Source organism: Sus scrofa, chromosome 1 (assembly GCF_000003025.6).
Source record: "Sus scrofa isolate TJ Tabasco breed Duroc chromosome 1, Sscrofa11.1, whole genome shotgun sequence".
Taxonomy (NCBI): domain Eukaryota; kingdom Metazoa; phylum Chordata; class Mammalia; order Artiodactyla; family Suidae; genus Sus; species Sus scrofa.
Window position 1 is genome coordinate 53,197,425 of NC_010443.5, and position 128,054 is coordinate 53,325,478.

The 128,054-nt window shown below is 41.5% G+C and overlaps 1 protein-coding gene across 6 annotated transcripts; it reads left to right on the top strand.

The window, feature by feature from the left end:
* Positions 50,887-120,687, top strand: MRAP2 (melanocortin 2 receptor accessory protein 2). 6 transcript variants are annotated; one of them, XM_013992657.2, is made up of 6 exons: positions 50,887-50,983; positions 58,750-58,963; positions 64,139-64,250; positions 93,437-93,569; positions 108,209-108,308; positions 119,123-120,687. In XM_013992657.2, exons 3-6 carry the CDS (start codon positions 64,242-64,244, stop codon positions 119,514-119,516), a joined length of 636 nt encoding a protein of 211 aa, XP_013848111.1. In that variant the 5' UTR covers positions 50,887-50,983; positions 58,750-58,963; positions 64,139-64,241; the 3' UTR covers positions 119,517-120,687. The 6 variants fall into 6 exon arrangements, with proteins under 6 accessions (XP_013848111.1, XP_003353296.2, XP_013848112.1 ...); XM_003353248.3 differs by lacking the exon at positions 64,139-64,250; XM_013992658.2 differs by lacking the exons at positions 58,750-58,963; positions 64,139-64,250.

Sequence of the window (128,054 nt, forward strand, 5' to 3'; positions counted from 1 at the left end):
TGGTTCCCTGGCGCCCCACCATCCTAGTGTGGGTGCAGAGGAAGGCCTTACGTGTGTCCTGCATAGGTGCTTTGTGAGATGGAGAAAAACCTTCTTGTGGGTGGTGTTTTCCCCCCTAAACGTTCTCTGTTTTGTTCTCTTGGTCATGAAATCTTAGATAATAGTAGCTAAAATTTACATGGTGCTTTTCCATTGACAAAATGAATTCCAACCACCCTGCAAATGTTTGCTGGTAAGTGATTCACAACTAGTTCTCAAAAAACAAAAACAAAAAACTAAAAAAACCCCACCCAATACTGACTTGTGGAATTTGCCCACTTTTGTGGTTTAAGTCCTATTATGGCCTGTTTCAGTGTGAGGTGACTGAATGTGGGGTTGGGAAGAGAAGGACACCATTGGCTCTGCCCCCTGGGTAACCATCTCGGTGAGGTTAGGGACCAGGCAGTGTATATATGTGCTTTTTCTGGGCTTTCACTTTGCACCCTCAGACAAACTCAGCAAGATAGGTATTAAATACCCACCTAAAGTATTAAATACTGTATATTTTGATGAGTCTTGAAGAAGCCAAGTGATGGGTCAGAAAGTGGTACAACCTGAATCGGAATGCAGTTGGTCTGATTAACATGGCCAAGGTCACGTGCTGGTAGGAGCCGTCCCAGGGCCTCAGATCCAGGGTGCTGAAAGGGAGGGCTTGCTTCTCCCCAGAGAGCCCGCTGCATTTTTGTTTTCCATTTCGTGAAATTAGAAATTTCCACAATATGGTGGTCTAGAGATTGTCAGAAGCCCTCTTACCCATCCTTCTTTAAAAATGACTCAAAAGTGAGAAAAAAACGAGTTTCCCTGGGCAGGGCAGGAGAGCGAGGGTGAAGAAGGCTCTGTCTCCAATTAGCGGGGTGGCTTTGAAAAATGGACTTCCTCCCTTGGTAATATGTTTTTCTCACATCTATGATGGGGATGACTGGGCCTGAAGCAGAGAAGGGACTTCATACCTCTTAGCCACTAATACTATTTCCAAATGTTCTGGGTTTTTATACATGTGATAAAACAAACCTGAGCTTTTTGGAGGAAAGATCACGAGTTGTCAGTTTAGCAACATAGGGTGCAATAAATAGACAATTAATAGACAATGTATGAACCATGGCAATTTCTTACACCACATTTATGTTATGAATTCTTATGCACACAGAGCTTTGACAAACATGATTGATATTTTTAGTTGAGAAAGTAATTTGATGCCAGCACTTCCTTTTTGATAAAAATCAAATATTTTCTTGGAATTCCCATCATGGCTCAGCAGAAATGAATCTGACTAGCATCCATGAGGACAGAGGTTTGATCCCTGGCCTTGCTCAGTGGGTTAAGGATCCAGCACTGCCATGAACTGTGGTGTAGGTCACAGCTGAGGCTCAGATCTGGCATGGCTGTGGTTGTGGTTGGCAGCTATAGCTCCAATTCAACCTCTAGCCTGGAACCTCTATATGCCTCAAGGGCAGCCCTAAAAAGAAAAAAAAAAAAAGTTTCAGATGTACAAAAAGTGGAGAGAAAATGTAATAGCAGGAAAGTATTGCTCACCTAGCTAGAGAAACAAAGCACTTAAATATTGTTGAAAATTCCTAGGGACCTTTTCACATACCCGTTTTCCTCTAGATCACTCCCAGGGTTACTGTTATCCTGCATTTTGTATTTATCATTTCCATGCATGGTTGCTTTTTTTGTCTTTTTTTTTTTCTAGGGCTGCACCTGTGACATATGGAGGTTTCCAGGCTAGGGGTCTATCAGAGCTGTAGCTACCAAGCCTACGCCAAGCTACAGCAACACCAGATCCAAGCCTCGGCCATGACCCACACCACAGCTCACGGCAATGCCGGATCTTTAACCCACTGATCGAGGCCAGGGATCGAACCTGCAACCTCTTGGTTCCTCGTTGGATTCGTTAACCACTGAGTCACAATGGGAACTCCCATGCATGTTTTTATACTTTATGTGGTCCTAAACAATACCCCCACACAAAATACAGAATTGTCTTCTATGTTTTTAAACTGTATATGAACAATATTGTATTTGGTCTTCGGCTCCTTGCTTTGTTTTAATGGGGAATAAATCCATGTTAATCCATGTAGCACTAGTTCAGTTCATTTAAACTGTGACATAATATCCCATAATTGTATGAATATGTAACATTAAAAAATCAATTCTTGGTGTTCCTGTCATGGCTCAGCCGTAATGAAACCTACTAGCATCCAAGAGAACACGGGTTCAATCCCTGGCCTTAATCAGTGGATTAAGGCTCTGGTGTTGCCGTGAGCTATAGTGGAGGCTGCAAATGTGGCTCAGATCTGGTATGGCTGTGGCTGTGGTGCAGGCTGGCAGCTGCAGCTCCAATTTGACCCCTAGCCTGAGAACTTCCACAGGCCTCGGCAGCCCTAAAAAGACAAAAAACAAAAAAACCAATCCTCTTGATGCACATTGAAATTATTACCAATTTTGTAGTCACCCCCAAATGGTTAATATTCTTGTGCATGAATCCTTCCTTGTGCATAGATGTGAGAATTTTCTCTGGGATTTATAACTAAGAGTAGAATTTCTAGGTCAGAGATGTGTGCATCTTCCATTCTACTAGGGAAAAAAAAAAAAAACCTATTTTCAAAACTGCTTGTATTCATTTCTCTGCTCACTACCAGAGTATTTGAGTTCTCATCTATTTATATCCTTGCAACGCTTTTTATTCTTGGACTTTAGAAATACTCCAGACCTAATGGATACGGGATGGTCTTAGTGCATTCCCCAGATGTGCTGGGCATTTCTCTGTTTGCACTCAGATTTTTCCTCTCTCCTAACCTGAGGGGAGCCCATCTCTGAAAGGGCAGTTCCCAGGGTCCCTTGCCAGCTGGCTTCCATCTTCATTCAGCTCATGGGAAGCACCGGTGGGACATTGAAGGCTCAAGGCCAGGGACTTTTTCCCTGTCCACTCTGCCTCCACTGGGGTCTCTAGCTAGGCTCTGTCTCCTCCATGGCCCCAGTTCCTACGGCCTAGGCCCTGCCATTGCTCTCACTCAGCTGGACGGCCCTTCCCCACTCAGTGCCTGCTGGGTGGCCCCAGGCCTTGGGTTCTGAAAACATCATCTCTTCTCCTGCCTTTCCAGCCTAGGGCTTCCTGCAGTTATGTCTCTTGGTTGCCTTTTTGGGTTTCCAAAGCCTCTGAATTAAATTTCAGTATGACTGAATACTCAGTCATATCGAACAACTGGATGTGGATGTGGCTTTCTGGTCTGAACCCGAAAGGTACGTCTAACTCAAGCAGGATTGAGTTTTTTTTGTTTTTTTTCCCCCCCTCTCCTCATTCGTCTTTTGCTCCCTTGCTTTTCCTTCTGCCATTTAGATCTTCTCTGCTGTAAATTAATTGCATGTGACTTTCTGTATTTTTTTACTGGGTTATCTTTTTCTCATTGATATGTAAGAATTCCTCTAAAATTCTGAATGTATATGACTTGCAAATGTTGTATCTTGGCTGGTGGCTTATATTCACACTTTTTAAGTGATGTATTTTAATGATCATGAAAGTTTATTTTAAATGAAATCAGATAAATCAAGTTTTCCTTTGTGGCTTGTGTTTTTCATATCATTTAAGAATCCTTTCCTATCTGGGCGTTAAAAAGACATACTAGGAGCTCCCATCGTGGCGCAGTGGTTAACGAATCCGACTAGAAACCATGAGGTTGTGGGTTCGGTCCCTGCCCCTTGCTCAGTGGGTTAACGATCCGGCATTGCCGTGAGCTGTGGTGTAGGTTGCAGACGCGGCTCGGATCCCGCGTTGCTGTGGCTCTGGCGTAGGCCGGTGGCTAGAGCTCCGATTCGACCCCTAGCCTGGGAACCTCCATATGCCGAGGGAGCGGCCCAAGAAATAGCAGCAACAACAACAAGACAAAAAAAAAAAAAAAAAAAAAAAAAAGACATATTACTGTGTTTTTTTTTTTTTTTTTCTCTTTTCTAGCTTTGGCTTTCGACATTTCACAGTTACATCTAACTTTGTTTTTCATGTGTCAGATATTTAGTTCACCTGAAATTAATGTTCATGTATGGTGGGATATAGAGGTCCGATTGTTCATTTCTTTCATATTGGGTAACCAGTTATCCTAGAATCAGTGGTATGCTGGGAGCTACCCTGTACCAGCTCGTGAAGGTTCATCGTTAATTCTCAGGAATTTTGTTACCTGGTTGTTAAACACACTGCTTGCCCATATTGGCCACAGCAGAAAATTTTATACCCCAGTTATGGGCATACACCACAAATCAACTCCCTCTCCACCCTCAAGGAATCATACTAGCATACCCACTGCACCGAACCCTTTATCAAGAACCCTATTGTACGGTGCAGTTTGCAAATTGAATGTCACAACTCTGTACTGGTTATGGAATCAATTTTTATAGTTTCAACAGTTTTATGGTTTTTTTTTTTTAATAAAATGGGGATGAATAGAAAATACCAGCATGCATTGCACATAGTAATTGTAACTATTTTCCTTGAATCTTCTGGTTTTTTTTATGTGTATTTTTACCTGCTTATGCATGACAGTGTGGTTTGAGTTGAAATATTAAATGCATTTCTCACTGTGGGTGATTGATAAAACAAGATGTGGGCTTTCCTGTCGAGGCTCAGCAGTAATGAACTCACCTAGTATCCATGAGGATGAGGGTTTAATAAAAATGCATTTTATAATTTCCTTCATAAAAATATACATGTTTTCATTAGATTTACTTCTAGTACCTTATATTCTATTGCTGTTATATATGATATGCTTTAAAATTATATGCATATTTTAGTATGTAGGAGTGCAACCTATTTTTATATATTTGTCTTATGTCTACTATACATTTTGACCTTAACTGGTGATTCTAATAATTAGCCTATTTTTCTCTTGAGTTTTCAATTTACATAATGAATACTATCTGTGAATAATGACCAGTTTATTTTTTCCTCTAAAATTTTTATACCCATAGCTTTCCTATTCTTTCTTCCTGTAGTAGAAGTTGACCCCCATTCCCATCCCCCAAAAGAGTAGTAGTGGACAGTCCTTACCTTATTCTTAACTTTAAATTAAGAAAGGAATGCTTCTAATGTTTCACCATTAAATAGGATATTTGCTGTGGTTTCACAAGTTTTATCAGGTTAGGGAAGTTCCTAGTTTTTACAACGTTTGTTTTTAATTTTTTTTTTTTTGAGGAATAGTTGCTGTACAATACAGGTGTATAACATAGTGATTCACAATTTTTTTAAAGTTATGCTCCATTTATAGTATTATAAAATACTGGGCTCGGGAGTTCCTGTTGTGGCTCAGTGGAAAAGAACCTGACTAGTATTCATGAGGAGGTGGATTCGATCTCTGGCCTTGCTCAGTGGATTTGAAGTAAGAATTTTAACTAGAGAACAAGCCCCCAGCTGAAAAGGCAGCTGTGTGCCTGTCAGCACCTTTGATCGTGCATACCACCCTTGTAATCTTGTAGCAACTACGTGCCTTATTATGTCTTTGCTAGCAGCCCTTCTTAACAGTGTGCTCCAAGCATTGCTTATCAGTTTTGCTTCTGTAATCTTTGCTCAGCTTTTTAGGCAGTAACTCCATCTGCTGCTCTGGGAAAGAGGGCCAGGACTGCTTTGCCAGGGGCAGTCAGGGGGCGGGGGCGGGATCTTAAGACCTGGAAATCCCTATTGTATAAAAGTTACCCAGGACAAAGACCTGGTGCTCAGGCTCTGGAGGCAACTCCTCTGAGCCTGCACTGGTGCTGAATTCCACTTGCTATTCCACATCTCCGAGTGCCCTATGTCTCTTTCTGCTGCCATGGTATCTGCAACAGGTGAAGGTTCTGGCATTGCCCTGAGCTGTGATGTAGGTCACAGATATGGCTTCAATCCCACATTGCTGTGGCTGTGGAATAGACGAGCAGCTGTAGCTCTGATTCAACCCCTAGCCTGGGAACCTCCACATGCTGCACCTGCAGCCCTAAAAAGAAAAAAAAAAAAAAAATTGGCTATATTCCTTGAAGCTTATTTTATACCTAATAGTTTGTACCCCTTATTTCCCTATACCCACTTGCCCCACCCCTTCCTTCTCCACCCTGGTAACCACTAGTCTGTTCTCTGTATCTATCAACCTATGTTTTTAATTTTTAATGGTGATAATTATAAAATTTGATAACATGTTTTTCTTCTTTTCTATATTAAGTATGATTTTTATGATTTTTCTATTGTGCTAGAATTTTTATTAGGTTGAGGAAATTTCCTTCTCAGTTTGCAACCAAGTGTGCTACATTTTTAAATAAAAAATGTTTTTCTCCACCTACTAAAATGATCTTATTGGTTTTCTTTTTTCAGCTAATGTGATAATAGACAAAATGTAAATTAAAAAACAGATTTTTCTAAACTTAACTCATATTTTTTGGGTAAATCAGTTACCCAGTTGGGTCATCATTATTATTTTGTTTTGTTTTTTAATAATTGAATTCCCTTTGCTAATATTTTATTAAGGGGGTTTTTGTCAGTGTTCATATGAGATTAGTGTTGTTATTTTCATTCTTTACATCATTCTAACCTGGTTTTAATATCAGAGTAATACTGGTCATATAATCTGTGTTTTATTCTTTCTGTATTTTATGGTAAAATGCCTACATGGCAGGAATCTGTTCCTTCAACAGATGGTAGGTCTCATTTGTAAAACTGTGTTGTCACTTTCCCCCTGACCCCATGGGCAGATATTTATAGTCTTGATGGATTGTCTTTAATATTTTAAAGTCTTTTTGGAATTGTTTTAGTCTGTTTGGGCTGCTATGACAAAATACCATAGACTGTGTGGCTTATAAATAACAGAAATTTATTTCTCACAATTCTGAAGGCTGGAAAGCCCAGCATGGTCATGTGGTGGTGAAGGACCTCTTCCTGGCTCATAGCTGGCACCTTCTCAATATGTCCTCAAACAGTAGAAGGGGCTAAAGATCTGATTCTTTTTTTTAAGGCACTAACCCCATTCAAGAAGGCTCCACCCTCACAGCTTAAGCATCTCCTGAAGGTTCTACCTACTATTATCATCGACTTTAGTGGGGAGGATTTCAATATGAGTTTGGGGGGAACAAAAACATTTGGACTACAGCAGGGATTCTGTGCTTTTTTTTTCCCCAATTGAGTCAGTTTTGTTAATATATTTATAAGATGTTTTAATCTAATTTTCCTAATTCACTGGAAAAAAATTTCAAAGTATTTTCTTATTTGGGGTATTGCATCCATATTTGTACTTAAGGGCATTTATTTGTTTCATTCCTATTTTTTGGCCATTCTCTCTTATCAATCTTTTCCAAGGTTTAGCCATTTTATTAGTGTTTTTAATAATGCATTTCTAATTTTGTCCATCCTTCTGAATGTAGTTTTACTTTCAATATCTTCATTTTTGCTCTTCCTTTTTTCCTCCACTGACTCTGGCTACTTTACCATGAATCCTTTTCTTCCTGGAACTGGGAATAGAGCTCAAAAGGAGGAAGAAGAACATATACTATTCTTGAAATGAAACTAAGCCAAGAAAAGCTGAGGCTGGCATTTCTTCTGAGAAGTACTAGACTCAAGTTGTTCTTTAAAGGAAAATTTTGAAACCCTTCTTTTGAGCTATTTGGAAAGCCCTAGAAGGTATGTTCCCAGGGGAGTATTCTCAGGGAATGTTGATGCTATTTTCATTGCAATAACAGGCTTCTATGTAATCTTAGAGGCAAAAGGGAAAGGATCTCTCTTTTCTTTATTGCTGTGATTCATTGCAGAGCTCATAAAAGCTGTGCTACAGAATGGCAGGCAAGGGAGGAGATGAATAAGAAAGCAGTGACTGTCTATATAATTTATTTCTAAATCACAGTTCATGGGCTGAGCTCTGGCATTTTGCCTCACTGATGCACCCCTAGCCGCATAAAGCCAACGCCCACACCAATGGAGGATTTCCCCTACCTCCTGAATCTGCAGGTGACATGCCGTTGTTAGGAAGAGTTCGTTCATGTATGTCTTAATTGTCATCCACCAATTTGTCCCTTTGTTAACTCTGCATTTTTGATGTCCTCTGAGCCCACTTTGGGCGGGTATTTCCATCTCCCGATATAATAGAATTTTTTTAAATCAAGAAGCTCCTAATTTAATGTGTACAAATAAGTAGATAAGCAATTGTGGTACATTACAATCGATGCTGCATTAGAAACAGGCAAAGGGTGCTGTGAGAGGTAGAGCCCGAATCCCTCCCTAGTCTTAAGGAATCAACAGGTTTCCTGGGGGAAAAACTGCAGCTTGGGTTATCGAGCTGGGGGAATCGCTTTCAGAATGGGCATGAGGAGTTACAGCCAGAGAGATGAAGGGATGGGTGGGCTGGATAAATGCAGTGAGGCCAGGCCATTGAGGAGCCAGGGTCTCATCTGCTGAAGCACTCCAGTAATGAGAAAGGAGGCAGGTGAGGAGAGGAGGGGTGATTGGTGGAAATCCTTCTCTTAATTGCCATCCAGTGCAGAAGATGGGTACCAGCTCTCAGCTTTCACCTAAAGAACAGTACATCTCACTCAACCAAAGCCCCTCCAAAGCTCAGCCATCTGCTCCCATCTCACCTGGTTGATCTGCCACCTGCTTATGCTTTCAAATGATAGATTTAGAGATAAGATCTTTCTGTTATCTAGGCCCTGCTGACCTTTTCTCCTACCTTGTCATTTCTAGACAAGCATATCAGCTGAGCCAGCCAAACCAGCGTGGTCAGTGACTGAGGCCCAGACTGACTGCTTAGTAAAAGCCGAGCCTTAGGCCATGAAAGCTGGATGAAAACCATGCAGCTGACCAACAGGTTGACCTCACCGTGTGCAAAGGGGCAGCAAATAGGGGACTAAGCATTCTCAGAGAATGTTCTATTTCAAAAATAACTTCAAAGTTATTGCTGAAGATATATAAGGAAATTCCATTAGAATTTCTAATACATCTGTTGATATAAAGATCTTATCTTTATCTCTGGCCCTAGAGTCTACACGGAAGTATGTCAGATAAGACTGTACAGGCCTTCTAGATGTCAAGGGTGGAGTGTGTGGCTGGTAAGACGGAAGTATGTCAGATAAGACTGCAGGCCATCTAGATGTCAAGGGTGGAGTGTGTGGCTGGTAGCATCACCGATGCCATCTTGGGCCCTTACAGTTTCTCCTGTCCTTCTGCTCACCCTGCCCAGGACTGTGCTATGTGTAAATCACTTCTCTGTCATCCCAAGGGCTTTGCAGTTAATAGATATTATTTAATAATCATTAGGACCTGGTAGCCTCAATACTCTATTTGTCTCCCCAAAATGATAAAAACCTTCACTGATGTATTCCCAGCACTCATCAGACTAGTTGCTCATCCTTTTCTTTTTCTAGCCGCACCTGCAGCCTATGGAAGTTCCTGGCCTACGCCACAGCCACAGCAATGCCGGGTCCTTAACCCACTGAGTGAGGCCAGGGATCAAACATACATCCTCATGGATACTAATAGGGTTCTTAACCCACTGAGCTGCAGTGGGAACTCCTAGTAGCATATTCTTGAATCTTAACTTAGGAATGCACATCCTGTTTCTAAGCATCTAGACCTATACGCTAGGTTAACTATGTAATGGACCCAATGGCCCCGTGTCGGTGCAGTGTGCTGCTGCAAATGCTTCTGGATCATTGTCCTCCCACCCCGTCCCAATCCCACCCTGTGAGTAGGTTACCCTATGATAAGCTGATTCATTGATTCTATGACGTTGTCTGCTCGCTTTTCCATCTCAAGATACCTTCTCAATTCACTGAGTACTTTTTGTTCCCTCTGCCCACCTGTTGGTCCTAGATGAAGGATTGGTAAATTGGGACCAAGTCCCTAAACCAAAATATTTCTGGGCCAGAGAGGCTGCAATGAGCCCCAATCACTGGAAATGTTACAGAGCACTTTCATGAGCTGCATCTCATGTATTACTCACCAAACCCTACGCACTGCACTGTATTAATCATTCTCACTCTGCAGATGGGGAAAAGGTGCAGGGGGAGGTTACATAACTCACCAAGTTCTCAGCTGGTGAGTGGAACATTCAGGACCTATACCCAGATCTTTGGACTCCTTGAGCCTCTCCCTAACCACAGCCATGGCCTTGGGTAACTCTCAGAAACGTCTCTTCACCTCAGCCCTAAGAGGATGGAGATGGGGCAGGAGTCTAGTCCTTTAAGGCCTGGTGGACCCAGTAGGATCTCAGTCCGGGGGAAGCACAGTGGGAGTCTGAAGTGAGAGTAGGGTCAGCAGTTGGAGGAATTGATCTCATACCTCTTACATTCCTTCCTCCAAGGTCACGGTCAGGGCAGCTGGATGCACAGGTGGGGCTGAGGTAGCCTCAGAGGGCAGAGTGCAGGAGGGAGGGGCCAGGTAGTTACAGCAGGATTTTGTTTTTCTCATCTCAAAGTAAAGATTATTGTCATGTTTCTCAGTAACCGTGAGACCATTGCTCTACTTCCTTCTGAGATTAATTGGGTCTCTGAGCGCCTATACTGTGAGGATGTAGAGATGCTCCTTGTCCACGAGATGCTCATATCCAGAAAAGAGATGATGAATTTGAAAAGTCTATGTGTAAGGTAGAACATTCAAAGTAAAAGTCTTAAGGATGCAATTTTTTGAAAACATAGAAGAGGGAGATATTTTCAGTTATGAAGAATGAAGATTATTAAATAAATTTGGTCTTTAGCTGACCTTTGTCATGCAGAAGGATTTTGATGGGCAGGGCTGAGGGTGGGCTGGGAAGCAAATGCCAGAGTCCGGTAGGGCCAGGTGTGCAGTTTGGTTGCCTCACGAGAGTGCGTGATGGCAGTTGAGGTGTGTGGCTATGTTAACCCATCTTTAATCCAGATGTTGCTATTTTAATATGTGATTAATCAGTAGACTTTAATGCAGATGCTCCTCCATAACGTGGATGGACCTCAGCCAAGCCGTTAAGAGTAAGGACTGGGGTTTCCTGAAGAAGGAATTCTGCCTCAAGACCTAGAAACCCTGCCTGAGTGTCTGTCCTGCTGGCTGCCCTGCCCTATGGGTTTTGGACTCAAGACCACAGCATCAACTGTCACCTCCCTGCCTGCATGTGCCACAGATTTTGGACTTAGGAGCCCCCAGCAGTCTCATGGGCCAGTTCCTTAAAATACATGTTGGCAAAGCCAGTGTCATGTGCATAGTATTTTCACCTCATTCTGGCAGGATAGGAATGGACCCTGGGCCTTAGAGGTAAATAGCCCACATAGCCTTGCAGCTCATTGCCTTGAGTGGGAAGAGCTTTTCCAGCTTCACATTTGATGAGTGTTCCTTTGTTCTTTTTAAGTGGGTATGTCAATGGCTTTAGGCATAACCCTATCTTTCAGTATTCCAAATGTGGTTGGGGTCCTTCTATTGCTGCTCGGTAGGGGTGCTAGGGGGCTGGCTCACAGGCCAATTGTCCTGTATCAACTGTGATAGAGGTGGACCTACTGGCCATGAGGACCAGTGCATGCTGTTGCAGCTAGTCTTGCTCTGTCTCTTCTGTATGTGAGTAAAGACTTGCTCCATCTAGTTCTTAACTGCATGGTGTCTTCCTTGGTCACTCCAGCACTAAGATGCAATAGACTTAAGAGTTTGGAGTCCTTTCCTGGGACTGGCAACTGATACACTGTACTCTCCTTTGACAATAAATCTCTCTCTTCTCTCTCTCTTTCCTTAGGTCAATCAATTAATCTCTATATATATATACTCCTACATGTAGATGTATCTATCTATCTACTTACCTACCTACCTAAATACATAGCTTTCTACCTACATTTCTCCTGTTGGTTTTGTTTCTCCGGAGAACGCTAATATAAAACCCAACTGTATTCGGAAGTATTTTGAGATAGCTATGGAGTCACATTCAGTGAAATCTGGCTTTATATTTTGTAGGTTTAAGCAATGTTTAAGGCAATGAATATCCCTTCAGTAGATTTTTGAATGTCTTCTTTATTTCCTCCCAATTCGTTGCTTACTGTCCCAGGTCACCACCCTGCTGGCTGATGATCCTTACAGCACATACATTTAAAGAATAGAAGTGATGTGCTCAGCAGGGACTGAACACTAGAAACTGGAAATTAGAACCAGTCAGCAAAGGATACTAATGAGCATTAATAGCCTACTCATTAATGCACTAAGTCTGTTCATTCTGCCTTAAGGCTTGGGTATCATATGTATGTAAGGGTGAGGAGGCATCTCTGAAGGAAACAGGAAGACTGTAGAGTAAATGTATTTTAAACCACATAAGAAGACATCTTGGATGCCGTGACAAGAAGCTGATGGCAAGTCTTGCTGATGTTGTTAAGGGAGAGATGGAGGGGCTGATAAATCAGGGCTCTAACCAGGACTTAATCCCAGGCCTCCCAAATAGCAGTGGTCCTCACCACTCGCACACTCTGAGATTTTCTCCAGGGCCTGGAAGATATACTTCCTCCTCTTGCAGCTCACTGTTCTTTTCTGTACCACGACAGGTTTGGGCCAGATGATCTATAAGTACCTTTCCTGTTCTCGCCTTTTATGACTCTGTAATTTGTTCTCTCAAAATTGTACTGTGAGTTGGGTGCAAATGAGATGATATTCTGGTGGAGTATGACAGCTATAGTTCTCTTAGTAAATTCAAATATCCATGCTTTGGTATTCAAATCCACTTTTGCGAGCTCTGATTAGCATGGACAAGTTCTCTCTCTCAAATTACTTCCAGGCAGATTTATCAAATCATCTGGTTTGTTCCACTCATCCTTTCCACAGCACATCACACAGCAGCAGCCAAGGCTGGGGAATGTGTTCCCTCCCTGCAAAAAAAACAAGGAAGATAGCTTTTAAATGCTATAAAGAATGGTAAAAATTTTCTCCTTTACACTTATGCAAAAGTGTAAAGGAGAAAGCGAAAAATGGCTAAATCCCACCCATGGTGACCACTCTTACATGTATTTTCTATATTTAGATACACCTATATAATTTCGTTAAAATGAGGTCATATTATATATACCATTTTGCAATATTTTAGAAAGTTTATTGAAAACCTCTATTTGAAATTTCTATTTAAAATATTAGAGTTCAATAATTTTATGGTAAAATTTAAAATTATATTTTCCTTATATTTAAAGAAAGGATAATGGCATTAAAAGGAAAGATTAGAATATTTGCTTTCTCAGCCCACAGTTGAATCATCTATGTCTAAAGATGCTGAAGGTGGGGAAATTGATACACCTGAATTCTCTTACTCTCAAAAGAGACTGTATATAACACTAAATGAAACAAATGACAAAGGCTATGTTCCTCTCACTTTACAGAGTTAATAAAGTGCCAAGTGGGTCTTGTGCAACAGAAATTTTTTAGTTAATATAGAGTATCAGTTAAATTGTTATTGTATATTACCAGTTTATTTATGATTTTTTTTCCATTATAGTTTACAGTGTTTACAAATTTACAGTGTTCTGTCAGTTTCTACGGTACAGCAAAATGACCCTGTCATACATTCACATTTTTTTCTCCCATTCTTCTCCATCATGTTCCATAACAAGTGATAGACATAGTTGCTTATGCTATGCAGCAGGATCTCATTGCTTATCCACTCCAAATGCAATAGCTTTATACTGCCAATTTAGAGTTACCAATTTCTTAATTGAAGTATAGTTGATTTAAAATGTTGTGTAAGTTTCAGGTGTACAGCAAAGTAATTCAGTTATACATATTCTTTTTCAGATTCTATCCATTATATGTTATTAAAAATATTGAATATATTTCTCTGTGCTACACAGTAGGTCCTTGTTAATTATCTGTTTTGTGGAGTTCCTGTCATGGTGCAGTGGTTAACGAATCCGACTAGGAACCATGAGGTTGCGGGTTCGGTCCTTGCCCTTGCTCAGTGGGTTAACGATCCGGCGGCATTGCCATGAGCTGTGGTGTAGGTTGCAGACGCGGCTCGGATCCCGTCTTGCTGTGGCTCTGGGATTGTGCGGGTGGCTACAGCTCCGATTGGACCCCTAGCCTGGGAATCTCCATATGCCGCGGGAGTGGCCCAAGAAATAGCAAAAAAAGACAAAAAAAAAAAAATATATATATATATATATATCTGTTTTGTATCTAGTATTGTGTATCTATTAATCTCAAACCTCTAATTTATTCCTTCTTCCCCTTCCCTTTTGGTAACCATAAGTTTGTTTTTGAAATCTGTGAGTCTGTTTCTGTTTTGTAAGTTCATTTGTATCATATTTTAGTTTCTTTAGTTTTAGTGATATCATATGGTGTCTTTTTCTGTCTGACTTCACTTAGTATGGTAATATCTATGTACATCCATGTTGGTGCAAAGGGCATTATTTCATTCTGTTTTATGGCTGAGTGATAGTCCATTCTTTATCCATTCAATTGTTGGTGGACATTTAGTTTGCTTCCAAGTCTTGGCTATTGTAAACAGTACTGCAGTGAACACTGGGGTGCATGTATTTTTTTGAATTATGGCTTTCTCCAGATAGATCCCCAGAGGTGTGATTCCTGGATCATATGATAGTTCTATTTTTAGTTTTTGAAGAACCCTCCGTACTGTTCTCCACAGTGGCTGTACCAATTTACATTCCCACCAACAGTGTAGGAGGGTTTCCTTTTCTCCATACTCTCTCCAGGATTTATTATGTGACGCTTTTTAATGATGGCCATTCTGATTGATTAGAAGTGATACCACATTGTGGTTTTTGATCTGCATCTTTCTAATAATTAGTGATGTTGAGTTTTTTTGTTTTTCATGTGCTATTTGACCATCTATATGTCTTCTTTGGAGAAATGTCTGTTTATGTCTTCTACCCATTTTTTGATTGGGTTGTTTTTAAATATTGAGCTATATATGTATTTTGGAAATTAACCCCTTGTTAAGCACATCATTCACAGATATATTCTCCCGTTCCATAAGTTGTCTTTTTGTTTTGTTTATGGTTTCCTTTGCTGGGCAGAAGCTCATAAATTTGGTCAGGTCCCATTTGTTTATTTTTGTTTTTATTTTCATTACTCTAGGAGGTGGATCTAAAAAAATATTGCTGCAATGTATGTCAAAGAGTGCTCTGCCTATGTTTTTCTCTAGGAGCTTTATAGTTATTCAATCTTATGTTTAGGTCTTTAATTCTTTTTGCGTTTATTTTTGTAAATGGTGTTAGAGAATATTCTAATCTCATTCTTTTCCATGTAGCTTTCTAACTTTTCCCAGCACCACTTATTAAAGAAACTGTCTTTTTCCATTGTATATTTTTGCCTCCTTTGTCAAAGATTAATTGACTTTAGGTGTATGGGTTTATTTCTGGGCTCTCTACTCTGATCAGTTGATCCATTTGTCTGTTTATGTGCCAGTACCATACTGTTTTGAGGACTGTAGCTTTGTAGTATTGTCTTGGCAATTCTGGGTCTCTAGAGTTGCCAATTTTGAAACCAATAAATCTGAGTTTCAAGAAGTATTAGAATATTTTAAATGTAGACTTGAAGAGCTCTTTAAATGCCAAAAATTATTTTTTCCAACTTTTTGAACTAGAACTGAAAACTCTGTGAAGCATCGACTCTGACGTTATGTGGCTGGAGGAACAAAAAGTCAGAGACAAATAAATCCTATAATGATTTTATAATTTGATATTGCTCACAGTATGCTGGATGAAGAGTAAATAAAGGAAATCCCAGTAGTACTACCTTCCAGGATTACAGCAGCTCAGTGAATTCAAGATTTAGCTACACATGCAAAGATGGAGCTTGCATTTGCTCTGCAGAATTGCACTTTCCTTTTACAAATGGATTGGTTCACATACATGTCTGGACTTTTTTTACTTGCATTCATTTTGTATCAGCACTAACTGATAAAGCACAAAGAAGAAGTTCCTATACATGAATTTCTGAATAAACACCAGCTGCATGAAAGTGTTGAATCACTTTTTTGGAATCTTATGGTTTATCCTGCGGACAAATGCGTTAGCATTTTACTAAAGACAAGAAAGCAGTAGTGGGTACATAAATTGGTGCCTTAATACAAATTAAGGCAATTGCTCTGCACCAGTAGTGTTTATATTCTTCAACATCATGCATGCCCACCCCCCAAAAACACAAACGTCAATTCCACTTAGCAATGTCCTTGATGAAGCAGTAAAATACTCTGAGACAAAATGGGGAGGACACATGAGACATTTCTGCCCTGGACTGAAGATAATTGTTTCAAGGAAAAGCACTTTGAATTGCAAGCTGAGCTGGCTTTTTATTCATAGGGGACCATTTTTACCTGAAAGAACAAGTGTCATATAAACTATGATTTTGCAGATTGTGATATTTGGCAGACTTTTTTTTTTTTTCTAATGAAAACTGGACAAAATAGGCTGTCACTGCCAGGACTGACGTATTTGGCTAATTTTGCCATTTTTGTATTTTTTGCTAATGATAATGTTTCAACTTTCAAGAGATTAGAATTGTAGAAAACTTATGTTTGTTTAAACATGTGAATTTAACAGCTTCCCAATACATAGGTATTTTTGATGAGATCAATGGAGATATTGATAAATGTGATTTTTTGGATATTGGACAATTTGTTGATATCAATGTTTGGAAGATCTGCACAACATGGTGAGTGGATATTTACTAATATGTGATCTGGTAAAAAATGTGCATTAGTAAAAGATCCACTCAGAGTGCAAGATAGTCCAGTAGATTTTGATGTTACAAAGTACAAAATGTTCATTGATATCATTTCAGATTCCACAGTGCAGCTTACCTTTAAAAAACCGCTGCTGCTGAGTTTTGTTATTGTGTCAAAGAAGGCTCTCCACAATTATTTAAAGGCTATTTAAATGATCCTCTCAAGTGGAGAAAAGGGAATCCTTGTGCATTGCTGGTGGGAATGTAAATTGGTGCAGCAATTTGCACAACCTAAAAGTTGAAAGTTTTTTAATTCAGTGAACAAAACTGAGGACTTAAGACCAAGCCTGGGAGGCAGCATCTCAAGTAACCCTGAGAAAACTGCTCAGAGGAGGTAAGGGTGAGCTAGGATATATAGGAGTTTTGCAACAAAGGGCAAAAGATTATTGCTAATGACATAAAATCAGATATCTCAAGCTAAGGAATTTCCCTTCCCATAGAAGGGAAGATGCAAAGATCTGGGCTCACTGAAATCATTTCTTTGATATGCACCTCAGCTAACTGGGGCCAGTATCCTGCGTTTTCACATCCTTAGTTTCCTAAGGGCTTGCTGTCAGGAGTGGCTGCAGTCTGGTGGTTGCTAGATGCCAGTATTCTTTGTTTCCTTCCTGAGTTCCTTCAGGGCTCATCAGCTCACCCTTAGAGGAAGCTGCACTTGGCTGATGACCATGACATCTTTTGTTTTATTGACTTAAAAATGCACAATGCAAAGGCTGACAGTTAAGTTCCATCTGAGGCAAAATGAGGGCTATCATCTGGGAGGCAGCATTTCAGACAGCTCTGAAATACTGCTCTAAAGAGACAGGGAAATGGCAGTGTATAGATGATAAAGGTGAAGGGGGAGGTGAATGCAGCCAGGCACACATTTTATAGAAGTTTGCTGCTGGTCTCATGAAGGTTACTACTAGTCATGAGGAGCAGACATCACCATGAAGGATTTTAGTGTTTTTCTAGATGTGAGGAGATGCAAGAATTGGGTTCATAAAATCTTCTCTTCAAAATATCTAACTATCTGAAGACTTGTTCTGCCAGTTTTCCCAGAGCACGGCAGGCTTTCCTCCTGATCTCCACCCTGAGCTCCTTTCAGGAGGTGGTGAGGGTCAACAGTTCCAGTGGCTCATGATTTAATCTTTGTAGAGGCAGATGCCTAGTGCCAAACTTCAGTTCACACAGCCTGTGGAGAAGGGTATGGAGGGTCCTCAAAAAATTAAAAATAGAATGACCATATGACCCAGTAGCCCAATTTCTGAATATATTCAAAGGAAATGAAAACAGGATCTCAAAATGGTACCTGTGCTCTCATGTTTACTGCAGTATTAGTCACAAGAGCCAAGATATGAAAACAAACTAAATATCTGTCAGTAGATAAAGAAGATGTTTTAATATATACAATGGAATATTATTTAGCCATGAGAAAGGAGGAAATCCTGCTGTTTGCAACAATGTGGATGAAATTTGAGGGTATTATACTAATTTAAATAAGCCAGGCAGAGAAAGAGAAATACTTCAAAGTATCACATATATGTGGAATCTAAATAAAAAGTCAAACTCCTAGAAATAGGGTATAAAAATGTTTGGCAGGGGCTAAGGTTGGGGGAACTAAAGAAAGGCTGATAAAATGATATAAACTTTCAGCTATACTATGAATAAGTTCTAAAGATCTAATATAAAACATGTTGACTATAAGAAAGCACTATCTTTGTTTTTATTGTCAATACTCTAAGAGGTGGATCTGAAAGATGTTGCTGTCGTTTATGTCAGAGAGTGTTTGGCCTATGTTTTCCTCTAGGAGTTTTATAGTGTCTGGTCTTATATCTGGGTCTTCAATCCATTTTGAGTTCATTTTTGTGTATGGTATTAGGGAGTGTTCTAATTTCATTCTTTTCCATGTTGCTGTCCAGTTTTCCCAGCACCACTTATTGAACAAGCTGTCCTTTCTCCATTGTATATTCTTGCCTCCTTTGTCATAGATTAGTTGGCTGTAGGTGCATGGGTTTAATTCTAGGCTTTCTATCCTGTTCCGCTGATCTATAGTTCTGTCTTTGTGCCAGTACCATATGGTTTTGATGACTGTTGCTTTGTAGTATAGTCTGAAGTCCGGGAGCCTGATTCCTCCAGCTCCATTTTTCTTTTTCAGGATGTCTTAGGTTATCCTGGGTCTTTTGTGCTTCCAAACAACCTTTAAAATATTTTGTTTGAGTTCTGTGAAAAATGTCCTTGGTAATTTGATTGGGATTGCATTGAATCTGTATATTGCCTTAGGTAGTATAGTCATTTTTATCATATTGACTTTTCCAGTCCACGAGCATGGTACATCTTTCCATCTATTTGTGTCATATTTGATTTCTTTCATCAGTGTCTTATAGTTTTCAGAGTATGCAGGTCTTTTGTCTCTTTAGGTAGGTCTACTCCTAGGTATTTTATTCTTTTGGATGTGATGGTAAACGGGATTGCTTCCCTAATTTCTCTTTCTGATCTTTCATTGTTAGTGTATAGAAATGCTGTTGATTTCTGTGTCTTAATTTTGTATCCTGTGACTTTGCCAAATTCGTGGATGAGCTCTAGCAGTTTTCTGGTAGTCTTTAGGATTCTCTAGGTATAGTCTCATGTCATCTGCAAATAGTGATAGTTTTACTTCTTCCTTTCCAATTTGGATTCCTTTTATTTCTTTTGCTTCTCGAATTGCTGTGGCTAGGACTTCCAAAACTATGTTGAAGAGTAGTGGCGAGAGCAGACATCCTCGTCTTGTTCCTGATCTCAGTAGGAATTCTTTCAGCTTTTCACCATTGAGAATGATGTTCGCTGTGGGTTTGTCATATATGCCCTTTTTTATGTTGAGGTAGGTTCCCGCTATACCCACTTTCTGAAGGGTTTTTATCAACAAAAATAAACAAATGGGACCTAATCAAACGTCAAAGTTTCTGCACAGCAAAGGAAACCCTCAACAAACCCTCAAGTTAAAGAATTTAGTGGGTTTTTTTATATATGGGAAAATGCTAAGGTCCATTGAAATTGTTCCTTTTGATATGCACCTCAGCTATCTGGGGCTCGTATCCTTTGTTTTCAAATCCTGATGGCTCACCCTTAGGGAGTGGCTGCTAGAGGGCAGGTATTTTTGTTTCCTTCCTGAGTTCCCTCAGGGCTCCCCAGCTCACCCTTGGAGAGGGCTGCACTCAGTGAGGGCTGATGACTGTGACATCCTTTGTTTACTAATATGGCAGGCACTATTTTCTTTCTCAATTCAATGAGTAAGATCCCTGTTAAATATGTACCACTGTTGGGTCACAGGCAAACATATTCCTTTTTATCTCAATTTAAACTAGCTTTCATTTTTAAACAAGTCTAAACATAAGTTATTCACTGGGCTTCTCAAGAAGAGATTATTTTCATTTAGGGATATTATTAAATCTGAAATTAACACTGTCTGTGGTTTACTGATAAGTATTCTCCCATGGCATTTAGCAAAGTTCCTGGCGATATGATGCATTCAGTAAATGTTTGTTGAATAACTGGCTGATTGATCAAACAAACAATGAATACATGAATGTATGAATGAATAGTCCTTATCAAAAGATCAGGTTTAGCTCTAGGACAAATTAGAAGCAAGGACGAGGCTTTGAATGTGTGGAGGGCACTTTTGGTTTGGAGCATTATTCTTCACCCACAGGTGTGCTGGCTTGAGAACCTTGTCCTGTCCCTCTGTCAACTTAAAAAATATGCACAACCTAAAAGTTGAGATTTAAGTTTTATTTGGGACAAAATAAGGACTCTAGCCTGGGAGGCGGTATTTAAGATAGCTCTGAGATTCTCCCCCAAAGAGGCTGGGGGGGAAGGTCAGTATATATATGATTTTGGTGAAGGGGGTGGTACATGCCACCGAGCACCCATTTTTACAGAAGGTTGCTGCTAGTCTCATGAAAGTTATTGCTAGGCATGACAAATAGACATTACCATGAAGGATTTTAGTGCTTTTCTAGATAATAGGATAGTACTGGGTTCATAAAATCTTCTGAAAATATCTGAAGACCTGTTCTGCCAGTTTTCCCAGAGCCACAGAGTGCCTCACTCTGATCTCCACCCTGAGCTCTTTCAGGGGTGTCGAGGGTGGGCAGCTGCAGTGGCTCACAATTCAATTCGTGGAGAGGCAGATGGCCAGTGCCAACTTCCAGTTAATGCTACGCTCCTGCAGACTTCCTTTATACCCTCGCTTAGCATGGACTCTGAGTGCTGCCTAATTCACTTGACTGCCATGACTGCTGCCTAGCCCACTGCCCCACACTGGGCTTTTCTTGGAAGCAGCACAGGTAGGGATAAGCAGAGTCAACATCCACCATCTGGCCCCACCACCTCCTTGCTGGGTGACTGTGGGCAAGTTGCTTCACCTACTAGGGCCTTCATTCCCTCCTCTGTGTGGTAGGGTCATAACGGCATCACCCTCACAGGGCAATTAGAATTTCACAAGTGAGTCTTTGTAAGGTGATGAGGATGATGGCTGGCCACAGTAAGCTCTTTATAATTGTTTATTAAATACATTCAAAAATAAGCAGAGTAGGGCTTATTGATCTTCAGAAGCCAGGCAGAGTCATGGTGAGAGTAGGGGTCTCCAGAACCTCTTCTCCCAACTCCTGCCTGCCCCAGTGGGCAGCTCTCTGGACCCACATCCTGGCTTGGGATCGACCACTTTATCCTCTCCTATTGAGTCACATCTGGCTGCATCTTGAGATGGACCATCCTACCCACAGAACCAAAATTTCCACGTTTAGGACAAGTGAAACCTTTCTAACACAGCTATTTCACGAGGTATCCTTCCACCGGATATAAATATCAGCTTCCATCAGAAGGAGGCTGAGAAGAGCGCTCTCTCAGAAGGAAATTACTCTGCGGAACAAAACAGAGAAAGGGGAGAAAAATAAATTCCAACTGGGAATAAACATTTCTGGATTATGTTACAGATCGTGTGTAGTTGCAAAAAGTCATCCTGCCAAAAAGGATCAATATAAATCGTCTTTTCTGCCTAAGCTGTCCTCTTTCAGTTACTGGGAAGGTGGCTTGGGAAGGCTTGTTTCCTGGAAGCACGTAATCTTTGTCTGCAGTGTGTTCAGTAGAAGCCGGTCATTATCATACATATGAATTAGTCACGTCATCTTGGTTGAGCTTTAAAATCACTTCAGATTGGCTCAGTTGCAAGCCTTCCTTTTTTGTGTTTAAACCAAAATACCTGGAGCTTGGCTGTGTTTCCTGTCCTGTGAGCTATTAATGAGGCTAATGTTCTTTAGAATTGGAATAAAGGAAAAATTGCCTTAAATAAGCAGCTGAAGCCCCGAGAAATCGCATGGAAATTTTATGCCCTAGAGACAGGGCCCAGTCATTGTAGAAGGCATATCTATTTTTCCTTTTCTTTTCTTTCTTTCTTTCTTTCTTTCTTTCTTTCTTTCTTTCTTTCTTTCTTTCTTTCTTTCTTTTCTTTCTTCCCTTCCTTCCTTCCTTCCTTCCTTCCTTCCTTCCTTCCTTCCTTCCTTCCTTCTTTCCTTCTTTCCTTCTTTCCTTCTTTCCTTTGTTTGCTTTTTAGGGCCGAACCCACAGCATATATATGGAGGTTCCCAGGCTAGGGGTCGAATCAGGGCTGTAGCCACCAGCCTATCCCATAGCCACAGCAACATGGGATCTGAGCCACGTCTGCGACCCACACCACAGCTCAAGGCAATACTGGATCCTTAACCCACTGAGTGAGGCCAGGGATGAAACCCACATCCTCATGGATACTAGTCGGATTTGTTTCTGCTGCACCACAATGGGAAACTTCCAAGACAGGTCTTAAAATACACATCTTACACATGCTTTATTCACCCTATTGTTTGTACATAGTGATACTGGAAAGATGATACTGGAATTGAGGTTCTTGTTCACAGCAGTAGAAGGATGAACTCCGTTAACACAGAGGCAGCAAGCAAGCAAAGTCTTTATCAAAGAAAAGCAAATAGCTCCCAGGACAGCTGGGAAGGGGGAGAAGAGCCCCCCTTCTCTATTGTCCTTTAGGGTTTTTATTCCTTAAAGATGGAGGGGGGTACCAGTGTGGGGTCCAGAAAGATGTGGACCTTGGCCTTGCCCAGTTACCTATATTTATTCCTTTTTTTTTTTTTTTTTGTCTTTTTTTGCTATTTCTTGGGCCGCTCCCACGGCATATGGAGGTTCCCAGGCTAGGGGTCTAATCAGAGCTGTAGCCACCAGCCTACACCAGAGCCACAGCAACGCGGGATCCGAGCCGTGTCTGCAACCTACACCACAGCTCACGGCAACGCCAGATCGTCAACCCACTGAGCAAGGGCAGGGACCGAACCTGCAACCTCATGGTTCCCAGTCAGATTCATTAACCACTGCACCACGAAGGGAACTCCTACCTATATCTATTCTTGTCCAATAGGAGTTTTAGGGGTGGAAATGTCCCCAGAGTTGGTTTCTTTGTCCTTTTTTTTCCTTAGATGAAGTCACCATTCCTCTCATTCCTTTTTTATCAGTTGAGGAGTGGTCTAGAGATTCACATTTTATATAGTAAACAAAGTCTGTGGGGAATGTACATTTCCTATGATAAAACAAGGCCCTGGAGCCCTTATGCCACAAAGGTTTATCAATATCCATATCAAAGGAATGTATCAATGTATCGGAGCCCATGCTCCTACACTAACTACCTGAGTTAGTCTTCTGTCTCAATAGGAAACTGTTAGACATTTAATGAGCCTTTAGAAAATGGGTGTCTTCAAGAAGAGTTTGAGGAGACCTCAAGTGTTACTGCATTTGCTAATGGATAATGTAAGCTCCGGTTCACGGACCTGCAAAAGCTGACTGTTAACTCACAAGTGAGTGCTGGCACCAGAGGCACATCAACAATCCTATGTGCAACAGGGGTCCTGTTCAGAGGTCAGACAGGAGGCCATTGTAAAACAGATTCCAGGGTGCCTGTGAAGAGAACATCTGTGACTTGAGACCTGGGACCTAGTAGGTCAAGAGCTTAATAAATGTGAAATGCCTTCCTCTGCTTGATTCCAGGGACTCAAGAGGGGCTGATGGTCTGTGTCATCTGTGCCCCCCCCCCCCGCCCCCAGTATTAGGATCCTCTCGATGTTCAGTCTTTCAGGGTTAGGGGCATAAACAGTATTTTAATATGTTGTCTCAAAAGTAGGCTCCCTTCCCTGGTATTTGATGTGATTTTGAGTGAGGGAAGCGTGGAAGTTGCTTCCTCTGATGGCCCCCCACAGAAGCTGGAAACATCCTCTGATGTCCCCAATTCTCTGAAATCTTTCTAGAGTCTTGTAATCTTCCAGATGTTTGCATTTGTTCAGTAACTCTCGTGTGCAGACTTTGAATGTGGCCTTCCTACCCTGCCCTGGCCTCCTGGAGCTCAATGAGCAGATGGGAAAAACAACTTTAAGTTTTTTGACTGCAGATGCTATGTCTGTGCCCACATGGTTGGAAAATTTTAATTGGTTCCCCCATTGCCTCCGGTCTTGCCGTGTCAATGAAGCCTAATCAGTATTAGTTCATTTGGGGAAGTGCTTACACATGTTGTTGTTGTTTTTATGCAGAAAAATCCAAGTTCTAAGCACACAGATGGGGTTCAATGAACTCTCAATGGACTGGTACTGTGCTAGATTAAGTTGGCGGTCTTACCCACTTACCACATCTCATAGCCATGCAGACACCTGTGGAGGCAGGGGGACATCATGAAAAAAATGAAACAAAAATGAAAATGTGGGTTTTGTAGTCAGATGCCCACGGCTGGATTTGATGGTTGCTATTTGCAGGCTCTTAGGCAAGTTGCTGTAGAATCAGGGTAACGCATGGCTAATTCTTAGGGCTGATTGTCAGAAAAAAATAAAAAACAGATGGCTCCTAGTCCAATGCCATTTCTAGCAGATGCCCTTCCTGTCTCCTCTGCTGACAAGTCTGCCCCAGTCCCCCTTCACTCTTGACCTTGGCACAACCTTGGGGCGTTAACTTAGAGCTCCTATGGGTTCCTCTGGTTCGTCTCACATGGACACCTGCAGCAGTGGGCATGTGACAACCAGGCTGCTGGCAGACTTGATTTCTCTAATTAATAGGATTCATAAAGGACTATTGTTACTGAAACTCGGCCTCTGTCTACCGGTGCGGGATAGAAACACAGAGTTTTGGATGAAGGAGAAAAAAATAGCTTTTATTGCTCTGCCAGACAAATGAGGCCACAGCAGGCTAATGCCCTAAAGACTGTGCCCTCCTTTGGGAAAGAAGTGCAGTGAGTTTGATAGTCTAAAAGGAGAGAAACAGGATCCAGAATAAGAATCAGCTTTGGGGCAAACATGCATTCTTCTTTCTTTGGGGGAATCTTAGTCATCAAAGCTGGTGTTGGGAGATCAGAGCGATCCTGGTGGTGGTCTTCTGGGTTGTTGCCTAGAATAATAGTACTTGCAAAAAGGGCACATTGGTCAGAAATTAGAACAAACTAGGAAAGTTCCTGAAAAACATCATGTGCTAGTAATCTTTTTTTTTTTTTTTGTCTTTTGTTGTTGTTGCTATTTCTTGGGCTGCTCCCGCGGCATATGGAGGTTCTCAGGCTAGGGGTTGAATCGGAGCTGTAGCCACCGGCCTACGCCAGAGCCACAGCAACGCGGGATCCGAGCCACGTCTGCAACCTACACCACAGCTCACGGCAACGCCGGATCGTTAACCCACTGAGCAAGGGCAGGGATCGAACCTGCAACCTCATGGTTCCTAGTCGGATTCGTTAACCACTGCGCCACGACGGGAACTCCAATGTGCTAGTAATCTTTAACCCACAGGCAATTGAGCTGAGGGTGCCTAGTCTTTAGCTTACAGATGATTGTGTTTAGGGTGCAATCAAACAAGAGAGAAGCAAAAGGAAGGTCTCCAAGCTATTCAATTGTAAAGTATTCATTTCTAAAAGAAGCATAAGGAATATAACTTTTCTCTTAGATGTATAAGATGCCTTTGTCATTAGGTGTATCCCTTGAAAGGGAACCAGGATCCTGTCCCATGACTACTATTTTTGCTTGACTGTTCCCCCCTTGTCTCTGCATCCCCTTTCTTCCCCGATCAGCATCTGTCTGGACCTGCCCCTTAGAACTCAGAAAAGGCCAAGGAGGCTGAATGAGGTCCTCTTCCTAAAAACAAGAAATGGGAGACACAGAAAAGCTTTTGTGCCCAGGAGCTCCACAGGGCCCTGCTTGGTTACACTATGAAGATAAAAAGAAAAGCCATAGGCTGGGAGAAACAATTTGCAAATCACACAATTGATGAGGAACTTGTATCCAAAATGTGAAAAACAAAAACAAACTCTTAAAACTAAAAAACAAAAAACCATGCTATTAAAAATGTGGGCAAATGATTTTGAGCAAACATATCACCAAAGAAGATATATGGATGACAAATAAACACATGAAAGGTGCTCAAGATCATAAATCATTAGGGAAATGTGAATTAAAAATCACAATGAGATAGCACTATATACCTATTAGCATGGCTAAAATTAAAACAGACTGAACAGGAGTTCCCATCGTGGTGCAGCAGAAATGAATCCGACTATGAACCATGAGGTAGCGAGTTCAATCCCCAGCCTCGCTCAGCGTGTTAAGGATCCGGTGTTGCTGTGGCTGTGGCATTGGCCAGCAGCTGTATCTCTGATTGAGCCCCTAGCTTGAGAACCTCCGTATGCCACGGGTGCGGCCCTAAAAAAAAAAAAACCCAGACCATACCAGGTGTTGGTAAGCATGTGGAAGAACCAGATTTCTTATACACTGCTGGCAGGAGTGCAAAATGGTACAACCGCTTTGGGAAATTGTTTGGCAGTTTCTTAAAAGTGAAAGCCTGCATCTACTAAATGATCCCTCTACTTCTCCCCTGGGTATTTATGTAAGAGAAATAAAAGCACATATCACACAAAGATTTGTAAACAAATATTCATATCAGCTTTATGCATAATGGTTCCAATCTAGAAATGACCCAAATGTCCATCAACAAGTAAACAGATGAATGATTTTGGTATATCTGCAATGTGGACTACTATTTAGCAATGAAAAGGAGTTAGGTATTTACACATGCAACATGGATTTCATCTCAAAATATTTTGTTGAGTGAAAGAAGCCAGACAAAAAGGGAATAAAAAGTATATGATTTCTTTTTTTAGAAAATGCTAAAAATGTGAACTAATCAATAGTGACAGACAGCAGATCAGTGGTTGCCAAAGGGTGAAAAGGGAGGCGTGGGATTAGAAAAGACTGGTTTGTACAGGTTTTATAAAAGGAAAATTTTTCTGGTGGTGAAAAATTCACTATTTTGACTGTGGCGATGATTCACAGTATATACATCTGCCAAAACCTACCAAATAGTATGCTCTAAATATGCGCCGTGTGTTCCATGCCAATTATACCTCAATAGAACTATTAAAATTTTCTTTAAAGGAAAAAACAGAGAAGTCTCTGAAGTTGTCAAGTCTGAGTGGTGCCTTAAGCACCAATGTTTAAACAGGTCACTGTTTCATCTGGTTACAAAAATGCAATTACTTTCCCCTCTAATATTTTAAGCATTTATTTTTAAAATTTTTCTAAACAAACAACTTTTTATTGAAGTATAGTTGATTTGCAATGTTGCATTAGTTTCAGGTGTACAGAGAAGTGATTCAGTTATACATGTATATACATATTCTTTTTCAGATTCTTTTCTCCTATAGGTTATTATAAAATATTGAGATATCTTTAAGATATTCCCTGTCCTGTATTGTAGGACCTTGTGGTTTATCTATTTTATATATATTTGTGTGTATATGTTAATCCTAAATTCATCCCACACTCTCCCCTTCTCCTTTGGTAATCATAAGTTTGTTTTCCATGCCCATGAGTCTATTTTTGTTTTGTGAATAAGTTCATTTGTATCTTTTTTTAGATTCCACATATAAATTTTATATATATATATGTGTGTGTGTGTGTGTGTGTGTGTGTGTGTGTGTGTGTGTGTGTGTATTCTCCATCTGGCTTCCTTTACCAAACTTTATCTAGCATAATCTCTAGGTCCATCCATTATTCTATTCTTTTTTTTTAATGGTTGAGTAATAATCCGTGTGTGTGTGTGTGTGTGTGTGTGTATCACACCATATCTTCTTTACCTATTCATCTCTTGACAGAACATTCAAGTTGCTTCCATGTCTTGGCCATTGTAAACAGTGCTATTATGAACATTGGGGTGCATGTATCTTTTTGAGTTAGAGCTTTCATCTATTCTGAATAGATGCCCAGGAGTGGACCTGCTGGATCATATGGTAACTCTTTTTAGTTTTTTAAGGAACTTCCGTACTGTTCTCCATAGTGGCTGCACCAATTTACATTTTCACCAATACTGTAGGAGTGTTCCCTTTTCTCCACACCCTTTCCAGCATTTACTATTTGTAGACTTTATGATGGCCAATCTGACCAGTGTGAGGTAATACCTCATCGTGGTTTTAATTCACATTTTTTTTCCTAATAATTAGTGCCTTTTGGCTATCCATATGTATTCTTTGGAGAAATGTCTGTTTAGGTCTTTTGCCCATTTTTTGATTATTTCTTTTTTTTGATATTGAACTTTATGAGCTGTTTGTATATTTTGGAAATTAATCCTTTGTCGGTCACATCATTTGCAAATATTTTCTCCACTCTATATAAGTTGTCTTTTTGTTTTATTTATGGTTTCCTTTGCTGTTCAGAAGTTTATAACGTTGGTTAGGTTCCATTTGTTTATTTTAGTTTTTATTTTCATTATAGTAGGAAGTAGAGCCAAAAAAATAGTGCTGTGCTGTATGTCAAAGAGATTTGACCTATGTTTTCTTCTAGGACCTTTATAGTATACAGTCTTATATTTACATATTTAATCTATTTTGACTAAATCTATTTTTGTAAATGGTGTTAGAGAATGTTCTAATTTTATTATTTTCCATATAGTTGTACAGTTTTCCCAGCACTGTGTATTGAAGAGGCTTTATTTTCTCCACTGTATATTCTTGCCTCCTCTGTTGAAGATTAATAGACCATAGGTGTTTGGGTTTATTTCTGGGTTCTCTATTCAGTTCCACTGATCCATATGTTTGTTTGTGCCAATACTGCACTGTTTTGATGCCTGTAGCTTTATAGTATGTGCTGCCGTCAGGGAGCATGATTCCTCCAGCTCTGTTCTTCTTTCTTTCTTTCTTTCTTTTTTTTTTTTTTTTTTTTTTTTGGTCTTTTTGCCTTTTATAGGGCCCCTCCCATGGCGTATGGAGGTTCCCAGGCTCAGGGTCTAATTGGAGCTACAGCTGCTGGCCTATACCACAGCCACAGCAATGTGCGATCCAAGCCGTATCTGTGACCTACACCACAGACCACAGCAATGCTGGATCCTTAACACACTGAGTGATGCCAGGGATCAAACCCACAACCTCATGGTTCCTAGTTGGATTTGAGCCATGATGGGAACTCCTTTTTTCTTTTTCTTTTCTTTTTCTTTTCTTTCTTTCTTTTTTTTTTTTTTTCTTCTTTCTTAAAATTGTTTTGGCTATTTGTGATTCCATACAAATTTAAACTTTTTTTTGTTCCAGTTCTGTGAAAAATGCCATTGGTATCTTGATAAGGATTGCATTGAATCTGTAGATTGCTTTGGGTAGTATGATCATTTTAACAATATTGATTCTTCCAATCTAAGAACGTTGTACATAAAAGAAGTAATTACTTTTAAAGGACAATTTTTGATTTGTTTTTCCTGACAATTTGAACTACTCATGACCCATTGCTCCATTGCTCAGGGACTGTGCAGTCCAAATGTGATCACATTTGAAATCAGACTTAGCATGCCTGCCATTAAGTTCCTCTTTCCATGTTTGAATTTGAATGAGAAATAACATAAAAATCTCAATTAATTTATGATAAGACCAACTTCATCTGCTTTTCCCTGTGACCCGTGTCACACAGACCTCCCCATGTCCTCTAACCTTGTCACAATTCTTTCATTGAAGTACTGAAGCCCTAGGCAATATGTACACAGAATAAGTAATTTTTTGAAGATGTTTTTTACAAACTTTTCCAGCAAATTTCAAAATTAATTTATAAGCTCAAGAGTTCAGCCTGACTCAGAATTTCTGTGTGAACAGTAGACATAGTTTGAAAAAAAGATCAAAACACCTAAGACTAAAGCATCTTTGTTCCAGCTGCTCAGAGGGAGATTCTGTGTTCATTCTAGCCTCTTGGAGATAATAAATAATTCCAAGTTCTTGGCTGTTACATAGAGGTCAAGACTACAAAGTCACTGGAGGAGAAACTGATGATGTGAAACTTCAGGTGTTCCAATGAAGAAGTAAATTTGGCAAAAATAACAGAAAAATAGTTTTAAAAATGAAAACCTAAAAAATAAGGCTTTAGTCAGAAAAATATTTTACAAAATGAAGAGGAATATATTTTGTGACCCTGAGAACAAAGTTCTAGTTCAAAAAATTGCAGAACGATATAGAGGGGAATCTGTCTGGTGTAATACACAAGAGAAGGTCCTCTGTTCTGGTGCTTGTCTGGTGTGTAAGGAGGGAGGCTCGTCCTATGGGAAAGAGCAGGGAGGGTCCTTTGACTCCTAGGACTTGGGTTCAGGATTCACGAGATGTATGACCTCAAGTTACCTTACTAAGTCTCATTTTCCTTCTCCATGAAACAGCAATCAGAATACCACTTTTCTCCTAAGATCATGTTGAGGGTAGCTAACATTGAAAAACTTTCCATAGGAGTTCCCATCGTGGCGCAGTGGAAACCAGTACAACAAGGAACCATGAGGTTGTGGGTTCAATCCCTGGGCTCACTCAGTGGGTTAAGGTTCTGGTGTTGCCTTGAGCTGTGATGTAGTCGCAGATGTGGCTTGGATCTGGCATTGCTGTGGCCATGGTGTAGGCTGGCAGCTGTAGCTCTGATTCGACCCCTAGCCTGGGAACCTCCATATGCCGCGGGTGAAGTCCTAAAAAGACAGGATCTCATTGCTTATCCACTTGAAATGCAATAGTTTGCATCTCCTAACCCAAATTCCTAGTCTATCCCACTCCCTCCCCCTCCCCTTTGGCAACCACAAGTCTGTTCTCCATGTCCATGAGTTTGTTTCTTTTCTGCAGATAGTTTCAGTTGTGCCATATATTAGATTCTGGATATAAGTGATATCATATGGTATTTTTCTTTCTCTTTCTGACTTAGTACAAGAGCCTCTAGTCATTGCACAGAGTGTTTAATGGTAAGGATATAATAGCTCTCAGCTTTATTATTACAGTTTAACTGGGATGTTCTTTAAGCAATCATCTCCCATCTGAGTTTCCCAACCTTGTCCCACCAGAGCAATCACTCAATACACTTATTGAGCTTGCAGATTCCAGGGTCCTGTCCCAGACCAACTGCACCTACATCTCCAGGGAGGTGGCCTGGGAGCCTGTTTAGCTAGAAGCTCAGGGTTCTGGGTACATTTGGGAAACTTAGATATGTTAGTAAAACTCTATATTCCCTATCTGACTGGGTCCCAGTTTTGAGGATCTGGTTATAATACACACTCCCAGAATCCCCATCCTCCAGAGATTCTGACTTAGCTCTGGGATGGAGTCTCCAAAATTATAGTTAAAACAACCCTTCCCCCCGGTGATTATGAGGCAAAGGGCTCTCACACTTTGGGAACACTGCCCAATGCTGTCAAATCTGCATGAAGACCAAAAGGAAAACTCCAAGGTAGTCTGTTGTCTAGGAGGACGTGTCCTTTAGTTTTACTTCATTCATGGAATACATGAATTAGAGGAAATCACTTTGGCTCTCTGCCAACTATTATTCTTCTCATAGATTTAAATCAGTCCCCCTCTGTCAAGTTCTTTGGCTTGGGGTGAAAAAATAATGCACGGTCTTTTATGCATTTGTTGTGTCGGTTCTGGTTCAGGGTTTGCATGGTTGTGCTTGTGTAGGCCTTTTTATCTGCTCTGATCAGCGTACCTGATTTAGTGCCTTGTAGGCACCCTGAACGTGAGGATGTACTTGCTTAAATTGTGTGGGACACTGGGCACTGCTGAGGCATTGCTGATGAGCGGAGGAACCCAAGGGGAGCATGAACAAAAGAGCCGAGAGCTGGCTTGCACACGGAAGCACTGGTCAAAGTGAGGCTCTGTAGTGCTGCACTTCGCCGCTGCTGCAGTGCCCCTCTTTGGGTGCCTGATTCACTGAATGTCTGAGGGAAGCAGCAGACAGATCCTTAGAGTATCATCAGGCTACAGGGACAGACATTACATGAGTGGACTTGGTTGCATGACACTGATGGGTCAAAGAGAAATACATGTAAGCAGCTGAAAGACAGGTCTGGAAAGATGAGCCTGGATGTCCAGGCTGGGGAGTGTGGCGGGCTGGAAGAGAAGCACAGCCCAGCAGAGAAGAGCAGGGAGCTGCCCTGCTTATCTCATGGGCCTCAAGCATGCACTGATAAACCGTTTCACTGGGACAAGTGTGCAGCCTCCTACACAAAGTTAAGGGCCAAGACAAAACAGTATTTAGGGCCTACGTATAACCCAAAGTGTGTCACTAACTTGGGGGAGCATCTTGATAAATAACTGACATATTCAAGTGTGTATGAGCACGTGGGATCAGTGGCCCCACGGCTTGGATTGTTGCATCCACCTCCTTTGGAAATGGATTCACTCTATTCTTAAAAGCCAACTCAGGAATTCAGTCTTAATTTTCATCCTGTTCCAATTGTAAACTCTACAGTTCTTGAAATTCATCTAAAATAATAACTCAGGGAGCTATTTCTGTAGCTGTCTCTTTTTATCTGTGACAATGTAAAAGCTTGAAATCTGTCTCTGATAAGCAGCATTGTTTAGAGAGTTGGGGGGGAAGCATGAAAACTGGGGAAGCACTGAGGTCTATTCCTCTCTCCATTCCTCATTGGCTGGGAGAATTCTGGCAAGTGATCTAAACTCCTAGTTCCTGGCTTCCTTCCTCCTTGGTCCACAGGCAGTCACTAGGTGAGCCATGCTCACACAGCTCTCCTAAGGACGGGGATGGAAGTGTCTTTCCACCACTCCATAGGGATCATACCCACCCACTGAATAAGAAAGAGGATAATTGGTTTTAAATTATAGGCAATTTTGGAAATTGTTAGAACACAGGCCTTCTGGCAGAAGCTCTAGGGATCTCAGTGTACTGAGTGAAGCAAATTTTTTTTTGGGGGGGGGTTTGTTTTTTTAATGGCCACATAGTATCCATAAAAGAAAATCTCATTAGTATCTGTTCTTTCCCCAGGCAGGCCAGGTATCTTGGCTCCATGGGGGCACCTCCCAGGGACCAGTTCAGCTAGACTTCTCCATCTGCTCCCTGCTTCTTCCTCCTTCTCCACATAGGTATTGATCCTAAGGGCTCCCTAATAAATGTCATGAACTCGACTGTCCCAGAGTCTGCTTTCCGTAAAAATCAAACTGAGACAATTTTGTGTGAGTGTGTCTTTTTAGGGTTGCGCCCTCGGCGTATGGAAGTTCCCAGGCTAGGGGTTGAATTGGAGCTGTAGCCACTGGCCTACACCACAGCCGAAGCAATGTGGGATCTGAGCTGAATCTGGAACCTACACCATAGCTCTTGGCAATGCCAGATTCTTAACCCACTGAGTGGGGCCAGGGATTGAATGCATGTCTCATGGATACTAGCCCAGTTCATTACTGCTGAGCCACAATGGGAACTCCTGTATTGTATTTTTTTTCTTCTTTTTTTTAGCTGCACCTGTGGCATTTGGAAGTTCCCGAGCCAAGGATCAAATCCAAACTGCAGCTGCAAACTGCACCACAGCTATAGCAACACCAGATCCTTAAACCACTGCACTGGGCCAGGGATCAAACCAGCAACTCAAACATGACAAGTGAGAATCCAGAGCCATTCTATGGTTCTGAGAATTTCTGACTACTCCTTCATTCATAATTTTTCCTCAGATCTCTGCCTAAGGGAGTCTCAACCTAGGTTGTGCTGTGTCAACCCGTATGACAAGCACAGCACTTTCACCAGTTGCCACACGCACAAATCCCACCAAGTAAAATTAAAATCTCCACTCACAAGGCATTTTATTACTTTGATCATTCCCTAAAGTTTTGGGGGCGAAGCCTCTGCCATCTTGCTGTCTCTGTGTCTTTCCTCTTCTGCTGAAGTTACAGGCAAACTCTTCCTCTCAACCACATGCATAGCAATTCCACCTGCTTTCAGGCCCTTCTGCCTGAGCTTCTACCCCAAAGCAGCTAATTCTGATTCAGATCATTTTTCAACAAGGACAGGTCTTGCTCTACAAGGATTTCTCTGATTTTTCATGGCTGAGAAAGAGAAAATGTTTTTGGACTTCTACTTTAAAATGTGAGGGTAAAGAAATAGGTCACAGGGAAAGAAGGTGAGGCCAGAAGAGAGGTCCCTACACAAAGTCTGAGTCATGAATTTCTGCATTTGGAAAGTTGCTAGGGAGGGCGGAGGAAGGGATGAAGCCGAGCAACACAACAAAGATGTGTCTGAAAAACTTAGCAGTTGGGGGGGTCCAAGGAACAGAAGTAAAAAGAGACACCAGAATTAGGAATCTGGGGCCAGAGAAAGTGGCCCCACCTCGAGATGCAATGAAGAACCTAGGAAGGAAGCTCAGTTTGAAGGGGAAAAGGGTGCATTCACCTTCCAGGTAAAGATCTAGCAGGACTTGTTTGTAAATGGACTTCAAATGTGGATGAACTGGGGACTGGGAGTGTTACCAGGTCTGTCCTGACTCCTGCCTGCCTGTAAACATTTGTGAAGAACTATGGAATGACACTACAGTGAACAGATGAGTCCAAAGAGAAGGAAGATTTGTAGCAGGGGGAGGGATGAAAAAAAAATTTTTTTTTTTGATAGGGATTAGTCTATGGGGTGATGTGGGGAGGTGGATTAGTGGGGCAAGGAAGAGATGGTATCTGGGAATTCTAGGGTGCCCACAATTAGGGCTTTTCTTTTTTGTTACTTCGATTTTCTGTGTGTTGGTGTTATTTTGTGAAAGGAGAAGGCATCGTGCTAGGGATGGAAAATGATTTTCTGCCTCTTGCTGGTTTCACCTGTTGCTATGGCAACCGATTTCATCAGCCAGGAGGATTTTACTACAGAGACACCCTGTATTGGACTGTTTTGATTTCAAAGGGAAATATTTACGGCTCTGTCAGTACAGCTATTCCAGTTGAGATTGTGAAAGTGTGGCCCATTAAACTTGATTTCAATGATTTTTAAAGAGTTTATCCATTATGATGCCAAATAATATCACAAGTTTTTTGTTTTGTTTTGTTTTTACTGGTCATAGAGTTACAGTTAAATGTCTAGATATTAGAATTGTGATCATATAAGATATTTGGGGTATTTGTTTTCATGGTGTGATGAATATTTTTTTGTTTGCTTAAGGTATTTTGAGAAGTGTACTCATAATCAAGCTTGAAGTACAAGGGAGTTAAGATAAGTATAAAAATAAAATAAAACCAGTAAAACGTACCACAGAATTGAGTTTATTTACAGGATTGAACTCACTCCATTCTCTTTTGGGATTTTTTTTTTTACAAGAAGTCTTGATTGTACTCTAGTTGGCATGTTTTAAAAGAAATACACTTTATATCTCAGATTTAGACAAATTGGTTCTAGTTATCCCTGGAATAATTAGCAGCACAGGAAGAATGTAATATTACTGTTAGGAACTCTATCTGTATTTCTGGATTAATCTGAAGTAGCCTTCAAATCTAGGAAACAGGGTTTTTTAAGGCTAATTTTTCGTTTCAATATTATGGAACTGCATATGCATAAGTATTTCTTCAATAAACAACCATTATGACTTCCACAGGGAAACTCTTAGGGAAAATAAGACCACAAACATTTTATTGTATAGATCCTAACAAATTTTAATCCAAGAAACTAAGGAATTAGGATGGGGAAGAGAAATGTTAGATTTTGATATGATGATGAGGCTGCCCTCAAAGGGCCCACCAGCTGCTCACTTGTTTTTCCAACTCCCTCCAATAGCAGGAGCTGAGAAATGCTGGCCCTCATCTCCTTTGCCTCTTCTTTTCTTCTTCCTCTTACCCATTAGTTTTTGAGTTCTCTTTACCTATCATTTTTTTTAAACTTCTCAATCATCTTTTTCCTTTTTTTGTTAACTTATCACTCAAAAGCTGCAAATCAGTTCCTTCAGAGGAAAATGCTCAAGAATTGAAAAAGAAGACTAAGGTAATAAAACTGACTTTGTTAAATCGTTACAGTTCTTCAATCCTGCCTAAAATTGAGATGAGCTTTTCAGCTCATTTCCCTCAAATTCAGGAAAATGTTGGTGCTTGAAAAGAAAACACATGGAGGATCCAGAGTTGAGATCTGGTGATAGTCTGGTCAGTTTTTAGCTGGTGATAAAATTTTCTCATCAAATGATCGATATTTAGAACTACTAAAAAAGATTCTTATAAAAATGAGAAAGAAAAGCTTATAAAAGTAAAAATTGAAATTATAAGGTTAAGAGGTAAGTTTATAGCAAGGATTATAAGAGACTTTTATAAGCAATTATATGCCAATAAAATGGACAACCTAGAAGAAATGAACAAACTCTTAAAAAGGAATAACCTTCTAAAACTGAACCAGGAAGAAGTGGAAAACATAATAAGACCAGTAACAAGTACTGATATTAAAAATCTGATTTTTTGGGGGGAGGGGGTCTTTTTGCTTTTTAGGACCATACCCTTGGCATATGGAGATTCCCAGGCTAGGAGTCCAACTGGAACTGCAGCTTCTGGCCTATGCCAGAGCCACAGGAACATGGGATCTGAGCCGCATCTGCAATATACACTACAGCTCATGGCAACACTGGATACTTAACCCACTGAGCAAGGCCAGGGATTGAACCCACAACCCATCATGGCTCAAACTAGCATGGTTGGGTTTGCTAACAACTGAGCCATGATGGGAACTCCAAAAAAAATCTGATTTAAAAATTTACAACAAACAAAAGTCCAAGACCATATGGCTTCACAGGTAAATTCTATCAAATATTTAGAAAAGAGTTAACACCTATCCTTCTGGAACTATTCCAAAAAATTGCAGAGGAAGGAATATGCCTAAGTTCATTCTATGGGGCTGCAATCACCTTCATACTAAAACCAGATAAAAATACCACACACACAAAAAGAAAATTGTAGGCTAATATTACTGATGAACATAAATGGAAAAATGATCCACAAAATATTAGCAAATCAACTCCAACAATACATTAAAAGGATTATACATCACGATGAAGTGGGACTTATCCCATGGATGCAAGCATTCTTCAATATCTGCAAAGTGATCAGTATGAAACACCACATTATCAGAATGAAGAATAAAAGCCATATGATCATCTCAATAGATGCAGAAAAAGCTTGTGACAAAATTCAACACCCATTTTTGATAAAAACCCTCTGTAAAGTGGCATAAAAGGAACTTACATCAACATAATAAAGGCCATATATGACAAACCCAGAACTAACATCACTCTGAATGATGAAAAGCTGAAAACATTTCCTCTAAGATTAGGAACAAGACAAAGATGTCCACTCTTACCACTTCTGTTCAACTTAGTTTTGAAAGTCCTAGCCATGGCAGTCAGAGAAGAAAAAGAAGTGAATCCAAATTGGAAAAGAAGTAAAACTGTCAGAGTCTGTAAATGACATGATAGTATACATAGAAAATCCTAAAGATGATATCAGAAAAATGCTAGAGCTCATCAATGAATTCAGTAAAGAAACAGGATACAAAATTAATACACAGAAATATCTTGTATTCCTATACACTAACAAAGAACCAAAAAAAAATAAGGAAGCAATCACATTTACAATTGCAACAAAAATAATAATATACCCAGGAATAAACCTACCTCATGTGACAAAAGACCTGTACTCTTAAAAACTACAGGATACTGATGAAAGAAATCAAAGATGACACAAACAGATGGAAAGATATACCATGCTCTTGGATTGGAAGAATAAATATTGTCTAAGTGACTATAATACCCAAGGCAATCTGCAGATTCAACACAATCCTTATCATAGTACCAATGGCATTTTTCACACAATTACAACATAAGTTTTTAAAAATCTGTGTGGAAACACAAAAGACCACAAATAACTAAAGCAATTCTGAGAAATAAAAATGGAGCTGGAGGAATCAGGTTCCTTGATATCAGACTATACTACAAAGCTACAGTAATCAAAAGAGTGCTACTGGTATAACAACAGAAATACAGATCAGTGTAAGAGACTATAAAGCCCAGAAATAAACCCATGCATCTGTGGTTAACTAATCTATGACAAAGGAGGCAAGAATTTACAATGGAGAAAAGACAGTTTCTTCAATAAGTGGCGCTGTGAAAATTGGACAGCTACATGAAAAAAAAATGAAGTTGGAACATTCTCTAACACCATATACAAAAATAAACTGAAAATGGAGTAATGACCAAAATGTAAGACCTTGCAGTATAAAAATCTTAGAGGAAAACATAGAATCACTCTGACATAAATTGGAGAAATATCTTATCGGATCCACCTCATAAAGTAAGGTAAATAAACACAAAACAAACAAATGGGACCTAATTAAACTTAAAAGCTTCTGCACATCAAAGGAAACCATAAAAAATGAAAAGATAACCCACAAAATGGGAGAAAATATTTGCCAATGAAGCAACCTACAAGGGGTTAATCTCCAAAATATACAAACATCTCACTCAGGTTAATATCAAAAAAACAAACAATTGCATCAAAAAAATGGCCAGAAGATCTAAATAGATATTTCTCCAAAAAAGACAGAGAAATGGCCAAAAAGCACAGGAAAAAATGCTCAACATCACTAATTATTAGAGAAATGCAAATCAAAACTACATTGAAACACCACACCAGTCAGAATGGCCATATCAAAACGTCTACAAACAATAAATGCTGAAAGGGTGTGGAGGAAAGGGATCCCTCCTAAACAGTGGGAATGTTACTTGGTGGAACCACTATGGAGAACAGTATGAAGTTTTCTTAAAAAACTACCATAGGATCTGGCAATCCCATTCCTGGGCATCTATCCAGAGAAAACCATAAATACCATAATTTGAAAAGATACATGCACCCTAATGTTCATTGCAGCCCTATTTACAGTAGCCAAGACATGGAAACAACCTAAATGTTCATGGAGAGAGAAATGGATGAAGATGTGGTACATATAGACAATGGAACATTACTCAGCCACAAAAAAAGAATGAAATAACGTCATTTGTAGCAACATGGATGGATCTAGAAATTATCATATTAAGTGAAGTAAGTGAAAGAGGAAGACAAATATATATCATCTATATGTGGAATCTAATAATACAATGATACAAGTTACTTCTAAATCAGAAATAAATATACAGATTTTGAAATCAAACGAGGGCTACCAAAGGGAAAACCATTGGGTGAGGATTACACTGGGTTGATGGGATTAACACATACACAGTACTATATAAAACAGACAATTAGGATCTACTGTATAGCACGGGGAGGTTTACTCAATGTTCTCTCATAATTTATATGGGAAAAATAATGGATATATGTATATATACAACTGATTCACTTTATTGTAAACCTGAAGCTAATGGAACATTGTAAATTATACATCAATGAAATTAAAAAAAAAGAAGTTATAAGGCTTATTCAAAGAGAATAGAACATACTGATATAGCTTCCCCATTGTAATTATTGTTTATTTTAATTTGGGGGATATTGAGATTTTTTTTTTAGCTTTTCAAAATTTATTGGAGTATAGCTGACTGTTAAGTTTCAGGTGTTCACAAAGTGAATCAGATACATATATCCAATTATATATATAACCATTTCTTTTCAAATTCTTTTCCCATATGGATCACTACAGAGTATTGAGAAGATTTCCCTGGGGTATACAGCAAGTCTTTATTACTTACCCATTTCATTTATAGTAATGAACATCACTGTTTTTGATCAGTTACTAGAAGCAAGCCCCCTTCAGGATATATAACTCCTATATTGGGTGGGGTTTATCTTTTTCCTTCAGCTCTGTCCATGAGGAAATTAGCTGATCCCCTTTGGGGTTTATATCAAACCCAAAGCCTAAAATAATTGTGTGAGATGATGTGGCTGGGCCCTGGGGACAGCTTTTTTCCTCATGCCATGACTGTCTGGGAACAGAACAGAAGGTCTCTTCATTCCCTAAGTCAAAGTCCCCTCTTCAAGCCTCAGTGAAATGTTCATTTCGGTGAAGTCTTGGTGGGAACTTAGACCCTTTTACCTTCTCCCCATAGTGGAGGATTTTTCCTCTTGTCTTTTGTCGTAGCCTGCAGCAGAATCCCCACTCTCCCCTCTCCCACCTCCTTCCCCTCAGCCCCTCCTTCCTCCACATCTCTGTTCTTAGGTGGATCTACAGGGCAGGGGGCAAACTCCTCCAGCTGGGTCTCCTCACAACCGGTTCCTAAAACCATCTTTCTTTTTTATTTTTGCCTTTTCTTGAGCCGCTCCCATGGCATATGGAGGTTCCCAGGCTAGGGGTCTAATTGGAGCTGTAGCCGCTGGCCTACGCCACAGCCACAGCAACGCAGGATCCGAGCTGTATCTGTGACCTACACCACAGCTCACAGCAATGCTGGATCCTTAACCCACTGAGCAAGGCCAGGGATTGAACCCTCAACCTCATGGTTCCTAGTCAGATTTGTTAACCACTGCGCCACGACGGGAACTCCTTAAAACCATCTTTTAAGGAAGCTAGATGTCATCAAATTGGTAGCTTTTTTTTTAAAAAAAAAGTTATTATTATTAAAGTATAGTTGATTTACGTTTCATCAAGTTCTGTCGTACAACAAAATGACCCAATCACACTTCTTTTGTGCTCTGCAAACAAAATCTTTCTTCCTCAGATAATAATGGGTACTTATAAAAGAAAATATTTTTTTCCTATTTGTGGTTAAAAACTATGTACGTTATTTTAGGTTCCTACATACATTTGGTTTGAAAAGCAAGTGTCTTGGCTTTTGAATTAGTGTTAATTCTGCTACATTTTTTATATATGTGGTTTTTATAGTTTTTAAAAAGTATTAGGGACTTCATGTTGTGGCTAGTGGTTAATGAACCTGACTGCTATCCATGAGGATGTAGGTTCAATCCCTGGCCTTGCTCAGTGGGTAAGGATCCGGCATTGCTGTGAGTTGTGGTGTGGGTCTCAGACATGGCTTGGATCCCAGCTTGCTATGGCTGTGGTGTGGGCCGGCTGCTAGAGTTCTGATTTGACCCCTATCTTGGGAACCTCCATATACTACCATGGGTGAGGCCCTAAAAAGACAACAACAACAAAAAAGTATTTCAGTCTGTGATCCTTATTTTATATTGTTGATGATTCATCTGATCTTAGGAGATTTAGTATTTTGTTTTGTGGTTACTTGAATAATTGTAAATATATAATACCCTTAGCCCTTTATTTCTTTAGAGACAATATCTTTTTCTTTACTATGTATAATAATAAACTTACTTTCACATTCTTCCTTCAACTCCCTGCCCTATACTCCTAATTTTGCTTAAAAGTAATTTATAAAATTAATGTTTTTGTGGTTTATGTATGCTTATAATTATATTACTTCATTTTATGGCTTTAAATGATATCCTTTGACTCAGATATCATTAATATTAATATACTTAATATTATTGATATCATTTGACAATAATATAGATCATAGTACTTTTCTTCCCACGCTTTTTCCATCTTTCCATTTCACTCTGAATTTTTTTTTTTTTTTTTTTTTTTTTTTTTTTGGTCTTTTTAGGGCAGCAACCGAGGCATATGTATATTCCCAGGATAGGGGTCCATCAGAGCTGTTGCTGCTGACCTGCACCACAGCCACAGCCACGCTAGATCCGAGCTGCGTCTGTGACCTACACCACAGCTCACAACAACAAGGGATTCTTAATTCACTGAGCGAATCTGCAACCTCATGTTCCTAGTTGGATTCTTTTCCACTGCACCATGATGCGAACTCCTCACTCTGTGATATTTAAGTCATGATTGTACTGCCAGACATGTATAATTTCCTTAGTGCAGGGAGTGTATCATATTTGTTTCTGTCCCTTCAATTCTCATATTATTTAAGCCTTTTTTTTCTTTCCTTATTTGGTAATTTCAGCTATATTTTGTGTTTCTTTTGTCTATTTCATCATTTTCTTTGTAATTCAACCATTAAATACATTTCTGTTTTGTTTTAATTACTTTATAATATCTATTTAGTTTGATTTGTACTCACTTTGATTTTGACTTATTTCTAGGATTTTCTTTTTTGATTCTCTGCCGGTTTACACCTGCTCATGTTTCACCTCCTGTGGCTTTGCCATCCCTTCCCCAAGTCCTAACATTTCTATTTGCTGATTTTTTTATAGAGAGGGAATTGCTCTATTAAATTTTTAAGTTTATGAATGTCTTCCTGTCCTTGTTATCTCTTTCCACTTACTCAATGAAATTCTATGCTTCATTTGGATCTTCTTCTGTCAGACAGAGCTACATTATCCAGGCAGTCCCTGCAAGGTCAACAGCCTATGAAAATGGAAAGACAGTGTTTAATAAATATTAAGAAAATAAGGGCGTTCCCGTTGTCTCAGTGGAAACTAACTGACTAGCATCCATGAGGATACAGGTTTGATCCCTGGCTTCGCTCAGTGGGTTAAGGATCTGGCATTGCCACGAGCTGTGGTGTAGGTCGCAGATGTGGCTCGGATCTGGCATTGCTGTGGCGTAGGCTGGCGGCTACAGCTCCGATTCAACCTCTAGCCTGGGAACCTCCATATGCCTTGGGTGTGGCCCTAAAAAAGACAAAAATAAATAAATAAATAAGTAAAACTTCTATCGCAGTTTTCCTTTTCCTTGATTCTTTCCGGAGACACAGAGCTAGGAACTTGTGTTTCTGGGCATAAGGAAATGAGGCAGCTTTGAACTTTCCTGGAACTTAGGGTCGTTTTCTGTTAATTGGGTTAAACATGGTTACTAACATGGTTTTCTGTTAATTGGGTTAAACATGGCTTGAAGGAAATTCTTTGAATTACTTGGGTATTTGCAAGGTGTATGGCTTGGGACAGGCAAGGTCATCCTGGTAATGATAAGGAGCCAGAAACTGCCTGGAGAAGAGCGTTAAAATCTTGTTTTCTCCAGCTTGTATAATTGCTGTAAAATGCCTTTCCTCTACTGCCAGCTGGCATACCCCGTGAATTTTTGCTATCTTTGTAGCTCTCTTGGAGGAGGTACTAATTCTTTGAATCACAGCATCAAACATCATGATTGAATTTTTTCCCCTTTTTGTTCTAGCGGCGTCACTGTTCTAAAGAGACACATGGAACCCTAGGGGACTGTGCTGGCTGCTTAGGAATGGACAAGCTGGTAAAAACAAGTGTGAGCTCCTAACTGTACTTTTCTGCTAGGACATCAGCGTGCCAGTGTGACAGCTGAAACGGAATGTGATGAAAACCATTATTTTGTGTGATACTGGGAGAGCCATGGACACTTTTTCGTTGGGGGGGGGGGGTCTGTAAACCAACTGGTCTTCTGAATCCCAAACTCTAAATTAGTCCAAGGCTGTGTAATCAATTCCATGGTTTTAGATTTTTGCCTCTCAACTCTTTATATCCAGTGGGATTGGAAAAGAAGTATTGATTGGGCATCTTTTCCTTATCCTTATTTTTCTTTTACACGCTTTGAATTAAAGTCCTTGGGTGTCCATTAGAATGGAAGGGTTTTGTTTGCTTGTTTTTATTTACTTATATTTAAGGCCACACCTGTGGCACATGGAGGTTCCCAGGCTGGGGCTTGAATCGGAGCTGTAGCTGCTGGCCTGTGCCACAGTCACAACAATGTCAGATCCGAGCCACATCTGCGACCTACACCACAGCTCATGTAAATGCCAGATTTTTAACCCCCTGAGCAAGGTCAGGGATTGAACCTCTATCCTCATGGATAGTAGTCAGATTTGTTTCTGCTGAGCCACGACAGGAAATCCTTGTTTGTTTTTAAATATCTTTTCTTGTGGTCTCGCTTCTCAAACGGATATGACATAGAAACAATTTCTGAGCCCATAACTACTTTTTCTTCAAGGTCCTCTGGTCTCTTAATACATTACATTTACAATTGCCTATATATAACTCTGAATCCCAGATGGGTTATACAACACCAATAATTTAAACAAGAGAATGTTACAGACAACTGATTTTTGCTAAGCGTAGGGGAAAGTTGCCCTCTTTGGAAGATAAATCTGCCAGCTCCATAGGCATGAAGCCTGGGGGTTGTGGTGGTTGTTATTGTTTGTGCATTTCATTGCCCTTTTGTGCTGGGTTTGACCAGCTTTACTTTACTTGCCTGAGGGGGCATCTCAGAACTTCATTCTTGACGGAAGACTCTGGCAGTGAATCTGGTTATCTCAGGGCACTGCTCAGATCTCTCTTCCTGCCCCCCTTTCCAAGTCCTGCCACTGTCTCAGAGAAGCAAATCTAATGGCTGACACTGCCTTGGAACTTGTTTAACCAAATTCTGAAAGGCTGCCAGGGCCACAGAACACAGATGCTCTGCAAGCTTTTCCTTAAACAGATGAAAGTGGTCATCTGTTTGTAGCTGTGCCAAAGGCTTCTCTCCACATAGTTTTGGGCATTGAGATCCTCCACGGGGAGACATCCTTCAATTAGAGATGCCCTCTCACACTGGTTGGCACACTGATCATTTGCTACACATACTTAGACACATTTCAACAAATCTCGCTAAATTGCTGAAGTCTCCCCAAAGGTACTGGGGCTTTGCCTAGAGTCTGAACATGCAATATTCACCATATGCAAGGCTTGACCATTTTGCTTGGCTGCATACTTGACCATTTGACTTGGAGCCAAGGTGCTCTTCTGAGAGGAAATAATGGATCTTAAAGCAAAGAGAAAGATGTTTACTTGATGAGATGTCCACCCCTTCAAACCCTTGCCCCTTGCAGCCAGGTTAAGCTGGAAACAGAGACCACAGCTCTGGAGAAGGGGTATATCTCTTCAGGGCTCTTCTTACCTAGTTTATTTCATTCCTGTTAGGAAGAGCCCAACTTCTCCAGGAACATAGAAATGTATTAAGATTACAGGAAGAAAGAATCACCCATTCTAAGAAGAAAATGTGTGTTTATTACACTTAAGTAGCCCAACTTACAAAGACTGCAAGGTGGGTCCTAGTGCCAATTGCCACTTCTGCCTCTTCAGGGTTGTCTTGGTTGTGGGACAATCTGGATTCATGTGTGTGTCCGTGCGGCCCTGGTCCTCACCATCTGTACAAAATTAATTTCTGCTTTTTGCTCAGGGCCCTTACTAAGTCTCTGCCTGGAATTTTTTTTAAAAAATTTGCTCCAGTAGCAGAGTTTATGTACTGAATCTCTGTCAGCTGACTTCCCAGAGAGGGTTTGCTCCCCAGCGGTCTGCTCTGAAGGTGGCTGACTTTCTGCTTCTGGCATCTTTTGTGGAAAGAACCCCCCCCACCGCCCCACCAATGAGAACCTGCCAGTGCGGCCCACCACGGCACTGCCCGTGCAACTATTTAATCTCTCCTTAGCCAGCACTGTCAACTCTACAAATTACGGTTACATTATTTAGTGCCCATTGCCATGTATATTCCAAAAGTTGATTATTATTTTTTTTTTGTCTTTTTAGGGCTGCGCCTGTAGCATATGGGAGTTTCCAGGCTAGGGGCTTATTGGAGCTATAGCTGCTGTCCGCAGCCACAGCAACTCAGGATCTGAGCCGTGTCTGAAACCTACATACACCACAGCTCACGGCAACAATGGACCAGGGCCCTGAGCAGGGCTAGGGATCGAACCTGCATCCTCATGGATGCTAGTTGGGTTCCTTACTACTGAGCCACAGTGGAACTCCCCAAAAGTTTTAAAATGAGGACTTTTCAGACTGGAGAAGTAGGTCCTGAGTCTGCAAACTGCCTAATCAGAGAAGCTCAGCATTTGACAAAATCATACCTAAAAACACAATTCAGGGTAGTTTCCACTGTGGCTCAGTGGATGAACAACCTGACATAGTGTCTGTGAGGATATGACTCCATCCCTGCCTCGCTCAGTGGGTTATGGATACAATGTTGCTGCAAGCTGCAGTGTAGATCACAGACACTGCTCAGATCTGGTGTTGCTGTAACTGTGGTGTAGGCCAGCAGCTCTGCTTTGATCCCTAGCCTGGGAATTTCCATTTACTGCAGGTGCAGCCATAAAAAAGAGAGAGAGAGGAAAAAAAAGGACAATTCAGAATGTTTGTAATTTATATTTCACCCTAATTCCTTTTATTCCCTAGCAGGCTTCTTCAAAGCCTGTATGGTTTGTGAAGCAGGGACTGAGTTATATTGTTTACTGATATATCCCTAGAGCCTAGGATAGAGCCAGGAACATAAAGGTGGTTAATGATATTTGTTTTGATTTGTACTATCACAGTGTTAGCACTGGTGCTCGATAAAAGTGGGACGAACTTCTGTCTTTTGGTCTGCCTGCTACATGCTAGATCAACTTGCATTACTTTCAAGGCTTTCCAGTTCCATTTAAAATTACATTTGCCATGGCATCCTTATGTTTCCACTCACTTAGAAGATGTTCTCAATTATTCTTTGTGCCAAGTACAGGCTTGGTACCCGGAAGCAGTTTGTGGAATGAATGAATATGTGATCTTGGAAGGGTTATGTAGTATCTAAGAAGCAACAATAATTTGGGAACTTGGGCTTGGACCAAGGAACAGAGAAACCTGTGGAATGTTCCACTCAGACGTGGGACAGGAGGGAACTTTGCAGGCCTTGCCGAGATGGTTTATCAAAGTAGCCATTGCCCACTTTATCCAACATCCTGTGAGCCATTTCTGCCCACTTTCTACTGGCAGAGAAACCTGCCCCCAACACATAAGCCAAGGTTTCCATCTGTATGTCTTTATCGAGGGAAGAAAGATTTCAAGATGGAGAATGAATTAAATGCTTTTAAATTTTGTGATTAAAATACTAAATAAGTCAACATAGCAGAGTGGATGAAGCATAGGTTCTGGGGCAGACTCTGGATTTGAATCAGGCAGACTGTGTGACCTGGGGCAAGTTATTTAAACTTTTTGTGTCTCAGTTTCCTTGTCTGTAAAATGGAAATGAAGATAATAATACATGCCTTAATTCATTTGGTTGCAATGTGGACAAAACGAGTTAATCTTTATAAAGTCCTGGTAACAGTAAGTGATACATAAATGTTAAATATAAGCAAGCCCTTGGGAGAAAGAAGGTGAGGATATTCCCATGTATCTTAGCATCTGAGGTCTCTTACTCTGCTGCAAATATTCTGCATTTCTTTAGAGAATGCAGAAATCCACGATGTCTTCAAGGGATTTAAGGAAGTATGAGTTACTGGTTTAAAGCTTTCATCTGGGTAGAGTTAAACATCTCCTGCCCAAAGAGACATCTGAAATGGAGCCCATAGTTGGTTGTTCTTTGATGATTCGGTGTTCATTCTGCTTCCAAAATCTGGGGGAACATCCATTAGAGTTTGGCAAAAACTCTGCTTTCTAATCAGCGTTACAGGCCCCGAGTTTTCCTTGGAAGCTGGCGGGAGGAAATGGTTTTCAAACTATGTAGTTGTGATCTAAAGACATGCCTTGCTCCATCTGTCTGATTTTTGAGTTAACTGATTTCACCTGGCCCTGGGAGGGACATTGACAGCTCCTTTTCCCATCCACACTCTATGGATAACTATTTCTGGTGACCAAAGGAACTATAGGCACATTCATATTCTGAGTTTAATCAGGTGATATGCTGCTTCCTGACTCATTTGAGTTGTACAACAGAATCCTCTGGGGAGGATTGAAGGGAGTTAATTTTCTCTCCATCAGGAGAAAGAAAGTGCTTTGTGAACTTTGTTTTTTCCTTATAAGACAGATAATTTCCTAAGGCTGGACCCAGAGGGATAAAGATGAAAGAGGAAATGGATAGAAAGTGAAAATAATTGGGCAGTCCAGGGACAAGGGTGGACTCTATGGACTCCAGTGGTGGGGTTGGTAAGAGGCAGAGCTGGAGGCAAGGTGAAGGCATGCCCAGGAACCCACTGATCTGCGTGCTACCTGGAAAATATCTGCCTCCCAGCTTTGCACAGTTGTCGTGCTTGATTGACTACTTTTACTCAAACATTGCATCCATCTGGCAAGATCTGGCACTATTATCACCGTCCCTGCTTTGATGTTCTGAGTTTAGTTGAATTCAGATTCAAAGAGCATTTATTATCAAAGCCTTTATTTTGAATTTGGGAGAAATATTTCTGATGGGAATGACATCTCCACTCAGGTTCTTTTTTTTTTTCCTTTTTCTTTTCTTTTTTTTTTTAATGGCTGTTCCCCTGGCACATGGAGGTTCCCAGGGTAGGGGTCAAATTGGAGCTGCAGCTGCTGGCCTACACCACATCCACAGCAACACAGGATCCGAGCCATGTGTGCAAACTATACCACAGATCACAGCAATGCTGGATCCTTAACCCACTGAGAGAGGCCAGGAATTGAACCTGTGTCCTCAGGGATGCTAGTCAGGTCCTTTTCTGCTGAGCCATGACGGAAACTCCTCCACTTAGGTTCTAAACTCCATCTCTTTCTCTTCTTGATGCTTATCTAGACTATCTTAGAAGACCAAGTCCCAGGTCCTTGCATATGGCAGGTCTCAATAGTGATTCAAAATGGGCACCTGCCTTCAGTCTATGGACCCTCCAAGAAGGCATGAAGTTCACCTTACAGACTGACACCTGCTACCTGAAACTTGAACAAACCCCTCCCTCTTCCTTTACCAAATTCCTGACTGATCACAAGATGGGACTGTCCAGTCAGACTCACACAAATCAGAGAATCAGAGATATTTTCCAGGGTCAAACTTTCCTGATAATTTTGAGGAGACCACTGATCAGGAGGCACAGGGTAAACTGGGACCAGACTAGGACTATCAACCCAAGACTTCAGGCCCTTTCTTGAGGAATTGGATCCACTCAAGCTCAGGGCAATGCCGGAGGTCCCGAAGGGATATGCACAGATCAGGTCATATACAGAAGAAGGCCATTTTAATCTTGCAGCCTCTCCATTTTATACTCAGCTGGTTACCAAGCGTATATGATGGTGATAGGGACCCCTGCCCCAGTTCACAAAGCCCAGGTTTGTTTACAAGAAGTCATCCTAAGTAACCTGATATAGCTAAATCTTTCCTTACAGAAACACTCTCCCACCAGTAATTCAATTCTTTTGCTTAGCAGGAGACCTGTCATTAACATCTTTGCAAGATTAGACCAAGTGAGCTTCTTTGTTTCCTGGCACCTCCATCCCCTTAATGAAGAGGGTGGGTTGCAACCTGCTGTTTAATCTTGTCCTCCCAGAGATAAAGTGGCTTCCCCCATGGAAAGCCTGAGGGAGCACTGCCCACAGAATCCATGTTGAAAGCAAGTGTCACAAAGTCTGTTCCTCTCATCAAAGGAAAGAGCCATGTGATGAGATCTCTCAAAATGACAGTGAAAAACTTTTCTTTATTTTAATTACTCAATGAATTTTATTATATTTATAGGTGTATAACAATCATCACAACCAAAACCCTCAGTGCACCCCTCATCCCCCATCCCTCATCCCCCATCCCAAACCCTCAGTGCATCCTCCCCCCCCACCCTCCAACGTGTCTCATTTGGAAACCATAAGTTTGAAAAACTTCTTTTCTATTTGAGGTGAGACTACTTCTGCCTGGAGCTCCCCACCTCCCCAAGCAGATTATGTTTTGTTCGTATGACAGAGTTTGGGTTCCCCAAGCCGTCATCATGTCTTGTGAAAAGGAAGTGACCCAGCTCTAGAAAATGCTCTTGGACACAGAGAAAAACCACAACATGGACAAGAACTCTAGGGAGAAACTGCAGTATCTCCCCAGGATAGGTTCTAGTTTCATGGGAAGTCTATTGGAGGTAAAACCCACTCAGATCTTGGGGTGAGGCTGTTTTCAAAAAAATTTTTTTTTATATACAATGGAAAAGCTACAGGCTACAACACGATATTGATTGTAGTTCCCTGCTGGTTCTCTATTTTATATACAGTAGTGTGTATATGTTAATCCCAAGATCCTAATTTATCCTTTTCCTGACTTCCCCTTTGGTAACTATAAGTTTGTTTTCTGTGTCTGTGCATCTATTTCTGTTTTGTATATAAATTCATTTGTATCATTTTTTTCCAGATTCCATATATAGGTGATATCATGATATTTGTCTTTGGCTGGCTTTGCCTAACATGATAATCTCTAGGTCCATCCATATTGCTGCAAATGGCATTATTTCACTCTTTTTTTTTTTTTTTTTTTGTCTTTTTGCTATTTCTTTGGGCCGCTCCCGCGGCATATGGAGGTTCCCAGGCTAGGGGTCCAATCGGAGCTGTAGCCACAGGCCTACGCCAGAGCCACAGCAACTCGGGATCCAAGCCGCATCTGCAACCTACACCACAGCTCACAGCAACGCCGGATCGTTAACCCACTGAGCAAGGGCAGGGACCGAACCCGCAACCTCATGGTTCCTAGTCGGATTTGTTAATCACTGCGCCATGACGGGAACTCCAAGGAGGCCATTCTTGATTCCACTTTTCATGTGACTCTGGAATTGCAACAAAATTAATTACTTGTGAAGATTGGATGGCTGATGCGTTGTCTCCAAGAGAAGCATGAGCAGATTCATTGACTTGCCCAGAGCACAAAATTATTGACTTTTGGACTTGAACTCAAAAGCCCAGACTCAACATTTTATCTTTCCTCCACAAGGCTGAGACCATGGCCATATGATGCCAGAGTCATGCATTAGGAGGTATAACCGCTGAGCCTCTGATGAGTATTTACCCGTGACAGCTCATCTTATGAATGATCTCATTCTAGTCGCAATAATCCTGGAGACAGTATTTATCCTTACTTCACAGATAAGAAAACTGAGATCCAGAAACAGGGAGTGGCAGAGCTGGGATTCAAACCCAGGTCTCTCTAATTCTGACTCTGCTTTCTCACCATCATTCCTTAACTGCTTGGCTCCCACCAAGTAATGTCATTCCATTCATTGATTTTTTTAACATTTTTTTTCCTCAAGTGAACAAGGATGAGCAATTATTTCACCAGGGCACAGACACTGTGAATTTAGAGTGCTCCTCAGGATTGCCAATTTGCAGCTTTTCCCATCTGCCTAGAGGTGAGTTTTACCTTATTTTCAGCTGATAGCTTTCCCTTCCACTGAATAGTCTTTCTCTCATATATTACATATGGTATATAAATGTGAATGTTATATATTTATAAATATACAGTATGTTTCTATATGTGCACAGATGCATGTGTATATACACAGATACACATCGCATAGCATGTAAATGTATATTTATAAATATATGTTTCTATATATGTGCACACATGTGCATGTATGTGTATACACAGATATACACATACACACACATACCTCTTCCTCATTATTCATTTTTCTCACATTGACTCAGTTTCTACAAAGTAGAGACATGCATTTTGGTAGAGCCAGAATATTAAGCATAGTTTTAGTGCTAATTTGAGGAGAGGCAGAAGTATGCAGAATGCTTATAGCACATGGCTAGGGGTGGGGGCATATTCCTACCCTCGTTAAACGTTAGTTTCTTCATCTGTAAAATGGGGATAATAACAACAGCAGCAGCAATTTCATAGGATGGTTGTGAAGATTGAATACTCCAAAGCATGTGGCATGGCATGGAGTAGGTGCTGGGAGTATTATCGGCTCTTGCTGAGATCCTTGTAAAATTACATTGGGTTGAAGTGTGTGTGTGTGTCTGTGTGTCTGTGTGTCTGTGTCTGTCTGTCTGTCTGTGCATTTAAAAATGTGAGTTGTTGAAGTTCCTGTTGTGGCTCAGGAGGTTAAGAAGCTGACATAGTGTCTGTGAGGATGTCGGTTTGATCCCTGACCTTGCTCATTGGGGTGGGGATCCAGCGTTGCCATAAGCTGCGGTGTACGTCAAAAATGCAGCTTGGATCCAGTGTTGCTGTGGCTGTGGCTTAGCCTGGCAGCTGCAGCTCCAACTCAACCCCTATCCTGAGAACTTCCATATGCCGCAGGTACAGCTTTAAAAAAAAAAAAAAAAAAAGAGAGAGAGAGAGAAAATGTGAGTTGTCAAGGAAGGCCAGAGAGGAAGGGGGCCCCAGGTGAAAGGATTGTGGCTGACTGGTAGAGGCAGCCTCACCCAGGCACGTTCACCTAGAACCAGACTGTCTGATGCTCCTGGGAGATGTGGGGAAACACAGCGAGTGTGGAATGTCCTGGACAGGTACTGACCCAGCAGCACTAAGGAGCTGCAGGAATTAGTGAAACAGGGTGTGGGCTCCCACTTAGACAATGGCATTTGGGGGACTGTATCTGTGTCAGTGTGTGTTCCATAATGGCAGAAATAACACTGGCTCGATTGTGAACTGAAACTGGAGAATGAAGTCCTACCAGTAAAAACAGTGAGTGCAGAATTCCTCTGAGGCAAAGGGACCAGGAAGAGAAAGGTGGGAGGAAGGTGGACCCCATAGGAATACAAAGCCATGCGGGGCTGTAAGCCTTCATTCGCCCTGGCAGTGTTGCTGTGCAGGAGGAAGGCATGATGACAGAGACATGGGTACATGGGACACCCACATGCTGTGGCCTTCAATATCAGAGCTGGAATCAATATATTTTTCCACTTTGGGATTATTCCTGCCTGCCTTATATTGGTCGTGATACAATTTAAGGAAAAATAAGAAGAAGCCAAGCCCATCTCTCTTTCCCATTTGCTGTCAGAGAGTTGATAAGCCTGGAGCCAAGAGACTGAAACTTCCTCATGATTGTGTGATAGTAAGCATATAAGCAGCCACCAGAAATTCACTCCAAAATGCACAATTGGGTTTGGAGGAAAAGAAACAAGCGAGTATTAGAGCTTCCAGCTACAAGTTATCACCACAAGGGTCTAGTTTCTCCCTGGCTCACTGTTTCTCTTTCCCTGGTAGTGTGAAATGTATTCTAGTTGGCATTTCAGGGTGGCTGGCAGCTTCAGAGTCCTGATCCAATGCCAAACATGAACTAAAATACATGCAATGTTTTGTCTGCCTGGTGCCACGTCTGTGGGTGGGCATCTGTGTGGTGGTGCTGAAGGAACAATAGGATTAAGAGCAGGAGGAAAGCTCCAAGCAAATGCTCAGGTCTTAGAGGGAAAGAATAAAAGGGATGTCACAAGGAGGGGGTCAGTGTTTGCATATGCGTGCAGATGTCATTCCCTGGTGTGTGTTTGCTCCGTGGATTGAAACGGAACAGGTGGCAAGGGAGAGCAGTTTACACATACTCAGGAACAACTGTGCTAATTTGAAAAGAGTGACAGGATAACCAAGACAAGACAAGGAAATCCAAGTTATGCAAAAAGTAAGGAAGAGGTGACAATTCTCATAGCACCTAGGAAAACTGGTGGAGAGCTCCTACCATCAACAGCTTGGGAGAGATGGTTAGAACATGGTAGGGCAGCTCCTCATGTTGTAGATTCTGAACACTCACCCTCCCATTTATTTCTGGAACCCTCTCATTTATTTTCAGCATCTTAATTGAGCAACTATATTGAGGCAAGTTTTCCTTGCCGTTCCCTTGGATAACTTCGTATAGTAAAGTGTGTGTGTGATTTTACCTTCACTTTGGATTGATGTTACATTATTCTAGTCTGTGAAGAAGACAGTTGAGTTAGAGGGTGAACTCGTTAACATCCAAAAACAATGTCAATTTTTTGTTCCCATTCTTTTTGTCAGCTGGCTCTTGCCACATTACTGAACTCCCTGAAACACTGCCAAGTTTCCCTCACCCAGACACATTAGCTATTGGTCTGGATTTTTACTGCTTCCTGTTGGCCCATTGGCATGGGTCCTGACCAGCTGGAAGATAAAGATAGAAAGAAAATGTCCCTGGAGTTCCTATCACGGTGCAGTGGAAACGAATCTGACTGGGAACCATGAGGTTGTGGGTTTGATCCTTGGCCTTGCTCAGTGGGTTAAGGATCTGGCATTGCCGTGAGCTGTGGTGTAGGTTGCAGATGTGGCTCGGAGCTGGCGTTGCTATGGTTGTGGCATAGACTGGCAGCTGTAGTTCTAATTGGACCCCTAGCTTGGGAACCTCCATATGCCACGGGAGAGGCCCAAAAAATGGCAAAAAGACACACACACACAAAATTAAAAAAAAAAAAAAAGGTGAGGGGGGAAGAAAAGAAATGTCCCAGATCTTGGGCCAACCATGAGCCGTGCCTTCAGGTCCTGGAAGCTGCCCACCAGCCATCGCTAGCAGGCTACCCCAGAGCCCACACTCCCTTCTTAAACCTCCCCTTCCTTTTTCTTTCCCTCTCTCCACCTCTGCTGTAATTTTCCTAATGCCTCCAGGTTTCTTCCTGGTTCTTTCTGCTTCCAAGCCTTTCCTTGTTGCTCAGACACTTGAGAACCCCCCTGCCTGTGTTTCACATGGTTTACCTTTTCCCATGAGAAATTTTATAACCAGATGTCATCATCTTGAACAACTGGAAGGGAATGTCTCTTATATTTTCTTAGGCCTCCTCCCTTCCCTTCTCCAAAGTTCTCCATTCCTGGTAGGATTCAGGATAAAGCCAAGTACTCACCATTGAATGAACAAATGACTGAATTTCTCTCTCTCTCTCTCTCTCTCTTTTTTTTTTTTTTCCGCTTTTTAGGGCCACAGTCGCAGCACATGGAAGTTCCCAGGCTAGGTGTCAAATCAGAGCTACAGCTGCCGGCCTACACCACAGCCACAGCAACACAGGATGCGAGCAGCATCTGTGACTTACACCACAGCTCATGGCAACACCAGATCCTTAACCTACTGAACAAGGTCAGGGATTGAACCCACAACCTCATGGTTCCTAGTTGGATTCTTTTCCACTGCACCATGGTGGGAACTCCATGACTGAATTTCTCAAAGGTAATTCAATTTTTTTTTTTTTTTTTTTTTGCCTCCAAGCAGTTATCTTTATTGATTTTCTTACTCTATTCTCTAGTATCTTATTTCAGCAATTATATCCTGCTGTAACTCTGCCTTCAACTTCTCTCTTCTTTTGAGCCCTTGCTCTCAATCTATAAACAGGGTTAAGTCTCTTTCATTGGAAACAAATGAGTAAAGATAAAACACATACAAGTTTTCCCTTAACTCTGCATCCTATTCATTTATTCAACATATGTTCTTGTGTTTACTATGTGCCTGTATTGCTGATGGCACCAGATGTAGACAGAACAGTTACCGCTCCCTGGAGCTGGTGGGGGAATGTGGATAATAAATACACAGTCACAAAAAGCTCTAGCTGCAGCTCTATTATTCAAGGCGAGGCCACTTGGTGTCTTTGTTAGAAGACATTTCGTCAGCCCTTCTGGCAAGGTGATGCACCTTGGTGACAGAATGTGGGCTGGATTTTAGTATCCTGGTCCTCTGGGACTTCATACACCCTCACGAAGGTCCTCAGCAGTTCCTGCTCCTCCTTAGAGGAGTAGCCATGATTTTATACACATTCAGGGAGTCATAGACTCCATAAAACTAATGTATGGACTTCTTGTGGTTTGGCTCTGCTTACCTTTCTAGCCTCAACTCAATACCATCTCACCATGCTGCAGCCCTCCTGAATTACTATAACATTTTCTCCCATGCGTCCATATTTTGCATATGTTCTTTACTCTGCCTGCCATGTGCTTTTCTTCATAATCATTATAATAGCCTCCCATATTACAAAATTAAAATTACATTCTATCTCAGCACATCCTTATTGTCATTACCTAAAGTAAAAAAAAAAAAAAAAAATTAAAGGGCTCCTATAGGGTCTCTATGCAACTCTCTCTTTTTTATTTTTTATTTTAATTAGGCCTCACCTGTGGCATGTGGAAGTTCCTGGGCCGGGGAACCAGCACAGCAGTGACCCGAGCCACTACAGTGACAAGGCCAGATCCTTAACCCACTGTACAGCGGGAATTCCCTATGCATCTCTTTTCTAAGATTTATGACACTAAATGCTGATTATTTCCTAATTTGTCCCTTCTACTAGATTACAAGTAGTATAGAAGGCGAGACTGTGGTTTAATCATTGCCATTTTCCCAGTGCCTGATGCAGAGCTGAGCATAGTAAATAGAAATATTTGTTGAGCACTCAGATTGCACGCATGAATGGATGACTGAAAGAGGAGATGCATGAGGTGATAAAGGACATGCACTTTGGAGTCCTGGTTTTAAATCTGGTTTTAAACAGTCCCAGATTTAAATCTCAGCTCTATCAATGACTAGTATTGTCATTGAGGATCTTGGGGACATTACTCTAGGACAAATTTGAACAGAAAAAGTAGAGATTACCTCAAAATAGGGAAAATAGCAAAAGTAGAGTTTGCCTCAAAGTAAATGGTTGTTAGTTTATATCAACAAACAAGAGCTACAGCTACATATAACTAAGTCCTATCCCTAAGTTCCTGTGAACTCGAAAGTTATTTTGGAATGGAAAGCCAAGATTAAGAGACAATGAACAGAGAAAGAAAAATACTGTATGATATCACTGATATGTGGAATATAAAAAATACAACCAATTGGAGTTCCCGTCATGGTGCAGTGGTTAACGAATCCAACTAGGAACCATGAGGTTTTGGGTTCGATCCCTGCCCTTGCTCAGTGGGTTAACGATCCGGCGTTGCTGTGAGCTGTGGTGTTGGTCACAGCCGCGGCTCGGATCCTGCATTGTTGTGGCTCAGGTGTAGGCCGGCGGCTACAGCTCCGATTGGACCCCTAGCCTGGGAACCTCCATATGCCGCTGGAGCAGCCCAAGAAATGGCAAAAAGACAAAAAAAAATATATATATATATATATATAATAAATATATATATTAAAAAAATATATATACACACACAACCAATTAGTGACTATCATAAAAAAGAAATAACTCACAGATACAGCAAAGAAACTAGTGGTTACCAGTGAGGAGAGGGAAAGGGGAGGGGCAGAATAGAGGTAGGAGATTAGGAAGTATAAACTACTATATACAAAGTAAGTTACAAGGATACATTGTACAACACAGGGAATATGGCCGGTATTCCATAATAATCGTAAATGGAGTATAACCTTTAAATATTGTGAATCACTATATCATACAACTTATATATGTTACATAATATTATTATATATAGTACTGTACATCAACTACAATTTTAAAAAGAGAAAATGAAGCTATGTCCTTACAGATTTTTAACAAAAAAAGAACTTCATCAAATGTCCACTGGATGTAAGGCACTACGCTAGGGTCCGTGAAGAAATTAAATATAAAGCAGGCCTATGGAGGGCTAAGAGGTGAAGCTCTAGAATGACAGGTGCCATAAAAGAAGTATCATATTTTAGAATAAGAGGTCATTTGTAGCTAGGGCAGCAAGGAAGACTTCCTGGAAGAACTGCCATTTGAGAAGGACTATGAAGAAAAGGTAGGAAGATGTTGTTGGAAGAAGCAAACAGATGCAGCCATGAGGAGGCAGAGATCCTAGGAGAGAAATGAGAGCTCCGCCAGCCCATCTGTGATGCTGTTGCCACTGGATGCTGTAATTTCAGCCTCTGAAACTGATGGTTAGCAGCCTTTTCCAACAGTAAAATATGCCTCATGAGTCGTTGGCACTCTGCCTGAAAGAGGCCAGCTGACACTGACAGCTGCACCATTACTTCTCAGCAGCATCGATTTGGTGGCTCTGCTCTCTGACCTGCTTCACCATGCCCTGCAGTCCTGCGGTACAGGCTCTACTGCATGGGTGACGGATCGCATCCCTGGATCAGGCATGTGCAACTGGAACCAATGTGCAGAATTAAGGAAGGACTTGTGAATCTCATCACAGATGGTCAAATGATGTCATTTGGAATTAAACTGCCTGTGGATGAGGCTGAAGAATATAACTGTAAGGATGGTTTGCAAAATATTGTACATGTAGTAATGAAACTAGCTTAAAAAAATGAATCAGCTGTCATTTCCAGGAATCCTTTTCTGGCAGCAGGAGACTGACTTAATCATACAATCACCAGCCCGCCCTTGGTTGCATTTTTCCCACTGCACTACAACAGTGGTTACACTTGGGTTCTGAGGCTCCAAGCTTCCTAAGCTTGAAGACAAGCCCCTCTGTGAACTACTATGTAGCCTTGGGCAATTCATTTAACCTCTCTAAGCTACTTTCCTCATTTCTAAAATGGAAATGGTTATAATTACTACTTGATGGGGTGCCTGTCAGTGGTAAAAGAAACGACCCATTCAATAAAGCCCATCTCAGTTCCTGGCCTCAGCAAGTACGCTCTCCCCAGTTACTGCAGGACCTGCTCAAGATCATCTTTAGATCTTTATTCGAAAACCATCTCTCCACTGTGAGGCCATCTCTAACCACCTAGTTTAACTCTCCCCCTCCCCCATCAACACTCTCTGTCCCCTTTCTGAATTATTTCTCCTCTACCGCACTTATCGCTATCCATACGGGACATTTTGTAATTATTTATTGCCTGTCTCCTTACTAGAATATGGGCTGCAGAAAACTGTTTTCCAGAACAGTGTCTGGCATGGAATATGAACTCGATAAAGATTTACTGGAAGGGAGGAGTGAGCCAGGTTCTAACTTGATGCGACTCCTGCAGCCCAGTCCCACCCTTTTGGGAGCTGTGTTTGGGGGACTTTTGACTGGGTTGGCACCTGCACCAGGAGGCAGGAGGAGGTACATTTGAGTAGTAATTTAAGAAGCACATGACGGAGGATCCTAGCCTCATTGAACTCGAAGCCATTGCTGAGGATTTTTCCTAATCCCCATCAATGCTGCCTCACTCCCTCTTGCTCAGCCCTTTGGGCTCCTGTCACCCAAAGTTGGTCAGAGAGACGCACTGCTCAGCCGAGAGGACAAACAATTCTCCCCATCCCTTTCCCTTCTTCGCGGCAGGCTCTCCTTCAGACGGTGACTGAGCGCCACGTGGGCACAGAGGGTTCCGCAGAGCTCGCCTCCTCCCGGCCCCCGCGCCCTGGGACTGGGGAGGCAGCCGCCTCCGCCGCGGGTGGGGAACGCGCGTCCCCGCCGCGCTGCAGCGCCGGGAGCGACCAGCCGGCAGGGCTGCTGAAAGCGGCGGTGGCGGCGCTCACGCACCTCGCAGGAGCTGGTAATCGCGGGCGGGACGGCTCACCGGGGGCGTAAGGCCCCGGCTCCCACGGTTGGGATTGGGGGGTTCGGGGGTGGTTTTGAGTTTGGGGTATTTTGGAAGATGGGAGCGGGGAGGGCAGATCTGGGACTCAAGGGCTCGCTGGGAAAGAGCGCAGATCCGCCGAGAACATCCAAGTTTAAGCCTTTCCCGCAGCCGTGTGATGTGCCTGTCCTGCCGGAGGGCGTCGGAAAAGGCTGGAAGCGCGGCACTGGGCTCTGGGGTGGGCTTCACCCTCTCGCTCACTGACCCGTCACACCTTCTCCTGCCCGTGGGGAAAACTTTGCCTCCCCGTGTCCTACAACCGAGAGGACCCCTCCGGGTCCCGGTGGAACGCGCCGTCCGCAGCCCCGGGTGCGCTCCTGTCGGTTGGGCCGGGCACTGTGAATAACGCCGGGTTTGACAGTTGTGAATTCACTTCGTTTGCGCTGGGGAGCTTGCTTGCAGGTTATTTCACTGATGAGAGGGAAAGAGTGGTTTCGTTTTCCCCCGTTTGCATCCTTTCTGTGTAATTAACTGAGGAAGACAGAGTCGCCTTATCAGAAACTTGTTGGGAGGCTTTGCGGTTTAGATGTCGTGGGCAATCCCGGATTACACGCCGGATTTCATCTGACAAAAACGAAAGCAAAGGAAGCTTGGGGGGAAAAGTGTCCCGGGTACCTCGGGGAAGAGAGGGGGAACTCCCACGTATAAATTATTATGAAAACCCCGAAGGTAAGTGGTGACATTTTCAGTTTACACGTGAAGAAAATGAGGTGGAGATACTGAGTTTTCTCAGCCGAATCCCCCAGTTAATAGTGCGGAGGAGGGGTCTGGAAACTAGGACTGTGAGGCTAGTGGCCCTTGGATACATCACGTGGGGCGCATCGCCATGAACGTAGGCAGGAAGGGCCCGGTCAGCAAGGATGAGGTCCGGAATGCAGGTGAGGCGCTGGCAGCTGGGGTGCCCAACAGAAAAGAACAAAGAGTTTTATTCTAATCGAGAAGGTCATCCGGTGTTTATGGAAGATGAGGTGATACCTACAGGTGGCAGGGAAAGGCAGAGTTGCTTCCAGTTTCTTTCCTTCTTTTCCATATGGGAAGGGCAGCCCAACCCCCTTTAAGAGGATCTGGAAACCTCACACCGGGCTGAAGTGTTCATGGCCCAAAGAGCAGGCCTCCTGGAGCAGCGAAAGCCTTTACAGCCCCTCTGAGCCACTCGAGAGGAGGGCAGAGCCAGCAGACTTCAAAAGGAGGAAACACTGAATCCTGGCAACCCTCCAGAACGAATTCTAAGAGAAGCTGGCTCAAGACCACCTGGGAAAGGATTTACAAATTCAACTTATGCCAGACCAACTTCTTTCTCTTTTCTAGCAACCTACCAGGGCTGTAGATTGGGGCATGTGATAGCCACTGTTTTTCAGCTCTGGGTTGTGGCTCATTACTGTAATGCTATCAGTGTAGTGAGTTGCACCAGCTTTTTTTTTTTTTTTTTTTTTTTTTTTTTTTTTTTTTTTTTAAACAAGAAAGGAAGAGAAAGCATCAGAGGAGTGCATTGGATGTGCAAGGGCAGCTATTGTTTTGTGAATGGCATGTGTGTGTGTGTGTGTGCACGTTGTTTAGCTTCTGCATGGGAGTGCATACCTAATTCTGGCTGCCACATTGTTCCTTCCAGGATAACCTCATCTACTCATAGCCGGGCTTGTCTTTTACCTTGCAAATAATATCAGCATCTTGTGGAAAAGGTAGCCTTCCTCCTCCCTATTTTTTCTAGGCCCCCAGATGTTGAGGTCTCTTGCCAGTCAGTTCATCTCCGAATCCACTATTTTTGAACTTTTAATGTCTTTGGTGTGACAGCAGCTTGGGTAGGTGCTTTCTTTTTTTACTTTTTCTTTTTTCCCCTGCACCTTTAACATATGGAAGTTCCCAGGCTAGGTGTGAAATTGTAACTGCAGCCTACAGCAGAGCCACAGCTACACTGGATCTGAGCCACTTCTGTCACCTATGCTACTGCTTGTGGCAACACAAGATCCTTAATCTACTGAGCAAAGCCACAGATGGAACCCACATTCTTACAGAGGCAACGTTGGGTTCTTAACCTGCTGAGCCACAATGGGAACTCCTGGGTAGGTGCCCTCTAACACTCAGTTCCCTTTTGCCCTCACAGTTAGGTGGCTGGAGTTGTTTACATTTCACAAACCAAGGTTCCCAAAGCTAGGAACCTACAAATAATTCAGTCACTAATGCCCCTTACCCATCATGGACAATTGAAAGTGTATCCTGCCTTTGAAGAGGCATTTCATGAAATCTCATATTATCCCTAAGGATAAAGGCATCGGACGAGTGGACATGCCACAAGGCTCAGTCCTTGACCCTGCATCTCCCTCGTATCACTCATCAGGAAAGAGACATAAAGGAGACATTTATCAGAGCTGCAGCAACTACAAATCTGGGAGGATACTCTCCGAGGCCCATTTTATCCAAGGATACGAGATAATAAATCTAGAACGCTGAGCTCACAGCGGTAGGGTTGATGGTCTTATTCTGCATTTGGGTTCAGTGAATCAGTTTCAAAAGTAAAGGATGGGGTGGGCTGCTAAGCAGCAGTTCATGTGAGAGAGAAAACCTGGGGGTCTCAGTGGCCCTTCAAGCCTGAATGAACCATAGTGCGAAGTAGCTGCTCAGTAACAGAGGTGCCTTGCAGTGATGCAGACAGGCCTTTTAAAAAATAACCATTTGCAAAGGGCTTTTGGTTGGAGTCAAGAGTGTTTCGCAATTTTTTCTCTGTAGTACCCCCTTGAAGTAGGGAATTTAATCTTCGTCATTGCCATTTAACAGAGGACGAGGCTGAGGCCCAGAGGGATTAAGAAATTGGTCCTAGATTACATAGCCAGCAGTACAGCTGGGATATAGAACCAGGGCTCTTAACCACTACCATCTACACAACCCCCCTGCTCCCCACTTGTGGTGTTTGGGTCAAAGAAGCTGGGGTCCACTCTACTCAGGGTCTCATTCTGGGTGGCTCCTTTATAGAGGACTGGGACCATCTTCAGGGGATCCAGAGAAGGGTGACCTGGATGAGGAGGGTCTGAATACCAGGCCATATGAGGCAGGGAACATTTCTCCTGGCACAAAGGAACCATGGCCAGCCCTGAGGCCATTCCTCCAATAGCTGGGGAAGAGGAAGTAGGCTTGTTTGCAGAGGCAGATCAAGCCAGTGTTGGGCCATCTTCAGTCAGGAATGGGGAGGGGATTCCTCCATGGGTGAAGGGGGAGTTGAATATTATGTCTCTGAACACCCCTTCCAGTGCTCATATTCCTCCATTTTATTAGATCTCTAAGAGTAAAATGAACTCATAAAGAATTTACAGGCTATCCTAAACATTTATGCAGGTATATGAAAAAAACAGGGTGTAAATCAAAGTTTTGACCAAGTACACATTCAAGTTATGTGAAATTCTAAAGTAAAGGGTGAGACCCACAAAGTAGAAATTTGTGTAGCTATTTGAGATTTTTTTCATAATTCACAAACTCCATTGTCCACTTTAAGAATATGAAGGTTGAGAGAGGAGGCTTTGTTAAAGAGGTTTCTTCAGAGAGATCCATTGTCACCTCCTCCTTCATCCCAAACCTAGTGTTGGGGACTGTCATGGGACCACTAGCTGAGCTGTGCATGACTTTGGGGCTCACATAGTGGCCTGGGCAGAAGGATCACCCGCCTTTCCAGGATCATCAGGGCAAAGGATGCCTGAAGATTTCCTGGGGACACGGTGGACCTTGCGGAAGAGAAGGCTGGTCTGGGGCCACTTCAGGTTCACCCCAAGAGTAAGGGAACTCCAGCAGCTAGAGTTTCCAGAAAGCTAGAGGCTAAGATAGGCATGAGTGGTTAGTTGAAGGAAAATGAATGTCGCTAAAGCGCCCATAAATGGAGTGTGTGAAGACAGGTGTGTAGTCCCATCCACTTGCTTTGACCTTGGAAGGATGAGAAGCTGGCCAGCCATTGGGCTTAAGGTGGAGAAAGAGAAAGGCCAGCTGTCTCCCAGCCCCTGCAGGGGACCAGCATCAGCAGGACCGAGATGGTATAGGCAGGGGATTTAATGTTATAACCAGGTTGGAGTTGACTTCATGTCCAGACTGCACATTTCAATACCTATGGGAGTCTAAAGTGGTTGCTTGAGTGGGAAAGTCATAGGGTTCTGCTCAAGTTTTTGTCTGAGGGTAGGGAGGGGAAGTCCACTGAATGCATTTTGAAGGGCCAGTGGAAGAGAAAAGCAAAACGGATATGTGACAAGTTCCCATAAGTTGTGCAAGCTCAGAGCGTGGGTTATACAGGCTTTGGTTGAAATAGCAAAGAGTAGCAGTCTGTATTTGTTTTGACATGTACTTCAGACAAAGGAAGACTTCGAGGCAGGAACATTTAGAAAAGGAAAGGAAATGCTTACTTGCAAGAGAGTTCAAGGGAGTCAGGCTTCAGAAGTTTGGCTCGTCGAATAAAAACACAATAAAGACTTGAAGGAAAATACCCCATAAAAATACCAGGCGTCTCAAATGCACATCATCTGTTGTCTAGGGTTGAAAACAACTTTCTCATACAAAGATTCTATTCCTCAGAGTCATGACTTATCTTCAAACGCCCCCATGGCAAACAGTTGGGGAAGAATGTTTCTTAGGGAGTTCAGGTTTATGGGACATATTCAAAGTTTTATTATTTTGGAGATCAATCTCCAGACAGGATAGTCATGCTATTTTTGGCTTATTTCAGGGTGCAAACTGATTTTTTTTTCTTGACTAGAGTGTATGAAGTGCTTAGTCCCATTGGGAAGAAAGGCAAGTATGCATTTTTGCTTCTTTTTCTTTGTCAGTGTAAGTCTTCAATCCATCATGGTGTTGCTGAGACATGAAATAAAAGATAGAATTTGAGAATCTATGAGATGCTAAAATGATGGATGCTTTTTAAAAAAATAAAATGATGGATTTTTTTTTAAAGTCTCTGTTTAATTGTTTCTTGTGTCAGTGTTACCAAGATTTATGTAATTTCCCCCTGACTAGAGAACATTGGTAAATTTCATAATGCCTCAAGTGAAAATAATTTATAAGCTTCAAATAATTATTCTCCCTAAAGGTGCTTTTGTTTTCTTCCTGCATGTACTTGGGAAGAGCAAAAATAACAAAGGCAAAGGCGGGGCAGCTGAGGGAGCTACTTCCTTACGGGTTGGCTCTGAATTTGCCTGGTTGATCAAGAAAAAGAAATAATTAGGAAATGAGTGAGGTACGTAGTTATAAACATTGCCTATCTTTCTACCAAACGTGGTGTAGACTTTCCCGGAAAATATAATTCTATCTTCTGTGTAAAAAAAAGGAAAACAACAGAAATTTAAGATGATGATCTGAAAAGCTGGAAACTACTAGAAATTCTATCATGTAAACCTGCATATATTCCTACCAGAGCTTCTTTAAAATTGCCTCTAAATGACCTCAATAGGTGAGGAGAGTTAACCTGTTTTTCTGGGAATCCAAAGCAGAGGCCAAGTCTGCCAGAAGCAAGTATATGTTTATCTGGAGCTTTCATTTGATATTTGCAGTTAACTTTGTAACATTATCTGTACCTGCTCAATGTAAAAAATGCCCTCCCAAGTTTTCTCTTAAAAGGGATGTTCTAGGAGGTTGAACCAGGTGTGACCCAAGACACTGGGGCTGTTTGGCATCCTCAGCCCTAGCCAAGCCTCTGCTTTCTACTTTCTGCCCTTCACTTTACGAGGCTCTCTTTGGCTCTCTTCTGGCCAGGCCCCTCCTTGTAATTTAAGGAAGCCCTGGGGTGCCTGGAGCTTGACTGCCTTTCCTCTCCTGAGGTCCAGTTTGCTCGTAATCTGGGATCGTGATCACGTGGCAGTGGGTGGGGTAAGTGGAGAAACTAGAAAAGACATGCAGCTTGTTTAAGAATCCTGGACCTGGGCGTTCCCATTGTGGCTCAGCAGGTTACAAACCTGGCTGTTATCTTCAAGGATGTGGGTTTGATTCCTGGCCCTACTCAGTGGGTTAAGGATCTGGTATTGCCGTGAGCTGTGGTATAGGTTGCAGATGTGGCTCAGATCTGGCATGGCTGTGGCGTGTGCTGACAGCAGCAGCTCCGATTGGATCCCTAGCCTGGGAACCTCCATATGCCATGGGTGTGGCCCTAAAAAGACAAAAAAGACGAAAAAAAAAATAAAAAATAAGGTGTGGATCTCCTGCTTCTCTGTCTCGAGCTCTTAAACCACTGCTTGGTTTAAATTTCTTTTCCTGTGGAACAGAGATTGAAATACCTCGTCCCTCTCCTCTCTTGCTTGTTTGTCAAAAGAATGATTCAGCTCTGGGCTGTAAAGAATGGCGCGTGCTGCTTCAGGACTGATACCATCAGCAATAAATACAAAGTAGGCTTGTTTTCCAAACCATCCTCAAAGTGATTTAAGAGACGTCCAGTCTCACTCTCCTCAGCCTTATTGTACCAAGAGTTTTAAAAACTCCGCCAATTAAAACAGTCATTCACCTGGCCGTGATGCTTCATAATAGCATCTATATAAATCAGTGTGAGGGTTCAGTGAGAGGCAAAGTCTGATCCTAAGGGAGTCTGATTTATACTCTCTCCTTATTAAAATGAGAGATTTAAGTAATCTATGTGGTGAGATTTGAGAGAAGGCAGAGAATCCACACCAGCTGAGATGGTTGGACAGAACTTGGTGGGGGAAGTGGTGACTGAGCCCTACCCTCAAAGGTAGGCAGGAGTCTGGAGAGAGGGAGGTGGCAGGTGGGACGAAGTGGGCAGGCTCAGAGGTCCATCTCTGAGGGTCCCCCACCTGAGGTTCCTCTGCTACCATAACAAACCCTTACTTCCTCCCCCCCTGCTTTTTAGGGCCATACCTGTGGCATATGGAAATTCCCAGGCTAGGAGTAGGATCAGAACTACAGCTGCCGGCCTACACCACAGCCATAGCAATGCAGGATCCGAGCCACATCTGCAACTTACCATAGCTCATGGCCATGTTGGATCCTGGACCCACAGCAAGGCCAGGGATTGAACCGACATCCTGATGGATATTAGTCAGGTTCGTATCCCGCTGAGCCACAATGGGAACTCCAACTGTTCTTTTCTTACTGACTGTGTTGCACCTGTTATCTGTGTCATCAGGCTCTTGTAATGCTTCTTATCGTGTGTGTGTGTGTGTGTGTGTGTGTGTATTGGAGAGGATGAAATTCAGTAAGGGTGAGCATAGTTTTAAAATCAAGCTTGAATTCTCCAAATTCTTTGATGGTATAGGCCTTGATTTTTCAGCCTTCACTAAATCTTTCAAAGTCAAGTCAGTCGTGTTTAGAATATCCTTTTAGGGCTGAATTGACTCATACTAATTTTAGCAGGTTCAGAACTAGTGTTCTCTCTCCTTGAAGGACTTGGCGAGAATGTGACAAATGTTATCAGCAGAAGATGGCATATAGGGGGATAGAAGAATGACATTTGGTTTTCTTTCCAAAAATGTATTTGTTATTTAGTGACAGTAAGAGTGATTGGTATAAAGTAAGCTATTTTTAAATGGCCTTTCTAGGACCATTTGTCTAATTCATCAAAGAGAACATTGGTTTTGAAAAATTAATTTCAGCTGCTGTATTAGATTGCTAGGGCTGCCGAAACAAAAACCTGATTCTGAGTGGCTCAAACAAGAGAAATTTGTTTTCTCACAATCTGGAGAGTGGAAGTCCAAGATCAAGGTGTGAGCAGGGTTGGTTCCCCGGGGGGGCCGTAATGGAAGGATCTGTTCCAGGCCTTTCTTTGGCTTACAGATGAGCACCTTTTGCTGCCTCTTCATATGGTTGTCTCTGTGGGCATGAGTGTCCCTGGGCTCTCTCTGTGCATCCTAATCGCATCTTAATATGAGGACACCTGTTGGATTACAATAGGGCCACTCTATTAAAACAGCCTTATTTTAACTTAGTTACTTCTTTAAAGACTCTGTCTCCAAATACAGTCACATTCAAAGGCATTGGGATTTAGGACTTTGACATATCAATTTTGGGGGAGATAATGCATCCTGTAACAGTACCTTATCCACGAGTTCCTGTTGTGGCTCAGTGGTTAACGAATCTGACCAGGGACCATGAGGTTGCGGGTTCGATCCCTGGCCTTGCTCAGTGGGTTAAGGATCCAGCGTTGCCATGAGCTGTGGTATAGGTTGCAGACTCGGCTCGGATCCCGCGTTGCTGTGGCTCTGGCATAGGCCAGTGGCTACAGCTCTGATTCGACCCCTAGCCTGGGAACCTCCATATGACACGGGAGCGGCCCAAGAAATGGCAAAAAGACAAAACAAAACAAAAAAAACAGCACCTTATCCATATTGCACCACATACACATTTTTTACACACAGACACACATCACTGAGTTTGTGATGCAAGTGGAAAGCAACTTGGTATTAAGTTCTAGAGTCATAGATATGGAAGGAAATTCACTACATCTCTTTCAGTCCCTTTCCTTTGCTTTCAGAGAATGTGAATGTTTAAGCCATTCAGGTAGTTCTCACGTGAAAGCAATGGACAAAGAGATGTAGTGCCTGCCCACATGGAATTGTTTGCTTGCCATGCAAAAACTGATACCAGAGGCTGGCTCTCCTTTCTTGCAGAGGACTCACTGTTTTTATTGTGAGATTGTATCCCTCCTCCTTGGAGGGTGCTTAAAACAACTTTTTGTCTATGAAATGATAATTGTTAGTGATAGTTGTTTTTTTTTTTTTTTAACAAATTTCCTTTCTTGGCAAAATAAAAATGGCATCCTTGATTTCCAGGTCCTGGAGACCAGTGAAATCCAACTGGTCTCCAGGAACATTTCCCAGAGATGGGTGCTGGTTATGAGTTTGGGACACTTCCTTTTTGTTCTGGGAAAGCAACTGACTTTATTTATTATTTATTTATTTATTTATATTTTCCAACTGACTTTATTTTTTGTATTTATTTTTTACTTTGTGTTTAAAATTTTTTTAACTTTTTATTATTATTATTATATTTTTGCTTTTTAGGGCCGCACCCAAGGCATATGGAGGTTCCCAGGCTAGGGGTCTAATTGGAGCTGCAGCTGCAAGCCTACACCACAGCCACAGCAATGCCAGATCCGAGCTGTATCTGTGACCTACACCACAGCTTACGGCAACACTGGATCCTTATCCCACTGAGCAAGGCCAGGAATCAAACCTGCAACGTTATAGTTCCTAGTCGGATTAGTTTCCATTGCACCGTGACGGGAACTCTTATTTTTCCATTTTAAAAAGTTTTATTGAAATATAGTTGTATGACAATATTGTGTTAATTTCTGCTGTACAGAAAAGTGATTCAGTTATACATACACACATACCCATTCTTTTTCAGGTTCTTTCCCTATATAGGTTATCACAGAGTATTGAGTAGAGTTCTCTGTGCTACACAGCAAGTCCATGCTGGGCATCCATTCCATATACAATAGTGTGTTTATGCCAATCCCAAACCCTCCACCTTTCCCCTTTGGTAACCATAAGTTTGTTTTGAGGTCTGTGCATCTGTTTCTGTTTTGTAAATAAGTTCATTTGTATCATTTTTTTAGATTCCACATGTAAGTGATACCACATGATATTTGTCTGACTTACTAAAAGAATGAAATTGGAACATTCTCTAATACCATATGCAAAAATAAATGCAAAATGGTTTAAAGATCTAAATGGAAGGCTGGATACTGTAATAATTTTGGAGGAAAATATAGGTAGAACACTCTTTGACATAAATCACAACAGTATCTTTTTGGATCCATCTCCCAAAGTAATGAAAATAGAAACAAAAATAAACAAATGGGACCCAATTAAACTTTAATGTTTTTTACACAGCAAAGGAAACCATACTAAAAAAAGAAAAAAGAAAAAGGCAATCCACAGAATGGGAGAAAATGAAATGACCAGCAATGGATTATTTGCAAATGAAGTGACCAACAAGGAATTAATCTCCAAAATATACAAACAACTCATGCAGCTCAATAAAAAAAAAATCCGAAAACCAAAAAAAGACCCAATCAAAAAATGGGCTGAAGATCTAAACAGACATTTCTCCGAAGAAGACATAGAGGTGGCCAAAAAGCATGTGAAAAAACATTCAACATTACTAATTATTAGAGAAACGCAAATCAAAACTGCAATGAAGTATCACCTCATTCCAGTCAGAATGGCCATTGTCAAGGTCTACAAATAATAAATCCTGGAGAGGATGTAGAGAAATGGGAACTCTCCCACACTGTTGGTGATAATGCAAATTGGTACATTCACTATGGAAAACAGTATGGAGGTTCCTTAAAAGACTAAAAATAGAACTACCTTATGATCTAGCCATCCAACTCCTGGGCATATATCCAGAGGAAACCATAATGCAAAAAGATACATGCACTCCAATGTTCATTGCAGCACTATTTACAATAGCTAGGAAATGGAAGAAACCTACATGTCTATCGATAGAAGAATGGATAAAGAAGATGTGGTATATATACACCACACACACACACACACACACACACACACACACACACACACACACACACACACTGGAATATTTCTCAGCCATAAAAAGAATGAAATAATGACCTTTGAAACTGACTTTAAATGTAATCCATGAGGAGGCTCTGGAAACTTTAGAATGATAACTGATACTGGACTTATGCTGAAATGAAGTGGACTAATGACAGGTGCCACAGGAGGTAAAACTTACTGAAAGGGTGAGTTTGGGAAGCTGTCTGTATTTCCAGGACTAGTCAGGGTGAGAGGATGATGGACAGCTGGCGCAGCATAAATATTCTCAAAGCTTCTCCCTGACATAGGGAAGTGAGATCCTTTACAGCCTGGACAGAGTATTCCTTCCATGAGGCATGGAATGCTGCAGGGGCTATTGGACAGAACAAAGCTGGATCTTTGAAGGCTGGCCATGGAGTAAGAACCCACACGGAGAAGGGGCCAGGACTTTCCAGCAGTCATCTTTTGTTCCCTGGGATGGTACTTTGGGAAGCTCTCAATCTCCCCCTCCCCACGTTGGTCAACAATGCTGATTTTATTATTATTCTCTTATTTTAAAAAGTTTAGAACTTTTTTTGAGTAAAATATATATAACATAAAATTTACCATTTTAAAATGTACAACTCAGTAGCATTAGGTTTGCAACTATCAGCACCATCCATCTGCAGAACTTTTTGTATCATCCCAGATTGAAAGTCTGTATCCATTAAACTAATTTCCCATTCCCCTCTTCTCCTAGCCCTTGGCAACCACCATTCTACTTTTTGTCTCTATAAATTTAAGTGCTTTAAGTGCTTCTTATAAGTGGAATTGTACAATATTTGTTCTTGGATGTCTGGTTTATTTCACTTAGTGTATGTCAAAATTTCCTTCTTTTTTAAAAGGCTGAATAATATGCCATTGCGTGTACATGCTACATTTTGCTTATCCATTCATCCACCAGTGTACATTCGTATTACTTCTTCCTTTTGGCTGTTTTGACTAATGCTGCTATGGATATTGATGTATGAATATCTTTTGGAGCCCTTGCTTTCAGTTCTGTTGGGTGTATACCAGAGGTAGAAGTGCTGGCTCATTCAGTGTTCCATATTTAAATTTTTGAGGAGGTACTATGCAGTTTTTCATACAGCCGTGCCATTTTATATTCCTACCAGCAACAGACAAAGGGTCTGGCTTCTCTGTGTCCTTGCTAACATTTACTGTTTTCTGTTTTTTTTGTTTGTTTGGTGATAGTCATTCTGATGGGCGTGAAGCAGAATCTCATTATAAAGCACTGGTTTTTGATTGGTGCTACTTTGACTTGCCTCTAGTACTTTCAAACCTATGCTTACCCAGGGTTCAGGAATAAAGTAAAAGACTGGCCAATGGGGACTTGCTATATAGGACAGGGAATTGCTACCCAATATTCTGTGATAATCTATATGGGAAAAGAATCTGAAAGGGAATGGATGTGTGTATATGTATAACTGAATCGCATCACTGTACAGCAAAAATTATCACATTGTTAATCAGCTACACGTCAGTAAAACTTAAAAAAGATGTGGTACATATATACAGTGGAATGTTGCTTAGCCATAAAAAAGAATGAAATAATGTCATTTGCAGCAACATGGATGGATTTAGAGACTCATACTAAATGAAATAAGTCAGACAAAGGCAAACACCAGGAGTTATCATTAATATATGGAATCTTAAAAAAAAAGGATACAAATGAGCTTATTTGCAGAACAGAAACAGACTCAGACTTTGAAAATAAACTTATGGTTACCAAAGGGGACAGGTTGGGGGAAGGAATGGACTGGGGGCTTGGGACTGGTATATGCACACTGGGTCTATGGAATGATTAGACAATGGGGATCTGCTGTACAGCACAGAGAATTCTACTCAGTATTCTGTGATAGTTCATACGGGAAAGAATCTGAAAAATAATGGATGTGTGTATACGCATAACTGAATCACTTTGCTGTACAGCAGAAATTATCACAACCTTGTAAATCAACTATACTTCAATAAAACTTTAAAAATGAAAAATATAAGTAAATAGACTGTGATAGGAACCAAAAAAACCTAATTTTAAGAGAGTGGTCAACTTGGGATTCTATTGTTGTCCTCAACATGCCTAGAATCTTTTTATAAGTCCAGGCCAAGAAAAGCAAAATCCAGAAAGACACAGGAGTTCACTAACCCTATGACATTGCTGTGGTGGGGACACATATCCCACCTTGCTCTGTGGCTGCAGTAAGATACCCATGCTGGGGTACTCTACAAACAGCAGAGCATCCTGACACATCTGGAGTGGGGTATGTTATATTACATGGCTCTTTTGCCTTGATCCCATATTCACAAGCCAATCTTCTAATCTTTAACTTTGTTTCCTAGACTGTGTAAAACATAGGCAGCTTTGGTCAGCTTGGCCATTTTGTTCCTTATTATAATTCAATAAATTGATACTCAGTTATAAATCATTCTCCTATACTTGGTCAGTGTGACTCAGTTCAAAAAGGCCTTCCCACCCCTGGAGGACTGTGAAAACCCAGCTTCCTAAACCTGCAAAGCTTGTGGGCAGTGTACCTGATACTCCTACATGTATTTCAGAGCTGCGCTCACCACTTCTCTGGAAATCCTCCCCAGAGAGAGGCTTTACAGTGTCTTTCTGGGTGTTTTTTTTCCCTGTGTGGGCATGACGTTCTTGCTGTCCCCCTGAAGTTTCTGTTAGAATGGGAGGACTCTGCTCGTGGGTTCTGGGTTGAGAAAGAGAGTGAAGATAATGTTATGGCTTGTTCACATCATGAGAAACTGACTTCACTAGTATTTATTACATGTCTGCTGTGAGCCAGGTTTTGTGGGGCTTGCTGGAATTCAGCGGTGAGCAAGCAGGTGAGGCCCCTGCCTGGGTGGAAAAGAGACCAGAGGAAGGAGAAGGCCACTGAAGTGTTTGTTTGTGCTGTCCTAGCATAATCTGTACTGTGGTGTATTGCAAAGATCTGTTATCATTGTCCAAGATCTCTCCGAAGGGCCCAAGGACAGTCATTGTGTCTCTTGCAGTAAGAATTTGCTGGGCTGAACCAGGGAGTACCCAGAACCAGGAAGTGCCAACCTTAAAAAGTACTTTCTAGCCTCTTTACGACTAGGTAGGTGCTTGGAACACAACAGGGGGAATTTGGGTGTAGGACCCACCCCTTATTTTCTAAGCCTCTTTAAGGCATCAGCTATGGAGCATGAAGGAAGGGTGCTCACTCATTAATTCAGCATCTCTGCATTGCAGGTGTTGGCTGAATATCTAGTTATGCAAAATATTAAGTCCTGTCTCTGGTTTTAGAAGATGTTCTTCTATTGGCCTTAGATTTTAAGACAGGAAATCTTCAGGCTTGCCAGTACTTTTTGTTCCATGTTTTGCTCCTAGAACTGAGTTGCTGCCGTGCAAAGGAGAAGTAGAGAGAGAACAGAAGATGATGGATCCAGAATTTCTCTGCCAGCTTTCAGTCACCATGTTTTTGAGGTCTGCTGGGTAACTGAGTGTTTCCTAGGAAATACACATGAAGGCATAGACCTTGATAGTGTAGAGAAGTTTGGGAAGTATGTCCATTTGAGAAAGGAGGGGAATCTGTGTGTGTGTGTGTGTGTGTGTGTATAATATCTCTAGCCTGAGGTGAGTGGCCAGAGTCTCAGACTTCAAAAGTGAGATGTGTGCCCCAGTCAAAAGATAACAGAAGAACTAAAGTCTAAAGTCCCAGAAGCAGGGCCTCTTTAATTGGAGAAAGTAAAAATCCACACCCTGCAAAAGAAGTGGCTGACTTAAAATGGATTCCCAAAAAAGGAGTCTGCAAACTTGAGAATTAAAGTGACGCATACAGGTAGAAGGTGGCGGTTTGCACAGAGTCTATAAAAAGGAGAAGTGAACTGGGGAAGAAGACTCTGCCAGTGTTTGTTAGCACTGAGCTGGGGACCGGGAGGGGACTGCAGAGGCTCCTTGACCTTTTAGAAGGTCAAGTGTGATTCCTTGCTGGGATGTGGTACCTTCTGCAAATGCTTTAGGAATATTCAGCTGGCTCTGGTCTAACCATGAGCCTGACTCATAACCTTGCAGCCTCTCATTTGATGTCTGTGTGGCCCTCCCCATTTGCTGCAGGTAAGCCAGGTGCACTACCAGCTCTGACTTGGCTGCCTGGTCACATCTCTGGGAAATGAGAGAGTTAAGCTTCTAAAGCTGTGACTCTGAAGTTCTGACCTCAGTGACCCGGGTCCTCAGTGACCAGAACTCAGCCTGGCCAGACTTTACCTCTGGTTTTGCAGAGGCCTTTCCTGAGTGAGAGGAGAAGGGTTGGGTCAGGAGGGTGACTTCTTTGTTGTGATGGGAATAGTTGTTCCTAGAAATAGAAGGGAGAAAGAGATAAGAACAAGTAACTAATGAGAACTTCCCAGCGCAGGTCAGAACAGAGGTTGGTGTCCTGCGTGGCATGCCCGCTTGTGGAGTTTGGGAATGAAAGGGAAAGAAGATAGGATGACTGAAATTGGGAATTTTGATCTCAAATCCACATGGGTCATTGGTCTTCCTCCCTACAAGCTGCTCACCTTGGGTCTTTGGACCTATGGCATTGGCTTGCAGCTACTTAGAATATCTTCCTGGCCGAGCTATCCGTTGTGAGTGTGCATGTGCTCATTCTTTAGGGTTTCTAGGCATCTTTTGGATCTCTCCTTAATATGCTAGTTCCATACCTCAGTTGATGGTCACTTGGAGAACTCATGTCCTGATGTTTACCTCTGAATATGAAGGTAAAAGTCCAATTCCACGGACACAGGTCCCCTGGCACATGAACCCATCATGACCTGCCAAGGATTTTTCATGATGATCATTTTTTGTTTTTGAAAAACTAGTAGCAGGGCCCTTCAACAGAGGAATGGATAAAAAAGATATGGTACATATATACAATGGAGTATTACTCAGCCATAAAAAAGAATGAAATAATGCCATTTGTAGCAGCATGGATGGACCTAGAAACTATCATATTAAGTGAAGTTAGCCAGACTGTGAAAGAAAAACATCATATGATGTCACTTATTTGTGGAATCTTAAAAGAAGTTTATAAATTAACTTATCTGCAGAGTATAAACAGACTCATAGACAATGGAAAACTTATGGTTACCAACGGAGACAGGTGGGGGTGGGGTGGGAGGGATGGAATGAGGATTTGGGATTGGCATGTGCATACTGAGGTATATGGAGTGATTGGCCAATGGGGACCTGCTGTATAGCACAGAGAATTCTACCCAATATTCTATGATGATCTATGCGGGAAAAGCACCTGAAAGAGAATGGTTATATGTATATGTATGACAGGGGTCATGTTGTTGTACAGCAGACATTATCACAACATTGTAAATAAACCATACTTTAATAAAACCTAAAATAAAACCAAACTGGTACCAGAAGAGATTTTTTTATTAATGTTATTTTATTTAATTTTAAATTTTATCTATTTATTTATAGTTCATTTACAGTGTTGTGTTAGACTCACCAGGGATATTAATGAAGAGTTTTTATTTGCCCCATGGGAGGCTCCATGTCCATATATCCCCAAATTCAGGGAAGTGGAGAGATTGCTTGACCTGTCTTTAAGAAGGCAAGAGAATGCCCAGGAGTGGTGTGGGAACCTGAGTTGGAGGAGGAAAGATTGGTAATTGGAAGAAGTGATCAAAGAATTGGGAATGTGAATGGGATAAAGGGGATATTTATACAGCTGTGAAGGCCATCTAGGGCCTGCTAATATGCTCTCTGTGTTTGCATACAATGGTATATTACTCAGCCATAAAAAAGAATGAAATCGGGACCTTCCCCTCCCTCTCCCATCCCCTTAAAATGGCCTAATCTACCCTGTGCATACCTGGAAAAGGTAAACTTCCTTATCCTGCGAGGCTCTGTGGTACGATCATAATTTTTCATTATTGCTGTGGGCAAAGGCGCTTTCAGCTGCTCAAAAGAGCAATTAGTCTCTGTGTAGCTCCAGGAAGCTTGTTTAGGACATGTTTCCTCTGGAAGAAGTTATTATTAATGATGCAAATATTATGAAGAAATACGACATGCAGAGCATCTCAGGCGGGGGTGCTAAGGTGTGACAGGGGCGCAGAGGGCAGCTGCTCCTGGCTCTGTTTCCTGTTTGCTGTGTTCTGAAGAGAACAGCTGATTCCAGGACCCTCTTGGGTAAGCTTGGTGCCCCCCTCCCCCCCATGTCTCCTGCAGTGTGTGTTAGGCCCAGACATTCCTCACTGTGGTGAGACTCTCAGCCTCTGGGAAGTGCTACCCAGACATGCTGGCAATTTCCAAATAGTAAAACAGTGCCAGATTCTGTGTCTGCAAAGCTCAGAAAGGCAACTCTGGGCTTTGACAACAGACATTGTACAAAATCTTGCCTTCTGTTTGTTATTTGTCCCTGTGTATGTGATGGCTCAAACTGGTTAATTTGAGGCTTGGATAAAACAAATAACAAACATTGCCTCATGGACTTTCTTAAGGGGGCGAGATGAAAGCAGAAGCCAGATGTTCTGTGCTCCAAACCTTATCTTTGAGATTCAAGAACCAAGAGAAGATAGCCAGTGAAAACAAGCTGCTGCTTTTATCTGAAGGCCTCCACAATGGTGGCTGCTCCTGGGGTCAGGGGTGCGGTGGTACAGCAGACTGGCATCCCACTTTGCTTCCCTGGAGAACCTCTTGTCTCCAAGCCTTTATTAGGCATTACTCTTAAAGGACATTCTTTCCATGCTCAGGACCTTTGCACCTGTGACTTTCATTATCCTTTGCCCTCTATCCATCCCTAAATAGTTCATTTAGCAATGAGGCAAGGGAGGAAAAAAAAGAAATAAAAAAGTACTTTGTGGAGTTCCCGTCGTGGCACAGTGGTTAATGAATCTGACTAGGAACCATGAGGTTGCGGGTTCGGTCCCTGCCCTTGCTCAGTGGGTTAACAATCCGGCGTTGCCGTGAACTGTGGTGTAGGTTGCAGACACGGCTCGGATCCTGCGTTGCTGTGGCTCTGGCGTAGGCTGGCAGCTACAGCTCCGATTCAACCCCTAGCCTGGGAACCTCCATATGCCGCAGGAGCGGCCCAAAGAAATAGCAAAAAAAAAAAAAAAAAAAGACAAAAAAAAAAAAAAGTACTTTGTGATAGGTAAGTAGTTGATACTTCTTGATATTCAACTCTTTCACAGATACTTTAGTTGCTAGTTTCCTGTTGGCCCTGTGCAGTTGGTGTTAATGCTTCTTTCCAAGGCTGTGAGCCTGTAGAATAGCAGGAAGACCTGCTGGTCCCGTGGGCCTGGGCAGCCACGGGTTGGGGGTCCATTGTGCACAGGTGTGGAATGAGCATAGCCATGGGAGCAATGCTTAGAGCAGGGAAAACACTCTCCCATCTTTATTTCCTTCGTTGTTTTATGTACGTTTTGCTTTTTTTCTGTTTGTTTGGGTTTTTTCCTTTTTAGGGCCACACCCATGGCATATGGAGGTTCCCAGGCTAGGAGCTACAGCTGCCAGCTGACACCACAGCCACGGCAATGCAGGATTTGAGCTGTGCCTGTGACCTACACCGCAGCTCACAACAACGCCGGATCTTTAACCCACTGAGCGAGGCCAGGGATCGAACCTGCAACCTCATGTTTCCTAGTTGGATTTGTTTCCACTGTGCCATGATGGGAACTCCTTTTTTTCGTTTTCTATTTTTGACACCAGATGAAACCTGGTGCCTCTCTCTGCTTATTACATTGGCTGTCATGCTGATTTCTAATGAAAGTGGTATGCTCAAACCAGACTTCATTTTATTTTTCTTTAAAAATAGTTATTCCTGTATTTTTGACTTGATGAAACATGAATTCCATGATGTACATGTTTCTCATTATAATTTTTAAATCATCAAAATGAATGCCTTTTGACTTATTTTTGATTATAGTCATTTTATTCATTTGTCAGGACCACATAGATCAATTAACCACGTGTTGAAGTTGATCGGAATTGGCTGACAGGAGGATTGGTGTTGCCTGACGAACAAACCTAGGCTTCTCTATCCCAGACTGGCATTTCTTAGCTTAACAATAGGGCTGGCTACTCTTTACTGATCTTAACCTGGGTCCTGGCTGTGCATATTTCATGCAGCATCACATTAATCTTTACAGCAACTCCGTAAAGTAGGTACTGTTATCATCTTCATTTTCCTGATGGGAAAACTGAAGCTCAGATTGCTTTTTTCCCATGGCAGTAGAGGAAGGGGTTGGCAAACTTTTTCTCTAAAATACCAGAAAGTAAATATTTTAGGCTTTTTGGGTTCCACTAATTCTGTCACAACTACTCTGCTTTGCTGTTGTAGCACCAGAGAAGACATAAAAAATACAAAAACAAATGAGCTATGTTCCAATAAAATTTTATTTATGGACTCTGATATTTGAATTTCTTTTTTTTTTTTTTTTTTAATTTTATTTTTTTATTTTCCCACTGTACAGCAAGGGGGTCAGGTTATCCTTACATGTATACATTACAATTACAGTTTTTCCCCCACCATTTCTTCTGTTGCAACATGAGTATCTAGACATAGTTCTCAATGCTATTCAGCGGGATCTCCTTGTAAATCTATTCTAGGTTGTGTCTGATAAGCCCAAGCTCCCGATCCCTCCCACTCCCTCCCCCTCCCATCAGGCAACCACAAGTCTCTTCTCCAAGTCCATGATTTTCTTTTCTGAGGAGATGTTCATTTGTGCTGGATATTAGATTCCAGTTATAAGTGATATCATATGGTATTTGTCTTTGTCTTTCTGGCTCATTTCACTCAGTATGAGATTCTCTAGTTCCATCCATGTTGCTGCAAATGGCATGATGTCATCCTTTTTTATGGCTGAGTAGTATTCCATCGTGTATATATACCACATCTTCCGAATCCAATCCTCTGTCGATGGACAGTTGGATTGTTTCCATGTCCTGGCTATTGTGAATAGTGCTGCAATGAACATGCGGGTGCATGTGTCTCTTTTAAGTAGAGCTTTGTCCGGATAGATGCCCAGGAGTGGGATTGCAGGGTCATATGGAAGGTCTATGTATAGATTTCTAAGGTATCTCCAAACTGTTCTCCATAGTGGCTGTACCAGTTTACATTCCCACCAACAGTGCAGGAGGGTTCCCTTTTCTCCACAGCCCCTCCAGCACTTGTTATTTGTGGATTTATTAATGATAGCCATTCTGACTGGTGTGAGGTGGTATCTCATGGTAGTTTTGATTTGCATTTCTCTTATAATCAGCGATGTGGAGCATTTTTTCATGTGTTTGTTGGCCATCTGTATATCTTCCTTGGAGAAATGTCTATTCAGGTCTTTTGCCCATTTTTCCATTGATTGATTGGTTTTTTTGCTGTTGAGTTGTATAAGTTGCTTATATATTCTAGAGATTAAGCCCTTGTCAGTTGCATCATTTGAAACTATTTTCTCCCATTCTGTAAGTTGTCTTTTTGTTTTCTTTTGGGTTTCCTTTGCTGTGCAAAAGCTTTTCAGTTTGATGAGGTCCCATGGGTTTATTTTTGCTCTAATTTCTATTGCTTTGGGAGACTGACCTGAGAAAATATTCATGATGTTGATGTCAGAGAGTGTTTTGCTTATGTTTTCTTCTAGGAGTTTGATGGTGTCCTGTCGTATATTTAAGTCTTTCAGCCATTTGGAGTTTATTTTGGTGCATGGTGTGAAGGTGTGTTCTAGTTTCATTGCTTTGCATGCAGCTGTCCAGGTTTCCCAGCAATGCTTGCTGAATAGACTTTCTTTTTCCCATTTTATGTTCTTGCCTCCCTTGTCAAAGATTAATTGACCATAGGTGTCAGGGTTAATTTCCGGATTCTCTATTCTGTTCCATTGGTCTGTCTGTCTGTTTTGATACCAGTACCACACTGTTTTGATGACTGTGGCTTTGTAGTATTTCTTGAAGTCTGGGAGAGTTATGCCTCCTGCTTGGTTTTTGTTTCTCAGGATTGCTTTGGCGATTCTGGGTCTTTTGTTGTTCCATATAAATGTTTGGATTGTTTGTTCTAGTTCTGTGAACAATGTCATGGGTAATTTGATAGGGATTGCATTGAATCTGTAGATTGCTTTGGGTAGGATGGCCATTTTCACAATATTGATTTTTCCAATCCAGGAACATGGAATATCTTTCCATTTCTTTACATCTTCTTTGGTTTCTTTGATTAAGGTTTTATAGTTCTCGGCGTATAGGTCCTTTACCTCTTTGGTCAGGTGTATTCCGAGGTATTTGATTTTGTGTGGTACAATTTTAAAAGGTATCGTATTTTTGTATTCCTTTTCTAATGTTTCATTGCTGGTATACAGAAATGCAACTGACTTCTGAATGTTAATCTTATATCCTGCCACTTTGCTGAATTTATTAATCAGTTCAAGGAGTTTTGGGGTTGAGTCCTTAGGGTTTTCTAGGTATAGAATCATGTCATCTGCATACAGTGACAGTTTGATCTCTTCTCTTCCTATATGGATGCCTTTTATTTCTTTTGTTTGTCTAATTGCTGTGGCTAAGACTTCCAAAACGATGTTGAAGAGCAGTGGTGAGAGTGGGCATCCCTGTCTTGTTCCAGATTTGAGTGAGAAGGCTTTCAGTTTTTCCCCATTGAGTATTATATTTGCTGTGGGTTTATCATAAATGGCTTTGATTATATTCAGGAATGTTCCCTCTATACCCACTTTGGCGAGGGTCTTGATCATGAATGGATGTTGAACTTTGTCAAATGCTTTTTCTGCATCTATTGAGATGATCATATGATTTTTGACTTTTTTTTTGTTAATGTGGTGTATGATGTTGATTGATTTGCGTATGTTGAACCATCCTTGTGAACCTGGGATGAACCCAACCTGGTCATGGTGTATAATTTTTTTGATATGTTGTTGGATTCGGTTGGCTAAGATTTTGTTGAGAATTTTTGCATCTATATTCATCAATGATATTGGGCGATAGTTTTCTTTTTTGGTGGTATCTCTGCCTGGTTTTGGAATGAGGGTGATGGTGGCCTCATAGAATGTCTTTGGGAGTATTCCTTCTTCTTCAACCTTTTGAAAGAGTTTAAGGAGGATGGGCACCAATTCCTCTTTATATGTTTGATAGAATTCACCTGTGAAGCCATCTGGTCCTGGACTTTTATTTGTAGGGAGTGATTTTATGACCTCTTCAATTTCATTTCTAGTGATCGGTCTGTTCAGTTGGTCTGTTTCTGCTTGATTCAGTTTTGGCAGGCTGTAAGATTCTAGAAAATTGTCCATTTCTTCCAGATTGTCAAACTTATTGCCATATAGTTGTTCATAGTATTCTCTTATGGTTTTTTGTATTTCTGCTGTATCCGTTGTGATTTCTCCTTTTTCATTTATAATTTTGGTGATTTGGGTTCTTTCTCTCCTCTTTTTAGTGAGTCTGGCCAGGGGTTTATCAATTTTGTTCACCTTTTCAAAGAACCAGCTCTTGGTTTTATTAATTTTCTCTATTGTTTTTTGAGTCTCTATTTTATTGATTTCTTCTTTGATCTTTATAATTTCCTTCCTTCTGCTGACTTTAGGACTTTTTTGTTCTTCTTTTTCTAATTCATTTAGGTGGAGGGTTAAGTTGTCAATTTGGGATCTTTCTTCTTTTTTGAGAAAGGCCTGGATTGCTATAAATTTCCCTCTGAGCACTGTTTTCGCAGCATCCCATAGATTTTGAGAGGTTGTGTCTTCATTATCATTTGTTTCAAGGTAGTTTTTAATTTCCTTCTTGATTTCCTCATTGACCCATTGGTTTTTTAGTAGCATGTTGTTTAGTCTCCATGGAGTAGGTTTTTTCTCTTTGCTTTTCCCATGGTTGATTTCTAATTTCATGGCATTGTGGTCAGAGAAGATACTTGAGATAATTTCTATGCTCCTAAATTTATTGAGATTCGCTTTGTGTCCCAATATGTGGTCGATTCTTGAGAATGTTCCATGAGCATTTGAGAAGAATGTGTATTCTACTTTTTTTGGATGTAGTGTCCTGAAGATATCAATTAAGTCTAACTTTTCTATTGTTTCCTTTAGGATCTCTGTTGCTTTATTGGTTTTCTGTCTGGAGGATCTGTCCATTGATGTGAGGGGGGTATTTAGGTCTCCTACTATGATTGTATTCTCATCAATATCTCCCTTTATGTCTGTTAATATTTGTTGTATGTATCTGGGTGCTCCTATGTTTGGGGCATATATGTTGATGATAGTAACATCCTCTCCTTGGATGGATCCCTTAATCATTAAATAGTGTCCTTCTTTGTCTTTCTTTATGTCTTTTGTTTTAAAGTCTATTTTGTCTGATATGAGCGTTGCAACTCCTGCTTTTCTGTCATGTCTATTGGCATGAACTACTTTTCCCCAGCCTTTCACTTTCAATCTATATGTATCTTTTGTCCTAAGGTGAGTTTCTTGTAGGCAGCATATTGAAGGTTTTTGCCTTTTTATCCACTCAGCCACTCTGTGTCTTTTGATTGGGGCATTCAGTCCATTGACATTTAAGGTGATAATTGATAGATGATTATTTATTGCCATTTGATCCTCGTGTTCCAGTTGATTCTATGGTTCTCCATTCTTCTTTTTTTTTTTTTTTTTGGTTGGATGGTCTCCTGTTATTATCTGCTTGAGTGTATTTTTTTTTTCATTTTTTGCAAATGCATTATTTGGTTTTGGCTTGTGGTTGCCCTGTTTTTCAAGTATGCTAACCCCTTCCCATAATTGTGTGTTTTAGCCTGATGGTCCTGTAAGTTCAAACACTTCATTATTATATTAAAATTAAGAAGAGAGACATACATACAAACAAAAAGGATTATTTACCTCCTAACATCCCTTGCCCACATTTTATGGTTTTGATGACTCTTTTATTTTTTTCTTTTTAATTTTATTTTGTTTGAAGCATGTTCATGATTAAATCTGTATGCTGGCTTATTTGAGTGACTGCTCTCTGATTACGGTTTCCTCAGTCCTAGTTCTTCCTCTTCTTCTTCTTCTTTTTTTTTTTTTTTTCTTTTCTTTTTTCTTCCCTTTCCTTCCTTTCTTTTTGGTTTAGAGAAGCCCTTTCAATATTTCCTTTAACCTGGGTTTTGTGTTGCTGTATTCTTTAAGTTTTTGTTTGTTGGGAAAAATTTTTATTTCCCCTTCTATTTTAAATGATATTCTTGCTGGATAAAGTATTCTAGGTTGCATATTTTTTCCTTTTAGCACTTTAAATATCTCTTGCCATTCCCTCCTGGCCTGTAGTGTTTCTGTAGAGAAATCAGCTGATATTCTTATGGGGGTTCCCTTGTAGGTAACATTCTGTTTTTCTCTTGCTGCCTTTAGGATCCTCTCTTTATCACTAACTTTTGCCATTTTTATTATGATGTGTCTTGGTGTGGGTCTGTTTGGGTTCAGTTTGTTTGGGGCCCTCTGTGCTTCTTGTATCTTGAACCCAGTATCCTTTAGATTTGGGAAGTTTCCAGCGATAATTTCTTCAAATATATTTTCCATTCCCTTTTCTTTTTCTACTCCTTCTGGAATTCCTATTATGCGTAGATTGGCCCGCTTTATATTATCCCATAGGTCTCTTATATTGCTTTCCAGTTTTTTGATTCGGTTTTCTGTCTGTTGACCAGATTGAGTGATTTCCATTATTCTATCTTCCACATCACTGATTCGTTCTTCTGAATTATTCATTCTGGTTTTTACTGCCCCTAGTTCAGTTTGCATCTCTGCAAATGAATGTTCTAGTTTTTCTTGGCTCCTCCTTATATTTTCTAGCCCTTTCTGAGGGTATCTGCATTACTGTTCATATCTTCTCTTAATTCCTTCAGTATTTTCAGTATTTCTCTTTTGAATTCTAGGTCTGTCAGACTGCCGAGATCTGTTTCATTGTTGACTGTTTTAGGTGAGTTCTCCTGTTGGTTTGACTGGGGGTGGTTTCTCAGCTTCTTCATCTTGCTTGTTGTCTTCTTTCTCCTGAGGGAGTTGTACTCTCCGTTATCGGGTAGTGTTTGCCTTGTCACTGCCGTGGAATATTTCCTGAGGGCTGTCGTTGTTGGTCAATCTTTTTTGAGGCAGTGTGGCTTTTCTGGAGTGTTGATGGAACTAACAGTGTTTCTTTGAAGCAAAGGAGGACTTCCTGAGGGCAGACAGGACTGGGAGGTCCACCCCACGATGGTAGCAGATTTCACTTGGTTCTCAGCACCCCCTGGGGTCTTGGGCAGGTAGCAGGGCCCTTGGAGACTCAAGAGGCTCCTCCCCAGGGCAGCCCGACTCAGAAAGACCGTCGGAGATCTTTTCCCGACTCGGCCAGGCTTGTTGCAGCTTTTCTGGGCTGCAGGGGGTCCTGCCTGGAGCTGGCAGTCCTATGCAGCTGGTTCACTAGGTCTCAGCACCCCTTGGGGTCTTGGGCGGGTAGCAGGGCCCTTGGAGACTCAAGAGGCTCCTCCCCAGGGCAGCCCGACTCAGAAAGACCGTCTGAGATCTTTTCCCAAGTCGGCCAGGCTTGTTGCAGCTTTTCTGGGCTGCAGGGGGTCCTGCCTGGAGCTGGCAGTCCTATGCGGCTGGTCCACTAGGTCTCAGCATTCCCTGGGGGCTTGGGCAGGTAGCAGGGCCCTTGGAGACTCAAGAGGCTCCTCCCCAGGGCAGCCCGACTCAGAAAGACCGTCGGAGATCTTTTCCCGACTCGGCCAGGCTTGTTGCAGCTTTTCTGGGCTGCAGGGGGTCCTGCCTGGAGCTGGCAGTCCTATGCAGCTGGTCCACTAGGTCTCAGCACCCCTTGGGGTCTTGGGCGGGTAGCAGGGCCCTTGGAGACTCAAGAGGCTCCTCCCCAGGGCAGCCCGACTCAGAAAGACCGTCGGAGATCTTTTCCTAAGTCGGCCAGGCTTGTTGCAGCTTTTCTGGGCTGCAGGGGCTCCTGCCTGGAGCTGGCAGTCCTATGCAGCTGGTCCACTAGGTCTTAGCACCCCCTGGGGTCTTGGGCGGGTAGCAAGGCCCTTGGAGACCCAAGAGGCTCCTCCCCGGGGGAGCCCGTCTCAGAAAAACCGTCGGAGAATTAGGTCGATCTATTCACGGCCTGGCTAGGCTTGTTCTAGCTTTTCTGGGCTGCAGGCCTTTTCTAGGGGGCTGGTGGTGTTTGGTGCTGCTCTGTGGAAGTGTAGCCCCTCCAAAGGGCAAGCAGGCCTGTGCAGGGAGAGCCCCTGCAGTGGTAGGCTTCAGGCAATTGTTGAGGCCAGCCCTCCTGGATGGCAGGCAGCCCCAGGTTCCGCGAGAGCGTAGGGGGTGGCGGGGGTGGGGGGAGGGAATGCACTGGGAAGCACAGCTTTCTGCTAGCTAGCGGGCCTGTAAGCTTGCTGTGGCGTGGGGGGTATTCTATGGGAACCCACCCCTTCTTTTCTCCGCTCCCCAGCACGGGCGCAGACCAGGCTCTTCTCCCAGGTTCCCTCTGAGGCGGCTTTCCACTTCCCCGCCCCTAGAGTATTGCTCCCTTCCTCTGCGACAGCTTTGTTTTCTAGTCTCCCAGGCAGTCTCTGCCCGTCAAATGGTTTAGAGACCTCCCAAGCAGTTTCCGCTCTTCCCCGCCCCCCTAGCCCGGGGACTAATCTCTGGAGCCGAGGTCTCGGTGCCCAGCCCCCACCCAGGCGTCCCCCGGCCCTTTCTCGGGGACCAACCTTCAGAGGCGAGGTCTCGGTGCCCAGCCCCCACCCAGGCGTCCCCCGGCCCTTTCCCGGGGACTAACCTCTGGAGCCGAGGATTCGGTGCCCAGCCCCCACCCAGGCGTCTCAATTTTTGGTGACTGTGCCCGTAGTTCAGATGGTCCGTTGGGTTCTTGATCCGTTTTTCCGTACTCCGACTTACTGCTACACTCTTCTCTGCATCTGGGGATTCCTCCGGTTCATTTGATCTTTCGCCCGGTAGGAGACTTTCCAGGGTGCAGGATCTCTTTCTCCTCCGCAGTTCCCTTTCGGGAGCGCCCGTCCCGCTCGGATTCGCCTTCTCTCACTCTCCTCTTTTCTCCCGTTCTGCCCAATAATGTCACGAACTTCTTGCCATTATTGGAGTTTAGGTTCCTCTGCCAGCGATTGGTTGCTGTTCTGTGCGAGTCATTTCTTCTGTAGATGTGCTTTTTTTGTTGTGTTTGTGGGAGAGGGCGAGCGTGTCCCCCTATTCCTCCGCCATCTTGTCCTCTCCTCTCTTTTTTTTTTGATATTTGAATTTCATATCATTCTCTCAAGTCATGAAATATTATCATCCTTTTGATGGATAAAGGACCATTTACAATGTAAAAACATTCTTCACCTGTGGGCTATACAAAAACAGGCAATCGGCTGGATTTGCTGACTCCAGTGTAGGAAAGACAAGAGTGTACAGGAAGCAGGGATGGGTTAGGATGAACAGGTAGAAGGAATACTCCTACCAGAGGAAGCAGTATGTGTGCAAGTTACAGGGAGTGTGGAGTATTTGAGGAACTCCAGGAAACCCAAGTACAGCTTGATGGGGTATGAAGCAAGATAAGAGATGGCAGGGCCCAAGTCATGACCTTGAAGGATATTTAAAGGATGTTGGACTTTGTCCTTAGAGCAATGGGAAACCATTTAAAAGTATTAAGCTAAGGCATCACAAGGGCAATTTGTCTGTTTTGGAGATCATTGGCTGATGTGTGGAGAATGGATTACAATGGACTGGTAAGGGTAGAAGCAGAAAAAAATAGGAGGCTCAGAAGTGGGCCAGTTGGGTGATAATGGTGTCAATTAGTGACCATAGCCTGAACCCCTTTCTGACAACAATAGGCCGTCAAGATGGTCAGTTTCGCAGATGAGGAAAATGCAGCTGGGAGAGATGAAGTGTTTTGCCTGGCAGCCTGGCAAATGGCAACAGAGCAGAGGTGAAGACCCTGGTCTTCCGACTTCAAATCCAGTGTCTTTTCTTGTGTTGTGTGAAGTTCCCAATACTCTCAAATGGAAATTACCTTCTTGCTAATCTACCATTTATCTCTAAAACTCACAGCTTGAAGAGCTACGTATCTTTCTCATCCAATTCTTTTCTCCTAGAGAGAGGGCTCATCAAGGGGGAGAGTGCTTCTTCGTTTGAGTGGTTCATTTTCATTTCCCGAGGAAATTTATTTCATTGTCAAGGGAAATAAACTCTTGTTCAAATAACAGAAATGCCAAAGAAGATACTGTGGTAATGATTTTATGCTATTTTTGTGCCAGTATAATAAAGGTAACCGAATACTTACTCAAAGGTCAGCTTGTCTTAAAATGTGTGTAGCCTTCGTTCCCACGTGAGAACCGGTTCTTTCTTTTCCACCTTTGAAGGAGTGATTCGTCTGGCTGGACACGCAGAGTCACCCTCTTACACTTTTTCTTTCCATTGGAGTAGAGTTGACTTACCATGTTGTGTTGGGTTCAGGTGTACAGCAAAGTGATTCAGTTATACATACATACATATATATATATATATATAAATAATATTTCAGATTCTTTTCCCGTATAGGTTATTATAGAATATTGAATAGAGTTAACTGTACTATACAGTAGATACTTGTTGATTATCTACTTTATGTATAGTAGTATGTACATGTTAATCCCAAACTCCTATCCTTTGGTAACCATAAGTTTGTTTTAGAAATCTGTGTGTTTCTGTTTTGTAAATAAGTTCGTGTCATTTTAAAAATTATATTCCATATGTAAGTGATATTTTATGTTTGTCTTTATCTTACTTCACTTAATATGATAATCTCTAGGTCCATCCATGTTGCTGCAAATGGCGTTATTTCATTCCTTATTATGGCCAAGTAATATTCCATTATATGTATAAAGATATGTATATCTCACATTTTTTTTTTTTTTATATTTTCCCACTGTACAGCAAGGGAGTCAGGTTATCCTTACATGTATATATTACAATTACATTTTTCCCCCACCCTTTCTTCACACATTTTCTTTATCCTTTACTCTGTCAGTGGATATTTCGGTTGCCTTCATGTCTTGGCTATTACAAATAGTGCTGCAATGAACACTGCGGTGCATGTCCTTTTCAGATTATGGTTTTCTTTGAATAAATGCCCAAGAGTGAGATTGCTGGATTTATATGGTAGTTCTATTTTTAGTTTTTTAAGGAACCTCCATACTATTCTCCATGGTAGTGGGACCAACCTACATTTCCACCAACAGTGTAGGAGGGTTCCTTTTTCTTTACACCTCTCCAGCACTTATTATTTATAGACTTCTTGACAATGGCCATTCTGACTGATTTGAGGTAACATTTCATTGTAGTTTTGATTTGCATTTCTCTAATAGTTAGTGACACTGTCTTTTCATGTGTTTTTTGGCCATCTATATGTCTTCTTCAGAGAAATGTCTGTTTAGATCTTCTGCCCATGTTTTGATTGGATTTTTTGTTTTGCTTTTTAAGGACACACCTACAGCATATAGAAGTTCCTGGGCTAGAAGTTGAATTGGAGCTGCTACTGCTGGCCTACACCACAGACAGAAACACAGGATTCAAGTCGGGGCTGTGACTCACACCACAGCTCACAGCAATGCCAGATCCTTGACCCACTGAGTGAGGCCAGGAATCAAACCTATATCCTAGTCGGGTTTGTTACTCCTGAGCCAAGATGGTTTGTTTTTTTGATATTGAGCTGCATGAGTTATTTGTATATTTAGGAGATTAATCTCTTATTGGTTGCTTTGTTTGCAAATATTTTCTCCCATTCTGTGGGTTTTCTTTTCTTTTTTTGTGATTTCCTTTGCTATGAAAAAGCTTTTAAGTTTAATTGGGTCCCATTTGTTTGTTTTTGTTTTTATTCTCATTATTCTAGGAGGTAGATCCAACAAGATATTGCTGCAATTTATGCCAAAGAGTGTTCAGTCTATGTTTTCCTTTACAACTTTTATACTGTCCAGCCTTACATTTAGGTCTTTAATTTATTTTAAGTTTATTTTGTATATGATGTTAGAGAATGTTCTAATTTCATTATTTTTCATGTAGCTATCCAATTTTCACAGCACCACTTGTTGAAGAAACCGTCTTTTCTCCATTGTATATTCTTGCCTCCTTTGTCATAGATTAGTTGACCCTAGGAGTTTGGGTTTATTTCTGGGCTTTCTATCCTGTTCCACTGATCTTTATTTCTGTTTTTGTACCTGTATCATACATTTTGTTGACTGTAACTTTGTAGTATAGTCTGAAGTCAGGGATCATGATTTCTCTAGTTTCCTTGTCAAGATTGCTTTGGCTATTCAGGGTCTTTTGTGTTTCTATTCACATTTTAATTTTTTTTGTTGTTCTAGTTCTAGTGAAAAATACCATTGGTAATTTGATAGCGATTGCAATGAATCTGTAGCTTACCTTGGTTAGTATAGTCATTTTGACAATATTGATTCTTCTAGTCCGAGGCACAATATATCTTTCCATCTGCTTGTGTCATTTTCGATTTCTTTCATCCATGGCTTATAGTTTTCAGAGTACAGGTCTTTTGCCTTTTTAGGTAGGTTTATTCCTAGGAATTTTATTCTTTTTGATGGACTGGTAAATGGGATTATTTCCTTAATTTCTATTTCTGATCTTTTGTTGTTAATGTATAGGAATGCAAGAGACTTCTGAGTATTAATTTTGTACCCTTTTTCTTTATTGAATTCATTGATGAGCTCTAGCATCTTTAGGATTTGCTATGTATCATGGCATCTGCAAATAGTGACAGTTTTACTTCTTTTCTAATTTGAATTCTTTTTATTTCTTTTTGCTTTCTGATTGCCATGGCTAGTACTTCCAAAACTAGGTTGAATAAAAGTGGTGAGAGTGGACATCCTTGTCTTGTTCCCGATCTTAGAGGAAATGCTTTCACCTTTTCTCTGTTGAGAATGATATTAGCTGTGGGTTTGTCATAAATGCCCTTTATTATATTGAGGTAGTTTCCTTCTATTTCTGTATTCTGGAGAGTTTTAATAAAAAATGGGTGTTGAGTTTTGTCAAAATCTTTTCTGCATATATTGAGATGATAATAGTTTTTATTATTTTAGTTTGTTAATGTAGTGTATCATATTGATTGATTTCCAAATATTGAAGAATCCTTGCATCCCTGAGATAAATCCTACTTGATCATGGTGTGTGATCCTTTTGATGTATTGTTGGAGTCTGTTAACTAGTATTTTGTTGAGCATTTTTGTGTCTATATTTACCAGTGATATTGGCCAGTAATTTTCCTTTTTGGAGATATCTCTGGGTGATTTTGGTATCAGGGTGATTGTGGCCTCAGAGAATGAGCTTGGGAGTGTTCCTTTCTCTTCACTTTTCTGGAAGAGCTTCAGAAGGATAGGTGTGAACTATTTTCTAAATGTTTGATAGCTTTTGCTTGTGAAGCTGTATGGTCCCGGAATTTTGTTTGTTGAAAGTTTTAAAATCACAGTGTCAATTTCAATACATGTGGTTTTTCTGTTCATATTTTCTATTTCTTCCTGGCTTAGTCTTAGAAAGTCGTACCTTTCAAGAATCTGTTCCTTTCTCCTAGGTTGTCTATTTTATTGGCATATAGTTGCTTGTAGTAATCTCTTATGATCTTTTGTATTTCTGTGCTGCCAGTTGTAACTTCTTCATTCCTAATTTTATTGATTTGAGCCTCCTCCCCCTTTTTTTTTCCTTAATGAGTCTCACTAAAACTTTGTCAATTTTGTCTATCTTCTCAAAGAACCAGCTTTTGGTTTCACTGATATTTTCTATTGTTTTCTTTATCTCTACTATTTCATTTATTTGTGCTCTGATCTTTATGATTTCTCTCCTTCTACTAACTTTGGGTTTTGTTTGTTCTCTCTCTAGTTGGTTCAGGTGTAAGGTTAGGTCATATATTTGACATTTTTCTTGTTTCCTGAGGTATGATTGTACTGCTATAAACTTTTCTTTTAGAACTGCTTTTGAGGCATCTCATGGGTTTTGGATCATTGTGTTTCGTTTTCCTTTGTCTCTAGGTATTTTTTGATTTCCATTTTGATTTCTTCAGTGATCCATTGGTTGTTTAGTAGCACATAGTTTAGCCTCCACATGTTTGTGTTCTTTACAGATTTTTTTCTTGTAATTGATTTCTAATCTCATATCATTGTGGTCAGAAAGCTGCTTGATGTAATTTCAATTTTCTTAAATTTACCAAGGCTTGATTTGTGAGCCAAAATGTGATCTATCCTGGAGAACGTTCTGTGTACATTTTAGAAGGAAGTGTATCCTACTGCTTTTGGATGGAATGTTATATAAATATCAATTAGGTCCATATGGTGTAATGTATCATTTAAGGCTTGCGTTTCTTTATTGATTACCTTATCTGATTGATTTGTCCATTGATGGCAGTGGGATGTTAAAGTCCCCCACTCCTTTTTGTGTTACTGTCAATTTCTCCTTTTTTGGCTGTTAGAATTTGCCCTATATATTGAGGTGTTCTTTTTATTTTATTTATTTTAATTTTTGCTTTTTTAGGGCTGCATCTGTGGTATATGGAATTCCCAGGCTAGGGGCTGATTTGGAGCTGCAGCTGCCAGCCTACACCACTGCCACAGTAATGCCAGATGCAAGCCGCATCTGCAAACTACACCACAGCTCATGGCAACACTGAATCTTTAACCTACTGAGCAAGGCCAGGGATCGAACCTACATCCTCATGGATACTAGTTGGGTTCGTTATCATTGAGCCATAATGTGAACTCCTGTATTGAGGTGTTCTTATGTTAGGTACATATATATTTACAATTGTTATGTCTTTTTGGATTGATCCTTTGATTATTATGTAATGTCCTTCTTTGTCTCTTGTAACTTTTTTTTTTTTTTTGGTCTTTTTGCTATTCCTTTGGGCCACTCCTGCGGCATATGGAGGTTCCCAGGCTAGGGGTCGAATTGGAGCTGTAGCTGCAGGCCTATGCCAGAGCCACAGCAACGCCAGATCCGAGCCGTGTCTGCAACCTACACCACAGCTCATGGCAATGCCGGATCGTTAACCCACTGAGCAAGGGCAGGGACCGAACCCGCAACCTCATGGTTCCCAGTCGGATTCGTTAACCACTGTGCCACGACGGGAACTCCACATTTTTTATTTTAAAGTCTATTTTGTCTGATATGAATATTGCTACTCCAGCTTTCTTTTGATCTCTTTTTTGCATGGAATAGCTTTTTTAATCCCTTCACTTTCAGTGTGTATGTGTCCCTAGATCTGAAGTGAGTCTCTTATAAACAGCATATATACAGATCTTGTTTTTATATCCATTTGGCCAGTCTATGTCTTTACACTTATGTGGGAGCTTTTATTCCACTTACATTCAAGGCAATTATTATTTTTTTTAGGGCTACACCCATGGCATATGGAGGTTCCCAGACTAGGGGTCAAGTGGGCCTACACCACAGCCACAGCAATGCCTGATCTGAGCTGCATCTGTGACCTACACCACAGCTCATGGCAACACTGGATCCTTAACCCACTGAGAGAGGCCAGGGATCGAACCTACAACTTCATGGTTCTTTGTTGAATTTGTTTCTGCTGTGCCGCAATAGGAACTCTCAAGGAAGTTATCGATATGTGTATTCTTATTGCCATTTTGTTAATTGTTTTGGATTTGTGTTTATAGGTTTTTTATTTGTCTTCTACTTTTGTTCTCTTGTGATTTGATGACTGTCTTTATTATTGTAGTTGGATTGGTTTAGGGGTGTGGGTGTGTGTCTATTGTAATTTATTGATTTGTAGTTCCCATGAGGCTTTGATATAGGAGTTGTGTATATGTATACAAGATTGTTTTCAGTTCCTGATCTCTTAATTTCAAGTGCAAACCCAATATCCTGCTTTTGTACTCTCCTCTTCTCATGATTGCTGGTTTTGATATCATATTTATGTGTTGATGATTTCCTACACTTACTGTATGTTTGCCTTTACTGGTGAGCTTTTGCTTTCATAATTTTTTTGTTTCTAGTTGTTGCCTTTTATTTCTGCTTGGATAAGTTCCTTTAGCATTTGTTGTAAAGCTGATTTGATGGTGCTAAATTCTCTTAGCTTTTGCTTGTCTGTAAATCTTTTGATTTCTCTATCAAATCTGAATGAGAGCCTTTCTAGGTAGAGTATTCTTGGTTGCAGGTTTCCCCCCTTTCATCACTTTCATCACTTCCCTTCTGGTCTGCTGAGTTTTGGCTGAAAAATCAGCTGATGACCTTATGGGGATTCCCTTCTGTGTTATTTGCTGCTTACCCTTGCGGCTTTTAATATTTTTCTTTGTCTTTAATTTTGTCAGCTTGATTAATATGTGTGTTGGGGTGTTCCTCCTTGGGTTTATGATGTATTGGAATCTCTGCACTTCCTGGACTTGAGTGAGTGGCTTTAGTGAGTGTTTCCTTTCCCATGTTAGAGAAGTTTTTGGCTATAATCTCTTCAAATGTTTTATCAGGTCCTTTCTCTCTTCTTCTGGGACCTCTATATTGAGAATGTTGGTACATCTAATGTTATCCCAGAGATCTCTGAGAGTGTCCTCATTTCTTTCCTTTCTTTCCATCTCTGAAACTGTTCTCATTCTTTTTTCTTTTTTCTGTTCCATGGTAGTAATTTCCAGCATTCTATCTTCCAGCCTCCTTATTCATTTTTTTGCCTCATTTATTCCGATATTGATTCCTTCTAGTGTATTTTTCATTTTAGTTATTGTATTGTTCATCTCTGTTTGGTCTTTAAATCTTCTAACTCTTTGTTAAACATTTTCTTGTATTGGTCTTTTCATTCTTTTTCTTAAATTTGGATAATGTTTACCATCATTACTCTGAATTCTGTCCCTGGCCTGATGGATAAGACTGCCCTGAGGGCTTTGCTTGATGACCTCCTGAATGTGGTCAATGACAATGTGTATGAGTTAACAGGCTCTACACTTGCCTCTCTCTGTTTTTGCAGGTGGAAATGTCTTCCCAGAGGTTAATTTCTAACAGAACATCCCAGCAATCTACATCTAATTCTGATTACACCTGGGAATATGAGCATTATGAGATTGGACCTGTTTCCTTTGAAGGACTAAAGGCTCACAAATGTAAGTCTTATGCCATTCCTCATTGTAAACATGATGTGTGTTTGCCTTAATCTGTGAAATCCCCTTTGTTTACTTTTCCTGAACATTCTATCTTTTTATAGAACTCTTTCCTCTACCCCATAAACCCAAGAAGACACATTGCTCAGGGGTGTATAACAAGAATGATGAAGAACTTGAGAGAGTCCCTTAGTGGGAGAACATGAATCAATGTCATTATCAAATTGAGATTTAAAAAATTGATGATTCCAAATCTCTAAAACTGTGTGAACATTTGGATGATCTAAAATGTGTACACAAATAGAATCTTTTTTTGTGATGCATGGTGGTCCCCTAGAGATCTTTATTTTTTTTAATTAAAAAAAAATTTTTTTTTGTCTTTTTAGGCCGCACCTGTGGTCTATGGAGGTTCCTAGGCTAGGGGTCTAATCAGAGCTGCAGCCGCTGGCCTATGCCTGAGCCACAGCAATGCTAGATCTGAGCCACGTCTGTGACCTATACCACAGCTCACAGTAATGCCAGTAACCTACTGAGTGAGGCCAGGGATCGAACCCGCAACCTCATTTCCTAGTTGGATTTGTTAACCACTGAGCCACAATGGGAACTCCACAAATAGAATCTTGAAGTCTTATTTGAAGAAACTTCTTTTGTAACACTTAGTCGACAGCATCCTTTCAGCCCTGCTGGGTTTCTGGGGCTATGGAAAGGGGTCTGTCTGTGTGTGTTCATAATGATGGACTAGAGTAGCCCATGATCATTCCCAACTCTATGTTATAGGCATGAAATGTGCTTCATATTATTGGAGTGATTAACAATCTAGCACAGAGGAAGGAAATACAGTTATATACAAGGTGGCCATCCAAGTTCAGTTGAAACTGAATGCTAACTGGCCAGCATGAAGCAGCTCTCTTTCCTTAAGTAGAGTTGACATAATAGGCAGAAACTTCTGCCCACTCCCGGGTCCTGTTGTGATTACCCCATAAATATTGCAGACATATTTGGTTGTTTCAGAATGAATGTATGCAGCACCATAAAAATTGTGGGTTTTCACTGGCTCAGATTAGTGAGAGGCGTTAGGGAATATAAGAGAGATTAGAACTGAAGATACAAATATAGCAAAGGAAATGCTTTTGCTCCTTTAGCTTTTCCTGGCCACTACACTCTGAGCTGCCTTGGCATTCATGATTCCTCACCCCTACTTGCTGCTCCCTTGCAATGTGGCCTTTCTGTATTTTTCAGCTTCAATGAGGTGTAATTGACAAATAAAATTGTAATATATTTAAAGTATACAAAATAATGGTTTGATATATGTATATATATATGTATCAAATATATTGTGAATGGAATCCCCCATCAAGTTAATTAACACATCCATCACCTCAGGCGTATGTATTTGCTTGTTTGTTTATTGGTGAGAACATTTAAAATTCTACTCTCTTGCAAGTTTCAATCATATAAGACAGCATCATTAACTATATTCTTCATGTTATACAGCAGACCTTCAGTCCTTATTCTTGTAGCTGAAGGTTTGTACTCTTTTACCAACCTCTCCCTATTTTCCCCAACCCCCAGGCCCTGGCAACCACTTTTCTACTCTCTGTGTCTACGAGCTGGACTTTTTTTTTTTTGAGATTCTCTGTATAAGCAGTACACCCATGCTCTATTTGTCTTTCTCTGTTATTTCATTTAATATAATGCCCTCTATCTTCATCTATATCATCATAAATGACAGTATTTCTTTCTACCTAGAGGCTGAATAATATTCAAATACCTATAGATCACATTTTCTTAATCCATTAATAGATAACTAGGTTGTTTCCATTCCTTGGCTATTGTGAATAATGCTACAGTGAACACAGAAGTATAGATATCCTCTTCAAGACAATGCTTTTGCTTCCTTCGGATATATATCCAAAGTTAGGAAAGCTAGATAGTATGGTAGTTCTATTTTTAATTTCTTAAAGAACCTCTATACTGTTTCCATAGTTGCTGTGCAAGTTACATTCCCAACAACAGTGTACAAAGGTTCGCTTTTTCTACATGCTTACCAGCAGTTATTATCTCTTGCCTTTTTGATAGCAGACATTCTTTTTTTTTTTTTGTCTTTTTGCCATTTCTTTGGGCCGCTCCCGCGGCATATGGAGGTTCCCAGGCTAGGGGTCCAGTCGGAGCTGTAGCTGCCAGCCTACGCCAGAGCCGGATCCGAGCTGCATCTGCAACCTACACCACAGCTCATGGCAACGCCGGATCATTAACCCACTGAGCAAGCCAGGGATCGAACCTGCAACCTCATGGTTCCTAGTCAGATTCATTAACCACTGCGCCACGATGGGAACTCCTGATAGCAGACATTCTGATGGGGTGATATGATATCTCTTTGAAGTTTTTGAATTGCATTTCCCTAAAGATTAGCAATTTTGAGAACCTCTTCATGTACCTGTTGGCCATTTGTATGTCTTCTTTAGGAAAATGTCTACTCAGGGCCTTTGTCCATTTTTAAGTAGGTCGGGGTTTTTTTTTTTTGGCTATTGAGTTGTGTGAATTCCTTGGATATTAACCTCTTATCCAATGTGTGGTTTACAAATATTTTTCTCCTATTCCATATGTTGCCTTTTCATTTTGTTGATGGTTTCTTTTGCTGTGCAGAAGCCTTTTAGTTTGATGTAGTCCCACTTGTTTATTCTTGCTTTTGTTGTCTTTGCTTTTTTGGTGTTAAAGAAAAAATCATTACCAAGAGTGATGTCAAGGAGATTACCCCAATGTTTATGACCATTATTTTAAAAATGTATTTATTTATCTATTTATTTACTTATTTATTTTTAGGGCCACAGCTGTGGCATATGGAAGTTCCCAGGTTAGGGGTTGAATTAGAGCTGCAGCTGCTGACCTACACCACAGGCAGAGCAGCTCCAGATCTTTAACCCACTGAGCAAGGCCAGGTATTGAACCTGCATCCTCATGGATACTAGTTGGGTTCTTAACCCTCTGAGCTACAAGGGGGATGCCTATGACCATTATTTTGAACTGTCATTAAGATCTGTTTCTGGAGATTTATCTTGTTCTTTTGTTTGGAACATATTCCTATATGTTTTCATTTTCCTTGACTCTTTGTATTGGTTTCTGTGCATTAGATAAAATGGCCACCTCTCCCAGTCTTAGCAGAGTGGTCTTATATAGGAAATGAACCTTGTCATTCAGCTAGGCCTGAGCTCTAGTTTTCTCTAAAACTTGTATGATTGTTTAAATAACCTTCTTTGTTCTTAGTAGCTCCTAGTAGTTGCGGGTGTGTCAAGACCTGCCTGTGTCCTGAAGGAGAGGATTATGGTCAGTGCCTGGATGCAGCTTTATTAAAAGTAGAACCTCAGGCAGCAGCTGGAGAGTAAATAGTTAAATTCCTTCCAGGGAGAAACTGGCATATGGGTGTTTTGCCTGCTCCCTTTGTGCTAAGCATAGTATAGACCATGCAAGGGTGCTCACAGGCTTGTTGAGAACTCCTTCTTCATTAAGTACAATCCTACGGGACTCAGGAATGCAAGCCCATTGGCTATCAGAACCAGGATATCAGGTGTCCCTGGGCAGCAGCTGCAAAAGTTGGGGAACCAGACCTGTAGAAAGATACTGGTGACTTGGTTTATTATTGGAGTAGGCTGGAGGAAGAAGGCAGGGTCAGTGTCTGCTAGCTTCATTGGTCTCTGGGAAGGATTATAACTGTCCCCTAGACGCCTGATAAAGTAGAAGTCTGTCCCTAAGGCAGCATTTTTTCAAGTAAGCGGAGTAACCTCTTACAGGGGGGAAACTGGCAAATGGATATTTTTGCCTATTTCCTCAGCACTGAGTCCTGAGGGAATAGCCATGAGCACCCATTAGGAACTACTTCTTTGTTGTAGTCTTGGGGTTCTTGTGGTTGCAAACCATCTTGATTTTCAGAGCTAGATGTTTGGAAGCCTGTTTCTCTAGTGGGAATCTATTTTTTTTTAAATGGAGGTAAAATTGGCATATAACATTATGTAAGTTTCAGGCTTACAACACTATAATTTGACATCTGTATGTACTACAAGGTGATCACCACCAAAGGTGTAGTTATCACCTATCGCTGTATAAATGACCCCTTTTACCCATTTCACCAATCCCACAACCCCCCTTCCCCTCTGATTACTAGGTTTTCTCTATATCTATCATTTTGTATTTGTTTGTTTTAGATTCCAATTTGAGTGAAATCAAACAGTATTTGTCTTTCTCTATCTGTTTCACTTAACATAATATCCTCAAGATCTAGTTATATTGTCTCAAATGGCAATATTGCATTATTTTTTACACCAGAGTAATATTCCGTTGTGTGTGTATATATTGTACACACAGTATTCCAGTGTGTGTGTATGTGTGTGTATACACACACAAACCACATCTTCTTTATCCATTCATCCATTGATGTTCATGTATGTTGTTTCCATATCTTGGCTATTATAAATAATGCTGCAATGAACGTAAGTGTTTATATACCTTTTCAAGTTAGTTTTGTTATATTCTTCAGATAAATATCCAGCAGTAGAAGAGCTGGATCATATGGTAGTTCTATTCTTAATTTTTTGAGGAATCTCTGTACTGTTTTGTGTAGCAGCTATGCCAATTTGCATTCCCACCAACAGTGCATTCAGTATTCCCTTTTCTCCACATTCTCTCCAACACTTAATGTTTCTTGTGTTTTTGATAGCCCTTCTAACATTTGTAAGATGATATCTCATTGTGGTTTTCATTTGCATTTCCCTAAAAATTAGTGATATTGAACATCTTTTCATGTGCCTGTTGGTCACCTTATGTGTTTGGAAAAATGTCTATTCAGATCCTCTGCCCATTTAAAAATCAAGTTTTGTTGTTGTTATATGTGTTCTTTACATTTTTTTATATTAACCCCTCATCTCATATTTGATTTGCAGATATATTTTCTCATTCAGTAGGCTGCCTTTTTGTTTTGATGATGATTTCCTTTGCTGTGCAGAAGCTTTTTGGTTTGATGTAGTCCCATTTAAAAATTTTTGGTTTTGTTTCCCTTGCCTTTGGAGTCAGATCTACAAAAACAATGCTAAGACTTTTATCAGTGAGGTTACCACCTATGTTTCTTTTGGAAATTTTAAGGTTTTGGGTCTTTCATTCAAGCCTTTAATCCATTTTGGGCTAATTTTTGTGTATGGTGTAAGATAGTGGTCTAGTTTCATTCTTTTGCATGTGGCTCTCCACTTTTTCCAACACCATTTATTGAAGAGACTGTCCGTCCTTCGTTGTATGTACTTGGCTCTGTTGTTATAGATTAATTGTCCATATATGTGTGGGTTTATTTCCAGGCTGTCTATTCTTTTCATTGATCTAATATAAAAACATCATGCTTTTTGATTACTATACATTTGTAGTATAGTCTGAAATCAGGGAGCTTGATGCCTCCAGCTTTGTTCTTTCTCAAGATTGCTTTGGCTATCTTTCATGGTTCCATTCAATTTTTTTTTTTTTTTGGTCTTTTGGGGCCACATCTGCAGCATATGGAGATTCCCAGGCTAGGGGAAGAATCAGAGCTGTAGCCACTGGCCTACACCACAGTCACAGAAATGCCAGATTTGAGCCACATCTGCAACATACATCACGGCTCACAGCAATGCCAGATCCTTAACCCACTGAGCAAGGCCAGGGATCGAACCTGTGTCCTCATAGATGCTGGTCAGACTTATTTCTGCTGAGCCATGACAGGAACTCCCCATACAAATTTTCATTCTAGTTCTGTGAAATATGTCATTGGAATTTTGTTAGGGATGGCACTGAATCTATAGATTGCTTTAGGTAGTATGGACAAATAATCATTTGTCCAATCCATGTCATATAATATCTTTCCACTTATTTTTCTTCAGGTTTTTTTTTTTTTTTTTCTGTCTGTGTCTTACAGTTTTCAGTGTATAGGTCTTTCACCTCTTTGGTGAAATTTATTCCTAGGTATTTTATTCTTTTTATTCTTTTTGCTGCAATTGTAAATGGGATTATTTTCTGAATTTCTACCTATGATAGTTCATTATTAGTGTACAGAAATATCACAGTTTCTGCATCTTGAGTTTGTACCCTGCAAATTTACTAAATTCATTTATTCTAACAGTTTCTTTGGTGGAGTCTTTAGAGTGTGTCTCAGCTTTTCCTACTCATTTGGGATGTGGGTATTTTCTCATTAGTCAGATGTGTAGGAGTCACTCAGTTTCTGGACTCTTTCGGAGGGAATTGCTCCACGTGCAGCTGTATATTCAGTGTGTCCGTGGGAGGAGAGCTCAGGAACCTCCCAAGTCTCCATTTTGGTCAGGTGCCACCTCCAGATAATTCAGTGTTTAGCCTTTTTTCCACTCCTTCATTGCAGGATGGTCTGCAAGAGCCCAGGCTTCACATGTGGGTCCTGAGGGCCTGAATGCTACTGGCTGCTGGCGGCCATGGCAGAGCATCTGCGGGCAATTACAAAGACAGGGGCAGGGATATGCTGCCTGGTTTCTACCTCTGGTCTCCATTGATGGGGCTTTAAAGGGCTTCAGAGTTACTGATTTCCTGGATCGAGAGCTTTCTATTTTTGTTCGTTAAAAAAGGCATTAAATAAACCACATATTCTATACCCCTGAAATGAATAGTAATAATTAAATATTTTCACCTATTCCTTTATTGATGTGTACCCAGTACTTTTTTGTGGAATTAAAAAAAAAAAAAAAACCGAAAACAAAAACAAAAAAAACCATACGGAATCCATTAGGATTAAGATAAGCTGTCATCAGTTATCTGATGAAAGGCTGTTGCTGTCTGGATGTGAAATCACCCTCCTTAATTTACTTTAATTCTTTAATCTGTTATTTTTCTGGGACAATCTTTAGGTAAGGAGACTAGCTGTTAAGAATTTTAGTGGAAATCAAAATAACTGGGCAAATTTCCATTTATTTCCCTATAACCTGAATTTTTACAGCTTGGTGACAAGGATTTTATTTTTGTGTCAGTTTGCTCCTCTTTTCCTTAGTTTAAGGAGTTAAAAAAAAAAACAAACACCAAAAAAACCAAAACAGGTGTGCTGCTGTAATTTTGGTTAGTGCATTTCCAGAAGAGAGTTGAAAATCTTTGGGGTGTATTATATTTAGAAAAGATTATAGCTGGAAAAAATTCCTGCAAAATATAGGCAAAAGTGTGCTATATTACATACTTACTGTATCTATTATTTCATTAATAAGGAGTGGGTTTTTTTGGTTTGGTTTTGGTTTTAATTTTTTATTTTTGCAGCCACACCTGTGGCATATGGAAGTTCCCAGGCTAGGGGTTGAATTGGAGCTGCAGCTGTAGGCCTATACCATAGTCACAGCAACACTAGATCTTGAGCCACATCTACAACCTACACCCCAGCTTGCTGCAACACCAGATCCTTGGCCCAATGAGCCAGACAAGGGGTCAAACCTGCATCCTCATAGAGACAATGTTGGGTCCTTAACCTGCTGAGCCTCAATGGGAACTCCAAGGAGTGCTTTTGTTAGCTTTAACATTTACATTAAGAAAAAACAAAAATTTATGGGTGAGTCCTTACTATTCTGATATAAGAGATCTGATTAAAGTAGAGGCCCTTAGCTTCAGGAATCTGACAGTATATGAAGCATATAAAGAAAAATAAAAAACAAAGAAAGAAACAAGCCCCAAGACATACAGGAAGATAAGATTAAGTCACCTATGGTATGTTGGTATAGCCTGTTCCACATTAAAATGCTGTAATTCTGGCATTGTATCTCCTTGTTTTGCTGAACTAAATTCAAAGCCAGTTAGATGCAGGATCAAAAGAATAGAAACAGGTCATTTCAAGCGGAAGCACTTATGAAGCTATGAATGACCATAACAATTGTCTTCATTTACTTTACCTGTAATAGATTGTTCTCAGCAACAGTACTTACCATGCTAGTTAGACTAAGTTCTCCCACCTGCCAAAATTAAGATTCCTGCCTTGAAAGCGTCTTTCATCTGAGAAGTTCCTGTTGTGGTTCAACAGGTTAAGAACCCAACTAGAATCCATGAGGCTCAAATTCATTCCCTGGTCCTGCTCATTGGATTAAGGATCCGGTGTTGCTGCAAGCTGCATTGTAGGTTGCAGATTCGGCTCAGATCTGGTGTTGCTGTGGCTGTGGTATAGGCCAGCAGCTGCAGCTCTGATTTGACCCCTAGCCTGGGAACTTCCATATGCTTGCTGCACATGTGGGCCTAAAAACAAAGATAAAAGGGAGGTTTTCATCTGAGAAACCTCTGATGGTCATTGTGAATTCTCCTTTTGTTCCTCAGTTTCGAATCTGGTATTAAACCCTATAATGTATCAGAGGTGGACATATATCAGACAAACATTTGGTACCAGCAGGATGGACATTTGTTCCTTCATTCCTTCTGCACATATTTATTGAGCACCTATTATGTCCAGTAGTATTTTAAGCACTGCAGAGATAATAGTGAACAGAAAAAGACAAAAAAATCTTCTCTTGTGGATCTTGCATTCTAGCAGAGAGACAGATAATAAATAAACATACTATGCCAGGTGGTGATAAAATAATAAAGTTGGGAAAGAAGATGTGGAGTGTGCAGGTGAGAATAGAGTGGCCATGGAAGACCTTACTAGAAAGGAGAACTGTGAGAGAAATGACCTGAAGGAAGGGAGATGGGGCTATAAGATACCTAGGGAAGAACATTCTAGAAAATACTCCATGATAAGAGCAAAATGGAATATGAAAGAAACAATGAGGGGTGAATAAGGGGCAGAACATCAGAAGATGAAGTCAGGTGATGCGTAAGAGGGAATTGGGGCCTTAGAGGTCATGCTATGGTCTTTGACTTTTTCTCTGAGAGGTCATTTGGGGGTTTGGAGCAGAAAGGTAGCATCTAGCTTAGGCTTCAGTAAGATTACACTGCAGCTAGGGAAGGAAGAGGATGAGATTGGAAGTAAAGATCAGGCAGGGTGCTGTTGCAGCAGTCTAGGCAGCTGCTGAGGTGGTTTGGACTATGGGCAGTGGTATGATAAGCGCATAAATTTTTGGAGTTCCCATTGTGGTGCAGCAGAAACAAATCTGACTAGCATCCATGAGGACGCAGGTTCAATCCCTGGCCTTGATTAGTGGGTTAAGGATCTGGCATTGCTGTGAACTGTGGTGTAGGTCACAGATTCAACTCTGATCTGGCATTGCTGTGGCTGTGGTGTAGGCTGGCAGCTACAGCTCTCATTGACCCCTAGCCTGGGAACCTCCATATACTGCAGGTGCAGCCCTAAAAAGACAAAAAAAAAAAAGCAACATAAATTTTTGGGTCTTTCTGAAGTAGATCTGACAGAATTTGTCAATGGATTGGCAGTGATATGCAAGAGAAAGAGAAGAGCCAAGGATGATTTGAAGTTCTGGGATCTGAGTAGTTGGCAGGATGAATTGCTATTAACTGAGACAGACAAGACTATGGGATAAACAGGACTATCAGGAACTCCATTTAGGACCTGTTAGATTGAGACCTGTCAGACATCCCATGGTGCAGGGAGCGAGAGGGGTGCAGTAAAGGTATACAGTTGAGAGTCATCAGCATACAAATAGTATTCAAACCCAAGAGCCTGGATGAATGAACATTGATAGAAAACTAAAGAGATCCCAGAATTGAGGCCTGGGGCACACTAGCACTTAGAAATTGGGAGACAGTTAAGAAGAAGGCAGCCAAGGAGCCTGAAAGGAATTTATAGAAAGGTCAGAAGAAAATTGTATGATTGTGGTTTCCTGGAAATCAAGTGAAGAAGGGGTTTCAAGAATGAGACAATAGTCTGTGTCACATGCTGTTGTTAAGATCAAGTAAGTTGAGGGCTGAGAATTGATTGCAGGATTTTTACAATGTGGAAGTTACTAGCAAGGATCCTAAAAGCAGTTTTAGGGGAGCATTAAGACTAAAAGCTGCTAGAATTGGTTCAAGAGAAAAAAGAGACAGGAATTGGAGACAGTATGTACAGTGAGATCTCTCAGAAGTGTTCTATAAAGGGAAGGAGAGAAATGGGGCATTTATTAGGGCTTGGCTGGGTGAGACAGAGTGTTCTTAGCAAAGCAGAAACATGGAGTTCCGTTGGGGCTCGGGGAAACAAATCTGACTAGCATCCATGAGGTTTGATCTCTGGCCTCGCTCAGTGGGTTAAGGATCCAGCATTGCCATGAGCTGTGATGCAGGTCTCAGACATGGCTCAGATCCCATGTTGCTGTGGCTCTGGTTGTAGGCTGGCTGCTAGAGCTCCCATTCAACCCCTAGCCTGGGAACCTCCCTGGCCTGGGAACCTCCGCATGCTGCAGGTGTGACCCTAAAAAAAAAAAAAGTTAAAAAAAATAAAAGCAGAACAAAAGCCTGTGAGTCAATGAATGGACGTGTTTCCATTTTAGCAGAGCCACTCTGGCTACTATGCTAAAAGACTGGAAGAGCATCCTCTTATTCTGAGCCATCAGTGGTGGCCATGGTCCATACTGGTGTCATGTAACAATTTGCTTAGATAATGCCAGATACATGCATGGATGAGTCAGCAGGAAGCCGGGTAATCAAGATGCAAAGCATAGCTAGAGCTTGCAAAAGTTTGAAATGAAACATGCCCTCGGGAGCACAGTAGAGACAAGTACTGGGACCTACCATTGGCGCCTTGCCGAAAATTCCTATCACAGAACTTACCTTAACACCTTAGGAACCAGAAGTGGTGTGTGAACAGTGCTGGCTCTGGTGTCCTGAACCCTCTCTTTCTTTCTTTTTTTTTTCTTTTTATGGCTGTGCCTGAGGCATTTAGAAGTTCTGGGGCTATGTTTTGAATTGGAGCTGCAGGTGCCAGCCTGCGCCACAGCCACAGCAACACTGGATCTGAGCTGCCTCTTCTGCCTATGTCACATCTTGCGGCAGTGCTGGATCCTTAACTCACTGAGTGAGGCCAAGGATAAAACCTGCATCCTCACAAATAGTGTGTTGGGTTCTTAACCCACTGAGCCACAAGGGGAACTCCCTGAACCCTTTCTTTCAAATTCAGCATTAACCCTAATTTTGCATACAACCATGAGATGGAAAGGTCACAATTTATTCTTAAGGGGTAGAGAGGGATGGGAGAGTTGCTCTAGTCCTACCTTAGAGTGGAAAAATAGCACACGGAGAAACGGATCATACAGGGAAAACCATGCAGCTGTCAGTTTTCAGCTCTCTTATTTCAGTCCTTTCATTAGAGATCAGATTAAGGGAAAGTTATTTCATTATGACACATCCCCTTTGCAATCCCCCTGGGCAATTTGCCTCACAGTCTTACCCTAGTGGTCTCTCAGTAGCTCAGTCTCTAGATGGGACAGAAGTAGCTGTTCAGCTCTATTAGAAACACCTGTGGGGGGTGAGGGATATACTGGGGGTTTGGGATAGAAATGCTGTAAAATTGCTTTGTGATGATCAGCGTACAACTATAAGTATCATAAAATTCATTGAGTGATTATAACAATAAGTAAAAATTTTTAAAAAGTAACACCTGTGGAAGGCTTTTCTTGGCTTCCTTAACCAACTGGCCTCCTTGGAACCTCACTTTATGTAAACCTCTGTTCTGACTTCCTCCCAAGAGAGGTTGCTTTGGGGAAGACCAGAGGCTCTGTATTCCTGGTTTTACTGCAATGCTCATGCCTGTGAAACTTACAAATAAACCTTCAAGAGAGAGACTTTGGTTATGCCTGGGGTGAGACGGAGATCTCTGATGTTCTCTCAAAGGGGCTCAGAGTGAGAAAATGCCCTGGGGTTGGGCCATGTGATGGAGGATGAGGGAAAGAAGAATTAATGGAAATAATCTGAGGAAGCAGAATCTCCTTTGAAGGAGAATATAAATAAGCAAAGCTATTAAAGCTTTTTTTTTTTTTTTTTAAGGGCCTCACCTGCAGTATATGGAAGTTCTCAGGCTAGGGGTCAAATTGGAGCTGCAACTGCCGGCCTACGCCACAGCAACGCCAGATCTGAGCTATCTGTGACCTACACTGCAGCTTGTGGCAATGCCAGATCCTTAACCCACTGAGCAAGGCCAGGGATCCAAACCCCATCCTCGTGGTTACTATGTCGGTTTCTTAACCCACTGAGCCACAACAAGAACTCAATCCTTAAAGCATATTGTGATGAGTAGCATGGATACTGCATTAGCAAGGAAACATTTGAAAATCCTTAGGATGGCAGGATCCTCAAATTCTAACCAAAGCTCTCCTCATTTGCACTCTGCTCCTTCATAACTTTGCTGAGGGCTGAGACCCTCCCAGGCCTCGCATTGTTGTTGCTTTTTGATCAGCTCCCTGTGGCACTAGAAGGATGGGGGACAGGGACTGGGCTGGGTCAAAGGCACCCTCCTCCACCTTGGCCCACCCAGGGTTAGGGGACCGGAGGACTCATGGGATGCCAGCCACCACGAGCAGTGTGAAAGCTGTCCTCATGGGGACCCCTTCCTAGTAAATGGATTTGACAAACCAGTCAACGGGGCTAGATTAAATTCTCAGCTGAGGATTAAATGACACGGGTGTGTCATTTTAGAATTTGCTTTTGTTATGTGGGAAATTGATGAAGGACCGGGTGCTGAGCTGTTATATGCACAGAGATGCTTCACAGTCTGTGCCCTGTACCGATGGTATTGTTACGTGTTAGTTGTACTTACGCACAAGCGTTTTTTTGTTACTTGTCCTTATGTCTTCTTTAGGCTTCATTTCTATTACATTGTAAGGCAAAGTCTACCATGCCTGTTTCTTTGGCGCTCTTAGCTCTGGGAAACATACATTAGGTTTGCATCAAGAGTTCTGAGTAAACATTGTTAAACAGAAGTTGTTAACCTCTTGGCTATATGTATATGTATATGTAGAATGAAAGTATGAATTATGCAGAGTAGGAGTTCCTGTTTGTGGCACAGTGGGAATGAATTCGACTAGGAACCATGAGGTTGAGGGTTTGATCCTTGGCCTCGCTCAGTGGGGTAAGGATCTGGATCCGGCATTCCCATGAGCTGAGGTGTAGGTTGCAGATGTGGCTTGGATCCCACATTGCTGTGGCTGTGGTGTAGACTGGCAGCTACAGCTCCAATTAGAACCCTAGCCTGGGAACCTCCATATGCCACAGGTATGGTCTTAAAAAAGCCAGAAAAAAGAAAAAAAAATGAATTATGCAGAGTAAACTGCTAATCTGGTTTCTTCATGTTAGAAAAAGTGCTATATACAGACAACTAAATTAGAATAATGCTTTGCATTTAAATATATTTAGTACATAAATTCTATTCACCTTTTTAAAAAAATTGTTAAGCATCTTTCCTGTATTGCCACATAGGGTAAACTTCTTAGAATAGATCAGAAAATCTAAAATAATTCAACTCTGTTGCCTCCCCCAGACGTGAGACCCTGGGATGAATGTGCCACATCTCATAGGCAGCCTGGTCTCATCGCCAGCCCAAGATAAACCCTAGTGACTGTTACCATGATAGGATTAAGGAGTGACCATGCAGAGAAGCACAGACAGACATGCCATGGGTTCGCAGGAGGGAGAAGCTCATCAGTTGGGGAAATCAGGCTTTGTGAAGGAGATAGTGTAAGGACTGGGCTTTGAAGGATGGATAGACTTTCATTAGCTCTAGGTTGGGGAAGTTATTCTGGCCAGGCGAAAGTAAGGGCCCCTGAAAAAGTGTGGGTATTAGGAATCTGTGTCCAAGAGTTCAGGTAAATACAGGGAGAGTGTCCCCTCGTCTGATGGAAACATGAGTTTTAGAGTAGGGGCAAACCGGAAGGACATGATCACTTTCACAATAGCAGCAGGTGCCGGACAGTAGAAAGTGCTCTGTTTAAGGAATCTCTTCTAATCTAGAAAAGGTCAGGTCTGTTTTCATTGAAAGGTTTTTCATAAAAGAGCAATGTTGTCAGAGCTGTGATAAGGCAGATTCATATGGAGATGAGATCCAGGGAAAGACAGAAGGCAGGAAGAACACTCAGGAGGCCATTGGTGGAATCAGGACCTGTATAATTCCAGCAGGAATGGAAGTGAAAATACAAAATTGGGTTGGTTTGACTTGGAAGTCAGTTTAAACTTCATATGTCAGTGTCTGCTAAAAATTGGATTTTCTATCTCAAGGTACTTCAGTGGAATCTTGAGGACCCAGATGGCCTATTTTCTGTTCTAGATTCCTTCCCTGGAAGTGGAAACCAAAAGTCAGGAAGGCTGATGTCTCTTGGAGTCACCTGAGGCAGAAACCTGGAGGCACAGACTCTCCAGTCTCCCTCACTTTTTTTTGGCCGCCCTGAGGCATATGGAGATCCGGGGCCAGGGATCAGGTCTGAGCCATAGGTGCGACCTAAGCTGCAGCTGAGCAATGCTAGACCCTTAACCCACTGTGCCAGGCTGGGGGTCTAACCTGTGTTCCAGCACCCCCAAGATGCCACCAATCCTGTTGCCCCACAGTGGGAACTCCATGCCTTACATCTTAATAGTCCCTTTGATAAATGATGGTTCAAGATTGTCACAGAGATTGTTGACATCTCCTCTCATTTTCTGTATCAAAAAGTGCAGATTCCTCAAATATTTAAGTTTTATGCTCCTATGAAGTACTAACCTCAGTGTTATTAACTGTCTTGCAGATTCCATTGTAATTGGATTTTGGGTTGGTCTTGCGGTCTTCGTGATTTTCATGTTTTTTGTGCTGACCTTGCTGACCAAGACAGGAGCTCCACACCAAGAGTAAGTTTGGGCTGTTCTCAATTCTATAAAACCCCACAGGGACCTTAAGAAACAGAAGGAGGAGTTCCCGTCGTGTGTAGCTCAGTGGTTAGAGAATCTTACTAGCATCCATGAGGACACAAGTTTGATCCCTGGCCTTGCTCAGTGGGTTAAGGATCGGGTGTTGCCATGAGCTGTGGGTAAGTCACAGATGCACCTTGGATCCTGTGTTGCTATGGCTGTGGTGTAGGCCGGCAGCTACAGCTCTGATTCAACTCCTGGCCTGGGAACCTCCATATGCGATGAGTGCAGTCCTAAAAAGATGAAAAAAAAAAAAAAAAGGAAAGAAAGAAACAGAAAGAACCTCCAGGGCTAGGATTGCTTCAGTGGATGGAGAGATGAGGCTGGTTATGGTTTTGCTTTCTGGAGCCATGTGCCAGTTGGATGGAATCTGCCTTCTTCTTGGCACTTTGCCTTTTGCCTCTCGGGCTCATTTTCTTTTCTCGTCTTATGTCTTTTTAGGGCTGCACTCGTGGCATATGGAGGTTCCCAGGCTAGGGGTTGAATTGAAGCTGCAGCCACCAGCCTACGCCACAGCCACAGCACCGTCAGATCCAAGCCACCTCTGTGATCTACATCACAGCTCATGGCAACAACGCCAGATCCTTAACCCACTAATTGAGGCCAGGGTCTATGAGGCCCGTGTCCTCATAGATACTAGTAGATACAAACTATAGCATTTGGAGTGGATAAACAATGAGATCCTGCTATATAGCATGGGAACTATATCTAATCACTTGCAATGGAACATGATGGAGGATAATGTGAGAAAAATTATGCGTATATATAAAACTAGGCCACTTGGCTGTACAGCAGAAATTGATAGAACATTATAAATCAACTATAATAAAAAATTTAAAAAAGAATTAGGTAATTTTCATTGCATGGGGAGGAACATTCATGTTGGGCTTTGGATTTATGGAGAGAATACAGGGATGCTTGAAGAAGGTTGAGTAACATTGAGTATTTGGTCAGTTATGGTTTGCCAAAAACTTAGAAATGTTTCAGAAGATTTTTAAAAATTTCAACTCTTCAACTAAAGGGAAAACCAAAGTGGGTTAGGTACTTTCTCAGTCAGTCCTCACAGGCAACAGATAGCACACTCAGATAATTAGAAGAGCTTTTGGGGAGTTCCCATTGTGGTGCAGCAGAAATGAATCCAACTAGTGACCATGAGGTTGCAGGTTTGATCCCTGGCCTCCCTTAGTGGGTTAAAGATCCAGTGTTGCCATGAGCTGTGGTGTAGGTTGCAGATGAAGCTCAGATCCTGCGTTGCTGTGGCTGTGGTATAGACTGGCAGCTGTAGCTCCTATTTGACCCCTAGCCTGGGAACCTCCATATGCCGTGGGTGTGGCCCTAAAAAGCAAAGAAAAAGTTTTTGATAAAGGGACTAGTCACAAGTTGTGGCCGGAGAGGAGGGCAGCTCCCCACCAGGATAGTGCAGGACTTGCAACACTGAGAAATAGATGTCCTAGACTTAAAGGGGGCCCTGCAGAAAGTTTGGCTAAGAGGAGCGATGACCTGGGTCAAGGGACACGGTGGCTCAGTGTGACTACTCAGGGAGGGAGCCTCCAACAAATGGCCAGATTTTTCTTTCCCCTCTTCTTCCTATTTCTCACCATTGCTGCCAAGTGGCTGAACCCCAGAACACAACCAGCAGTCAAGAACCTCCATCAAAAGTCAGTTTCCTGGAGCACAGAGCATGATGGGGATAATAATCCCCTTTATTTTCCTTTTCCTCAGAAAGAAAGATGGATTTTTTTTTAGGGTTATTGAGATGTATTTGTTTGATGTAGGATGCAGGTGATTTTACAGATGGGAATACCCTAGCCCCAAACAGAAACACGACTTCCTATAATGATTAGTTTTATTTGTCAATTTTTCTCGATCATGGTACCCAGATACTTGGTTGAACATTATTCTAGATGTGGCTGTGAAGATTTTTTTTTTTAAGATGAGATAACATTTCTAAGTAAAACTGATTATCCTCCTTAATGTGGGTGAGGCTCATCCAGTCAGTGGAAGGCCCTCCTAGAAATAGGTTGTCATCCTTTGAGCAAAAAGTAGTTTTGGCAGAGGACTGCCTTCAGACCTGAACTGCAGTTCTTCCCTGGTCTCTAGCCTTCCAGCCTGCCCCACAGATCTTGGACTTGCGAGCCTCTACCATCACATGGACTAATTTCTTAAAAGAAATCTCCCTTTGCCCCTCTTGGACGGATAGATATAGGAACACACACACACACACACACACGCACACGCACACGCACACGCATACACACACACACACACACACACACACACACTCTGTTGGTCCTATTTCTCTGAAGAACACCGACTGATACATTTCCTTAACATTTCACCTTGACCCTGGGTAGCTGAATCTCGCATTTCCTATCTTCCAGTTGGCAGTTCATCCTTTTAATGGCTGTTTTCTCTTTTGATGGCGATTCTGAGTCATCTCAAAGAACAGGGGTCATAGCAACTCTACATGTTTTTAATGAGGTTAAGAAGAAAGTCTAACCTTTCTTATTTAACTTTAAAAAAATAATGGATTAGCCTTCAGGACTACCCTGAAATGCGTTTTTGAGTCTGAGGCAGTGTAAGACATGGCATTTGACTGCAGTATATAAAGAAACGGAAAGAAACAGACATGTGGATCCCTAAATGGATCAGTAAAAAAGCTTTTAGATGTTAGTTAACTTGACATTAATTTCGAGGGAAGTTTTTCTAAAATGACATTATTTTTTCCAATTAGCTAATGCTAATATAAAATAATCATTTTTCAGTTTGCCTGTGATAATTAGACATAGAGGGAAGAATGATAAATCATAGGAATAATAATAGCAGTTTTTGAACTAATCAGGGTTTGCTGATTACTTTATATATATAGTCTCACCAAGTCCTCACAGAAAGATGAAGTAAATCCTGTAAGTGTTCCCACTTTACAGATAAGAAAAATGAGGCTGAATGACTCATGAGGATATTCAGGTTACAAAAAAATAAAAACAACAAAAAAATCCCTGTGGAGTCAGGCCTTCAACTAAAGTCTCTTTGGCTCTAAAGCTCCTATTATTAACACTATGTTAAATTATATCAGGAATTAGGAATTTTTAATTTCCTATTGAAACAAAGATATTAGCAAGCAATCAGAGTTATCTTCTTTTATCACATATCGCATCAAGCATGGACTCCGGAGTCAAACCTTTCCAGATTTGGGCTGGATTCTTAACTTCTGTTCTGCTTCTTTATGCTTGAGGTTCCTCTTTTATAAAAATAAAGTAGTTTCTGCCTCCCAGGATAATTGTAAAGATTAAGTGAACTGATGCCTGTGGAACTGCTGATACATGCTTGGCAGCACTTGTTGAAGATTAGTCCATCCCTGCATGGCTGGTGGAGTCCTGGGAAGAGCCGAGGGGTGCAGGTAAAGAGCAGGAGGGAGAAGAAACCTCTCCTCCCATGGAATGGCCACACCCTAAGCATTCACATTGGAGCTGCACATGCCAAAATGCAGCCTCATTCCAGCCCAGCTTGACCAGTGTGTCTCTCAGTAAAAGAGTAAGATGATTTTATTTTTTTATTTTTGTATTATTATTATTATTATTTTGCCTTTTCTAGGCCCGCTCCTGCAGCACATGGAGGTTCCCAGGCCAGGGGTCCAATCAGAGCTGCAGCCACCGGCCTATGCCAGAGCCACAGCAACGCAGGATCTGAGCCGCGTCTTCGACCTACACCACAGCTCACGGCAACGCCGGATCCTTAACCCACTGAGCAAGGCCAGGGATCGAACCTGCAACCTCATGGTTCCTAGTCAGATTCGTTAACCACTGCGCCAGGACGGGAACTCCTAAAAGAGTAAGATGATTTTAGAAAGGAGACTAAGGAGAGAACCTTGGTGATGGTTTGGGAGGACTGACACATCTGAATTCTGACTGTTTTCTATAACAGGCTCTCTGGGTAGTTGGTCACCAAGAACCTTTACTTCCTCAAGTAGGATTTCAGGCAGCATCCTTTGGGAATAACATTCTGGTTAAGATCCCTGATCAAGTCTGTAGGCACAAAATGAACTAGTACGGAGTCTACCACTTAGTCCTATTTCTTTCTCCATGGAGGCACCCTGGGCAGCTGGACGGCTCCTAAGAATCTCATCATTGCCCACACATGAAAAGAGTAGGTGCATCCCCTGGAAAGTAGTAAGACACAAGGATGGGAGTTCCCATTGTGGCTCAGCAGTTATAAACCTGACTAGTATCCATGAGGACCTAGGTTCAATCCCTGGCCTTGCTCAGTGGTCCAAGGATCCGGTGTTACTGTGGCTATAGTGTAGCCCAACAGCTATAGCTCCAATTCGACCCCTAGCCTAGGAACCTCCATATGCCCAGAGTGTGGCCCTACAAAAAGCAAAAAAAAAAAAAAAAAAAAAGAGAGAGAGAGAGAAAAGACACAAGGACAGGCAGACAGGCTTCTCTCCAGAAGTTTCCAACTTGGTATCATGTTAGCATGAGAACTTCAATTCTGTTTTTGTGTGTGTGTGTTTTTAGGGCCGCACCCAGGGCATATGAAGGTTCCCAGGCTAGGGGTTCAATCAGAGCTACAGCTGCAGGCCCCCACAACAGCCACAGCAAGGCCAGATCAGAGCTGCCTCTGCAACCTACACCACAGCTCATGGCAACACTGGATCCTTAACCCGCTGAGCAAGGCCAGGTATCAAATCCGCAACCTCACGTTTCCTAGTTGGATTCGTTTCCGCTGTGTGGTGAGGGGAACTCCAGAACTTCAATTCTGAATGGAATCACTGCCTACTCAATGGCCTTTGTTAAGAAAAGGATGTGTCATAAACACCCGAGGTTATGAGACAGTAACAAGCAGCTCCCCAAATCTCAGTGTAACACAACATGGGTTTACGTTGTGATCAAGCTACACGTCTTCTGAGGGTCAGCAAGGGGTGGATTCTAGCTCCTCCACTGTAGCTGCTGTATCTCCAACTCTCAGCCTCCCTGTTAAGGGTGACTGGGAAGGGAGCATATGGAGATCTTTCACCTGCAGCTGGGAAGGGGAACACACCCCTTCTTCCCTCAGTTCATTGGCCAGCACTAGCCACACCCACCTGACTGCTAGGTGGGGGAGGGGAATCTCTGAGCCCAGAAGAAGAGAACCAGATATGGTTAGCCTTAGTAAAGCAGACTGCAGAGGAAGGAAAACTTATAAAGCTGACATCACCTTTCTGAAAAGCTTTTAGGCCCAAGAAACAGCTTTAATGGGGATTCTTTTTCTCATGGAATATTTTCTGTAGTGTGAGGGGGAAAAAACCCTCCTACCTCGATCCTCCATGGACAATGAAGGTAAAAACCATTTTTTTTTTTCCTGTGCTTTCTTCCCTAAGGAGCTGTTTACTCCCTTTGCTGTCTTGTTAAAGCATTAGAGCCCCATTATCATAAGTCTGCCAGGGAGAAAGAGCATGGGAAAGGCTTGGATCCTATTTTTATATTAAAAAAAATGATCAAGCCCCAGACATACCGCAAATACCCTCCCTTTGTAGCCTTTGCCAAGTGCACTTTGTCCAAGTAGGGATGGTCCTCTTATAGGGGTGAGGACAGGATTCCTCATGACTTTATAAAAATAGAAAGGATGTTTTACCTTGAGTTGCAATTTACCTGAATATGACACTCACTAAAGGATGGGTACAGTGCACCCAAATGCTAACAGCAAGAGAAAGTCTATGCTCAGGGTCTTTGGTAATGGCCAAGGCCACAGAAACTAGCTAAGTGCACACATGGCAAGTGATTCCCAAGGAAGGTTTGTCATTCTGAAAGATCTGCCAAATATCAACAGGTGAAAAATGCAACTGTTTCATCTGTCTGATTCAAATTATGCACCTTTGTTCAACAATCACTTTTAATTCCCCATCAGTTAAGAAGTGTTTACTGGGTGCACAGCAATGGCTTGCCCAGGATGTGCTGAGGACCATTCTAAGGTAGTAGAATCTTTATATATATAAATATATATATCTGTGACCTACATCACAGATCACAGTAACACTGGATCCCTGACCCACTGAGCGAGGCCAGAGGTTGAACCTGCATCCTCATGTTGAATTCACTCGTCGAATTCACTTCTGTTGCACCACAATGGGAACTCCCCTCTATTTTTTTTTTTTTGAGGCTTTTGTGAATGGAATATATATATATTTCATTTTCTTATTGTTTGTTACCAGTATGTGGAAATACAAGGGTTTTGTATAAGGTCAATTGAAAAGAAAAGTTTGTTGTTGTTGTCATTGTTTTTAAACAACAATACTAGAACAACAGGATAAACATATGGGAAAAAAAAATGAACCTTGACGCCTATCTCAATATAGACCATATACCCAAAGTAAAAGCTCCTAGAACAGTTCTATCCAATGGAACTTTCTGTGATGATGGAAATGTTCCCTGTGCTGGCTAATTAGGTAGCCACTGGCCTCAAGTAGCTATTGAGCACTTGAAATGTGGGTAATATGATTGGGAAATTGAATTTTAAATTTTACTTAATTTTACTTAATTTAAATTTAAATAGCCACCCATAGCTGATGGCTATTGTATTGGAAAGCATGGTTCTAGAAGAAAGCATAGGAGACTATCTTTGTGATTTTAGGGTCAGCAGTTATTTCTCAGAGAGAATACAAAAAGTGCTAACATGGAAGCTAATAATTTGAACTTAACAGAAATTTAAAGTTTGTGCTTATCAAACACACCTTTAGGAAAATGAAAATGCAAGTCACAGATCAAGAGAAAGTGTTTGCAACATATACATCTAACAGAAGACTTGTGTTTAGAATGTATTACAAAACTTCTACAAATCAATAACAAAAGATAAGCAACTCCAACTTTTAAACAGGCAAAATTCTGACACAGGCAGTTCACAAAAGAAGGTAAACCAATAGACTATAAGGACATGAAAAGATACTCAATATTATTAGACATCAGAGAAATGCACATTTAAATCCTACCAAGTGCCATTTCACTCCCACTAGATTCAACCCCTAGCCTGGGAACCTCCATATGCCGCGGGAGCAGCCCCCCCAAAAAAATAGCAACAACAACAACAACAACAACAACAAAAAGACAAAAAAAAAAAAAAAAAAAAGACTGACCACATCAAATACTGACAAAGATATGGAACAACTGTAAGTTTTATACATTGTGGTGAGAATGTAAGATGGCACAACCGCTTTGAAAAACTCTGCAGTTTTTGGAGTTCCTGTCGTGGCGCAGTGGTTAACGAATCCGACTAGGAACCGTGAGGTTGCGGGTTCGGTCCCTGCCCTTGCAGGATCCGGCGTTGCTGTGAGCTGTGGTGTAGGTTGCAGACGCGGCTCAGATCCCGCGTTGCTGTGGCTCTGGGATTGTGCCGGTGGCCACAGCTCCGATTAGACCCCTGGCCTGAGAACCTCCATATGCCGCGGGAGCAGCCCAAAGAAATAGCAAAAAGACAAAAAAGAAAAAAGAAAAGAAAAACTCTGCAGTTTCTTGCGAAGGAACATCTCTTATATGACCTAGTAATACTACTCTTAGTATTTGCTCAAGAACGATAGAAAACATGTATCTACCAAAAGATTTTTCAAGAACATTCATAGCAGCTTTGCCCACAGCGGCCCCAAAGTGGAAACAATCCAAATATCCTGTAATAGAAGAATAGATAAGTTACACTGTATTTGTACAACAGAATATTACCGAGTAAAAAAAAAGAACAAACTATTGTTGCATGCAACAACATGGATGAATCTCAAAAACGTTACGAGGGGCACAAGAATCCAGGCACAAAAGACTGTATATTGCACGATTCCATTTGTATGAATTTCAAAAACAGGATAAACTAATCCATGGTGATAAAAATCAATAGATTACCTATAGGAGGTGGAAATTGGCCATTCAAGAATAGGCAAAGTTAATCAATGGAAATAGAAATCAGTCAGTGTTACCTAAAAGGGGCTAGAAATCTAATGGAAGGAATTTTTCTAGGAGAAATGAAATATTCTCTATCTTAACCGGGGCGGGGGGGAGTGGTTACATGGGTGTATACATCAATAAAAATTCATTAAATTTTATACTTAAGATCTATGGTTTTCAGTACATAAATTTTACCAAATGATGTGTGGATAGAAACTGAGTTGAAGTAAGCTGTGCCCAAGATCACAGTTTTTCACTTACAGGTTTTTTTTTAGTATATTAGCTGAAGAAAGAAAAGCGGAATAAAAGGTTGGTCTATTGAGTAATGTTTAGCAGACTCTAAGAGAACAAAGATGAAATTATTTTCTAATTTTAATGATTTTTATTTTTCCATTATAGTTGGTTTACAGTGTTCTGTCAATTTCTACTGTACAGCAAAGTGACCCAGTCTCTATCTCAAACACACACACACACACATATATATATACACACACATTCTTTGTCTCATATTATCCTCCATCATGTTCCATTATAAGTAACTAGATACAGTTCCCTGTGCTCTACAGCAGAGCTCATTGCTTATCCACAAAGATGAAATTTTCCCTTGTTCTCAGGGAGGGAGAATCAGACAGGTGACCACAGCAAGAGATCATGGGGAGATTGACCAGTGGGGTGGGGCAGGGAAGGCCTCTTACGGCACTGACTTGGCTCTGCACTGGGGAGGGTCAGAATCCTCTGGTCTCTTGTGCCTTCATTCTTCAGCAAAGGGGGGTCATGGTGGTCAATGGACCCAATTCTTATTCCTGAAAAAAATGTAGCCTGAATCACAGAAGAGCTGCTTTACACAGTTGGGTTTCTGGGTCGGCTTTCACATTCAGCTGATGCTCCAAGCAGGCAGGAAAGCTATTACTCAGAGTTTCTTACCCTGGAATTGGGGAATAGCGTGACCCCAGCCATCTTAATCATGCTTTTCTTCCTTTCTTCTTCCTCTTCTTCTTTTTCTTTCTTTCCTTTTTTTTTTTTTTCTTTTCCTTTTTTATGGCCCCACATGTGGCATATGGATGTTCCCAGGCTAGGGGTCAAATTGGAGCTGCAGCTGCTAGCCTATACCACAGCCACAGCAACGCCAGATCCGAGCCACATCTGCGACCTACACCACAGCTCACGGCAATGCCAGATCCCTAACTCACTGAGTGGGGCCAGAGATCAAACCTTCAACCTCATAGATACCAGTTGGCTTTGTTACCACTGAGCCACAGTAGGAACTCTCATGCTTTTTCCAACCTGTTAATCTCCTCTTTTTCCTAGGTGACATTTTTTAGCTTGTTAGGTCACAGGTAGCTCATCCCTGTTCTCAAATATCTTTTAAACTTGGGCAAAATGACAACTAGTGGAGGAAAATTGCTTACTGAAAGATAAGGCCAGTTCAATTTGCATTAAAGCAGAATTCCATCCATCTCTCCAAAATGATTTTTTCCCTGAATCCTGAATACATGACCTAGTGAATATTGTACTCTTGTGTAAATCATTGACCTTCACATTACCTTGCTTCATGGGCCAGGAGGTTTGTTAATCAGGCTTATCACTGAAGGGAAAAACTCAGGCTTCAAGAGGAATTCCTTGTCTGATGTCACCCAGGGAATCACAGTAGGAGAGTGATCTGATATAGAAGTCCCGCCATTGCCTCAATGGCCAAGCTTCTAGAATGACTGACTTCTGAAATCCAGGTGATGCTTGATCATTTGGAGGTTAGTTTATACAATCATATTTTCCAGACCTATAAATTGATTCCATGTCCCTTTGAACTTGAGACATGGGAACTTTGTCCCAAGCACTGTATCATGAGTGATGGGATGGGGAGGAAGAGATTTAAGAACTGAAACCACTCAGATTATACACATTCAACACAGACTCCAGAGTCTAATTTTTGTCAGGTTCTGTTCTGGATTTGAAAGTGTATTCAGACATGATTCTTGACCTTAAGGAGTCACTACCTGTGTGGGAGTAACCTTTATATGAATCCGGAAAGAATGGTGATTAAAGGAGATGGGATATCAGGTTATTTAATTTGCCCATGCTCTTCCTTTCAGGCACTTGTGGGACTAATTGAATGTTAGTTTATTTATCCATTCATTCAAATTACCATTGATTGCTAATTTGTTCCACACTAAATGAAACAGGAATTAGGAACCTGAGTTTTTTCCCCTACTCCTATCACTGACTGATTGTGATCAATCAAGAGGGCATTCTGACTGCTTCTTACCTTAGTTTATGCTATGGTGAAATGGGTATAGTAATTTTTGGCCTAAGTGGCTGCATTGGTCAGTTTTGAGAATTAGGTGAGATAAATGGATATGAGAATGCTTTGACAAATGTGAGACTCATCCTGTAAGATAGTATTTTTGTTGCTCAGGATAGCCTGATATAGGCCAGTGATGCTAAACTTGAACATGAATATTGATTCTTGGTGGGAATTATATGAACATACAGGTGACCAGTCGCTACCTCTGGAGGTTGAGGGTCTTGCAGAATAGAATTATGCATTTTAAGAAGCACTTCAAGAAATTCTGATGCAAATGAGCCAAGAATCCCACTAAGAAACACTGGTGTGTGATGCAGAATATTGGGAATTCCTCCAAGAAATGTGTCTTTTCGGGTTGGTCCCCGGGCCCTCCCTTGAGACCTTTGCCTTGGCTTTATCGGTACGTGTTCAGAAGTGATGTTTCTCAGTTCTGATGTTTGTTTGCATGCTCTGTAAAGCAACTTGCACTCAATAGATGCCAAAAACCATGATTCTGCAGGTAACTAAGCTGGAATGTAAGCAGATTTTTATTTTGCTTTTCTTGACAGCAATGCAGAGTCTTCAGAGAAGAGATTCCGAATGAACAGCTTTGTGTCAGATTTTGGAAGACCACTGGAGCCAGACAAGGTGTTTTCTCGACAGGGCAATGAGGAATCCAGGTCCCTCTTTCATTGTTACATTAATGAAGTGGACCAGTTGGACAAGGCCAAAGCTTGTTTCCAGACCACGGCCCTCGATAGTAATGTTCAGCTCCAAGAAGCCATCAGACGCAGTGGGCAGCCGGAGGAGGAGCTCAACAGGCTCATGAAATTTGACATTCCCAACTTTGTCAACACAGACCAGAACTCCTCCTTTGGGGAAGACGATCTCCTGATATCGGAACCACCTATTGTTCTAGAAAATAAGCCAGTTGCCCAGACCCCACACAAAGACTTGGATTGAGAAGCATGTTTTGTAAAGTGTATACCTGAAGAGGCTGGTCTGTCTTTGTATAGTACGAAATCTCCATTCACCAAAATTGTGTGCGTTTGTATATGAGAGACAGAGACAGAGAGACCAAAAGGCAAAATGACAGAGAAGAGAGCCCCCTGGGAAGAGAGCTGATTCAGCTGTTTTTACGCCCTCAAACACATATGGGGCTTTTGGGAGGGGGAGAACCAAGTAGTTACACTGTCTCATCTTCCTTGTTGTTGAAGAACTTGGCCACATACTCGGCATCATCACTCTTGAATGGGGTTGACATATGGCCTTCCTGTCTGCCACTGCTATGCTCTTCATTAGTGAGTTGCTTTTTCTCTCTGGGCTGCCGTCTTTTTTACTGTAAGGAGAGGAGTATGGAGTAGATGATTTGTCTCAACTCGAATAATTTGCCGATTTATGACTGTGTTCAGATGAGGCTGGGATATACCCAAAGGAGTATAAACTAGGGCACCGTATCCTAGCTCTTGCTATAAGATCCCCCAGTTGACTTTCCATTCAACCCTTAACTGAGCCCAGCTTTTGTCAGGGTCCCGGTGTCTATCAGGATGTCAGGAGACTCATCTCTCATGGTTTCTGTGGCAACATTTCTATTGGTTGGGCTGAAATGGCTCTTCTGAGACCCTCCAGCCACCCACGCTCAAAGCTGAGGACAGCCCTGCCCCTCCTCTCCTGGGATGAGTACCAATCCACAATACATTGTGTGACAGTCTTGTTCCCAGAAACATATGGAAGGTCATCAGCCGCGTGAGGAGAGGTGCCTTCTGTGTCTCTCTGTTGGTGTAACTGTGTCTGGTCACACTGCTATAGTATTGGCTAGTGAACAAGAAAAGCACTATTTGCCATGCTTTCTGTTCACTTGGCAGATGTGTAGGTGATGGTGGTGTGGCTTATGTGTGGGCTTTGAGCTGGGATGTTGAATGAGTTAGAATTACTCCATATGCAAATATTCAGAGTGGCCTGGCACAACACAGAGCTGATTCATGAATCAAAACTGCATGTTGTTTTGGAAACAACTTGGTTTTGCAGTCATGTGGCATGCATGGCCAGCTGCTAATCTCTGGTTGGTGTTTTCATTATGGATTTCATTATGTCTTGCTTAAGCTGAAAAATAAATGCATTTATTGCACCAGAATTTCCTCTGGCTCTTTGTTTTTACACATCCGTTTTTTCATTTAAAAGTGATTCCATGTCTATAATACCTACTAATTTGTATGTCTCTATGATCCCAGTGGTCTGAGTTGTACACCAGTTTTCCTTTAGGAATTATTCCATCAAAAGAATTCCTTTCCCATAATGTTTTTTTGTGGAAAATATTATCCTTTAAGACTCTAACGCGAAACAGTGGAACAAATCATGGAACATATCTTATGTTAATACACATTTCTTGAAAAAAGAAACTTGCTATTTTCGTTAAAGAATGCAGATTTTAATAACTTTTACTAATGCGAATAATATTATTCATAATTTAAGTAACCAAATATAAATCATGGGTTAATTATTATTATGATTCAAAACTATTTAAGTGGTCTCTTGTTTAGAAGTAGATTAGAAGACTGAAGACTATTGTGTCCTAAATTAAAAAAAAAAATTTCTTTTCTTTTGATGTTTGTTTGTTTGTTGAAGGGTATTTTTATTTTTAGTCTTTTTGTCCTTTTGGGGCTGCACCCACGGCATATGGAGTTTCCCAGGCTAGGGGTCTAGTCGGAGCTACGGCTGCCGGCCTACACCACAGCTGACGGCAACACCAGATCCTTAACCTACTGAGCAAGGCCAGGGATCGAACCTGTAACCTCATGGTTCCTAGTCGGATTTGTTAACCACTAAGCCACGACGGGAACTCCCAAAGTGTATTTTAAAGATGGAAAAATACCCATGATTCAAAACTATCATTTTCATTAACTAGATGTTAAGAACCATGAAGTGTTCAAGATTTAACCCCTCTTGCAGAATTACAGGTTAGCATAACACAGTTTTGTGGAAGCTGGCTGAAGACACAAACTCTGGGTCTGAGACAAAGAACATGACTGCATAGCAGGTGGCATGTGCTTTGTGTTCATATTGGTTCCTGAATTCATTTTCTTTCTATTTTTTTCTTTTTTACAGCTATACCTGTGATATATGGAAGTTCCTGGGCTAAGGGCATATTGGATCCACAGCTGCCAGCCTTTTCCACAGCCATGGCAACACTGGATCCCAGCTGCATCTGTGACAGCTCATGGCACCGCTAGATCCTTAACCCACTGAGCAAGGCCAGGTATCGAACCCACATCGTCAGGTTCTTAACCCACTGAGCCACAACATGACTCCCTTAATTCATTTTCTATTGCTGTCATAATGAAGAACTATGAACTCAGTGGCTAAAAGCAACATTCATTCTGTTATAGTTCTAGGATGTAGAATTTCAAAGTCAACTAGTCTCGGTAAAAATCAAGGTGTCACCAAAAATATGTTCCTTACAGAGGCCCTAGGGAAGCATCCATTTTCTTGCCTTTTCCAACTTCCAGAGGCTGCTCACAATCCTTGGCTCATGGCCTTGTATCACTGCAACCTCTGCTTCCGCTTTACATCTCTGTCTTTTGTCTTTTTTTTCAGAGCCACACCTGCAGCATATGGAGAGTCCCAGGCTAGGGGTCTAATTGGAGCTGTAGCTGCCAGCCTATACCAGAGCCATAGCAACACCAGATCGGAGACTTGTCTGTGACCTACACCACAGCTCATGGCAATGCCGGATCCTTAACCCACCAAGCGAGGCCAGGGATCGAACCCACAACCTCATGGCTCCTAGTCAGATTTATTTCCACTGCGCCATGATGGGAACTCCCACTTTACATCTCTGAGTTTGACTATCTTGCCTCTCTCCTGTAAGGACCTTTGTGATTACATTGGATTACCCACAGTAATCCCCCATCTCAAGATCCTTAACACAATTCCCTTTTGCCATAGAAGGTAACATAGTCACAGGTTCTAGGGATTAGAACATGGACATGTTGTGGGGGTGGGGGGCATTATTCTACCACATCCTTCCCTTCAGCTCTAAAGATTCACATCCTTCCCACACACAAAATACATCTACCTCATCCTAACATTCTCCAAAATCTCAATTATTACACCATCAAATCAAAGTCCAGCTTATAGTCTAAATAGTGTCATCTTGGGAGTTCCTGTCATGGCTCAGCATTTAATGAGCCTGGCTAGCATCCATGAGGACTTGGGTTCGATCCCTGGCCTTGCTCAGTGGGTTAAGGATCCAGCGTTGCTGGGGGCTGCAGTGTAGTTTGCAGACATGGCTTAGATCCCATGTTGCAGTGGTTCTGGCATAGGCTGGCGGCTACAGCTCTGATTCGGCTCCTAACCTGGGAACCTCCACATGCCATGGGTGTGGGCCTAAAAAGACAAAAAGACCAAAAAAAAAATAAATAAATAAGTATCATTTCAAAAATCCAAAATAGCATCATTTAATCATTTAAGTCAGGTACAGGTGAGACCCTGGGTATGATCCATCTTGGGAAAAAAACTGTCTGTGGACCAGTAAAACTAGAAAACAAGTTATTTGTTCCTAAAATGTAATGGGACAAGCAAAGGATACCAGTTTTAGACATTCCTATTCAAAAATGAAGAAACTGGAAGGAAGAAAGGAGTCATCTGTTCCAAGCAATTTCAGAGTTCAACTGGGCTAATAAATACCATTAGGTCGCAAGGCCTTGGAAATAATCTGTGGCTCATGGCTCTGCCCTCTGGGCCTGCAGCTCTACCCTTGAAATCATCCTTTTTTTGAAGGGTAGAATGTGTTAGCTGAGTAGTTTATCAACCTGCTTCCTGAATGGAAAATTTGGGGAGTCTGCTAGTGTGCTGTCCTTTTCTCTGTCCTTTAAAGCCCAAGTTGGCAGTACTTCTGCTGGTATAACATTCTCAAGAATGTCATGAGTTTCCTCACTATGCTGCGTGCGTTCATTCTATTAGACAGAAGCACAAATTGCAGCAGAGTCATTCTCTCTTGAGCAGGGGGATGGTAATCCAAGCCAGTCAGGGTAAGGCAGCTTCTGCTTTGACCAAGGGCAATTCTCTAGAAAAGTGGCACAGTGCCCAACACCCCTAACAGCTGGGAGTGCCATACTGGGTAGAAAAGGAATCTGGGTGGGATGCCACCAGCACCTTTATAACCAAAACAGGTGACATTTATTGAGCACTAAGCAGCTTCTGTGCTAAAATAATTTTTGTTAGCTTACAATGAGCATATTTGACACAGAGGCTTAAACTGTCCCTTTAAATATAAGTTAAGTCAGGGAGTTCCCACTGTGGTGCAGCGGAAACAAATCTGACTAGGTTCCATGAGGATGTGGGTACGGTTCCTGGCCTTGCTCAGTGGGTTGGGGATCCAGCATTGCCATGAGCTGTGGTGTAGGTCACAGTTGCGGCTTGAATCCTGCATTGCTGTGGCTGTGGTGTAGGCCGGCAGCTGTAGCTCTGATTCGACCCCGAACCTGGGAACTTTCATATGCCATGGGTGTGGTCCTAAAAAGCTAAATAAATGAATGAATGAATGAATGTATGTTAAGTCAGGCTACCTCTCTGCTCAAAACCCTGCAGTGGCTTCTCATTTCACTCAGTGAAGATGCTGGAATACTTGCATCAAATCTTTCCTCCCATCACCCAGCAGATCTCATTTCCTGTTTTCTCCCAGGCTCCCTGTGCTTCAGCCACACTGGCCTCTGTGCTGACCCTTGAAAACATCAGACTGATCTTAGGACTGTTGCCCTGGCTGGTCTCTCTGTCTGGAACACTCTTTCCTCAGATACTTACATGGCCCCTCCCTCACTTATTTCAAGCCTTTCCTCAAATGCCTCCTGTCATGGGTCAAACTGTGTCCCCCTCAACTTCATATGCTGGAGTCCCAACCCCCAATACTTCAGAACCTGATCTTATTTGGAAATAGGGTTGTTGCCGATGTAACTACTTAAGATGAGGTCATGAGGGTGGGCCCTAATCCAATGCAACTTTATTCTTATCAAAAGGGGAAATGCAGACACAGAGGCCTGGGGAGATGATGTGAAGACAGCCACCCACAAGCCAAGGAGAGAGACCTGGAGCAGATTCTCCCTCCTTGCACTTAGAAGGAGCCAACGCTGCTGACATCTGACGGTAGACATCCAGCCTCCGGAACTGTGAGACAACGAATCTCTGTTGTTTAAGTCACCCAGCTTGTGGTAGTTTGTTAGAGAAGCCTTGGTAACCAATACCCCCTTCTCAATGTTCTTAATGAGGCCAGCTCTAGCTGTCTCATTGTAAACTGGAAACTGCCTTCCCCTTACCTCTGCCCAGCACCCCTATCTCCCTGATCACACTCTATTTTTCTTTCTCTGAAGCACTTCCCACCTATCATACTATGTAATTCACATGGCTGTTATGTCTGTAGTTTATTTTCTGCTCCTCCAACTAGAATGTAAGTTGGAAAGGGATCTTTATTTTGTTCACTGATCTCAAGTGGCTTGATCAGAGCCTGAGACGCAATCGGCCATAAATAAAATAAAAATTGGTGGGTGGAGGGAGAGATTATTTCTTATATTTATGGGTGAGAGAATTAAGGCTCTGGGAGATTGGGTATTTTTGCTCAGACACAGAACTAGTAAGTGGCAGACCAAGCAGGGTTTCAAGTAGATAGTGAGTGTGGGGGAAGGCTTGAATGATTTCCTTTCTGATGGCCAGTATTTTGGGAGTATCTTTTTTTCTGTTTCTAACTCTTGACTTCTTTCTGTTATTCTTTTACATTCTCAGTCTGTTTTAATTATTCTCTGTTCAGGTAAATAAATGAAATCTTTAAATCTATCTTTTAACTTGTGAGTTTATTCCATCTAAATATATTGTGATTACCGATGATGTTTTATTTCTGGCATCTTCCTTTGTGATTTCTATTTTACTTTGCTCTACTTTTCTCCTGACTTTGTAGTCATGGTCAAGAGCATGAGGTCTAGAGAGTCTATTTGGGCTAGGTCCCATTGCTTGCTAACTGTACAGTTAAGGAGCTAGCATTGCTGTACCTGTGGCTCATGTCACAACTGCGGTGAAGGTTCAATCTCTGGCCTGGAAACTTCCACATGCTGAAGATGTGCTGTGACGAGGAAAAAAAAAAAAAAAAGATATCTTCACCAGGGTATGTAATTTCCTTGAGACTCACTTTCTTCATATATAAAAAGGGATAGTATCCACCTCAAATCTTGTGAGTATTAAGTGATAAAATATATAAAGCACTTAAAATTATGACTGGTTTATTTTATATGTTCATTATCACTCCTTTGTTTTTATTCTTTTTACTTTTATTTTATTTTTATTTATTTATTTATTTATTTTGGTCTTTTTGCTATTTTTTGGGGCCACTCCCGTGGCATATGGAGGTTCCCAGGCTAGGGGTCGAATCGGAGGTGTAGCCACTGGCCTACGCCAGAGCCACAGCAACACGGGATCCGAGCCGCGTCTGCAACCTACACCACAGCTCATGGCAACGCCGGATCGTTAACCCACTGAGCAGGGGCAGGGATCGAACCCGCAATCTCATGGTTCCTAGTCGATTTCGTTAACCACTGCGCCACGACGGGAACTCCTTATTCTCTTTTTAAACAATTATTTTAGAGATTCCTCTTGAATTGTATTAAACATACCAGATATCAGATATTGAAAGTTAATATGTTTAACCCACTTACTGAATGTTACATGTCAAATGTTATATATATATATTTATTTACATAATTCGGTTTATTTCTTTAAAAAATTGATCTTTTTTAAAACATGTCTCTTGATTGCTCGTTATGTTTTCTATGATTTTTTTTTTTAATGGTTCAGTCATACTTATTTTATGCTCTCTTTTAGATTATTTCATAATTAGGTTCTGGAATACTAATCATCCTGGTTTTTTGGATCTGGAATGCTAATCATTTGGGTTAGCTTCTTCCTCATGGCCAATTACTTTTAGTCGTGTGTGTGTGTGTGTGTGTGTGTGTGTGTGTGTGCGCCCATGTGTGTAGAGTTGTGTGAGCTTCTCTTTGGCAAGTATTATTTTTTTCCTAAGATTGGCCCATAAAGTTTCCCTAGGGGACAATTTGTGTGTAGCTTATCCTAAGGCCCCAAATGACTTGATTCATCTGGAATTGTTACGTTTTTGGCTTGGGAATTCCTGAATCAAAAATGAAGTATAAGGTCCTACTGTATAACGTAGGGAGCTATAACCTTCTGGGATAGACCACGATGGAAAATAATATAAAAAAAAGGAATATGTATATATATATGTATATATATATATATATATATATATGGTTGGATCACTTAGCTATACAGCAGAAATAGGCACAGCATTATTAATCAACCACATTTTAATAAAGAATAAAAAATTAAAAAAAATTTAAAAAGGAGGTATAAATTTGGATTCCACATCCACATGAAGCATGGGTTTGGAGTTTAGAATTTTTTTTTTTTTTTTTTGTCTTTTTGCTATTTCTTTGGGCCGCTCCCGCGGCATATGGAGGTTCCCAGGCTAGGGGTCAAATCGGAGCTGTAGCCCCCGGCCTACGCCAGAGCCACAGCAACGCGGGATCCGAGCCGCGTCTGCAACCTACACCACAGCTCACTAACCCACTAAGCAAGGGCAGGGACCGAACCCGCAACCTCATGGTTCCTAGTCAGATTCGTTAACCACTGCGCCACGACGGGAACTCCTGGAGTTTAGAATTTTTAAGGGAAGGTTTGTTTTTCACTAGAGGCCTTGTCGACGCCGCTTTTCCATCCTTTTCCTCTGTGTGTGTGGTGTTCTTCGAGTCTCCCTTTCAGTAAAGAGTCAGGTCTTCTGGTAATTTTCATGCAGAGGATTTCTATAAAGGAAGTCTCTACATCTGGTATGAACCCTTTTTTTCCTAAATGGACATAATGTTCCTATTCACTATGTAGATTAAAAACCCTTCCCTCCAGTGTGATGTAGCATCAGCTCATAGGCTCACTGTTCTGTTGTTAAGTATCCTCTTTATACATTCCCTGGGAACTTCTCTCTCCTTCATAGTTAGCACTGTATTATTTTTGTTGTTGCTGTATTTTAGCCAGCATTACTAAAAGTTTACTTAAAAGGGATCCCAGTTAGCTTGGTTCGCCATGTTTCCAGAACTGAAAGCTTCAGTTCCTGAGTATCAATTTGATTTTTCTAAAAAATACATTCCAGTATACTTCTCTGTGAACATCTTTATACTGTCATCTATTTCCTCATCTTTTCCTCTATTTCCTTGAATATATTAAAGGTAATTATAGTCTATATTGTTAACTCTAATACCTACAGTCATCTGTGGGTTTGCTTCTATTGTCTACTGTATCTTTTCTCATATTATCAATCACATAGTCTTGACATTTTGCATGTCTGTAATTTTTTTTTATTACTTGGCAGACATTGTGAATGAAAAATCCATTGATGCCACATATGTTCTCTTCCATGAAAAAGTTTTCCCCTTTTTCCTGTTAGTGGACAGG

Bases quoted from the DNA above. Each gene is read 5' to 3' on its own strand.
- MRAP2 (XM_013992657.2), top strand. The intron at 93,570-108,208 runs GTAAGTCTTATG...ACTGTCTTGCAG, and splicing joins AGGACTAAAGGCTCACAAAT to ATTCCATTGTAATTGGATTT. The intron at 108,309-119,122 runs GTAAGTTTGGGC...TTTTCTTGACAG, and splicing joins ACAGGAGCTCCACACCAAGA to CAATGCAGAGTCTTCAGAGA.